General features: G+C 38.4%; 14 protein-coding genes across 29 annotated transcripts in view; 6 read left to right on the top strand and 8 right to left on the bottom strand.

Annotated features, from left to right (window-relative positions):
* LanB1 (laminin subunit beta-1) overlaps positions 1–13,334 on the top strand; it is a 14,212-nt gene extending 878 nt beyond the window's left edge. The window contains exons 2-34 of one of the 6 annotated variants that reach the window (XM_090178522.1): positions 990–1,067; positions 5,006–5,240; positions 5,312–5,495; positions 5,561–5,689; positions 5,749–6,018; positions 6,077–6,197; positions 6,252–6,440; positions 6,643–6,822; positions 6,898–7,007; positions 7,076–7,291; positions 7,352–7,510; positions 7,587–7,667; positions 7,768–7,888; positions 7,950–8,077; positions 8,151–8,340; positions 8,414–8,557; positions 8,623–8,860; positions 8,929–9,092; positions 9,164–9,388; positions 9,457–9,656; positions 9,716–9,812; positions 9,875–10,066; positions 10,154–10,174; positions 10,268–10,448; positions 10,508–10,692; positions 10,771–11,006; positions 11,071–11,259; positions 11,321–11,509; positions 11,582–11,745; positions 11,810–11,951; positions 12,011–12,187; positions 12,316–12,472; positions 12,542–13,334. In XM_090178522.1, coding sequence (XP_090034648.1) covers positions 990–1,067; positions 5,006–5,240; positions 5,312–5,495; positions 5,561–5,689; positions 5,749–6,018; positions 6,077–6,197; positions 6,252–6,440; positions 6,643–6,822; positions 6,898–7,007; positions 7,076–7,291; positions 7,352–7,510; positions 7,587–7,667; positions 7,768–7,888; positions 7,950–8,077; positions 8,151–8,340; positions 8,414–8,557; positions 8,623–8,860; positions 8,929–9,092; positions 9,164–9,388; positions 9,457–9,656; positions 9,716–9,812; positions 9,875–10,066; positions 10,154–10,174; positions 10,268–10,448; positions 10,508–10,692; positions 10,771–11,006; positions 11,071–11,259; positions 11,321–11,509; positions 11,582–11,745; positions 11,810–11,951; positions 12,011–12,187; positions 12,316–12,472; positions 12,542–12,681 — 5,432 coding nt within the window. In that variant the 3' untranslated portion in view covers positions 12,682–13,334. Of the gene's footprint in view, positions 1–989; positions 1,068–1,766; positions 3,306–5,005; positions 5,241–5,311; positions 5,496–5,560; positions 5,690–5,748; positions 6,019–6,076; positions 6,198–6,251; positions 6,441–6,642; positions 6,823–6,897; positions 7,008–7,075; positions 7,292–7,351; positions 7,511–7,586; positions 7,668–7,767; positions 7,889–7,949; positions 8,078–8,150; positions 8,341–8,413; positions 8,558–8,622; positions 8,861–8,928; positions 9,093–9,163; positions 9,389–9,456; positions 9,657–9,715; positions 9,813–9,874; positions 10,067–10,153; positions 10,175–10,267; positions 10,449–10,507; positions 10,693–10,770; positions 11,007–11,070; positions 11,260–11,320; positions 11,510–11,581; positions 11,746–11,809; positions 11,952–12,010; positions 12,188–12,315; positions 12,473–12,541 lie in introns of all 6 variants that reach the window. The other 5 variants (XM_090178524.1, XM_090178519.1, XM_090178518.1 and 2 more) reach the window with 5 other exon arrangements.
* A 12,053-nt stretch (positions 13,335–25,387) lies between these two features.
* On the top strand, positions 25,388–30,673 carry Alas (5-aminolevulinate synthase). 4 transcript variants are annotated; one of them, XM_090176873.1, is made up of 11 exons: positions 25,388–25,484; positions 26,618–26,672; positions 28,440–28,607; positions 28,669–28,990; positions 29,059–29,243; positions 29,300–29,479; positions 29,542–29,706; positions 29,767–29,906; positions 29,973–30,101; positions 30,164–30,388; positions 30,450–30,673. In XM_090176873.1, exons 1-11 carry the CDS (start codon positions 25,458–25,460, stop codon positions 30,552–30,554), a joined length of 1,701 nt encoding a protein of 566 aa, XP_090032999.1. In that variant the 5' UTR covers positions 25,388–25,457; the 3' UTR covers positions 30,555–30,673. The 4 variants fall into 4 exon arrangements, with proteins under 4 accessions (XP_090032999.1, XP_090033002.1, XP_090033001.1 ...); XM_090176875.1 differs by lacking the exons at positions 25,388–25,484; positions 26,618–26,672 and adding exons at positions 27,682–28,056; positions 28,311–28,368; XM_090176876.1 differs by lacking the exons at positions 25,388–25,484; positions 26,618–26,672 and adding an exon at positions 27,125–27,147.
* A 5-nt stretch (positions 30,674–30,678) lies between these two features.
* On the bottom strand, positions 30,679–34,218 carry Sps1 (inactive selenide, water dikinase). Its single transcript, XM_090176878.1, has 8 exons — positions 33,943–34,218; positions 33,690–33,832; positions 33,294–33,397; positions 33,084–33,233; positions 32,914–33,026; positions 32,648–32,838; positions 32,361–32,573; positions 30,679–31,328 (listed from the first exon to the last, which is right to left on the bottom strand). The coding sequence occupies exons 2-8, from the start codon at positions 33,706–33,708 to the stop codon at positions 31,144–31,146; spliced, it is 975 nt and encodes a 324-aa protein (XP_090033004.1). The 5' UTR covers positions 33,709–33,832; positions 33,943–34,218; the 3' UTR covers positions 30,679–31,143.
* Positions 34,219–34,499: 281 nt separating this feature from the next.
* On the top strand, positions 34,500–42,074 carry mahj (LisH and WD40 domain-containing protein mahjong). The gene is made up of 29 exons (XM_090177216.1): positions 34,500–34,573; positions 34,909–35,054; positions 35,247–35,323; positions 35,402–35,475; positions 35,538–35,651; positions 35,718–35,855; positions 35,922–36,134; positions 36,213–36,506; positions 36,568–36,726; positions 36,793–36,972; positions 37,030–37,242; positions 37,316–37,482; positions 37,543–37,765; positions 37,824–37,943; positions 38,010–38,081; positions 38,151–38,232; positions 38,297–38,518; positions 38,590–38,708; positions 38,791–38,952; positions 39,017–39,255; positions 39,311–39,524; positions 39,939–40,010; positions 40,082–40,306; positions 40,370–40,603; positions 40,660–40,753; positions 40,814–40,986; positions 41,372–41,461; positions 41,521–41,611; positions 41,687–42,074. The coding sequence occupies exons 2-29, from the start codon at positions 34,957–34,959 to the stop codon at positions 41,818–41,820; spliced, it is 4,293 nt and encodes a 1,430-aa protein (XP_090033342.1). The 5' UTR covers positions 34,500–34,573; positions 34,909–34,956; the 3' UTR covers positions 41,821–42,074.
* Positions 42,035–88,541, bottom strand: Nuak (Nuak family kinase 1). 2 transcript variants are annotated; one of them, XM_090177215.1, is made up of 8 exons: positions 87,863–88,538; positions 53,189–53,309; positions 52,977–53,128; positions 50,496–50,561; positions 50,303–50,422; positions 50,078–50,210; positions 44,979–49,520; positions 42,035–42,609 (listed from the first exon to the last, which is right to left on the bottom strand). In XM_090177215.1, exons 1-8 carry the CDS (start codon positions 88,040–88,042, stop codon positions 42,482–42,484), a joined length of 5,442 nt encoding a protein of 1,813 aa, XP_090033341.1. In that variant the 5' UTR covers positions 88,043–88,538; the 3' UTR covers positions 42,035–42,481. The 2 variants fall into 2 exon arrangements, with proteins under 2 accessions (XP_090033341.1, XP_090033340.1); XM_090177214.1 differs by lacking the exon at positions 42,035–42,609 and having other exon boundaries at positions 43,004–49,520; positions 87,863–88,541.
* Positions 88,542–90,385: 1,844 nt separating this feature from the next.
* On the bottom strand, positions 90,386–92,024 carry LOC149941378 (mitochondrial tRNA-specific 2-thiouridylase 1). The gene is made up of 7 exons (XM_090178214.1): positions 91,934–92,024; positions 91,619–91,784; positions 91,219–91,555; positions 91,033–91,153; positions 90,877–90,977; positions 90,583–90,804; positions 90,386–90,522 (listed from the first exon to the last, which is right to left on the bottom strand). The coding sequence occupies exons 1-7, from the start codon at positions 92,010–92,012 to the stop codon at positions 90,394–90,396; spliced, it is 1,155 nt and encodes a 384-aa protein (XP_090034340.1). The 5' UTR covers positions 92,013–92,024; the 3' UTR covers positions 90,386–90,393.
* Positions 92,025–98,861: 6,837 nt separating this feature from the next.
* Positions 98,862–100,791, top strand: slim (scruin like at the midline). Its single transcript, XM_090178304.1, has 9 exons — positions 98,862–99,017; positions 99,073–99,227; positions 99,289–99,430; positions 99,502–99,599; positions 99,659–99,801; positions 99,857–99,941; positions 100,001–100,118; positions 100,188–100,327; positions 100,402–100,791. The coding sequence occupies exons 1-9, from the start codon at positions 98,930–98,932 to the stop codon at positions 100,663–100,665; spliced, it is 1,233 nt and encodes a 410-aa protein (XP_090034430.1). The 5' UTR covers positions 98,862–98,929; the 3' UTR covers positions 100,666–100,791.
* On the bottom strand, positions 100,767–103,079 carry LOC149941376 (protein Spindly-A-like). Of its 3 annotated transcripts, XM_090178301.1 has the most exons (8): positions 102,778–103,079; positions 102,529–102,711; positions 102,292–102,471; positions 102,084–102,233; positions 101,817–102,026; positions 101,495–101,757; positions 101,256–101,437; positions 100,767–101,192 (listed from the first exon to the last, which is right to left on the bottom strand). In XM_090178301.1, exons 1-8 carry the CDS (start codon positions 102,982–102,984, stop codon positions 100,858–100,860), a joined length of 1,710 nt encoding a protein of 569 aa, XP_090034427.1. In that variant the 5' UTR covers positions 102,985–103,079; the 3' UTR covers positions 100,767–100,857. The 3 variants fall into 3 exon arrangements, with proteins under 3 accessions (XP_090034427.1, XP_090034428.1, XP_090034429.1); XM_090178302.1 differs by lacking the exon at positions 101,256–101,437 and having other exon boundaries at positions 100,767–101,155; positions 102,778–103,078; XM_090178303.1 differs by lacking the exon at positions 101,256–101,437 and having other exon boundaries at positions 101,049–101,192; positions 102,778–103,078.
* Positions 103,080–104,904: 1,825 nt separating this feature from the next.
* On the bottom strand, positions 104,905–110,407 carry LOC149941375 (lysosomal alpha-glucosidase-like). The gene is made up of 20 exons (XM_090179998.1): positions 110,318–110,407; positions 109,293–109,905; positions 109,086–109,234; positions 108,838–109,003; positions 108,678–108,777; positions 108,367–108,605; positions 108,171–108,302; positions 107,999–108,109; positions 107,813–107,929; positions 107,533–107,744; positions 107,384–107,470; positions 107,278–107,324; positions 107,181–107,218; positions 107,004–107,117; positions 106,793–106,941; positions 106,196–106,280; positions 105,951–106,132; positions 105,800–105,885; positions 105,540–105,730; positions 104,905–105,465 (listed from the first exon to the last, which is right to left on the bottom strand). Exons 1-20 carry the CDS (start codon positions 110,365–110,367, stop codon positions 105,397–105,399), a joined length of 2,937 nt encoding a protein of 978 aa, XP_090036124.1. The 5' UTR covers positions 110,368–110,407; the 3' UTR covers positions 104,905–105,396.
* Positions 110,408–110,879: 472 nt separating this feature from the next.
* LOC149941372 (lysosomal alpha-glucosidase-like) lies at positions 110,880–129,218 on the bottom strand. 2 transcript variants are annotated; one of them, XM_090179999.1, is made up of 23 exons: positions 129,079–129,218; positions 128,907–129,018; positions 128,728–128,842; positions 128,088–128,171; positions 127,943–128,015; positions 115,774–116,083; positions 115,052–115,350; positions 114,847–114,992; positions 114,608–114,773; positions 114,455–114,551; positions 113,958–114,196; positions 113,537–113,896; positions 113,266–113,477; positions 113,111–113,200; positions 113,002–113,048; positions 112,782–112,933; positions 112,567–112,715; positions 112,419–112,503; positions 112,177–112,358; positions 111,595–111,680; positions 111,469–111,518; positions 111,256–111,402; positions 110,880–111,172 (listed from the first exon to the last, which is right to left on the bottom strand). In XM_090179999.1, exons 5-23 carry the CDS (start codon positions 127,949–127,951, stop codon positions 111,110–111,112), a joined length of 2,889 nt encoding a protein of 962 aa, XP_090036125.1. In that variant the 5' UTR covers positions 127,952–128,015; positions 128,088–128,171; positions 128,728–128,842; positions 128,907–129,018; positions 129,079–129,218; the 3' UTR covers positions 110,880–111,109. The 2 variants fall into 2 exon arrangements, with proteins under 2 accessions (XP_090036125.1, XP_090036126.1); XM_090180000.1 differs by lacking the exons at positions 127,943–128,015; positions 128,088–128,171; positions 128,728–128,842; positions 128,907–129,018; positions 129,079–129,218 and having other exon boundaries at positions 115,052–115,702; positions 115,774–115,863.
* On the bottom strand, positions 121,248–125,239 carry LOC149941374 (progestin and adipoQ receptor family member 3-like). The gene has a single exon (XM_090180005.1). The coding sequence runs from the start codon at positions 124,577–124,579 to the stop codon at positions 123,524–123,526; it is 1,056 nt and encodes a 351-aa protein (XP_090036131.1). The 5' UTR covers positions 124,580–125,239; the 3' UTR covers positions 121,248–123,523.
* On the top strand, positions 125,300–127,807 carry RYBP (ring and YY1 binding protein). 2 transcript variants are annotated; one of them, XM_090180008.1, is made up of 4 exons: positions 125,300–125,709; positions 126,184–126,306; positions 126,376–126,525; positions 126,593–127,807. In XM_090180008.1, exons 1-4 carry the CDS (start codon positions 125,684–125,686, stop codon positions 126,846–126,848), a joined length of 555 nt encoding a protein of 184 aa, XP_090036134.1. In that variant the 5' UTR covers positions 125,300–125,683; the 3' UTR covers positions 126,849–127,807. The 2 variants fall into 2 exon arrangements, with proteins under 2 accessions (XP_090036134.1, XP_090036133.1); XM_090180007.1 differs by having other exon boundaries at positions 125,302–125,709; positions 126,181–126,306.
* A 3,127-nt stretch (positions 129,219–132,345) lies between the features above and the next one.
* Positions 132,346–133,860, top strand: LOC149941371 (uncharacterized). Its single transcript, XM_090180006.1, has 5 exons — positions 132,346–132,774; positions 132,844–132,895; positions 132,965–133,124; positions 133,192–133,497; positions 133,567–133,860. The coding sequence occupies exons 1-5, from the start codon at positions 132,467–132,469 to the stop codon at positions 133,674–133,676; spliced, it is 936 nt and encodes a 311-aa protein (XP_090036132.1). The 5' UTR covers positions 132,346–132,466; the 3' UTR covers positions 133,677–133,860.
* yip2 (yippee interacting protein 2) lies at positions 133,795–135,886 on the bottom strand. 3 transcript variants are annotated; one of them, XM_090180004.1, is made up of 10 exons: positions 135,869–135,886; positions 135,689–135,754; positions 135,459–135,625; positions 135,211–135,382; positions 135,069–135,145; positions 134,724–135,005; positions 134,615–134,656; positions 134,450–134,552; positions 134,137–134,389; positions 133,795–134,065 (listed from the first exon to the last, which is right to left on the bottom strand). In XM_090180004.1, exons 2-10 carry the CDS (start codon positions 135,705–135,707, stop codon positions 133,984–133,986), a joined length of 1,197 nt encoding a protein of 398 aa, XP_090036130.1. In that variant the 5' UTR covers positions 135,708–135,754; positions 135,869–135,886; the 3' UTR covers positions 133,795–133,983. The 3 variants fall into 3 exon arrangements, with proteins under 3 accessions (XP_090036130.1, XP_090036128.1, XP_090036127.1); XM_090180002.1 differs by having other exon boundaries at positions 135,861–135,879; XM_090180001.1 differs by lacking the exon at positions 135,869–135,886 and having other exon boundaries at positions 135,689–135,845.
* Between the last annotated feature and the right edge of the window lie 3,100 nt (positions 135,887–138,986).

The following is a 138,986-nucleotide window of genomic DNA, read 5'->3' as shown; positions in this document are numbered from 1 at the left end:
ACCAATAGTTGATTTGACAGGTGGATAAGCATCAGCATACAGCAGCACCAAGGGGTGGGTGGGGTAAAATGCTCGGATAGTTGCTCGCCAGTAAAACGACTAACAAGTCACGTAACTGAAACATTGTTGTTTAGTCTAGAGAGTGTAGTATAAGATAAAATATAAATATGGCGACCCATGTGTCCGCCGCCAAAATTTCGAGCATTTTTAGGTTCGAAATTTTTTCGCTCAAGCACCAGAAAAAAAGGCGATACTAATGTAGAATGAACGATAGCAGGCATCCTAGAAATCGACATTTCCCCTTCCGTTTCCATATGAGGCTAGAAATTGGCGCGCACGTACACTTTTTCTTTGGTGCGTAGGCCCCTCTGCATTTTTTATCATCGCCTAATTCAAACGCCCACGCCACTTTCTCGCGCGCGCCTTGGAAATAAAAATGACATGGGTCGTTCGTAAAACTCGCATCGCGCATATGCAAGGTTCTAATTATGACAACTTTTTTCCGGAACGAAAAATTTGGCCTTTGTTTACTTTATGGGAATGGGTAACATGTACCTTCTCCTAGCCCAACCCAACCTACCCTAACCTTTAAATAGGCCAACTTTACCATTCGTCGCTTGTTCCACTACACCATAAGTGTATAATATTGTTACATAAGTGTGACACTTTTTATTCTTCACATGCAAAGGTTTTACTGAGAGCTTTTCACAAGACAGACTGAATTACGTGCTTTGTCGCCTTGTTGCGTCCCTTGCTAACGCGTCACACGTAGCCTTTGCCAGCGCCTCGCTAGGGGGAGATTTTCTTATTGTGGTGACGTAACTCCGTTACTAACTCGCAGTAAAATATTCAGCAAAATGAAAAACTTATGTAAAATATTATAGACTTATGACTACACTCATTCCTAGCAAGTAAAATTTTGCCTAAATTTGTCCTTGGAATACTGATCTATCCAATCTTGCGTTTTTATTTTTACGCTCTCCGCTCAGAAGTCGCTGCTCAGAAATATAAATATCCGAAAACATCCCGGGGGCACGACTACATCCAGGAGTACGACCGAGACAGAGGTAAGAAAAAACCTTATCAAATATTAATTTACCCCTTCCCGCGACGACGAAGACGGCATACATTATTATCACATCTATATGCTCGGCGGATTCGAAACTCACAAAATTTCGTGCGGTAATTTAGTATTCACGCGAATTTTCAAACACTAATATGTATTTTGTCAAGTTCAACCTTCACGTAGGCTACGGCAATTTATTTAAAGAAAATACACGTGGAAGCAGCCGAACCAAAAACACTCGTGTTCCAAATCATACTAGAATCATCCTTTTAACAAATTCACGTAAAAATACCAAAAGTTTATATAAATCTCTTGGGGATAAAAGTATCCATCTTTTTATACTGCTAAAAAATGTCATACGAAACACGCCCCTTTGTTTTTGATTCGTGACGAGGGCTTACGCGGTTTGGCGGGAAAAGGAAACTGACTAGAACCTGCGTAGGTACAAGTTTAATTTTTATGCCGTATACCAGAGATATGCAGTATAAACTTTCGTAATTAGTTGTGTAAGAGCCAAGTTAAAAAAACTCCCAAGTATTCTTCTAGGAGTCGTGGCTTGGGCGTATTTCGAGTGAAACAAAAGATGGTTGTTGAAAATTCCCTTCTCAACGCTTTTCAATACAATTTTCTTTTTCAAACGTCCTCAAGTTTTAACCGAATCCCGTAAAATGTCAAAATTAATTATTTCCCTTTAACTAAGACAATAGCAAACTGTCAAAAGACGAACCGCAGATTCGCCAAGAATCCTATTTCGGAAAGAAAAAGGGCCACCAGCATTTCGATTGGGGGTCCGCGAAGACTAGCGGGACAACGGTGGTCAAAAACGAACGGACGACCAGCAAGATTAGCACGTCCGAAAGGCAAAGGGACAGTTTCTCTTCCTCCGATTCGGGCAAGGACACCAGAAGTTTCTCCGATTTGGTATCCAGATTGCGCGAATACCAAAGAAGGAGGTTCGGAACGACGACCAATTCGTCGGACACGTTCTTTACCACGAACGTCGGCAACGGCACTCGGACGGTTACTCGCATCGAAGAAAACTTTTCCCACCGTTTACTGCCCGTCGGCGCCCGCGAAACGACGGTCAATAGATCCATCTCGGCTATCGAGACCCCTATTACTACGGCGGAAGATTACGAAGGCACCCTGACAGAGTCCCGTTTCGGATACGGCTCAAATAACATCGATAGAACTTTTATTAGCGGCGGTGACCGAAAAGGCGATAGGGGAACGAAGGGATTTTCCTCTTCTGGTAGGAGGGGGAGCTCGGTTGACGTAGAAGACGAGAGCAATCGAGGTCCGGTTTCAACGGGTACCATCGTAACTTTGGCCAACGAAAACAGATGGCGCGAAAGTCGAACTTGGTCGAGCGGTACCGTAACTAAAGAGGCTACCAAGACGGGTACGGACGACTCTAACTCGAAAAAATTCGACTCAAGTAGCGTCGAAAAAGACTTACGGGAATGGAAAAGGACCAGAAATCATGACAGAGGCGGTACATCTTGGTCAGATACCGCTGGAGGGGTGAGAGGCCAGTGGTCCGGTGGAACCGATTCGTCTTCCGGGGCGGCGGCGGTCGGAGGACATGCCACCTCCTTTAGCTACGAAACCCGCGGAGGTGGTTCCTCGAGCGAAAGCAAGGGGGACGAGGCCAAGGGAGGATGGTCGTCCGGGACGGATCTTTCCACAGTACAAACTGGATCAGCAGCCAGAGGACGGGAAAAAGACCGCGTTTCCGGTGAGAGAAGACAATGGTCTACTAGAACGGATTACGGGGTAGAAAGTACTGGTCAGACCAAAGGAAGGGAATCCGACACGCGATGGTCCTCCACAGGGTCATCCGCAGGCTCAGTGGACCAAGATTATCGATATTACTTGGAAAGCAGACAATGGGGCGGTCGAACGCCAACGAGTAAATCATCAACCGAATCACCCCCCGTTACTAAATGGTCTTTCACGAGTCGCAACGAGTCGATTCCCGAATCAGGCAGAGGACATGCCATTTCCGGAGGTTCGGTCACTAGAACCGAATCGCGGTACAATCGTACTTCGACGGAAATCTATAGCCAAAGGGGCTCCGGGGGTAACGACTACAATACTTTCGTTTCCCGCTCTCACAACGAAACTCGCTGGGGGGGCGGCGGCGTCGCTACTGGAGGACGCGGATGGAAATACGACCAAAGAGAGGAGAAGGGCAGCGTCCCGGTGGAAGAATCGGGTAAAAGACCCGGCGTCGGTGGTATGTGCCGTTTACCCATTTACAAGTAGATGAAATAACAACGGTCTTGACATAAAAGGTGGAGGTGTAAAATTAAGAGTAGTTTTAACAACTGGACCAAGTGTTTCGGATGAGGAAGGACGAATGCGTAACTGGAAAATTCGGTGGAACACGCGCCTCTTTTCCTCCGTCCGCTCATTTGGTTCGAAACTTTATTATCGCTAAATAACCCCGGTAGTTGTAACTCGTAACACTTTTACGGTATCACGATTAATTTGTTTTTCCTGACAGATAAAATTAGGTAGGTATGATTGTATTCATCTTACGCTTTAGTTCCTTACACATGTAGTGTAAAATTGTTTTTGTTTAGCCTAGATAAGATGAGCAAGGACTTTGCCAAAAGTGTGTTGTATAATTTACAGGGGGGGGGGGGGACGAAAAGAAAAAGATATATTCACCCCACTGGATCAGGCCCTCATCCCTTGCGCCTCCGGAATTTCCTTGGCTCGGTTAAAAGTCAGTCATGACTCGTGAGTCATCTCCGCCCTTATTGCGTACGGATGGGGTCCAGCCATAATTGACGCTCCGAAACTGTCTGGTTTTTACTTCCTAACGGCGCCAACACCTACGCGAGACAAAAAATAGATAATGACATACAATAATCCCCATCTTTTTGGTCTCGGAACATTATCTCATCTCGCTGCCGCGTCTCCGTACATGTAACCGACGAATTTTATCCTAACATGCCCCCCCCCCAAACTGTCTTTTAGATGTCAATAAAAAAACAAGACAGCAAATATCACACCCGAAAACTAACAAAAAATTAATTATTGTTGGCCCTAATTACAAAATTTGAGAACTGCATTACTTTTATGTATTATTGCACTCGTTATATACGCGCTATTACTTACCGGAGAATACGTTTCGTAAAGCCACCACCTATTTAAACAACTAATCGATAACCCCGCCCCTGCAATATTTTCAATGCCCTTGTATAGCATTTTTTTCTAGTTTTTAAATGTTTGGCAAAATGAGTTGGCGCACGCGCTCGTCGAAATATATCACCAAATTTCTTCAGACGTTATTGGTATCTGAGCCAAATCGTCCTAAAATAACGGCAATAATGGCTATCGGGATAAAAAAAATAAACGTTTTAGAAACCGAAATCCTATTTATAGAAATATCGATTTTATATACCAAATAATATTTGAAAGGCGAAATCCTATTTATAGAATTATCGAATTTATAGACCAAATATTATAATATTTAAAATAAATTTAAAATACTTGGCGAACACTATTCGCTAGTTTTGGAGTAATTTTTTTAGAAATAGCGAGCAACTTCAAAATACAGTTTGGCTGTTATTGTATGGAAAAAGTTGGTAGTTTGGGGTAAAAGGTGTATTCTTTTCGTCCCAAAGCGAGCGAATAGTTTTGGCCTACTATTTAAAGAAATATAGATTTTATAGACCAAATTCCTATTAATAGAATTATCCGTTTTATAAACAGTAAATTTATAGAAAATTTCTTTTAAATATAAAATATTTATCTGAACCTTGAATATTATATAAACCCATTACCCATCCAAGGGCTTAACTTTTACATAACACGGGAAAATTATAAATTATAACAAATAAAATGAAAACACTTTTTCCAAAATAAAAAACCACCACCCCCAAACACGAATAACAATATTTTTAATGAATCTTACTAATTTGAAAGGAAACCACTCTGCTGGTCTTTGTGACGAGTATACGTGCTATCCTGGTGTGGGAAATCTTTTAATTGGTAGAGAGCACCGATTATCTGCCACATCAACTTGTGGATTAAAGAAATTGGAAAGATTCTGTATCGTTAGTCACTTGCAAGAAAAAAAGAAATGCTTTTACTGCAATAGCTCTACTACAGAAAGGAACAAGGACAACATTTATCATGGCATTGAAAAAGTTGCATACAGGTTGCGCTATAGTTGACATTGTTGTTTTTGCAAAGATTCTTTATTTAACAAAATTTTTACATCAAATCTAGAATTGGGAAAAAGAAGAAAAAGCATTCCTCATGGTGGCAATCTGAAAATGGCGTTGAACAAGTTTCCATTAGATTAGATCTGGAAGCGCTATTTTATTTTACTCATCTGATAATACAATTTAAAACATTTAGACCAGCAGCCATGTTAATTGAGAGATCAAAAGATTTTGGACAAACGTGGCATGTACGGTTGTGATTAATATCTCAAATACTATAGTGTGGCTAATACACTTTTTTTTTTCAACCAAGGTTTATCAGTATCTTGCTTATAATTGTGAAGAATCATTCCCTGGCGTACCAGTTAAACCGCGTACAAGACTAGATGAAGTCGTTTGTGACTCATCTTATTCCGGTGTCGAACCCTCTTCGGGTGGAGAGGTAAATGAAAACTGAGAAAAATTAAAAACTTAAACATTGGTTTAATAATTTTCTCTTAGGTTATTTTTAAAGCTTTGCCACCTCGTTCTTTCTTTGCAAATCCATACAGTGATGAAGTATTAGACACCCTCGCTATTACCAATCTGAGAATAAATTTAACAAAACTTCATACATTCGGAGATAATCTCCTGGACTCGCGTGAAGAAATTAAAGAGAAATATTACTATGCGATTAATGAAATGACTGTCAGAGGAAATTGTTTATGTCACGGTCATGCAACTCGCTGCATAGCTGATCCAGAGTTAAATCAAATCAACCGACCTGACATGGTAATTAAATCAACGCTGAGGTTTTACTCAACTCAAATAACGTTTTAAATTGCGTTAGGTGTATGGAAAATGTGACTGTACCCATAACACTGAAGGAAAAAACTGCAATAAATGTAAACCTTTCTACCAAGATCAACCGTGGAGGCCCGCCATGTTAAAGCAACAAAATGCTTGCAAAAGTATATCATGGTACAACAACTTAGTCTAAATATTATTAATGTCCATTTCTTTAGTGTGCGAATGCCATAATCACGCAACAGAATGTGAATTTAATCAAACCATTTGGGAAATGTCAGGAAGAATCAGTGGTGGTGTTTGCTTGAGCTGTAAGCACCATACAACTGGAAAAAATTGTGACCAGTGCCAGCCCTTCTACTACGAAGACCCTGGCCGAGATACTCGAGATCCTAATTTTTGCCAGCGTAAAATTCTATAACACAAACTAATGCTTATTTTTCTGCTTATAATTTTCCATTTAGTGGAAAATGCACTTTCACTCTGGTTTGGTGAAATTGCAATTTCCACTTTATCGCTTAACAGTTTTTAATGGACAGTGTTTAACAGGGTTGTGTCGATCTTTTATAAAATGTGTGTTGAGTAAATTTTGCTTTGAAATTTGAATAGAGTGCGATTGTGACTCGAGGGGTTCACTAGATGATGGTCTTTGTGACTCAAAAACCGATGAATACAATAAAAAAATTGCGGGCACCTGCCACTGTAAAAGAAATGTAGACGGACGACGCTGCGATAGATGTAAAAATGGTTTTTGGAAATTTGAAGAAAACCACCCAGAGGGTTGCATTCGTATGTTTACATTTGCTAAAATTTATAGCTACCGGTGCACCGAGTAATTTTCATTTTTTTATATAAATGTTAAAGCTTGTACGTGCAATCTTCTTGGTACTGTCACTACTCAGGGATGTAATGCCTATACGGGCGAGTGTTTGTGCAAGAGAAACGTAATTGGAAGAGACTGCAACCAGTGCTTGGTATGGTAATCCTTTAATGCTCCAAAATTTACAGAGGTACCTGAATCATGTCCTTAAATAACCATTAGCCAGAATACTGGGGGCTAAGTGCCGATGATGATGGGTGTAAGCCTTGTGATTGTGACCCTGGTGGTTCCTTGGATAACAACTGTGACGTTATAACAGGAAGATGCCGTTGTAGACCTAATATATATGGGAGAAGATGTGACCAACCGGAAAAAATGTTTTTCTCAGCTGATTTGGACTACATGGTCTATGAGGCAGAACTGGCCAGAGGAAGCCCAGTACGATACCTTTATTTAATGTTTTTCCATTTGGGGTGTTAAACTTTTTACCATTACCAGGATTGTCAAGTACTAGTAAGGGAACCATACCCAAACAGAGACTCTACTTGGACTGGTTTAGGATTCATGAGAGTTTTTGAGAATTCTTATCTAGAATTTGATATAACAGACGTTCCTAGGTCAATGGAATACGACGTTGTAATTCGTTATGAACCTCAAGTAAGCGAAATTTAATATTTTCATAATCTGATGGCTTAAAATCACCCCTTTTGAAACTTTACACGCTGCTGCTCAGATGTGGTATATATATAATGGTAAAATTATTCAAGCTACTTTTGACACTGCATTACTAAATGAACACTATGAAAGATTGAATGTAGGATTTAGCTATGCGCCTTTTTTTGCACCCAAGGGGGGGGGGGGTGGACAAACCTTTAATTCTAATGCCACATGCCACTCTATTCCTAAATCTCTAGCTGCCAGGACAATGGGAAAAAGGTACTATTACTATAGAACGACCAGGCCCTATTGACCCTGATGGTCCTTGCGCTAATACCATTCCCCAAGATGATAGAAAAAGAGTTGTTTTACCATCTGGTAAGTTATTGTGGTAATTACACTCTGACCTGTAGCATGCATTAAATATCATTCATTGCAGGAGAAAGATACACTGTAGTATTCCCCCCCGCTTGTTTGGAAGAAGGAAAAAACTACAAAATAAGAATTGAATTTAAGCAGTATGACTCTCAGATGGACACACCTTCAGCCTCCATTCTTATTGATTCGGTAAAGGACCAATAAATCATCTCCTCTAAAAACGAATACAGATTCATTAATAAAGATGCGCGCTTTACAACAGATTGCCCTAATTCCGCGCACCGATGGCATTCCCTTCTTCCAAGGAACACCCCTCAATGAACATCATCGGCAAGAGTACGAACGTTTCCAATGTGGACAAGCTTATTATACCGTAATTAGGCCAGCACCTCCAGATGCTTGCAAAAAGTACTTGTACAGCATAGGTTTTTACGTCTATGGACAAGCCCATGGTTAGAAATTTCTTTATTTCCCCCTTTCCGAGACCCCCTTTATATGTAAATCATCATCCTTGAATTTTAAAAGAGTGTTACTGCGACCCAACTGGATCTGTTAGTACAGCCTGTGATACTCTCGGTGGACAATGTACCTGCAAACCCAATGTAGTTGGTAGGAGGTGTGATAGATGCGCCCCTGGAACCTATGGATTTGGTCCTACTGGGTGCAAGCGTATGTATTATTAATCATTGTCATTGGACTTGGTTGTTTTTAATGCCCGCACTTCAAATCACCAGCTTGTGACTGTAATAGTGTGGGTTCTCTGGACAACTTTTGCGGCGGTCATTCCCAAACTGGACAGTGTAAATGTAGGCCAAATACATATGGACGTCAGTGTGATGAATGTCAGCCTGGTTATTGGAATTACCCAAATTGTCAAAGATGTGACTGTAATGGTCACGCTGATACTTGCGATTCGAGAACTGGGTATTGTATTGATTGTCGAGATTTCACAGCAGAGCAAAAATGTGACAGGTACGTGGCAACTCTGTGTACACTGCTTAAATAAATGACCTTGATGCACATTTTTCGGGGGGGAATAGATGTGAAACGGGATTTTATGGTGACCCAAGAATTGGAAAGGATATTTCTTGTAGACCATGCCCTTGCCCGGGAACGGTTGAAAGTGGACCAAGTCATGCTTCAACTTGTGAACTCGATCCCCGCAGTCAAAATGTTATTTGTCTATGCGATCCAGGCTACACGGGTATAAACTATTATTACTCTTACAACCTTTGTTGCGTTAAATTAAAAAAAAAACCCACAATGCTCGTCAAGGTGAAAGGTGCGGCCAATGTGCTCCCAACTTTTTTGGAGACCCAACAGTTCCAGGTGGAGAATGTAAGAAATGTAATTGCAATAACAACATGGATGAAACAGATTCTGGTAACTGCGACTCTCGAACTGGGGAATGCCTAAAATGTCTGTACAATACCGAGGGCTTTTACTGTGAGAGATGTAAAGATAATTTTTATGGTGATGCAACTCAACAGCAGTGTTTAGGTAATAATTGTGTCTCATAAATAGCAGGCAGATATCAACCAAAGAATAACTCTTATTTCATTTTAAAGAATGCGTATGTAACCCACTGGGAACTAATCCAAATGGTGGATACTGTGATAAAGTAAGAGGACAATGTCCATGCTTACCCAATGTTGTGGGGCATTCCTGCGATCGTTGTGCTGATAACCATTGGAAAATTGCAAGCGGTGAAGGTTGTGAAGCTTGTAATTGTGATTCCCTGGGTTCTTACAGTCCAACGTGTAATGAGGTAAAAATGTATTAATTTATTCTCTGATTCAAAATGAACCAAAATTTTTTTCATTATAGTACTATGGTCAATGTTCTTGTAGACCTGGTCACGGAGGAATACAATGTAATGAGTGTGAAGCTAATTTCTGGGGAAATCCAGCTATACAATGCAACCGTTAGCACGATTATATTTTAAGTTTAAATTTTCGATACGCCAGTAACTTGAGTATTATTTAGCCTGCAACTGCAATTTGAATGGTTCAACTACTCAACAATGTCATAGGAACAATGGAACATGCATTTGCAAACCGGGAATTTCTGGTGATCGTTGTGACCAATGTGCCAGGGGTTATACTGGAAGGGCACCTTACTGCGATCCTTGCGGAGAATGTTTTGATAATTGGGATTATATTATACAGAGGCTTAAAGGTATTTGGAAAAAAAAAAATTTTGTATAATGTTATGCATTGTTAAACTGTTGAGTGCTTTTTTTAAATGCGGCAATGTTGAGATTAGCTCCATTTACCAAACATTGGAGTAAGTTATAGAAACACACTAACCTTTAAAACCCCTCTGAAATAGTTTGAAAGGTACCGAGACAAATGTGTTAATACAATATTAATTAAACAGAACAAACAATTGATCTACTGGAACGAGCTAGAACTATCAAACAAACTGGTGTTACTGGTGTCTTTACTCAAAATTTTATGGAGATGGAGGAAAAGCTTAAGGAAGTCAGAGATATTTTAAACAGTACAAATGTAACAAGCGCTGATATTGACAACCTTCAAAAATTAATAGATCAAATAAGGTTAGTAATATAAATTGTCTACAATGTTAATACGATTATCGGAAATAACCCCTTTATAGGCAAGAGTTGAACAAAACTGAAGTAAAATTAACAGGAGTTGAAAATGAAGTTGAAAACACCACTCAAAGAATTATTTACGCAAACCTGACACTTGCCAAATTAAAGAATCAAGCTGCAGAGTTAGAAAATGGTGCCAAAACTCTGAAAGATAAAGCCATAGCTTTACAAGAGGCAAATATTGAAGGTTAGTACCATTTCCATATGTTGACAGTAACATCTATTTGACATTCCTGATGTGTTAATTTTGGAAATTCAATCGCAGGTGCACTGAACATTACTAAAGATGCGCAAAAAAGATCGAGAGGCGCAGACAACAGAATTTTTCAAACAAAAGATGATTTGACTCAGTCAGAGAGGAAAAGAAGAAAAACTGAAAGTTTACTAAGTAACGCTACAGGTGCCTATAATAAAACCTTAAGTGCAAATGAAGACGCTCTTAATAAAATTGCGAAAGAAATAAAAGACTTGGAGGATCAAGTTCCGAATATAAATAAACTGGTACAGAAGCAAATTTCCAAAAACGGGAAAATGGAGATGGTAATACGAATTAAATTTTAAATAGGTTTGTGACGGCTACGGTACAGTTGATACTTGTGACTCTCTATGCGGTGGGGCTGGATGTGATATGTGTGGAGGAATAAGTTGCAACGATGGAGCTGTTAATAAAGCTGACAATGCCAAGGACTTGGCAGAAAAAGCTGGAAAAATTTTAACTGGGAAAGAAAAGACTGCCAAAGAATTGCTTAACAACGTAACCAACGCACCAATTGTTAATTATACAAACTTGTCTAATTAAAGTTAATCATCTGTAGCTAACCGAAGTCAGGAGAGAGGCACAAAATGCTTTGGACGAAGCAAAAGCCGCTTATGAACGGGCAAAACTGGCCAAAAACAAATCAGAGGATGCCTCTGGTGATATTGAAGAACTTGTTCAACTTATAGAAAATTTCCTCAAGGAAGAAGGTGCCAGACCAGCCGAAATAAGAGATACTGCTAATAAGGTATAAATCCGCTCAACCTTTCTAAAAACTAATACCACTCACATATCATACAACTGATTTTGTTTGCTTCAGTGTTTGGAACTGGAAATTTCTCTCAAACCAGAAGAAATAGTAAAATTAGCCAAAGATATAAATGATACTATCGCCACACTAACTGATATTGATAAAATTTTGAGAGACACAAAAGCTAATCTTGACTTGACCAACAGTTTGAAAAAGAGAGCTGATAAGGCCAAGTATGCCAAACTGAATGACTCATTCAAACTATTAAGCACATATTACCGAATTACAATATTACAGAGAAAGTGCGGATGACATATTGAACACGGCTAAAAAGGTTAAGGATGCTTTAGAAGAAGCCAGGAAAGCTCAAGAAGGGGCACAGAAAGCAATAGCTGCAGCAAAGCGAGATACTGAAGCTGCTGAAGAGATTTTGGCGGATGTAAGTAACGGTCACTTTAACATTGTTAGTTAATTCATTAATGAAATGTCGCTTCGTAGATTGATGAAGAAACGCAAAATGCTCAAGGACTTTCAAATCGATCTCTGGATGATGTCAGAGACCTCCAAAACCGCCTAGGAGAACTAAAGAAAAAATTTAAACAAAACGAATTTGACGCCGAAAAAGCTGGTATTGAATCAACTGGTGCTGAAAAATTATCCCAAGAAGCCAGCAAAGTACAACTACATTTAAATGTTACTGCATGAAAGAATATATAAACAATTATTATTCATACATAATGTGCGCGTACAATAGTAAGAACAAACTGAATTCTGAGTGAAAATAAATTCATTGAAAATTATAGGGAGCTAAAGATTTAGAAGAGAAGTATAAGAAAGCACTAGGTGACTTGGATAAAAAGACGAGTGTCAGTGGCCAAGCTAAACAGAGAGCTGAAAATCTGAGAGAAAGAGCTCGAAATCTAGCTCAAGAAGCAAACAGCAAATTTTCAGAGCTCAGAGGTAGGCCTATTAAATACTACTTGTTACAACTTCTACGAGGTCATAATCATACCTAAATTTCTTAAATAGAAATGGAAGACGAGTTTGACGAGAATGAAAGGCTTTTGATTGATTACTCTGAAATACTCAAAAAGCTAAATAACGAAATGATGGTTCATTTGGATCTAATAAACCAAAGGTCGGCGTATTACCGCGACTGCCAAAGTTAAAGATCAAAAACCTATTTAAGTACTTGAATAAATTGAGCAGTTTCGCATCAATTTCTACAGTAACTACATTATATACTAAACAATTGGTAGAATAGAGACAATGAGGAAATAAACATTTTCAGGCCTAAAAGGGAAAATGTCAATATCTAGTTGGAGGAAAATTTGGTATTTAAAGAGTACGCGTAACACCTCAACTGGAGTATCCTTTTGAATTTTACCTAAAAGCCTATAATAGGTCAGATCTAAAAGGTATAGAAACCGTCAAGTTCATTAAAAAATTACAATTTTGTTTAGGAAAGATAAAGTATTCTTTCAAACTAAAACTCACTAAAAGAGGGCTTTATTCTTATGTTTTTTTTACCATTGAGTGTGCCAATATTGTCTTCCAATTTAATGGAAAGGTCAACAGAACCGAAAATTTATTGAACCTCCATGATTTTTATACTAGATTTTTGTATTAGATTTAAATATCATCTATTACACTAGTCTGTCTTAGGATTGTTTTTTTTTAAGCCTCAAGTTTCCATGTTGTATCGCTTTGAGGCATTAACCCATCAGTTGCTAGTGAAAAGCTCCCCTACTTGTTTTTTTTTTGAGTCAGTGTATTTATTTACCAAAGTAACCAAATAAAATACATGAATTTATAGTTTAAACCTTAACTTTCTCAATCGGGTTCTTCCCCAGCGTAGTATTTTTGAGTGTTGTCTCTCGACTATTTTAGTAACAGTTATGGTTATTATTCATATCTCTCCATTCATTCTATCTTCTTATTTTTTTTGTATATCCCTTATGTAAAATTGCCTTCTTTTAAAAACTATTAGGATAACTACAGACTGTTTATAGCAAACAAAAAGCATATCACAACTATTCATATGAAAAGCAGGTATTGTCATCAACTTTTCAGTGCCATATAAGGTCCCTCAATAGAATTATGGCCGTGCTACGTCACCCATGCTTTTTCCTATTCATTAAAAAAATTATCGCCCACAATGGCGGCCATGGCTAAAGTTACGGAGTACTACTGCTGATTTTGGTCTCATTAGGTATAAAATCTTACCAAATAGGTCAAGTATAGGATTAGCATCTTTTATACTGTTACCATGCAGAATCAAAACCCTTACTTCCCCCTCCAAAAATTCATTAGATAGCCTTTCGACACAAGTTTGTATTAGAAAATTAAAATCTAATAAAATTTATTCCCGCGTAATAACTTGGAAGGCATGATTAATTGTATTATATTGTAGTTGTTGCTTTGAATAAAAACCAGATTTGAGAAAATATTGCTCCACAATCCACATTCAATTTTGTAGAATAATTTTAGCCTAGATTTTGTATGCGTGGTTGGAGCTTTGAAGACCAGGCAGGACAATAAATTAAAGGTAACTAATGTGCTTTTATCTTGTCATTCCTCAAGTCAGTAAAGACAAGACACTTTCTAGTAAAATAACACCTGGAACTTCTTACATGTCATTTAAATCGATTAACAAAATAAAATATGGATGGTGAAGAATGACAAGAGGGAAACAGCGAACTTAGCAGCGTTGCTAGGTCCCAAAACTGAAATTATAGTATCGAAGCCCAAAAATTATCGAATTTTCTAGAAAATTATAGTACAAAAGTACGGCCAGCTTTGATTACTCGCTATACCATGGTAGCACTTTATCATAGTTGGCCGTTACTAACATATTTCGTTTTCGTTAGGCTACAACACGCTTGATTAGTCAAGTCAGCCGTATTTTCGAGAACAAACCAAACACTCCGAGTATAATATTTCAATTCTTAGCCTACTTAAGAAACTGGAAACGCCGTTCTTATGTAAACAAAAAGGAACTTTCTAATATTTCTTAAATTATCGCACAAATATCGGAAATATAGTAAAACTATAATACAATTATCGCAAAAAGCGTACTATATAGTACGCGATTGAAATTGTAGTACGGAAAAATTCGAAAGGTATAATTATCGAAATGTACTATAATTATAGTACGGTTGGCAACGCTGGAACTTAGCGAAGCACTAGTATACGACTATACGTCCTTCCAGGTACATGTAAGAGGGGCATCCTATGGCTATGTTCCTCGGTGTCTGTACATGTACTTACACTTTTATAGTTTTAATATTCGCGACTACAGTAATGAAAAATTATTTTCCGCTTTTTCTTCAACTAATCCAATTGGTTAAATATATTTGATATATTATTAAGGTATAAATAGTATAGAACAATAATCTAGCGACTCGAAAACAAAACAAGTTGGCAAGCCAAAATATACCTCTCCTTGGAAGAGTTTTTAATTTTCAGTGAAGCGTAACTGTATCCGTGGTTCTGCGGTAGAACGCTCACCTCTCGTGCAAGAGGGCTCGGGTTCGAATCCCGGCCGATTAAAAAATTATACTACACCCAATGACAAAAAGAGGGCGCTTTTGGAAAAACCTTTTCCCTGATTCTAAGAAACTGGGTACGCAGTGAAAATGCGAACGCAGGCCAGACAGACACGGTGGTTGTATAACCCCTCCTAGGGTACAAAGTCCCCTCGGAGAGGTAAAAAATTGTATAAAACGTAGTGACGCGTGAGCTTTCTCTTTTGGGTCACCCGAGTTTTTAGTTCCACATGATATACAGGGTGTCCACTGAAAAATGAACCAGGGCGATATGTGGTGCCTTGGGTATTAGCCTAGCTGTATATTATTATTATTATTATTATTATGTAGGGGGAAACCTACTGCGAAAATGTCGATGACCTTGAACCATGTCTTCAAGGTCATCTAAAATCTAACTCGAGAACCGTAAGGGTTAGAAAGTTGGTTCCAATTAGACACGTGTTCCACGTAACTTTCTAACACTTACGGTTCTCGCGTTAGTTTTTGGATGACCTTGAAGACATGGTTCAAGGTCATTGAAATTTTTAAACTAAGGACCCTCCATCCTGATGAGAATGTATAGCAAATTTCAGTACTCTAACACGAGTATCTTTAGAGTTATCAGCTCCCGAACCTCGCTTTCGACACGTTATCAACTTAACGAACTTATTGTTTTTCATCTAGCATTTCTCGGCTTCCTATTGGTCAAATCCGATCAGGTCAAAGCTACTTGTACTTAAAAAGTCACGTGGAACACTTTTCTAATTTTAACCAATTTTGTTACACTTACGGTTCTCGTGTTAGTTTTTGGATGACCTTGAAGACATGGTGCATGGTCATCGACATTTTCGCAGTAGGTTTCCCCCTACATCTGGTATACGGCTTGAAAATTTCAAAATCGTACCTAAAACAGATTTTGAGATATTCGCCTTGGTTCATTTTGTAGTGGACACCCTGTATATATATATATATATATATATATATATATATATATATATATATATATATATATATATATATATATATATATATATATATATAGAGTGGGACTATTGTTTTCGTTAGAATGTTGTGAAGTGTCGTCGTCGTCCACATTTGCAACACCTTCCATATCTTTTTTTTTTCTAAGAATACTTTATAGGGTTTCCACTATCTGCACAACCAAGTTCTGCGCGTTAAAGGTAGTTAGCGGCGATTTTCCAGCCCCTTCTATCCGACCCCCCTTAAACACTTTTCAAAAAAATACGCAGTCTAACAATTCGCTACCTGAATTCCAAACTCGCATAGTCGATTTGTGTGTTATCGAATAAAAAAAATTCGATTTTTCGAAAGCACTATCAAACCTTTATACCTGGGGTTAATTTTAAAAAAAGTTATCGGCAAAATAAAAAGTTATTCAACTTTTCCAAAACCGCATAAATAATATGAAAAAAAATATTTGAGTTCCAAACCCAGGTAATCAGACTTATGTCTTTTTGCACCATGCAGCGCTGCAGCTTCTTAAATTTTATTTCTGGTCCCTGGTAGTCGCGCCGTAGGTTGCTGCTGACAAATTTATGCTTGACTGTCCGCTAGCCGATTGTAATAAATTTCTGCAATATAGGTTGCTGATCCCTTTAAGATTTTCTCGGAATTTGCGCGGGATCTAGTAAAATTTCAATGCCGAAGTGGCCCTTTAAATACAAAACACAAAAATAATAAAAGATGTTTTAAAAACCGATATTTCATCTCCCGCCAAATTATTTTGTCACACTTTTGGTAATTATGTTTAATAATTTGAAGGGAGATGAAATATCGGTTCTTAAAACATCTTTTATTAATTGTTGTGTTTTGTACTTAAAGGGCCACTTTGGCATTGAAATTTTACTAGATCCCGCGCAAATTCCGAGAAAATCTTAAAGGGATCAGCAACCTGTATTGCAGAAATTTGTCAAAAGTTGGGTATAGTGAGAATACTAAGTAGGCGCGAAGCTACGTAGAAGGAATGATTAGCATAATTTAAGGACTTCTAAATTCAAATATGCAACGTAGGTTGCGAGAGATAATAACGAATCTGGAGCGAAGGGAAAACACTAATTACGTCCGTACGGGAACCCAAAACGTAAATGTTAAAAATTATATTTAAAACTTTTCAGTGACACTCTTACAAGGGATTACAAATTAAGTAATTTTTTAAATATCTGTGGCCTAGTCGGTTCCCGAAACCAGATAGCCGTAGGTCAGATAAAAAGCGTACAGGGAGCAAGAGAAATCAGGTTGTTTATCGGAAATATATCTGATATGAGAAATAGTAATCAGTTTTCCCAGTACCGTAAATAGACTTTGGCGGGGTTGGCCCTCGCTAAGGGTGCGCGAGGTAAGGGGCGCCGTTTGGGGTTCAAAAAGCTTAAACCAAAAGTGACATAATTACCAAATGCGTGACAATTCGTATGTTAAAGGTTTAATGAATGCCACTGTGAACCAGTGGCGTAGCTACGGGGGAGCAGAGCCCGCAATGCAGGCGGGCCCACGGGCCTAGGGGGGCCCATTCAAAATTATGACCATACTTTTCTAAACGGTAAATTCCAAAAAAAGGTCCATGGAGTCTAGTTGTTGGTGGGCCCAAAATCTGAAGCTACGTCACTACTGAGAACATAACATTTTTTAACCTCGTTTCCGGGTCCTGTGCGGCCTTACCGGGGGCACCTGCCTAGTTACAGTAATGGCTCTAGGCGCGGAGCCACCAGAAACGCGGGGCCCGTATCATTTGCTACTTCTGCTATATGGCTAATCCGGCACTGCAAATATTAAGACTCAACTTTGTTCAACGGTCGCGATGGGAAACTGGAAATTTTTATGGAATGGATTTAAAGGAACGTTCACAAGAAATACAGGAACCAATTTGTGTGCCAATAAGAAATACAGTAACCAATTGGTGTGTCAATATGAAATACACAAACCAATTTGGGTGTCAGTAAAAAATACACAAACCAATTTGGGTTTGTGTGTCAAGAAAAAATACACGAACCAATTTGTGTGTCAATAAGAAATACACAAACCGATTGGTGTGTCAATAAGAAATGTTACTAAGATAAATAATTAAAAAAGTACGTATTAAATATTTAATTAAAATACAACGACTAGCCTCTCATCAAGTCTGGAACTGGCGTCTAATTGAAATCTTAGACGCATAATTAATACATAAAACCATTAGTTTTTTACTACGAAAATACGAATTAATCATTATTTAAAGTACACACAATGTCGTAGTAGTCAAGTGACTATTGACACAAAAAGTGTATCAATAGCTAAGAGACTATTGCCACACACTTTGTGTGGTAATAGCCACAGCCTACCCTATGTCCGCGATTCGCGCGGGAAACTGACGAATTTCAAACGACGGTGGGTCTCTTTAAGTTAAACAACATTAAAGTTTTTCTCAAAAATGCCATAATGTTTACTCTTTTTTAAATACTTAATATATATTCCATGTTCAATTATAGTCTTTATAAAACGAATGTATTTTATATTCTATTAAAATATTTTTGTGTTCTGACTTTAAAAATACTTAGCTTAACATAAATATATTAGAAAATAAGGTTTAAATCAATATTACACTTTGGAAATGAAAGAACGACAGTGTTACCATATCTCAAAACCAAATAAACAGATTTATGTGGTTTTGGAACTAAAGATTTTAGTGCCAAAAACAAATAAATCATTTTTTTTACTCAACTTAGGAAATAAAAAGAAAATAAATTCACCATTAAAAACACACCTAGAAAATGTGTAAAATAACCTAATATATTTGAAAAATATTGAGGAGCAAGTTTGAAAACTACAAAAAGTCGTTTTACTAAAATTGAACTTTTTTAGATATCTGGTTTTGGAACTCAGGTAACGAAATTTTGGATACGATTGACTTTAAAATTCCGTTTCATTTTTAATCTATATTACTGCTATAGCTCTACATTGTGTGCCAGTTTCAACCCTGTAAATTAAACTGGGGTCGCTACATCCCCTCTTTTCTGATTTACGCACTCTAATTATTACCGAACTGAGTGATATAAAAAATTGATTTCTTTTTTAAAATACGTATTTATCTTACTTTTAATGGTGTGCCAGGTTATGGCGCCCTAGACAGTGGCGTAGCTAGGGGGGGTGGCCCGCCCCGGGTGCCAACCTTTTTGGCGTGATTAGGGGGTGACACCCGACCGTTAAAAAATAAAAACTTACACCTAGGAGCAACAAACACAACACCCCACACAAGGAGAACGCAACCCGTTAAAAGTTGTGGATTTTCTTGCGTACATTTTTCATTGGCTAGACGCTTTAGCGCCTGCTGCCGTCGGAAGGGGAAAATTCAGAAATTGTCTTCCCCCCCGCCCGTAAAACGTTCACCGTAAAGGCTCGTGACGCTCGTCCAATGAAATTCGTACACACCCTTCGTTAGCGTGTTTAAAGGCTAGCTGCGTTCTCCTTGTGTTTGTTCCTCCTAGCTTACACAAACTAGAGACTAGGAAGTAGCACACAATGATAACCGCCCCGGGTGTCACCCATGCTAGCTACGCCACTGGCCCCTAGAAAAATTAGGGGGCCTTGGGCGCTACTTAAACCGTATTTCCGCTGGCGTTCGTTTTTGCCTTACGCGGAGTGCGTAACTTACTTATCGAAGCCGCGTATGGCCAGAAGAAATAAATAAGTTTGACACTTACGCACAGTGCGCGACTTACATATCGGAGCCGTGTATAGCCAGAAGTAACTAATAAGTGTGACACTTATTTATCGAAGCTGTGTATGGCCAGAAGTAACAAATAAGTGTGACACTTACTTAACGGAGCCGTGTATGGCCAACGCAATTCGCGTGCGATTTGAGGTATAACTTTGAAACTGGATGTAGTAATTAGGATGGGTATTGCGGATATTTTATCAGACTTAATTTTAATGTAACCAAGGCTTAGCATGTTTTGGGCTAATTTTAACGCAATTCGCGTGCGATTTGAGGTATAACTTGGAAATTGGATGTAGTTATTAAGATGGGTATTGCGGATATTTTATCAGACTTAATTTTAATGTAACCAAGGCTTAGCATGTTTTGGGCTAATTTTAACGCAATTCGCGTGCGATTTGAGGTATAACTTTGAAATTGGATGTAGTTATTAGGATGGCTATTGCGGATATTTTACCAGACTTAATTTTAATTTAACCAATGCTTAGCATGTTTTGAGCTAATTTAAACGCTATTCGCGTGCGATTTGAGGTATAACTTTTTACCAGACTTAATTTTAATTTAACCAAGGCTTATTAATTAATTTTGTAACAGCTTCATCCCTACTTCACTTATACTAACAGCTTAAAGTGATCCTCGTTACATTCGGCAGTAGGGTTCCATTTGCATTTGCTATATCCTCCAAAACGTTAGTTAGCTCATTATATAATACTAAGTATTTCGCAGAATTTTGGTTAACTATGCTTGAATCTTACATAACCCGCAAAAAAGCTTAGTGAGCGTATGCGTATTTTCTTCGTAGTTCCTAATGGATTTGAGACACAGAGCGCAAACTTTGAATATAGATAAAGAAGTTAACGGCTCACGCTATGCTTCACAATTTTAACTAGCGCCAAGGCTTAGGGAAAAATTAAAGGTTTTTGAGCAGTCTTGTTCCAATTCGATTTTTCATCTTGAATTTTGTTGATTTCAGCATATGATGTAAAATTATTTTTCCCACTTTCTTTCCCGCGTGAGCTTTCACGATGTGGAACTAAAAATGCGGCCTTGGCCGACTTGTTAAACAAAAAATCAATAAAATGTGGTTATTATTATTTTAGGCTGTGGAAAAGGGGTATAATAATAATAATAATAATAAAGTTTATTGAACACGAAAAGAAAGTTTACACCTATTGCTTTAGTAGGGAATGGAGATAATATTAAATACCATGAAAGACCTACACAAAATTAAGAAAGAAATAACAGCAATGACAAAGGAATAATAATATTAAAGTTTATTGAACAGGAAAAGAAAGTTTACACTTATTGAGCCCTGCTTTAGTAGGGAATGGAGATAATATTAAATACCGTAAAAGTTACACAAAAATAAGAAAGAAATAACAGCAATGGCAAAGGTATGGCGATGGATATGGCATAAGGTACAGTTAGGAAAAGTAATATATATATAATTTTCGTTTTATACAACTATATACATGAATGATAATTTACCACCCGTAAAACTTGTCAAGCCGACTCTCAAGGCAGAACTAGAGGATTTAATCCTTATTTTAGGGAAGGGAGGGAATTCCATGAGTATATATCGGTAACCGTGTGTCAGTTTACTGCGGATGGGCTAAAATTGGGCTACTTCGGAAATACGCATTGGGCGAAAAATTGGGCTAAAATTATTTTATTTTCTCAGGTTCTGTGGGGTTTTTTTTCTTAGGTTTTGCAGAATTTCTTACCAGTATTTTAAATTTTATTTTGAGAGGAAAAATTATTTTCTTTTCTCGGGTTTATAGAGTGTTGTCGTCTGATACGATTTTGAAAACTTGTAACGTCGCAGCTGTAGTGTTAATAGTGGCCGCCATGACAGTTACCGTTTTTTATCAATAGGCAAATTACAATGGTGACGTCGCAGGGTTTCAGACGACAACACTCTATGCGTATTACTCATATCATAAGACTATTTGTATTTTTAAAAATGAACTACCTCTATAGAAAATCGGTTTCATTGCAACAAAGAATATAAACTGTAAGTTAAACAAATAATAAATGCATTTCTTTTGATTATAGCGTTGTCTGTACTAGGCATTCAATCTCTGTACCGTCCGCTCGTGTGAGCCTACTAATTGCGACTGCATGACCCACTTGTTTCTTTTACTCCGGGGCTCGCACATACTTTTTAAAATTGGGTCGTTTTTGACTGTCGCCATCTGGTGACCGACGTGATATATTATATATCACAGCATACTAAATCCCATAATTATACACCAACCTTTTATCCCACGTTATTCTTTCCACCAGCCCCCCTACTAAAAAACTACACACCCTTAACGGCCACCACAATTGATTGCAACCAGTAAAAAAAAATACATTAAAGTTTTAAGTTTTTAACACAGTGTACAAGACCAATGTACAAAAAATGATCCAATGTATTACGGTTTTCCTTCTCGTTCTTTACAAATGAGGGTCCTTATAAGGACGATCCTTACTAGGGACGTCTCTAAAAAGGGACATCCTTATAAGTGACGTTCTTTACAAGGGACGTTCCTTGCAAGAGACAATCCTAACAAGGGACGTTCCTTACAAGAGACAATCCTAACAAGGGACGATCCTTACAAGAGACAATCCTAACAAGGGACGATCCTTACAAGAGACAATCCTAACAAGGGACGATCCTTACAAGAGACAATCCTTACAAGGGAGATCCTAACGAGGGAGGTACCTTACAAGAGACAATCGTAACAAGGGACGTTCTTTCCAAGAGACAATCGTAACAAGGGATGTTCCTTACAAGGGAGATCCTAACGAGGGAGGTTCCTTACATAGGACGTCCCTAACAAGTGACGTTCCTTACAAGGGAGATCCTTAGAAGTGACGTTCTAACAAGGGATGATCCTTTTTAGGGACGTTCTTAAAAGGTAAGTTCCTAACAAGTATCGTTCCTAAGTTACAAGGGACGTTCCTTACATGGGATGTTCCTTACAAGAGACAATCGTAACAAGGGAGGGTCGCTAAACATAATATAGCATTAGATAGAACATAAGAATTAGTGCAATCAAAAATGAAAGTATAACGCGCGAACCAATTGAAAGTTTTTGAAAACGATAAAAAAGTTACAAATGCTGTACAAATAATACAATATAGCTACGCCTAACTTTAGAAATGAAATAAATTATAGAACGGAGTATAAATACGTGAGCAAAAGAAAAGATAAATACTCATACCATCTAGGGCTACGATGGGCGGTGTCTTTCTGCGTTTTATGTAATCATTTAAGCCAATCAGGAGACCTGTAATCGTTTCTCGTTGACTTGATCCACAAAACGTTCCGAGAATGCGCAATTTAACCGGTGAAGAAATTGACTCGCGACTCTTAGAAATATACCTGTACTTTAAAAAAATTACCTGATAATCATAAATATATCAATTTATTATTAATATTCTTACTTTTTTCGTTCTATCAAAAAAAAATATGAATTAAAATTTTAGAAACTAAATTTCGCGCAAAGGCTTGGCACTGAAAGCTAGTCAATTACTTTCAAAACGTTGCCCTTCAATTCAATTTTTGAGCGGCGGCGCGTGATCAACCATTTTTTTTATTCAAAGAAGGAAGAAAGAAGGGCTGATTGAGTCTGAGAAGACCGTGAGTCCTCACACGGCCATCCACAAACTCTGCCTCCCAGACGCTTGGGATTACTACTCCCGGCCGCGTGATCAACCATGAATATGGATAGCGCCTATAGATCTAGCGTCTGCTACAGTCAAATAAAAAAGTCATAAGAATATTTTTTTATAAAATAAACATCAAAATATAAGCTAACGATGTAAAAATTATATTAAAATGAAAGTATCATTATTTATTAAGTCAAATTTATCAATAATAATGATGAAAAACTAATAGGGTCTGCTTTATCCGCTACCTATATCGGTTTCAACGGCGAACCAAAGGGGGCTTAGCGACAAGGTTTGTAGAGAAAGTAGCGATAGTTTTCGGTATCGAATAGTTTTCCGTTTGACGGTTTTGTAATGAAGCGATCACCCACCTCCGAAAATCGACATCGGTTCCTGAACTTCCTGTAATGCCCTACGTTCAGAAAAAGCCATCGATGCGCATCGGAAAATAAATAAATTTACTGTACGAATTTTTATATTTCCGGTTTTGTCGTCACGATGGCCATCTATGTCGCATCGGTGTTTTTGTTGTTTTTCCCAAACACGCGGTCGAAAAGCGCATGGAGAATATGGCTTCAACAATGGAAATTAATAGTGTTAATTTTGTTTCGTTGACTTTAACACGCGAAAAAAGAAGCTACATTTTTGAAGCACCTATAGAAGATTACCAGAAATTGATTAATTAAAAAAAAATTAATTGACTGACAGCCGCGCATAGATGTCACTACTATTCGTAATGCCATAAGTCTATAATATTGTTCCATAAGTTTGTCACTTTGGGGAATATTTTACTGAGAACTAGTAACGTAGTGATGTCATCACAAGAAGAAAATCTCCCCCTAGCGAGGCGCTGTCAAAGGCTACGTGTGACGCGTTAGTAAGCGGACGCAAAACAGCGACGAAGCTCGTAATGCAGTCTGTCTTGTGAATAGCTCTCAGTAAAACCTTTGCGTGTGAAGAATAGAAAGTATCACACTTATGGTAATGCCCATCGATGGAAACGATGAGGGAAAAAAAGCGTGCGGCGTACAGTAATATAAATTTTTAGTACCGTCTGTCGCTACGTTTCAAAAAATAGTGGAAAGTAACTTTTGACTTCACGATGCTCATCGGTGAAATCACACGAGACAAATATTCCGTACAAGTTTTACTGACGTCACGATGCACATCGGAAAAAGCGAAATCCTTTTTTTCGCATCGTTTTTTATAGTTGGTTACCATTGTAACTATGGGGTTATTTTATCGGAGTTCCGGTAGGAAGTGGGTAAACGCTATTGACCACGTACAAAGCAATGATTTCGAATCTAGGGTACGAGGTATATAATTATCTTTGAACGAAAATGCAGTCGCTTATGAGCTTCTCAAGTTGTATACGTGGCTCTGTGTAAACTGAAAAAGCGAATTCAAACGATTCTGTTCCCCTCCACTTTAATTGTGAATTTTTGTACTTCCGATTGCTATTTTGTTGCCTACGTGATTATAACATAGGAAACGCTATTTTACTTGAGACCTAAAACAAACCCAAAAACTTACTCATGATCGAATATAACCTAAAATCATCCATGTTTGAAATGTAATATTTTTCATAACAACACTACGTCAGTTAGTGAAACCATAAACAAATTAAAAATGTATCTATTATTTGTCAATGACGCAAAAAGCGAATTAAGTGAAAAGGCTTTTTTTAAGTCAATTTTGGGAATATTTTCATACTGTAATTAAGATGATTTCAACTGTGTCGCTTAATTTATTATAATACCCACAAACCAAATTATAAGAATATAAATGCAATTTAGATTTGGAGTTCCATATAATTTCAATGACCAAAAAATTGCGTTTCGAAAACTCGCTAAACCACTGTCTATGATCCACTTGGCTGACGTCATAAACTCCTAAAACGCGGCCACAGCGTTCCGTTTAAATGTTACGGCGATCACTTTTTACTCGACGCGGTTACCGGATAGGTACATCAAATTTTCCCTTACATTAGACGTAACTAAATTATATTATTATTTGAAATACAAGTTTAAAATCAACCTGTTAAGCAACTGTCATGATCGCGGCGACAACGGCAAGTTCCGTAAGTTAAATATTTTAAGATATTGCTTAAAAACGGTAATGAAAAAAATCCCAAGAAGAAATCTTTAAAACTTTTGCAATAATTTCGAGAAAAAGTTAAAACTTCCTTTAATTTGTTTTTATTAAACTTTCGTTTGACTTTCTATAGGGGCGGAGTTTTTAGTTTCATGAAACTCGTTTAGAGTAACCTATTTAAAGTACTTTGCGAAAAAATATATAGATTGTATTTCCTTAAATAGATTTCGTTCTATTTTACATTATAAAAAAAGCGTTTTAAGCAATATTGTATTGTTGTATTTCTAACCAAATGGCTTCATTTATATTACTCGCGTAAGTTTCGAAACTGGAATTTCGCAAACGTTTTAACCTTCGATAAAATAATTACCTTGAGTGGAATTTACTTCAGTTTGTAATTTCACTTGACGTTTACAAAACCATTATTTTCCATTGTACAATTAAAGTTTAGGAGGGAGGGGTAAATCTTTAAAAACCGGAAGAAAAATTGCCAAATAGTCATTAGCCAAGGAAAAAGGGGTGTCCGTGCGAACTATTGACCCACTTTTAATAAGCGTTTTTAAATTTCGTTTTACTATGGACAAATGGACAGTCTGCAATTTCCTTAACCATGCGATGTATTTGTTCTATTAACATAGCAATCGCTCAAAGTAGCGGTACAGCTTGGCATTTTATCGCCCTCCCTCTTACGTACGTACGGTTTTTCCATAAAATACGTATGGACATATTATGTGAGTGTAACTGTCATTGGGAGTATAGACTATTCCGCTAAAACGTAAACCTACTTTATATGCCGGCATCTGTAAATTATAATCCAGTTTCCTCAACCGACCGGTTTTATAGAAAAAAGGGAAAGGATTTCTAGGAAATTATAAACTGTAAACTGCGTCCTTACATTAGGTGAACAGTAATTTTACACACGTCCAAGAAATTAAGTTCAAACTCATTAACGAATAAGCACAATACATTTAATTTCCTCAAACAAAACGTCTGATTTTTTTACTTTTCGGCATACAACTTGGGATAAACGGAAGTTTATAATAAAAAGAGTGCTTATTATAAATTTATTGTTTTCTCAAAAGTAGCCTAATTTCCAAATTGGCATCTTTTCCTTTTTAGGTAAGCAGAAAATCTCTCATACAGCAGTTTGGATATTGTTTCAAAACATGGCAAAGTAATTTAACTTTTTTTTTGGAAATTCTCAGTAACTATTATTGGCATCTCGCGTTTCCCCTCCCGATAAAACGTAATTTTAGCACTTTAGTAGATTGCATTGCGTCACATTTATCACTAAAGCATATGAAATATGTGTATTTAGATAATGGATTCCTCTAATATTACGCAATTTTAAGAATAACCTTGGGGGGAAATCACAGTCAAGTTTAAAGTTAACAAGATGTCCCAGACAATAGTATACATACAATCGCCGATAGGTGCCCGACGTTTTCTATGCAATGCACACACAATCTAATGAAACCGATTTGCGTCAAGTCCATAAGACGTATCTGAAAAATAAGTATTGTACACTTTTATAATTATCGCCATTACTAAAGACCTCCACAATTTTTAAGATATTATCCGCAACAGGCCACTATACAGTGTCGAAAATGCCATTTGGAGGCTACAGAAATACTGGACGCTATATTCCCGTTAAGTTGTGTTTATTTTTGAGTCATAGCACTTCTGAATAGTTCTTAAAGGGACTTTCAAGAAAGACCTAGTCGATTTGAAATACGTCATTCGGTCGTAACTTTAGCTTCACAACGAACGGCGACCGAATGACGTATTTTAAATTGACTAGAGGGTCTCTTGAAAGTCCCTTTAATAAAGTAATTCCTGGATATACTCATAAAATTTTAATGTCGTATACATTTGTATCGATTGTACTCCGACATATGAACTGTGGGTTCATTAATCCTCTACTGACGAAATATAACCATGATATAATTGAATTTCAGTTATTTTCCGCTAGTCTCCAGAGTCGACAATTTGATTGGTCGGATATGCTATCACTATAAGAACCTTTTAGATGATTCTGTGGCCCCTTAATTGAACTAATCGAGCAGCCGGGAGTAGTGGCTGACTCCTGTAATCCCAAGCGTCCGGGAGGCAGAGTTTGTGGATGGCCGTGTGAGGATGACCGTCGGCGTGGCCGTTACACATATCTCGCCCTGATTAATCTGATGGACGAGAGGACTGAACTGTCCCACACGTTACAATCGAATAAAAAAAAACTTATCGAGCAGCTACATATATGGGTCAATAAATGAAGAGGAAAGGTTATTGAGATAATTATATAATCAAGAAAGTTATCATGTTAAGGTCCTTTAAGGACGGCATCGGCGTCGACATCGACTACACTCTAGGCGAAATAAATACGTGCACAATCTCTATCCTTTCTCAGCTTTCACACTGGTCTAGTGATAAGTCTCTTACTAAAGCTCCTCTTCTACACCAAAAAACTGTGCCACGTAACCAACTACGAAAGTAATTAATAAGAAAATATTAAACGGATTCTAGAGCATTCAAACGTTCTTTTTTGAAGGATTTTTAGCGAGGTAAATAAAAATTTAAATTAGTCCCGCTGCTCCCGAATTTCTTGATGTGCCTTTGAGTTCCGATAATTGTTTTTGCTTAATGTCGTTCAAGTTTTAGGTTTAATATTTTTGTTAAAAGGTATCGTATTATTGAAAGTCAAGAAATTGAGTCTAAAAAGGAGTTTTTAGTGGGAAAATTTAATTTCTTTTTACATTTTCCTTACACGAAACTCATAAAGAGATATGGTAAAATAATTCTTTCCTATTATCAATAGATTTAGTATTTTGTTCTGAATGAAATTATAAACAACACTGCCCTAATTAAAATTAAAGGTCAATAACATATACTATTAGGGTAAGTTAAATAAAACAAATATAAAGAATACTTTAACTTTCCATTATAGGAAATTCGTATCGACATCTTTCGCATAACACGAACATGCCCTGCCCATTCCTATCAAAGCTTCCATCCACCTTTCTCCGTAACTACGGTAGTAGCATCGTGAAAACCTACATGGACCAGTGTCCCTACATGGTTAGATTGGCATCAACTGCCCCAGTGGATATGCCTGGTAACTGTGACAAAAGCTAACATAACTCACGGACTTTCCTAAACTAAAATATTCAAAATAGGGCCAAATAAAGAAAGCAAATGCCCTTTCTTGGATAGCGTTAAACCAACTGTTAAAAGGGCTAGTCCAGAATTGCAAAGAGACCTAATTGATCTGGGCCAAGAAAAGCCGAGCAACCAATTTTTGTACCAGGATTTTTTTGGGGAGCAAATTTCTAAGAAAAAAAAGGATCACACCTATCGCGTGTTTAAAAAAGTTAATCGTATTGCTGAGAATTTCCCTCATGCTCAAGAGTACACTGATGGAGCCAAACCCATAACTGTTTGGTGCAGCAATGATTATTTGGGGATGAGTAGACACCCCCAAGTTAAGGAAGCTGTGATGTAAGAGTTACTATTTTATCACTAAATGTCATTATTTGGTCAAATTAATATTACTTTTTTTTTTTTAGAAATGCAGTTTTGGACCACGGTGTAGGGGCAGGAGGAACTAGAAACATTGCTGGGAATTCAATGTTGCACGAAGAACTTGAAAAGGAAATGGCAGATTTGCATAACAAAGAGGCTGCATTGTTATTTACGTCATGTTTTGTAGCCAATGATTCGACTCTCTTTACTTTAGCCAAGCTGATGCCTGGTAAATTTAAAAATATATTCTTTAGGATATTGAACCTCAATTTATTCTCTAAATAGGTTGCCATATATTTTCTGATGCTGGCAATCATGCTTCCATGATTCAGGGAATTAGAAATAGCGGTGTTCCTAAACATGTTTTTAGGCACAATGATCCAGAACATTTAGAAGAGTTACTTGATCGTGTAGATAAATCTATTCCAAAAATTGTTGTGTTTGAAACAGTCCATTCAATGACAGGTATATAATGCCCATTATAAGGTTATAGCATCAATGTACTGATTATTTTTTTAACGGTTTAGGGGCTGTATGTCCATTAGAAGAAATGTGTGATATAGCCCATAGATACGGAGCTATTACATTTGTTGACGAAGTTCACGCTGTTGGTTTATACGGGGAAAGAGGAGGTGGAATAGGAGATAGAGATGGAGTTATGCATAAAATGGATATAATTTCTGGAACTCTGGGTAATGACGCAAATATACCGATAAAAGGATGTTTATAACATTCTTCTTATTCCAAACTAGGGAAAGCATTTGGTAATATTGGTGGTTACATTGCGGGGACTTCAAATTTGGTGGATATGGTTAGAAGTTACGCCGCTGGATTCATCTTTACAACTTCTCTACCCCCAACTGTACTACGAGGGGCTAGAGTTGCAATTCAGGTATGTTCATCAAATTCTAAATATGGTGTATATCATCTTATATATTTCAATCGTTACATCCCCCAGATCTTAAAAAGTGAAGAGGGCCAATTGCTACGGTACAAGCACCAAGAAAATGTTCAATATTTAAGAAAAAAGCTAATGTCAGTAGGAATACCAGTTGTTCATTGCCCAAGCCATATCATTCCAGTTCATGTAATCTCCTGTATGAAAGGGCGTATTCTTGTGAATGTCTAACCTTTGCTAATTTTAAATAGGTAGGGGATCCCTGGTACGCTAGCAACCTTTCGAATCGTCTGATAGCTAAACACGGGCAATATGTCCAAGCTATCAATTACCCTACTGTTAAAAAGGGGGAAGAGAAACTACGTATAGCACCAACACCTTTCCACGACAGTGAAATGATGAACAAATTTGTTAATGATCTTTTGGATGTATGGAAAGAATGTGGTTTAGAGCTAAAAAGTGAATCTTGCACAAAGGTAATTTAAGAAGAGTTTCAATCCTGTATTTAAATTCTTAACCCTACTTTTTCTATCCCAGGAATGTGACTATTGCAAACAACCCTTACTGTTTGAGCAATTAGCAGCCCGAATGGCACCTCCTTGTGGATATCAGAAAGGCTGTCCTCAAAGAATGGTTAACTAATGATTTTTAAATATAACAATTGGTTATCTATATATATATATATATTAGGTTTATCAGTACTTAAAAAAAGGGGTTTATGATGTTTTAACATTAAATAAAGGTATATTCGTACAATCAAATTGTTTAATCATTTGAATTGACAAACCATTATTGGGGGAAAAAAGCTAATAATAGCATCTCTTAACGCATTGAACAATCATCAATCGCTCTAGATTTTGCTATTTACAAAATTGACTAGCGCAATGTCATGGTGCAGTTTCAAACACTAATTATTAGCAGCATTCCGATGACTACTTTTTAAATTTAGAGAGAAAATGAAAAATGAAAATGGGGCCTAGAAAGTGTGATGTAAAATGCATTCATCATAATAAGTATGTCAATTTCTCCTAATTAACGAACAATAAGTAAGAATTTTTTTCTAGGGTTTGATTATGAGGGAAAAAGCCTAAGAACGAATTGTTAGAGAACACAATATTATTTATATAGTTTTTTTTTTAAATTTGGAATGCAAATACCCCTAAAAGTCTTATTTTGGATCTTAAAGAATCAGCTTGAAAGTTAAAAGCACCGCAGCCAACTGCAACTGCAACTACCACAGTTCACCATCTTTCTCTTTAGAAGGAACTTCAATGACCCTTGGCTTGTCGATAATTCTTGCAGTTCTGTTTCCTTTCTCAACAATCCCTATAATCCAAGCTTGGTAGCCTTCTTGCTTCTCTATGTCTTTGCAGAAAGCAGCAGCTTGTTCTCTAGGCAAACAAATCAACAGACCACCTGAAAGTATAGAAAACACGAAATTCAAATAAGAGCCAAGATTAGGGCTGTGCAAGTACTCTGCCTTTTTTGAGGTAGAGTACTCGAACTCTCCTTCGAATAGGTAATTGGAGAATACTCATTAGATTACAGAGTACCAAAAAATTGCATATTCGGGTACCCGATTACTCCAATAAGCTGCTCTCTAAAGTCGTCGAGTATTAGTTTTTTCTATCCTTGTTGCTTCAAAGTTCAAAGAGGGGTTTTTACAACTTTTTGGGGGACAATAAACGGTACTTACAAAATTGTGGAAACTGTGGTTCATTTAAATTAAAGGAATATTTTTCAGCATTGAAAGTGACTTTATACTGTAAATTATTCAGAACAAAATACCGCTTGACGAGAGGTCTCTAACCCAAAAGCTCCGGTAAACATGTAAAAATGTAACTGTTTTTAATAAAAATACTATGAAGTATCAGTCATGCTTTAACCAATTATTAAACTAATACTTTATTCTCCATTTAAATTTAATGTAATAATTACTTGAATAAAACCAGCTCCTAATCAAGTACTCAATAACCCGACTCGTTAAAAATATTACTTGGGAGGTTTTTTTAGTTACTCGACTCAAATAAGAGAAAGTTTCCCATTAATCACGTACTTGATTAATCGACTACTCAGGGTTTGTACGAAAATTTCTGATCTAAAATCCCTGACTTTTCCAGGTTATCCCTGACCAATTTTTGCCAATATTCCTGACCTTTTCGGTTATATTTTGGACATTTTTTTATTATTTTAGGTAAAAATTCTTTGTTAATGTGTGCTTTGGTTGACTAACTAAAATCCCTGACTTTCTACGAAATTATTTAAATCCCTGACATTTTCCTTCCATTTTACAGATCCCTGACTTATCCAGGTTTTCCAGGTTCTGTACGAACCCTGCTACTTCAATATTACTCGACTCGAAAACTCAAAAAAATATTTAATACTCTATAACCGACTCGATTGCCTAAAACCACTACTCGCACAGCCCTAGCCAAGATTGATTATTACCAGAAGTTTCAGGAGAAAAGCCAGTAAGAAGATTGAAAATATTTCCACAAGCTTTGGCAACAGCAGCCATTTTAGCAATAACAGGTAGATTGTGAATAACGAAAGAAACTTCATTCTTTTGTATATTTGCCAAGTTTTGGGCGTGGCCTAACAATCCAAAGCCTGTGACATCCGTAGCTCCATGGGCATTGAATTTGTGCATCAATCTGGCCGCTTTTAGCAAAAATAATGATGAATTGATTACCTAAAATTTTAATAAGGGGAGGGGGGAGTCAAATATAAATTACTCGTGCGGTTTAGCCTCGCCATGCTGTCCTGAGCTCGGTGATAAGCTTTTTTCACATCCTCTTCAGTAACAACTAATCTAATTCGGTTCCACCTTTCAGGAATTTCTAGCCAAGCATGGGCGCTGACAGCAACTTGCGTACCCAGGGGTTTTGTAAGAACCAACACATCGCCAACCACTGCATTATCTGGACTATAGAGAACACATATTACTATACTTTGTATGTAATGTTGCTTTTTGGATATGATATATAAAAGCCAGGCTTACACAATGAACTCATTGGGCTGACAAACACTTGTGGCAACTCCACCAATGGTAATCCAAGGGTTTAGAACAGTCTGTCCACCAGTAATCTGGGTTCCAGCAGAGTAGGCACAATCCTGCAATCAAATATCGACATGAGTGGCTATTCACTGAAAGAGTTTTATGGGACTGACCTTGAAGCCTTTCATCATGAGCGGTATAACTACATCTCTTTCCTTCTCTGTTAATTTACTGCTAACACCAAGCAGCATCAACATGTTATCGCATTCTGTTATTCCCATTGCGTATAAGTCACTCAAAACATTAGCACACGCAATTTTTCCCTGCTCATTTAGAAATTAAAATTAAAATAATATTTAATTATTTTAAAAATTGAAATTAACCATTATGTATGGATCTTCAACCAGGGGATAAAAAAAGTCCGTTGTCTGAATGAGGGAGAGTCCCCCATGGCGTAATGGGGTGACACTGCAATCCATGCCAATGCCTGGTATGGTAAATAAATTTTATTTTAATCAGCATGGTTAAATAAAAGGGCAACTAATTGTAGTGTATAACAGTGGTTACACAATTATCTATATTTATATTCTTAGAAGTTAACAACAGCAATTATGCACACTTTAGTGTCCAAGGCAAAAACATTGGGTGACCTGACCATGGTTATTTAGTTATAGATAAAATATATTCCCCAAAAATGGCGCCATCTATGACGTCACGCGGTTTTAAAAACGGCATTACTCTATTGTAACTAATATTAGACATATAACTTGGTTAATTACCCATTTTAGGCAGTAGCATGAACTGCTCCTCTTGGCCATTGTCAGTGTCCTGGGTCAGTCCCTCCAAGAGTTTCAAGAGAACCTCCTGGGGGACTTTACACCCTCATCCTCTTAAGTCTGCAAACTTTGTAAGTCGGAAAGAGCTGCAAAAGAATTTCAAGCTAAAAAAACTTGTAACACACTATGAAGAGAAGCATTAACAAATAATATCTAACAATATATTAAAAACCAATATTATAAAAAAAAGTCTTGCCTATCAAGATCATGGGCGACTGGGTCAAAAGGACGGCGTACATTCAGATTCGAAGAATTGTTTGTTTCCAATTCAAGTTCAACGGCTTGTTGAGCGGCTTGCGGTTCCATCGTAGTGTTTGCCGTCAAAAGTTAATAACAAAGTTTTGTATTAAGAAAAGGTTTTCTTCCAAGGAATCTGGGAATCAGGAAACTTCTCCCCAAGAGCTCTCCTTTGTCAAAAATGGCGTCCAAACAAGGCCGAAATAAACGCTTCTTCCCGGCAATTTTACAACACAACCGACAAGAACATGATTGGTCGAAGATAATTTCAGCCAATAGTTTCGATTAATTCAATGTGAGTAAGATGACGTCAGCAAAGCTTCAGCCTTGAAACAGTGTTGCCAAAGCCTAAGAGATTATTTCTTACTTCAAGTGGTTTAGCAAAATTTTCCTAAAACAAAAATTAAATATCTTAAGGTAAATTAATTGAAATTGTTCGTTTTATTCAAAGCCAAATATATTCCTGATTTCCCTGTGTTAGATTTTTTATTTAAAGAAAAATAGCCCGGAAAATGTTAACAATTTATCTTTATGGCAATACTGCGGTCTTTTTGGTTAAAAGTATTTCCGATTCCATCATCCTAAAAGCGGTAACTAAAATAAACGTGCTTCCTTTCTTTAATTATTTGTAAAAAACCTTAATTTTTCCATACAAAACAAGTAACAGGACATTATTATGATTGTACACCTTTTTATTCGTTTTTAAAAAAACATTTATAATTTTGTTTTATCTTAAAAGTTTTATAAAAGTAAGTTAATATTTACTTTTTAATTAAGCCTTTGTAAAAAAAGGCCAACTTAGAACTTAGTTGAACAAACAATAAAGACAAAAACATCTCAATATGCTAATGAAAAATATATTAGAAAGAATTGGTTTACATTCTAATCTAGGTCTAATATGTAAAATTTATTTACCATTTTCTAGGAAATTGATTGAAATTGGCATTGGTTATAATTATCAACAATTTTTATAATGGCTGCAATCGATTCTACATCTCAATTGACGGAATTGCTTGAAAAATGGGAAAAAGAAAATAGCAACCCTTCAGAAATTATCAAAGTTTTAACCAGGTCGGTCATAATTCTTAATATATAGAATTCTGTATAGTTCAATTTCCAATTGATTGAATTTTACGTAATATAAAACACTATTAGATCTAACCTAAAATTGGTTTTTTCCTCTATAAGAAAATAACATGGGTGACATTTAAGTGCAAAGTTTATTTTCATGTTTAATATTTATTTTTCTTGTGAATATTACAGTATTGCAGAGTTAATTGAGAAGGAGACTGAAGCGTATCTTAAAATGGATCCAGATCCATTTGACGATAGACACCCAAGTAATTATTATAATATTAAAAAAATTCAGAGATAAACCATCATAACTTAATATTTGTTTAAAAAACAACTGTTTTTAGGCCGGGCTCATCCTGATTGCTCATTTGGACATGTTTTAAAGTTATTATTCAAGAATGATGAATTTATGAATAAAGTATTTCACCAAGTCATGCTAAACTATTAGAAATAACATAAACTCACCTAGTTTTCTTCTAGCTGGTCAATAATTATGTTATGCACAGGGAAAACAGAGATCTAAATACCGTTGCTTGTAGATTACTTTATGATATCTGTCCTGGTTTAGAAACATCAGTGGTATTTCAGGATACGGTATGAACATCAGTTTTTATGTATGATTAAATACCCAATTATGAACTCATTTATACAAAATTTCAGGAAGGATTAGTTCAGAGACTATTTTCATGGGCTGAAAATGCCAAAAATCCACTTCAGTCGTATGCAATTGGTCTCTTAGCCGCAGCAATGGAAGTTCAGGATATCGCTACGAATTACAGAGAACAAAATTCTCATCTCGTAAGAAAAATCAACTTATAGAGTAACTGGTAATTATTACTATAATTATACATTGACTCTATTCAGGTACCATTAATGTTGAAAAGACTCAGAAAATTAAGTCAAGAAGATGGTACATTTGTTAGTAAATCTACTGAGAAAGATGACAAAGTGATTGAAAGACCTTTTGCTCACCTAAACAAAAGAAACAAATCCGACAAGGACTCTGATGACCTTCTACTCACAAATGGCCAAACTCAAAAAACACCAGAGAAAAGGAAAATGCCTACTCGGGTATGTGTAAGTGATTAAAGTCATCCTTGGGATTGCTACAATATAACGTGAAAATAATTTTGATTATTTTTCCTAAAATTTTAGCGTCAGTCATTATCACCTGGTAGAGCTGATATTCCCACAATTCCACCAATAAATGCCAGTGAATGTTCGAATAGCAGTTGGGCTGAATTAGAACCATTCATGTTTGGCTCCTACCAAATGTACCCCTTAACCACTGTGATGCAGAAAAGATTCATATTGCAGTATTTAACCCCAATGGGAGAATACCAAGACGTACTGGGTTTTATTTACGAACATAATGCCCTCTCGCTTATATTTCACTTCATTAACTTGAATGAAAATCACGATGTTAGACTGGCTTTTGAGGCTTTAAAAGTAGTTATTTGAAATAGAGTACTTAAATATAGCAAGCAAATATTAATAAATATTCTTTCAGTATTTGGCAGCCTTACTTTGTCATAAGAAATTTGCTATAGAATTTGTCAACATGGGAGGAGTTCAAAGGTTGCTCCAAGTTTACAGACCTTCAATCGCAGCGACTGGTGTTTCAATGTGCCTCTATTATTTAGCGTACAATGAAGATGCTATGGAAAGGGTATTCAAAATTTATCAAATAATTATTGCTTCTTGCAGAATAAAAAGAAAACAATCTTTTTTATAGGTGTGTTTGTTACCACAACATGTTTTATCAGATCTAGTCAAATATTCTTTGTGGTTAATGGAATGTTCCCACGATTCTAGTAGATGTCACGCAACGATGTTTTTTGGTTTCACATTTGGTTTTAAAGTTATTCTAGATTTGTTTGACGCACAAGATGGTCTAAGGAAATTATTCAATATGGTAATATTTTAGCCTCGATTTTTTTAAGCATCATAACTAGTAAAATTTTACCTTTAGATGAGTACTTTGGATATTTTTGTGATTGATTCAATGGCTCAGATCACTTTAAGCGATGACCAAGTATTCTCTAGTCGACAAACAGCGAGACACGTTTCAGTAGCCTTAAAAAGATACTACGAGGCTCATTTATCCACTAAAGCAGAACAGTTAAGGAGATTCCATTCTCGAAATCAAGGAGGATCACCTCATCCAACAACTCCACCATATAAAGTATAAATTCACAAGTTATTGAAAAAATTCAATAATTTGAGGTTGCAGTAGGATACCTTTTTTATAATTCTAGGCAACTCGGTTTAGTAGCGAATCAATATTGGAGAATGTAGAGATCCTGTTGGAATTTATGCCTCTAAGAGTGAAATGGGAACCGGTTGATGAACTAATTAAATTGGGATGTATACCCCTTTTGCTACAACTTGTGGCAATGTCTTATGATTGGAATTATTCTGGAAGGTTAGATCAAGCATCTCTTAAAGTTTTTAACTGAATATAACAATAAATCTTATATTTCAGGGCTGATACAGTGCGTTCCGCCCTTGATGTTCTTACTGTTTGTTCTGTAACCCCTAAAACCCAACTGGCCCTATGCGACAGCATCCAAGTGATGGAAAACCAAAAAACTGTTGGAATGAGTATTGTCTTGTCAGCGGCTGAGGGAGAGATTGTGGCTGACCCCGATGTGCAAAGATCTGCCTTGAATGTCATAATTAATTGCGCTTGTGGACCCATGTCAAGAGTAAATATTGCGTACATAAATTTAAATACAAAGTTATAAATTTACCCTCCATTTGCAGTTGGGAGGCGCAGTTGGTCGAGTGAATGGTAGCGCAACAAAAAAAAGGTCTTCAATGAAAAGTGGGGAGGATTTGCTATCAAAAATGTGGAATGTGATTAGGGCGAATAATGGGATCATGGTTAGTTTTAAATTTCTCGGGTATACACCTTATATAATATTAAATTGACATTAACTTTACTGCTAGATCTTATTAAATTTGTTATCAGTGAAAACACCCATAACAGATGCAGACTCAATTAGAGCACTAGCATGCAAAGTAATTAAACTTCTGAAGTGAAACAATGACTATCAAGTGCTTAAGTAGTTCCTCTTTACATTTTTTAAGGCTCTGTGCGGATTAGCAAGATGTGATACTGTGAAACAAATCATAAGCAAATTGCCTTTATTTTCTTCTGGCCAATTACAAGGTTCCTTACTGTTAAAGCATACTTTCTAAATATTGTGTTTAATTTGTTAATTATTTTTGGTTAGTTCTCATGAGGGAACCTGTTTTACAAGACAAAAGAAACGAACACATTAAATTTTGTAAACATGGTATTGAATTGATGGAACGAGTAACTGGAACTCCGCTCACCACCGGAATAGAAACTTCAATATCCAAAATCAATAAAGCCGAAGTTGTTGCTCAAACCAGAATTATTTTCCACGAAAAAGAGCTTCTTCAGTTAATTCACCAGCATTTGGTGAATAAAGGTTGTTCTTGAGGAAATTTTTCGATTAAAAAGGTATAAGGAAGCTAAAAGTTCTTACTTAATGTAACGTAGGGTTGAACGAAGCAGCTGGCATATTGCAGAAAGAAGCGGCGTTACCAACGGTATCCCGAACTTTATTTCCTGTGGGTCAAGTTTCTAGAGTGATTTCCGGAACAACTACAGCGAAAATTGTGAATATTTTTATCAAACATTTTTGTGTTATTTAATGTTAGCACTGTGTTTAAACTGTTGGTTTATTTTTCAATACCATAGTCTCGTCCAATACAAACGATGCATTGTGTACCAAGTGCAACTGCTGCTGATAGATTACAATCCGTATCTTTAACAACGAATGCTTCAGTGTCAAACTTACCCCAAACGTCATCTCCAACATTAGGTCACATCAGACTAAATCTTTCCAATCACAAATCACAGGTAATTCTGGACTTTCACAAAGATGCTTTGCCAGATCAACTAACCCTATAATCCAAAATTTCAGAATCATCAGTCGAAAAATAATAAATCCATGGCCTTACAAAAGACTCAAAGCTGCTCTGGAAATTACCAACAGTCTCCAGTGTTAAAGAAACAACCACTTAGTAATCTTGCCTTAAAAAATCCTACAACCTCCTCCAACTCAAGTATCACCCTTGATTCAATTGTCACGGAGTATTTAAGAAAACAACACGCATTATGCAAAAATCCAGTTGTGACATGTCCACCTTTCGATCTATTTGTGTATGTTTTATATCAGTAATCTGCCAGATATTTTCACTCACATCGTTTCTTGTAGGCCTCATCAATGCCCCGAACCACAGTTCAGGAATGTAGCACCTGTCAGTATAGCTGCTAGAATTCAAAGGAGAGAAATTTCACCCAGATATGGTGGTTACGATGGAGCCCGATTAAACAGGAAATTCATATATAGCAGGTTTAGACCTGTAAGAACATACAGAGATTCGGAAGGATCCAGCAGTTTCACATGTTGTGCCTTTTCTGTTACAAAAGTAAAACCAATTGCTTTATAGTTAGACCAGAAGTTAATAATACATATAATAAGAGGAGGGAATTATCCAATTAATCAGATACTTTCGCGGGGTAGAGGTAGTTTCCAATGGTTGTGCTTTTTCAGCCTTTTCAGCAAAATTTCAGAAAAATAGACTGCATTGTGGCTCAATTTTCCTATGGATATATACTTATTTATGAACCATATATTTTTCAAATGAAATAGTTCTAGGAAATTGTATTAAACTAATACCCTGAACTATTTTTTCTGAAATTTATTTTAAAAAATTAGCAAGAGCGTGGAAAGGTAAACGTTTCAAGCAAATATCATTAGCAGTATAAAAAGATGAATACAACATCGACTTCTGGTTAGACTAACATGACATAAAAGTGTTCAAACCTTTTTTTTTTGTTAGGCATGCAATCAGTTTCTGTTTTTGGGAACTTTGGCAGGAGAATTGAAAGTGTACAATATTCAAAGTGGTAACGTATGTATTAAATTTTCTTCTTTTACCATTTGGTTTCTTGAGTTTTGACAGTTTTTATTATTTTAAAATAGGAAGAAACTACCTACAATTGCCACGAATCAGAAATCTCTCATATTGAGCCATCTCGAGATGGAAATTTACTTTTAACATCATCAGCCTGGCGAAGGCCCCTTTCTGCCCTTTGGACATTTACCGATGTTTTTGAAATGAAACATTCATTTGAAGAAGACTATTATGTCGAATTTAGCAAGCACTCTCAAGACAGAATTATTGGCACAAAATATGATACTGCTAATGTAATTATTACATTATAAACCCCCAACTTTATGCAAACTCTAATTTTAAATAAATTTACTTAGATTTACGATACAACTACTGGCCAAAGAATTATGGTACTGAGAGACCCTGAACTGTCAAATAACTACACTAAAAACAGAGCAACATTTGATCCTTCAGATGAGTTAGTGCTATCTGATGGAGTTTTATGGGATGTTAGAAGTAGTTCGGCTATACACAAGTTCGATAAATTTAACCCTCATATAAATGGAATTTTTCATCCTAATGGCCTGGAAATTATATCCAATTCAGAAATTGTAATAATGTTTACGAATCTACTTTAACTTCATTTAATGAAATTTTTTATTTTTAGTGGGACTTGAGAACATTTCATTTACTTCATACTGTACCGGCTCTAGATCAGTGCCAAATTACATTTACAAAACTGGGTGATGTTATGTTTGGAGGTATAAAAATCTACTTGTTCTAACAAAATGATGCTCTTAACTAAAAAAAAACTTATTTAGCGGTCTTGGAAGAAGATGAGGAAGCTGACGAAGATCAACATAAAAGCCAATATGGGTCTTCTTTCCGAACTTTTGATGCCACTGACTATTCCAGTATAGCCACCATCGATATCAAAAAAAATATTTACGATCTAGCTACTGATAGAACCGACTGCTTTCTGGCAATTGTTGAAGTATGAGTCATAGATTTTAGCTAATTCAATAGTTTTAGTTGGGGGTGTCATTGCTGTTATAGAATTCTAATTCATTTTTAGGCAATGTTCCTTTTTGATTTAAGATATTACCTTGAGATGTGGTATTTCTATTGTTCAAATTAACCATTTACCTTATTACGAAAGTAGTGTATTTTCAAAATTTCCTGATTGGGATATTGCTGAGATTTTATATTTTTCCCAATTGAACTATTTTCTCCTTGGAAATAGTTTAAAATATGAATAGAAAATATGCTAAATAACTCAGGAAAGCCGAGTACATTCAGGATTTGTTTTTATGGGCTGTTATATATTTTTAGTCAAAAAAATCAATTCTACGATGTGAAAATAATTACTTGTTTTACAGCAAAACCAAATGAGTCGTGATTGTGTGAGCAGCTCAGAATCAGTATGTAGATTGTACGAAGTTGGAAGGAAGAAGGAAGGAGATGATGAGGTCATATCTAAATTAATTATTTACTTTCTTAAATGTCTTCATAAATCAATTGCTTCTAGGACAATGAGGGTGAAGAGGATGATGAAGAATCTGAAGGTGATGATGACATGGAAAGCGAAAGTGAGGATGATGTTGTTGATCTTACAACAGGTAAGAAATAAATAATAATGCGAAACATGTTCACACACTAGCAAGTATCCAACTTTTTAACCTTTTTTAATGTAGAAGATGCGGAAGCAAATGAAAGTGATAATGCAGGAGATGATGATGATAATGATTTGGATGAAATGAATTTGACCTCTGAGTCCAACACTGATGACGATGACGACGAGGTCTTATTTGCATTAAACAGTATCTGAAGCAAGCAAACGTTGTCACCGGTACACGTCAAAGTTTACATTATCACTTGTTCTAGAAGTGATGAATTTTTTTAAAAAGTTATACAATTACTTGTAGATACTATTTACCAGGAATTTTTTTGTACAGAAATGAGACTGTTTTATACGAAAGCTATCCAAAATAAAAGTGAGAAAAAATGTATATTTAAAGTTTTATTTCTCAATTTGAAATTCGGAATTTTAATTCTGACAAATGTGTTAAATGCGTATTTTGGCTTTTAAACTCTTATTAACAAGTTTTAAATAAATCAGAAATAAAACAATATAGTTTTTAAATAGGCTAATCCATACTTTTAAATAGTTACGCCTAATATGTTTCTTTTTAAATAAGGCACTCTGTAATATTATGCTCCTATTATATTTCAAAAAGGGGGTCTAAAGATGCGACTTCTACAATTGTGGAAAACAATAGTTTGTAAAAAAAGTAATCCTTTAAATTGTAGAACATTAAAAAATGTTAAATTTTCTTTTGCCAAACAATTTGCATTAATACCATAACTTTTCATTTTAATGATAGCCAATAGTCTCGCCTGAGAAGTTTTAACCTATAACTTGTATCTTACATAATTATGTACAGATAATACCTTATAACATAACCATTTTTTTTTAAAGATTTCTAACATTACTTTCGGGGTGGTCTTTGTTGGTTATCAGGAGGTGGTGAGAGACCAATGGTACAGGTAAAAACCGGCGCTTCATCCCATCTTACCACAGTTTCTTGACCAGGAGTTAACTTCAAAGTGACGGTAGCTAAAGAGAACAATTTTATTTTCTACTAAATTAAAAGACTTGCCTCAAACTTAGTTAAGAGAGGATGGGGCAGCTATCTTTGGTTTCAGTTTATGAGCACTTTATTTAGGAGTTTTAGATTTTGTTTAAAGCTATTTAGTTTTTATCATTAAACATTTTGGTTAACCTTATTACGAGGAAAAATAGTTAAAGGGATATAATTTAGAGATTATTTTTTAGGGTTATGATAAAAATGTAAGGTACACGATCATATTCTTGAATTCATCAAAAGTATTTAAAACTTTAAGCTATAGGACAAAATCACAATCTTCAATATAAAAAGTTTTCAGCCAGTTAGTAATTACAAAAATCTAGCAAATTCTTTCGTATTAAATATTAGGAAATTCAACATACTTATAGTGACTTAAATAAAAATGACTGAAACGTTCGTTATTTTCTGCTCAGTGGGCAAAAGCTCCTAAAAATGATAAAAGCATGCTTAAAATTCCTACATGTACATGATAGTATTATTTCTACTAAAGCCAGATAAAACTTTGGTAGGATTTAAGTAACAGGGAGAATGGGGTTTGATAGTACCCGTCATATGTATAATTATTTACCCCCTTAATAAAATATTTCCATAACAGCTGGGTGGTTTGATTATAAAAATGCCAAATTCTCCCCTAGGTCTAAAAATGGCAGTTTAAAGTAGCTGTTTTGGAAATGCTAAACGACTTCTTTCATTTTCCAAGACTTAAAAACCGATCGTTACAAAGGCACTTCAGTGTTAGTTTTTTTTTAACAGATTAAAAGAATGGCTAAAAACGGGAGTTGTAAATTTGTCTATAATTCATTTTAAACACTAGTAAGGCATTTTAACTTCGAATACAAAATGGATTATAGACATTTATTATGGAAAACAATGATCATGGGGTAGAGCTACGACTGATAAAGAGGAACAATTAAAGGAGTAGCGAGAACACTGATAATTTCACACACACAAGATGCTTTGGCACCATGCATTTTCTTGCTCGAGAGCATTTTGTAGAACACTCACAAAATATCACAGATAAAACTTAAAACATTCATTTTTTTCCCCACGAAAGGATTAATAAGAAATCAGTCAATCTGCAAAATCGCCGCTTCTTTTGGCTTGAAAGTATTATTGATGAGCGTTACATCGAAATCGATATTAGCGTCTTTAAGCGAAGATTTATCAGATCCGCTCAGAATGGGGGTCGGGGTTTCGCGCAGGCTGGCCACGGAAGTGCCACTATTCTGCCTGGATCGACCCTCTAGTTCCTCTAAAACGATGAACTGCGGTTCGACTAATGACCGGCGTCTCTGTTTGGCTATTTGGTCTTGGGTAGCGGGGTGCGTGTCTTCCGCGTTGGTCATGACGCCGTCGGGGGCGACGTTGCGAGAGGAAAAGATGGGACTTCTGGGAGTCACAGTCGGGCTGTAAAAGGACAAGGAGGAACGGGAGCTGCGCCGGCCTTCGTTCAAATCAGGTACGGTATCGATGACCGACGGTTCCCTGTAAGATCGAGCGCCACTTCCCGTTGAATCCTTCCTTTGCTGGTTCCACAAGGAACCCGGTTTATCGTAGAATCCCGAACTGTCCGCTACGCTCGAACGTCCGATACTGGACGAACTTCCGTTGGTTGACTTCTGCGAGTTTCTTCGTGAAGGCAACGGCGGTTTAGACGCCCATAGTCCATCGTCCGAAACGTAATCGTCGTATAAGCTGTACGTCGATGAAGAATTGTTTTTTCTCATTCGGCAGTTTTCGAGCATCTCTTCCAAATTGGCCGAAGACCTCTTCTCCGGGACTTTACTCTTGGTTGAGCGTCGCCTGATCATAGGGCTGGAGTAGGGATCATCCGCGAATGAGGAATCGTTTTTCAGGTCGCTAAAACGCGACCAAAGTCCACCGCCGCGAACATCGAGTATCGAATAGTCAGGGGTCGTGTCTTGATAGACAAAACTGCGTCGTTTGGGTCGATCGTCGTTGAAGCGCGAATAAAAGCTCTTGCGATGGATCCTTTCGCTGACTGATTCCTCTTCGTAACCCTTGTTAAGACGCTGCGCTCGCTCTTTACTCGAATCTAAACTGTCCGGAGTCAAAGTACCGTCAGACGCGTCTTCGCGCGGTTTGTCTCCGTTAGTCAGCCGATGGTGATGGCTGTGTCCGTTCAGTTTCATAGTCGGTAATTCTTCCGATTTCTTGATCACTTTTTCCACGACGTATTCTTCGGAGTTCTCGGAACGATCCAATTCGTCGTTGTCATTCATTGCGGCATTTCTTTCCGGTGTGTTAGTTTCCATCATGCAGCATGCATTGCGTTCTGTTTCAGCGGGAGTACTGGAGGCAGAGTTACAAGCCTTACCTCTTTTAGGGGCAGAGCTTCCGACGCCGCCGTCGACTTCGTTCGCGCCCCGAGAACCACCTTCCCGCTCTTGTTGCTGAGTAGCGCAGTCACTCGCTTCGGTTTCCTTAGTTACTTCCGGTGGAAAACCGCCTTTCTCGTTCGATACTCTTTCCGCTTCTCTGTCGCCATCTTCGGCGATTAAAGACGAGCCCGAATACGGATTGTGGTGTAGCCTTTGCGACATGACGTTCCTGTAGCCTCGATTTTTCAACGCTTCCAGCAGAGACGAACCGTCGTCAAAATCAGAGTTCCAAAGAGGCGACGTTGGCCTTTCTTGGTTCCAAAGGCCGGGACCGGAACCTTCTCCAATTCCCCCGGGAAGTATTTGCGCCTCCCTCACCAAAGAAACGGAAGGAGTTATCCTGGGCGATTCGGACGGACTATTGTTGAAAGACACCCTCATTCGAAGAACCGGGGTTCTGTTTCCGATCCCTGCTCGCGGCGTCATTGGCGTTTCCATTTCTATAGAGCCATCTGGGCTCGAAGTTATTTCAACGTGACTCGCATTTCCTCCAGAAGGTCGAGTAAACGTCGCCGAACTCTGAGAATTGGCGCGCAATGTTTTCGGTGGTTTTTCGGCGATTGGTGGCTCGTTCAGCGTTCCGGCGCTGCCGAAATCGTACTGGTCGCGATGCGACGCCTCTTGAGGGTTACGTGGGTTTCCACTTACTTGAACTTCCGATACAGTACGAAACATTGGGCTTCTAGTTGATCCTCTCTCTCTAGCCGGCGCATCTTGGTAGATGGGTCTTTCCTCAAAATCGGCCAATTTATCGCTCGAAGAACGACTGTACCTCATAAATCCACTTTTGTTTCTGGGCAGACCTTCGTAAAGAGAAGAGAACTCGGGTAGGTCTCTCAACAAGGAACGAGTGGTCCAAGAATAGACGTTCTCCGGATCGACGGAATCCTCCGGATTAGTTTGGAGCCAGTGCTCCACGCGTCTGCGGCGGTTGTCGGATAATCCTTCGGGGACGCATCTGGAACGATCTAGGAGTTCGGGTCCGCTTCTGGTAGACTGAGGAGTCGCTGGCGAATCCGCCGATTCTTTCGATTGACGATACCTCTGGAAGCCTTTAGGGCGAGTGGTTGAATATAAAGATGATCGGTCGTTCATTATTTCCGGCGAATCGACGGGGCTGGAATACTTAGCACCATGGTCCGACGCGTATCCATCCCAACTGCTTCCCACGCCGCTCTCTCGAACTCTTTCGTCGAAGCTATCTCGACCGAGTCGTTCTCTTGAGCCCCAAGAATTCATTCTTTGATTAGTTTTGGGTTCGCTGCGAGTGGAATCCTGCCTTCGAGGTAATTCAGTAACGAATCTTAAAACGCTCTCTCTGGGAGATGTGGTTCTATCTCTACTGGTTGACCTGGTCATAGTATTGTATCCGGTAGCTCCCGACTTGGAATCTGACCTGCCTCTGAAATCTCTAGGTCGAGAACTTTCGTCGCGATCTCGACTTAAAGATCGAGAGAAATTGCTTTGCCTGTGTCGTTCTTTGAAGGCTTTCAAGTGATCGTTAAAATTTAAATGCATCGCTTTCATGAAGTTAGTCAGACCTTGAGAACCGTACGCCACGGGATTCGAGCCGTCATAATGGAAATCAAAATCATCCTCGTTGTCGGAAGATTCTCTGTCGGTTGAATGTCCCATTGGAAGCTTCTCTCCTCGGGACCAATCTCTGGAAGGTCTAGTCGAGCTCCGATCTGATTTGGGCCTTCGCAAAGATTCTCGTCGACGATCTCGTCTCAAGCTGTCCTTCGCGAAGCGACTGAACGCGGAGTTCATCTTCAAGAGGTTCCCGAACATGGAATCTCCCGTCCAGCTGTCGAAGATGTCGTCGAAAATATCGTTGGAGCCGGAAGAACTTTGACTATCGGAATGGCGTAACGGCGATGTCTCTTTAAAGTCGCTTTTCTCTATCTTCTTTTCTGGTAAAATGGGCTGTTGCTGAGTTGTAACCTTTGTCTTCTTCTCGACTTTGGTCCAAGTCCCATCGGGAGCCGGTTCCGTATAGACTTCGCCAGTTTCGGTGATAGTAGAACCGTCTTTAGTAAAAGTGAACTTTTTGTAGCTTCTGGTAATGGGGGCGGGGCCCGTTTCGGCGTCGCTATCCAGACTGGTTTGAGAATTGTACGAATGGTTTTCTTCCGCCGCTCCTTCAGGTGACAAACGCTTCAGGCTTTCTTCGACTTCCGTCCTCCAATTGTTCATATCGGATTCTATACTCGACGACAAGACCGATCTTTTCAACGTGGATTCCGTCCCGGTCGCTGGAGAAATGGGCGAGCCCCAGATGGTCTCTTCCGATTCGGCCAAGTTCTTTCCTTGGCTCGCCTTATTGAGAACAATTTCGGCTTTGCTCTGAACGTTCGCTTCCGGCGTTTCTTTAACGTACGGCTTGGGTATTTTGAAATAGGAAGGCGCTTTGACTTGAGAAGTCGGAGTGGAGACCACGGAGGAGGGAGGCGTCACGCCCTGGGAACCGGCGTCCGAGTCGACGGAGCTTTGTTGCGACAGTTTCCGTTCCGCCAGTCGGGCTCGAGCTAGCGTCTTCTTCAAAATACCCTTGGCGGCGACTTTCTTCTCCTCCTCGCTCTCTTCTGTCATTTTCGAGGTCGCAGTCTCTTCCGTTTTCTTTTCTTCGTTTTGGTGAACCATCGGTTCTTCCGGAACCTTCGTTTCCGTAGCGGTTTTCTCCATTTCGGGGCGGGCTTCCTCTACATCCGTCGTTTCTTTCTCGATCGGTGTAGCTACGTCTTCGGGTTTCGGCTCCTCCGATTTCCGCGGATCCTCTTTGGCGGCTTCCTTTTCATTTTTCGAAGGCGTCTCGTTGCCTTTCTTCGCCGTCACAGCGGCGGTAGACGCTGAGCCGCTGGGTTTCGTTTTCACTTCGAACGCTTTCTTGGCGTCCGAAACGGATCTGATAGGAATGACGAGTTTCTTAGGAGCGTCGGAGGTGACTTTAGGCGACGAACTTGGTTGCGTCGGTTCCAGAAATCTGGGCATCACCAATTTCCCAGGCTTCCTCCCCGATCCGGGAACGGCGGGTTTCGTATCTAACGGCTTCTTCTCGGGAGAGGCTTCGGATCGTTTCCGAAGAAGAATCCTGCCAGGGGTGGTTACGGATTTCTTCAGCTCTTTCTTTTCCGTAGTTTCGGCGCTACCTTCCGCGAAGTTAGTCTCGTTGGTTTTACTGGATGCCCCGGATGGACTTTCGGACGTTCTAGTTGTAGTCTTTGTAGGACATTCGGTGGATTTGGCGCTTCTAGCTGGGCTCTCCGACGTTTTCCTTTTGGCGGGGCTTTCGGCTTTGACGCTCTTGGCGGGACTCGGAGATTTACGCGCCTTGGCCGGGCTCTCGCCTCGTTTGTGATTTTTCGCCGGACTCTCGGCTCGTTGGTTCAATTTCAAGGGGCTTTCCGCCCTTTTATCAGTCTTAGACGGGCTTTCGGACCTCTTCTCGGAAGCTTCACCCGCGCTAGTACTCTCCGGAGACTTACTGGTCGCGGCCAGCGCTGACGACGAAAATATCTTCCTTTTCACTTTCTTCTCCTTGGTCAGGGTCCCGTCGGCCGATTCCGTCTTTTTCGCGACTTTCTTCTTAACAGGTTTCTTAGTTTCCGCTTCGGTGGAAGCTAGCGCGTCCGTTTTAGGCTCGTCCAATTTCTCTTCAATTTTTGGTTCGGTTTTCAGAGGCTCCGGTGTCGCGTGGATTACTTCCGGTTCAGGAGTCTTCTCATCCCTGTCGTCTTCGTTCATGACTTGGTCGGCCGCTGTCAGGGTATCGGTCTTGCTGATTCGCAAAGGCGGGGGCTCTTCGTCGGCCGGTGTAGTGGCCGAGGAAGAGACCGTGGTGTCGGCGGCGCTGATAGCGGCCGGAATGCTGAGGAAGTTCTTCTTGGAGGAAGCCAAAGAATCGCTCTTCTTGGGCTTTTTGCTCTTGTGGGCGATACTGGAAACTCTAACCATGCTGCCGTCGAAGGATTTCTCGGCCGGCCTCTTGACGCACTGGCCTTCCAGCGCGGCGGCCACGTCAGCGGGCAGGAATTCGTCGTCGGAGTTATCGTGATGTTCTTGATGGAAGATGTCGTCCGGATTCTCCGTCGACACGTTCATTTCGCTGGCCATGCCACCGCTGATGTAGGCGAAACTATTGGAGGACAATTCCCCATTCTCTTCGTGGCTGTCGGCTCCGGCAACCGTCGCTTCTTCGCAGCTGTCCTCGACGCCGGAAGACGCGTTAGCGGTTTCGGGTACCGTCGGCGTGGCGAAGGAAGGTTTGAATTTGTTCCCGGCGGCTGGAGGAGGCGATACGGGGGCCAAAGCCAGCAAAAGGTCCAGCCGGACCGGGGTCAGGTTGGCAGTGTCTTCGGCTACTTGCAATAAAGAATGCTCGTAGCCAGTGTTGACCCACCAGTCCGAGCATATATCAATGATAGTCGCTCGTTTGGCGGGATTCACCGTCAGTAATCGACGAATCAAGCTCGACGCTTCTGTTAATTATTGGCAAAGACAAATCAAATGATATTTCTTAATTACTTAGACTTTACTGAAATATAATTTAAATAGATTCGGTTTTTGGAGAGGTTAGCGCACTACCGGGTATTTTTGCGCAATTTCGTCTCATTGCGCTGTTTTGTTCAATCTACCCGAAACTACGTAAAGTAATTACTTAAAACAAATTATTTTATGTTGCCAATATAAATTATTTTGTCTACTTAATTATTTATAATAACATCTTAATATTTAAATCAAAATTATACAACGTAGTAAAATTTTTCGCTTCAAAAAATGACTCGCCTACTTATAATTTTAGCTCTATTATCTAGAAACATTTTCCGGCCTACATTCCCATAACCAGAAGCAAACTACCTTCGTGACCCACGCTGACCTCTCCATAACCAGACCGTGTTCTACGAGCGTGTATTAAAAGTGAAGCCTATTCTATTCAAAGTAGTTTATTGATTAAATGTTTAAGACAAATAAATGAAACTTGACCATTTTTGCTTAAAGTGAAATTCTGTAGTGGAATAATTTGAAGCGTACGAACCGGCTTTTTTCTTTGGTTCGTAGTAGTCGCCCTCGGAGATCTGTTTGACTAGGCGTTTAAAATTGCTGCCATCGAAGGGCATCGCCCCGTATACTAAAGTGTACAGTAGGACACCCATGCTCCAACAGTCCACCTAAAAACGGTGACGCCAAAGAAGCAAACGGGAAAGGAGGGTCAGATTCCGAGACGATAATGGGCCGGACTGTATAGGAAAGCGAAACCAACCTCGGGTCCGTAATAGGGCGTCCCTTTGACAATTTCGGGCGAAGCGTAGAGCGGACTCCCGCAATACGTCGCCAATAAATGGCGGTCGTCAAAAACGTTTGAAAGACCAAAATCGGCGATCTAAAAGCGTCGATAAAAATGTTTTATCTCTCGTGGAACGCGTGACGTCCGTTCTAAAATCAAGCGTACTCACCTTCGCGTTTCCCCTTTCATCCAAGAGTACATTTTCCAGTTTTAAATCTCTATGACAAATTTTATTCTGTACAAAAATAAAAAGGTTGCGTTTTTAGTGTCAGAAAGTAAACGATTTAATCGTACTCTGATAAGTTTGAAAATGTCAGCAAATGTAAAATGTAGGTAAAACCATATATGTTAAGCCAGCGTGTAGGGGGAACTCGTAGGAGTGTAGACGTACCTTGATGTGTACAGCTCGCACCTCCTACAAGTCACCCCAGCGGGATTAATCTGTCTCTTACCCTAAAGATTTGAACGACACGGTTCGACACCACGGCTAGCTTCTCAAATTAAGGGGGAAGACTACAGTGGCCATGGTCTACTTTCGCGCTATTTCAAGCTGAACTCTTTTAATTTTGTATTAAAACTTATAAAATTAATATTTAAGTGTAGAACAGCCTCTTGTTTAGTGCATAAAAAAATTTTGACAATTGTAAATTTAAAAGTAATTAAGTTATTACGTTTTAATTCGGACCCCCGGAGCTAAACAAGTTGGCAAGCGCCCAAACTACCCTTTAGTTACGACCTTATATCTCGTTAACTATTAATATTATAATTATCATAATTATTTCAAGCACTAGAGGAAGGTTCAGCCTAATAAGAAAAATATAATTCAATCATGTAATTGTTAAAACAGAAACGTTCAGCTTGAACGAAAAAGAGGCTTTTACTGTATTCTTCCCCCTTAAAGGGAGTAATTACGACGGATCAACTAATTTCACATTTCCGCCACTAGATGTATCAGAAAACAGGGGTAACTGACGCTAGCTACGTTAAAAACGAGTAGTAGCGCGTGTTTGCGAGCGATTTTAGAATATATATCCATTTAATGTCGAAACGCGTTATTCACGAAACGAGAGTCGGTTTATGAGGAAAACCCGCTTCGTCCTCCCGTCCGTTTTTAGTGGGACTATTGCAAGGACCAAAAAGTAGTAGTAGTAGTAGTAGAAATTGTAGTAGTTGTCATAAATGCGACACCCTTTAAAAGTTTTCATCAAAATGCCTTCCAAGTTTTACAAATTCGTTAAAAGCCTAATGACGGCAGCGCCCGGATTCGCCCACGGCCTCTCTGTTGGGAACATGGACACTATATCTCTAACTATACAGTGTCCATGTTGAGAGGCAGAGTGCTTTCGAACTCCCTCTGGTCTCTGCCGGTTCTATTTTCATCTCCGTGTTTCTTAATTCGCTCGTTCGAAAACGCTATAGAGGGCAGCGTTGTCAGACTCACGATAGCTATCGTACTTTGTCGATAATATTTTACCGATTTTTGGGCCGTACAATGTTTTTGGAAATTAATTTTCAAAATATTCCGCGACTATCTTAGCCTGACACTCGGTCACTCGCGGCTTATTATTCATGACAATTTGACACTTCTAGTCAGAAATAATTTCATAATAGCTTCTAAATACAATCATAAGTAACAATATCATTAAGTATGGCAATAAATGAAGCTGTGTTACGTACAACCATAAGTAATAAAATCCATATGTACGACCCTCAAATATGTGTAACGTACAACCATAAGTCATAATAGCCATAAGCACGACACTAAATGAAGCTGTGTACCGTACAATCATAAGTCATTATATCCATAAGTACCACACTGAATGACACTGACAAGGAGACGACCCGAGGTGATAATCACCGATTTTGTTCAAACTCGGGTATAATGTACACCTCCATGTACCTTAAAAAACCTGCAAGGCAAGAGTTGCGACGGGCTTTCATTTTGCCATGACAACCGAAAACGTTTTTGACAACATGATTTGGAATTTTTCCATTGAAAATAACATGGGAATCTGAAGGATTTTAAGGGTCCCCCCCCCCCCTGTGAAACCTTTTAAAAAATTAACAATTTTGAAAATTTCAAAAACGTTAAAAATACATTTAAATTGATTTTAAAAATTAAATTTAATCGAGTTTAAATGCAATTTGGTCAATTGGGGGACCCTTAAAATCCTTCAGATTCCCATGTTATTTTCAATGGAAATAATTCCAAATCATGTTGTCAAAAACGTTTTCGGTTGCCATAGCAAAACGAAAGCCCGTCGCAACTTTTCCCTTGCAGGTTTTTCAAGTTACATGGAGGTGTACATTATACCCGAGTTTGAACAAAATCGGTGATTATCACCTCGGGTCGTCTCCTTGTGAGTATTGTGTTCAACTTACAATCATAAGTAACAATATCCATAAATGATAAATAACATAAAATCAATTAGTATGGTACTAAATGACACTAAGCGTTTTTACACTATACTTGGTTCCCCTAGGAGATTATAAAATTTGGATTATTTATTGTTTTGACATGCCTGGGGTAGTAGCTTAACACATACGTTGTGGAAATTTTATTACGGCTGGGCCGCCTTGTTTAATTTGGTTCAGTCGGTTACATCCCCGTCAAGGGCGGAAACGCGTCGATCCGCGGTTGGGTGCTCACCTTGTGACAGTAATAAATAGCGGCGGCAATTTGTCGGAAAATTCTCCTGGCTTCGTTGTCGGATAGGATTTTCTTTTCGCTTAAATAGTCGTAGAGTTCCCCGCCACTGGCGTACTGCATCACCAGCACTATCTTCTCTTTGTTTTCGAACACTGCCAAACAAACAAGCGGCTCAATTACTGGCGCCAAGTTCGTTAACTCCTTCGACTCACCTTCGTAAATGTGAATGATGTGAGGATGTTGGACGGAAGACATGATTTGAATCTCCCGACGAATTCGAACCAAGTCTTGGTCGCTCTCGATTTTCGATTTCTTGATCGTTTTGATCGCCACCTGGTGAGAATAAACAAATCGCTAAATATTAGAGATAACAAACAGATTTTCCTACGAATAAAATACGAGAAATTATAGCGGTGGTTTCTAAACGATTTCAGGTATTAGCCTAGCTGATTATTATTTATTTATTTTATTTATTTAACCCCATTGATACGTAACCAAAGAACCGAAAGCGTTTTATTAGGTTTCACGCAAAGTTTACCAGTTTTGAGGTAGTTGTCAATCTCCGCCACCGTCAAAGCTTCGCTATTTAATTGTTTGATAAAAATATTGATACTAAAGGACTGAGAACGAAATAAAGGTCTAAGAATGGAGAAGACCCCATAAAAATGTAGGAAAATGTATACGCTTAGTGTTCACAGATTATTCACGAGTTTTATCACAAATGTGCTCATTTAGAGCATGAATATCAAACTATATCATTTTACGTAATCACTTAAATACCTAGGTTTTCTTCTGCCTGTCACCCTTTAAATTTACTTTCCTTCCAAACAAATACCCTGGTAATAGGCCCACAGCGGAACACTTTGGCCTATCACCAGGGTATTTGTTTGGCAGAAAAGTAAATTTAAAGGGTGACTGGCGCTAGAAAACCTAGGCCTTCAAGCCAATCAGGAGACAGGCGTTGTTATTGACTCGATGCAGAAAACGTTTTCAGAATTTTAAAAAATCAGTTGGTAATCATAAATAAAGGTAGCGTAGCAAGGAGGGGTGGGGCAGACCTTTTTGGAGGGGGGGCGTCATTTATCATATGAGCTATCCATGGGCCAAATAATGATTATTTGGCCCATGAGCTATCCCTGGAAATAGGTAGAGGAGATATAGACTGAAATCTGGTGGCCACTGATTTGCTGTTAATATTTTTAACTATTTTCACAATTTTATAAATTAAATTTCGCGCTAAGCCTTGGCAATAAAATCTAGCCAAGTTTCAAAACGTTGCCCATCGAAACAATGAATACATTCGTGGTATTATATAGATATTTTTCAAAATAATATCACGGAACTCCTGAAAATGAGCAAGATGAAACCCCAAATCAGGAAGGAGAAAGAGCCCATCAGCGATATCCTCGGGGATGGCCCTTCGCGAGCCTCTCCAGGGGTACGAGGCTTTTGCACCCTTCCCCATAGACTGCCCTCTATATTTCCGTCGTCATAATTCTCCCCTTTCGCGAGATATTATTTAATAAACAAAGCCAAGGGCAACCGAGAACAAAGGCGTCTTATCATTAAAACCAGTTCAAGACATCCGTCTCTTTATAAGGCCCGCGTCGTACGTTCGAGGAACGAACCAAAAATTGGGGGAACTGATAGCGACTCATCTTTAGACGTCGGCTAAATTGTTTTTATCTTCGTGTCTCTTTCGCTTCCTAGTCTACGAAGGGTTGCCGCCTTTCTTTTTCCGTTCTCTCCGAAGAAAGCGGAGAGATGGGGAGAGTCATCTCATCGCGCTAATTAAACTCGCTAACTTGGCAAATGGGAATCTTTTCGGATTCTAAATAGGCCTAAGTCAAACTCCCCCCCCCCCAAACTGCTATACTAAGACACTTTCGGTCGTGTTTGTGCCACGATCCCCATCTTCCGGAGTAAAGCGGCTTATTTTTTCGGAGAACAACTACGGGCTGTAGTTGTATCTCCAAAAAAATAAGCGTACGGAGGTATCAAATAGGTGAGCTATAAAAGAGTATTTTTGATGGTGTTTTACGAGCGGGAGGGAAGACAATTTACGAATGATCCCCTTCCGACGGCAGCAGGCGGTAACGCGTCTAACCAATGAAAACTGTACGCGAGAAAATGCACGACTTCTGACGGGTTGCGTTCCCCTTGTGTGGGGTGCTGTGTTTGTTGCTCCTAGCTGGCCAAATGCGATGGACTTCCACGCGCTTCTTAGGCTGTTGGATAAGATCAAAGCGCAGACTTTGATTTGATGAAATGATACCGTTGAAGGCGTTGACACGCCGGAAACAGAAAGATACCTAACAATGCCGGAAACGGAATTTCGCCCTACGACGTTTGAAGTGAAAATTTCCCCGTTGGTCTACGCCAGCTGAAATATTTCGAAAGAAAGTTAGGCGTACTAAATTTATACGAGGTGTTTAGATTTTCAGAGACCAGTAGCGATAGCCCTTTGACCCGATATGTCAACCGTTACGCGTGTTGAGTCTATAGGGCGAAATATATCTACAAATATTTCACACGCACCGATAATATTTCATATAATTTGGTCGTATAAAAAGTAATTGAAATAAAATTTAAATACGTTAACTAACCTTCATATGTATATAAACTTTAAATTTCGTATTGAAACTTGGTTTATTTTATGATCGTTCGATTAAAAGGGTATTAACGAAGATCACGATAATATTTCTACAGTCTAATTTTTCTATATCGTTTCGCTTTCGTTTAAAATATCTTATTTGTTGGAGTATTTCCATTCTAGATTGAGCGTAAATAGCCGAAGCTACATAACCGCTGTTTCGAAGACGAAGCAACGTTTAAAAGGCTGGACGGAATCCAAAAGAAACCACGGCGCGTGCACGGTTTTACTCGACAGTGCGCCGAGATTGGTTTTCAGGGACCAAACAATGTTTTAAAAGAAGGGCTTAAGACTCTGGAAGGTTCAATTTTCTCACTCTCCGTCGCGTCAGCAGCGAATGCAGTCTTTTTTAAAGCGCCAATGGTACGCGAAAGCCTAGCATTCTCGAGCGCATATTCTTCACGCCGAATAATTTAATGGACAAGTTAACTCGTTAAAAATCCAGTTAATTGTTTCGTCGGCCAAGTCCGCGCACTCGCGAACAATGGGAATAGCTTCCGAGAGAGAGCTTGTAAGGTCGAGAAAGCGTTTTGAAATTGTTTAGAACGGCAGTATCCCGCGATTGTTCTCGCTGTTAATACCGCGGAATTGAACACCCACGGCTTGGCGAAATGATTACGAGAATACAGGGGCCGACAACCTTCGCGCTTTTTTCGCATTGCCAACTATTTTAAAAGACGGGGTGAAGGTCGAGAGGTCACTCACGATGAAGGCTTAGACCATCAGTTCGTGAAATGGCGAGTTAAATTGTACCTTTTATAAAGTTTCTCAATTTTCAGGGGCGATTTGAGGGAGAAGCTACTTGGCTACTTTCGGGGTTTTTAGTTACCGGAAAGAGGCGAATGGCGAGACATCATTAACTAAAAATACGGATAATTAGGCTTCGAATCTCTACAAACGACGCTTTACTTAATAAGCGGCGCTGATTAAAATGCCCACAAAAAAGCAGCCGTCCCAAATGGCGGAACTTCCTCTCGCTCGTTAAGACTTTAAATTTCATGTTTTGAACTATAATTGACTCTTTTATTTTATCCGCGAACTTTTGTTCTTAACGCTGTTTTCTCTGGGAACTTATAGACCAAAGTGAGTTAATCGAAATTAGTTAAAACACAAACATAAACACTTTATTTTAAGGAAAAAGACGATACAAATATTTTGAATGTTACACTCTCGCTTGATTCTCCCGTTCTACCGCGTAAAAACGTTTCCTCTCTTTCTCCAACAAAAAAGAAACCTCTCAGACTCGGTAGACCGAGGCTTCCTGCCTTTCACAACGCGAACGATTTTAACACCCCGATATTCTTAACTGTGGACCCGAGCTAGGAGTGGTCCGAGCGAAAAACAAACGTAAAATTGGGGGCTTTAATTTATACGATTGGAACATATTTTTTCTTTAAGGGGGAAGACTACAGTGGCCATTGTTTACTTTCGCGCTATTTCAAGCTGAACTCATTTAATTTTGTATTTTAACTTATAAAATTAATATTTAAGTGTAGAACAGCCTCTTGTTTAGTGCTTAAAATAATTTTGACAATTTTAAATTGAAAAGTAATTAAATTATTACGTTTTAATTCGAACTCCCGGAGCTAAACAAGTTGGCAAGCGCCCAAACTACCCTTTAGTTAGGACCTTATATTTCGTCAACTATTAATATTAGAATTATCAAAATTATTTTAAGCACTAGAGGAAGGTTCAGCCTAATAAGAAAAATATAATTCAATCATGTAATTGTTAAAACAAAAACGTTCAGCTTGAACGAAAAAGAGGCTTTTACTGTATTTTTCCCCCTTAACGGGAATATTTTTCACTTACAGATTTTAAAGTTACAATAAAAATTAAATAAATGGGTGATTTTTCGGCCGGTAGATACCGATAATATATTTTAAACGAAGCCAGTTTCGAGGAACGCTCGTTTAAGTTCATCAGGTTGAAACTAACGGGAGATTCCCAAAAAACCACCATCTAGAAGAGAAAAAAAAATAAACCGCTACGGTGGTAGATTTTAAATTTAGCTCGCGCTTCGGTTCAAAATCCTGGAGAACTTTCGCTTCGAGAACCCGAAAAAAATGTCTTCCCTAAACAGAATACCGAAGAGGGTTTCGTCTACTACACCGTTACTTTTCAGCGCTGGTAATAGAGGGACTTTCGCGGAGAGGATTGGTTAACCAGGGGACAGTTCGAGACGGCAACGACCCTCGAAGGGACTCCGCGAGTGCGAGTTGAAGTGATACGCCGGGAAAAATCGTCTATAGTATAAAAACGACGGCCAAAAAAGTCCGCGTATCCATAAATAAATCAAGAGGGGAGCCGTTTATTCCACGCCCGACTTCCGTTTCGAAATATGTCTATTTTATACGAAGGGGAAACTATCGTCTGGCCCGAAGTCGAAATGGTTGGCGAACCGGAAGAGGTAGTTGGCGAGCGCCATCTTACATCTTTCTCGTTAAACTTAATGAGCAAAAAATATCAAAGTCGAATTCTCACCAAACTCGACTCGCGCGTCGCGTCAAACCAAGCGTGATACCGCTAAACTCTATTAAAGCGCTCTAATGAATTGTTTTAATTCTCGTTCCGGCAGATTTCTTCTTTTTGCGGAATAGAAAGCGATACGCTCAGTCGTTCATTTTTTATAAGATTGTAAATATTCGAAATGACAAGCCGTTCCACTAATGTTTACGACGGAATAATTAAAAATGACAATTAATAGGAGAAAACGAGGAGAGAATGACGGGAAACATCAGTACTCAGAATTTCAAAAGGTTCTTAAAAATTAAGTTTTTCGACGCGATTAACGCTGCTGCGAGGACGCAAAAACTAAGACCGCCTCCTTTTTTCCTCCCCCCTCCCTTAGCGTGACGGGTTTAGGGCCTCAGGCTCAACGTGTCCGTCGATAGCCTCGACATATTCATTCCCCCTGAGTATAAATAAATACATTCTTAATTAATAATAATAATAATAATAATAATTAATTAATAACAATAATAATTAATAACAATAATAATTAATAACAATAATAATTAATAACAATAATAATTAATTAAGTAAATAATAGATAATAATTAATAAATAATAGATAATAATATTAATTAATAATAATATTAATTAATAATAATATTAATTAATAATAATATTAATTAATAATAATATTAATTAATTAATTAATACTAATAATAATATTAATTAATAATATTAATTAATTAATTAACACTAATAATAATAATAATTAATTAATAATAATATTAATTAATATTAACCTGAAATATAAGTAGCATTATAAATCTTGACTTTGAAAATATTAACGTTTAACGTCTAGATTGAAAATAACAAACCAGCCGATTTCAAAACAGCGGCGTACAAATTATTAACGTTTAAATGTCCGTTACCATTAACTTGAAATTTTAATAACATTAAAAATATAGATTTTAAAAATATTAACATTTAACTTCTAGAATGACATTAAGCGGTGGGAAAAAAATAAAAAATGTCTAGTAACCAAAATTGAAATTACATTTAATATGAACATTTAACTTCTAAATAGGAATTTCCATAAAATAACGTCGCCTTATTGTTTACTGTGTTTCCCCACTTCAACAATGCTTCCCCAGCTCTCCCACTAAAGAGAGCTAACGAATTCGTCCATAGGCTTCGCGCAATCTCAAGAACAAGTTGGCCCTACGTAGCGAATTTATGAAAAAGTCTAAACGGCACAGACCGGTATTCGAACTGCCTACAACGGGCGTTGGTTATTTGGCGATATTTCTTTAGTTCAGCATCGCCAGTCTCCCAAATAACCTCCGTTAAACCCAGCCGGCAGCCTTATTATAAGGTTCTCGTCCCGGAGCCAAACCGTCTTGTTCGCGTGGAAAAAAAACAACCACCCACGCGTATCCCTAAAATTAGTAGTTTCGGGTTGAAAAGCGAGGAGGATCAAGGTTTTCGCGGCCATAAAAACAGTCTGGAAAAAGCGAAGCTCTTCTCAATTCCAAAAGACATCCCGAGACTGCCTAACAAGCGGAAAATACACAGTCATAAAGGAACGCGCTATAACATTCAAACCCCCGAACATTATCGCGAAGCCACTCCGATATATCATTCAAGTTAAAAAAAAAACCAAACCGACTACGTTCTTAATGCGGTGCGGGAAAATGTCATACATAAAACAACCCCCGGGTGACAAATTAACAATTAAAAAAACGCTAATTATAAATTTCGTCACGTGTAATTAAATAAATATATAGCGGTGCGATAATTCAGACAGTCGCGTTTGGCGCCGAAAGGTTTAACGCGACAAGATTTTTACGGAGTCGTCAGATTCATCTATACCGTGTATTTTGATAATCACAGTTTTCCGACAAGAAGAAACTCCCCGAGCGTCATCTGGCGGCGGACTAAGAATCAATTCCGCAAAACGAAAGTCCGATAAGGGAATATTACGAATGAAAATCTTTCAGTTATTATTTCTTCTCCTTGAAAACGGCGGAAAGTAATGGAGAAAACTTTTGCCAGATAGGGTGAGTTTTTTCTGGACTCGTGGACGAGAGTAAGGGGGGGGGGTTCTTTCGCTCTTCAAATCACCTGGGGAAAATATTGAGCGCGAAGAGGCACGGGAGGGTGGATCGAGAGCGGATGAAATACCCAGGCGGCACGCTTAAAGGAAATAGAAGCGAGGAAAAACAAATTAAAGAACCTTCAATTTCTATTAGATTTCTTCAAACAAAAAGTGTCTTATTTTGTTAGTGGTTTACGAGGGGCTGATCACTCCACGTAATCGGTGTACAGAGCCGTACCTTTGACTGTACTAATGGGATTACACGTAATCTTTGAAGTCCCTGCCTTTGGCAGTGGTAATCAATGAGCAAGTTGTAGAGCATACTCGAAAACCTTTAATGGAATTGGTATGGTGGAAATCGTACATTTCGTCACTGAAATAATTGGTCATGAAAAACAAACAAAATTGAAACTTTTCGTCTACCACGTAGCGTTCAAAAACTAACACTTCTAAAACCGTGAAACATTTCACGATTTTTCTGAAATTTACAAATAACAACGATCTCCCCCGATAGAGTACATTCTGAAAATTTCTCATTTCTAGAAAGAATAGTTTTTGAGAAAAATACCTGGGCCGATCAATTGAAGACACCCTTTATAGGTAAACGCAGTAAAGCTCCCTTACGCTGAAGGGTGCAAATATATTTCACAGTTTTAGAATAAACAGTTTCAATGAAAATTGAAATGAAACACGCCATTTCTCAATTTCAGATTCAGCGAGGCCAAGAACACCAAGAACGTATTTAGGTCCCTTAGAGTTCGAGCCTAAGGAAATGCTGGTAGGCCTTTCAAATCATCGTGTCGCGCCTACTGGCAGGATAACGTTTATATTGTTCAAATCCGCTAGCAAAACATTTTGAATAATACTTTTTTTTAAAAGTATTATGTTTACTACAACACGCGTATTAATTTCATTTCAATACACGAAACATTTTTCGATTGTTTAACTAATTTCCTAATTTTGATTTAATTAATTGAAAATTTTAGTTTAACGATTTAAAAAAAAAGTCAAAAAAGTAATTATATTATTTTTATAGCAAATCCATTTTCAAAACGTGTATTAAAAATGCGAAGGCGGCGGATCTCGTATTTCGTAGTGATTGATAGACACGGGCTACTAAGCCATATTGCCAAGGACCATTAGCTAAGGGAGGGTTTTAAAATCCAATGAAGCATTCCCACGAGATTCTTTCCACACGGCGTAGAAACTACAGTTTAGAAAACTACAGGCCCTAGACACGCATCGTGGCGAGTTCTCGTTACGAAATTTGGTTTTATTTAAAACCGCAACTCTTACGCAGCGTTATTGATGTGTCGAAGTGAAATAAACCAAACGAAAGAAATCGTCAGAACGCATCCTTATTTGGCAAAGACGACTTTCCCGGCTCTCAAGCGCGAAAATTGGAGACAAATTTCCTCTCCTAGTTTACCCGATGATGGAAAAATATCCGACAATAACGAAACTAGACGCGCAAATATAAGAAAGGAAAGAATCGGCCGACTTCCCAATTGGGTCACTCGCTAAGCACCCGCCCCCATTAAGAGCGTAACAAATAAACACGCCAAATTTCACTACAAAGCAGTGTTGCTAGATTGTGGGAAATTTCCCATATTGTGGGAATTTTTGGTTCTGCGGGAAAAAGGTAATTTTTTTCAAAAACGTTTGATTTTGTGGGAATTTTCATGTCTACGGGTATTTATCCTATGTTTTTTTAATTTGACTATCAATAAAAAGCTCGAAATTATCTAGAGCAGTGTATTTTTTTTAAATAATATAAAGGAGTTGCCTCCTAATACTACAATAAATCAATACATAGGCCTAACAACCAAAATGTTAAAACACTGTAATTTCAATAAAATTTAATTTTAAAAAGTTAATTTTTCAATAATATTGAAAATTGTGGCATGTTTTCCGTTGAGTTTTCGTTGCGGGCGGGGCTAAATAGGGGTGTGGGAAATTGTGGGAAATTTACTACCCAGCAATGGGAATTTCAACTTTCAAACATTGGCAACACTGCTACAAAGCGATGGACAACGTGATCAATCGAGAAGAAAGACGCGTTTTCACAGCGCTTACCGGGAAACCGATTTTCAGACGAAAGCAAGCCCTCGAAAGTTCGATTTTATTTCCAGCCGATGAAGCCAATTGCTACTTTTTACTGAGAAGGGAATACATAATATTTTAAAAGAAAATCAAAACTACTTCGAAAACTATTTTATTTAAAAACAATAAAACTATAGTCCAACCCAGGAAACAATTGCCATAAAAAGACGGAAGAACACGTTTTAATTTTTCGAGGTTTTAAGTAAAGTTGTATTTAGTATTTTACACGTTGGTGTCTTAAAACCTAGTCCAGAGAATGTTTTACTCCCTGATACAAAAGAGATTTGTATTTCAAAGGCTCGATAAATATTCATTCATTCGTTTATCTATAGAAAACGTACGAAGTGAGCTAAGCAACAGCTCGTATCGTGGTCAATTATTAACGACAGATCCATAGAATCCTATTTATCAACAAGTGAGTTTGCCCAAATTGTTGATTATAGGCACGAGGAAATTCGGCATAAACGAGAGTCAAAGGTGGGAAGGGCGGTTACGCCACGATCAGGATATGGCGATATAGGCGCGTTTCCGTTATCGTTCACCATCGCCGAGCATTCGCGATTTCCTTTCTCGAAACACTTGGCCGAAAACTATCATCCGGATGTTAAAATCCCTCAAATCAGAGGCAAATAACTCGATAGTATTATTACATATTAATCGAATAAAAACATTATGATGACCGACAACTGATAAAGACTACAATCATTTCGAGACCAACAAGCGCAAGATTAAATCCACTATTTAAACCTGGTCGAAACATTGTTGGCGAGTAAGTTTAAATAAATAATAATCAGCTAGGCTAATACCCAAGGTACCACCTTAGGCCTAAGTCATCATGCGACTTTTAAACCAATAATTCAGGTGGCCGGGTTACAACGCGTAGGAGGGTGGTTGCAAGCCCTTCGTGCCACGCGAGCCAACAGCTCCCTACACTAACTTTTACCGTTAACCTCAACAAGTTTTTATGGAAGGGGAAACCCCCTTAAACCAATGGGGGGAGACCTTGCAAACTCAACGCGGAAGGAGTTGTTCCGAGTTTTCACACAGTGCCACCAGCTGGAATCGAACCCGGCTCCTCTTGCTGCGAGGCGAAAGTGCTACCCACTCCGACAGCCCACAGTTTTCGACTATGATTCTCCAAAAAGGTTAAGTTTTCGTTCACACGCCCCACGAAGGGATTCAGAGATTTCACGCTTGAACCGGCGAAGACAATTCTTTTATTACAAAATATGTAAATTTATATTATAAAGGTATGTAATATTAATAATGTAATTTAGTTTAACGTAATCAATTACGAAATTTAAGTATTTGGAGATAAGCTTCGTTCGGCGCGTTTACAATGCGTAAGATTAATAACTTTAATTTTCCGGTAAATATTAGTCCCGCAATAAGGCGCTCCCGTTCGCGCAAGCGGCAAGAAAACGACAGTCTTCCGAATACAGGCACTCTTTCTTTTCTCCGAAATCCGTCGATTTAATTCTTCGTTAATTCCACTCATTTCGCTGGATAATTGGCTCTCGTCTTTCGGAGTGATCGAAGGAGTAAGCGAGTCGGCCGTATCGGTCAAAACAATGAGAGAGTCTGAGGAGAAGAGACTTATACCGGTTAGAAGACGAATAATACGAGAACCGGTTAGCGCGAGCCGGGTACCCACACGTTCGGGTACACTGACTTCTGCCGCTCGATATTGTAATTACGTTGGCGAGTTTCAATCTCTGCATCGACAAACAGCGTGATTTCTGCGGAACGTAGGCGCGAAAGAGGTCCGCTCGCTTTTGGACGGCGAATTACGCGGGAAACGGTTCGAGAAATTTCGATCATAACCATTACCAAATGTATATGAAGTTATTCGCTCGAAACTCGAGTACCTTTTAAGGATCCTCAAAATGCTTTCTAAAACGATTACATCGTAGAAAATATTAGGTGGTTTCTTTTCGCTTGTTCCGGGATTTCGGAGTAGGGTAAGAAGAGTAAGGCTATGACGTCATTTTACACCGATTCTGTGGTGGTGAATAGTTTGAGTCGGAGTAAAAACGTTCTTCCAAAATGGCTGCCTGTGGCCTTTATAGAGGATAAATTCTGGCTAGCAGCCGACAAAATCCGATTTACTCCTTTACACCTCCTTTTCAGAAGGAGTAAAAAGAGTAGCTCTAATACTCCGGAACAAGCGAATAGTTTATGGGGCGGAGTAATTCTCATCCCCGGAACAGGCGAATAAAACGTTTTAGGGTAAAAAGAGTACACTTTTAGTCCGAGAACAGGCGAAAAGAAACCACCTACTGTTTAAATAAATATCCCTACACGGTGTACTTCTCCCTCGATACATCACTAGTCAGAGTACTAATAAGGAGAGTACCCGAGTTGTTTATGGCCGATTTTGTTCAAACTCGGGCGTAATGTAGACCTATATGAGATATGAAATTTCCCAAAAGGAGACGTTGCACTACCCATTCGATTTGCCACGCTGGATTTGTCACCTTTCCGGGCTTGTGGACGCTGGTATAGTTAATTCTGATGAGACCACCGGTGTAGTAGGCTGTTTGATCGCTTGGAGCACCGGTATATAAATTTCTGACCACATGCGTGTACTTAAATATCAGTGACAACTAGGATAAACAAACACAAGGAGAACGCAGCTAGCCTTTAATCACGCTAACGAAGGGTTGTGTACGAATTTCATTGGACGAGCGTCACGAGCCTTTACGGTGTCGTTTTACGGGCGGGGGGGGGGAGACAATTTCCGAATTTTCCTCTTCCGACGGCAACAGGCGCTAAAGCGTCTAGCCAATGAAAAATGTGCGCAAGAAAATCCACGACTTTTGACGGGTTGCGTTCTCCTTGTGTGGGGTGTTGTGTTTGTTGCTCCTAGCTGACATCTTGTTTTTGTTCGGACAAGTGATTTTTTACGAAAACTACTTAATGTAGAAATTATAAATATTTATGATTAAGTAAATACACCGAATGACATTAATTGGTGAAATTTCATCGTTTTCTGAAAATATTTTCACACTTTTAGAATTTTTTTTTAAAACTAAGTGCTAAACCAATTTTGTCAATTGAGAATTTCTAGAGCATCATCTGAAATCAACGAAAAAATATTTCACTGAAAAACGCGACTTGACAAGTTGCGCAAGCCAAAATAAACTTGTTTGATCCGGGAAAGAGATAGCAAAGATACGCACTCATTGAGGTATCATGGGAATCGACGGAAACCTCCAATTAAGGAATACCTGTATTAGTTTTAATAAAACACGCGGAATAGTTTGCACGTTCAAAAACAGTATTCGGGTTTTATTAAATACCATAATTTATTTCAAATACGCTAAATAATTGTTTACAAAGTGGGTTCAATTATACCCCCCTCGGCTGTAACCATCATATCATCCAACGCACGCTCTATCATTTCTGGTGTCACTTCTTGCCAAGCAATTTCAATTCTCCGGCGAAGTTCGGCTCTCGTTTCAATACGAGTTGCGCAAACCCTTTCTTGGATAAATCCCCACAGAACCAAGTCTAGCGGTGTCAGATCGGGAGACCTTGCAGGCCAAAGAACTGGACCATATCTTCCAAACCACCTTTGATAAAACTCGTTGTTCAGTCACCTCTCTGTGAGAATGTGGTGTGGCGCCATCTTGCTGAAACCAAATTCGTCATCTTTCAGCCGTAGGAAGGTCGTCGTTTGCATCTGCAAGATCGTTCTGTAAAAAACGCAAATAGTTCTGGCCGTTGAGATTTTGGGGCAAACATTGGAAGTCCAACTCCAACATAGAAGTGCTGGAACTGAACTTGGTGATGATGTTCGAGTCCCAGTGAGGGTTTTCGTCCTGCCACGGGTGTTTATTTGGATGGTTGAAAGCAGGGGGGGGGGGGGGGCGAACTTTTTCCAAGTATTTTAAAGGTTAAAAAAAGGTTCCTAACAAAAAAAATGATCGAAATTTTAGTTGCGTAATAAAGTGCGAGACTCTCTTTTCCGGATCAAACCAGTTGATTTTGTATCGCCCAACTTGTCAATTTTTCGAATCGCGTTTTTCATTGATAATTTTTTTCCATCGAACTAAATTTATTCGTAGGTGATGAAGCTCTACAAATTCTCAATTGACAAAATAGATCTAGCACACCTAGTGTTAAAAAATATAATTTGTCTAAAAGTGTGAACATATTTTCAGAAAACGATGAAATTTCACCCATCAATGTCTCCCAGAAAGTATTTTTTTTACCATAAAAATATCAAATTTCTACCTTAAGTAGTTTTCGTCCGACCAAAAAAAACCACCCTGTATTATAAGCTTCTGGTGTCAATGGTAATTTGGTAAATCGAATGGGAAGAAATGTTTCCCGTCGCGATTCCGTTAGTGCGAAAGCGGATCGGGGCCATATGGAAATCAGCTGGTACAAAACGGGTGGTGTCGCGTACTCTCCTCGAAAGCGACTAAATGGAGTCGAAAAGAACAAAATGAAAACGCGTGTCGAGGCGCCTACTCGCCGAAGGTTTCCGGCTGATTAATTTCAGGGTTGGCAAAATCCTTGTTTTTTTCAAGAAGAACAAAAACAATGTTTTTTATTGTTTTAAACAAGTTTCATTGTTTTTAACTGTTTTTAAATCAAACCATAAAAAACACAAAATAAACAATAAAAAACTTTGTTTAAAACACGTTTTAAACAATTCATTATACTTATGAATCAGACTCACGAGTAAACTCATTTAAAGAAATATTACGTATCAATAAACGTATTATCATAAGTGGCATATTTACCCTAAGTGTGTCAATAAGATGAATTTTTCAATGATACCTTGTTTAACGAAAGTGACGTAAATGACGTCATTTTTCCAGTGACGAAATTTACGTAATGTGTTTGCGAAGCGGCGTCTGCGGCGAGAGCATTAAAAATACCATATAGGGTACTTGAACGGAATTCGCTAGTCCTACGTTTCTTTGGTCTGTTTAGAATAAGCTCTAATTGAAGATTTTCTGTGTGAAAGGCTCCTATTGGCACACTTAGGGTAATTATGCCACTTATGGTATTATAAATAAACTCACAGGGCGAAGAACCAAAGAGTACACGCTTATTTAAACGAGCCAAGAATTTCGCTAAGCGTTGTTGACCAACCATTGACGGCCTTAGGGTTTTCGATGCTCCATGCAAATACTACCTAATTAACCTGTAGTAGGGTTTTTAATATAGCTATCATCCTGGAATTTTCGGTCGCATAGTACTAAGAAAAGGGAAAATAGCTAGTTATCCACACATTGTTTTTAGGTTTGGTTTATTGAAATGTGCACGTCTGCAGTCATAAATCATCACAAATAAACAATGTTATAAAAAATAAGCACTTAGATACCTCTATAATCTTAAAACTTCCATCACATCATAAAATTTCAAAAAAATCTACCGAAATCCCTTAATTTTTATCTAGGAGTGCCGCCTAGTTGGTTTTAACCCGATTTGTCCAGACCGGCCGTGTTTCTTGTACTGGCACAGCCCGACTAAACAGCAACCCTACTTTTATCTCGTGCATAGGTAGGGTGCCAAATAAATGTATATTGGCAGCTATATACATTCTATTTAGACAAAAAGATAAAATTCAATGCGTTCGTAGGATTTTTGCACTGGTAGGAAATTTATGAAATCATATCGAGCCCATTCAGTCGCTCTTTTCAAAGAATCTTAAGATCCAACTAGCCGTTATCAATACAATTTACCTTTCTTAGAGCCTTGGAATGGTTTTTTCTGCCTTTTCCCTCATATTGAATAACCAAAATCTTACAAAAAAACAATGAAAATTTACCTTATAAAAAACATGTTTAAAACAGATAGTTTAAAACGTTTAAAACAAATTGGTGTTTGTTTAAAATATTTGTTTTAAACGTGTATTAAACACTTGTTTTAAACATTTTGTTTTAAACTTGCCAACCCTGATTAATTTACGAGGATCGGGTTTACGCCCTTCTTTATACGACATGAAAATGACAAGCGCCATCGAACGCGATATTCGAGAAAGTTCCAACGTCGGCGATTCTTAAAAACTACGTTATTGAGCGAACACGGGGAAATACGATTCCAGAAATATCATTTTCATAACGGAAATCGAAATTGGAATAAATTATATTTTTCACGCCATATTGGTGTCATCCATTACGGGCGATTCGGAGTAAAATTAAAACTGACGGTAAAATTAATATCTTTGGAAGAAATTGCACGCACCGTCAATTTGATAGAAGTGGGACGCGCCGAGACAGGCTGAGCAAATTTTAATATACTTTTTTATTTCATTTTTCCGAAAGCCGCGGAATGGGCTTAAGAGATTTGGATTTGGCATTTTAAACGGCTCAAATTACTTAATTCTGGAACCAAGAATACAAGGATCTATCTTAACCAGGCTTCGTGATATAACACGCGGAAGAGCGCCTAATGCCTTGAGACTAGAGATTGGTCTTAAATCTCTCGGATAATTTCTCTATTATGGACAATGGAAAGAACATATCCAAAATTAAATCAATATTTGGAGTTTCCCTGAACTCGGAACAACTCCTTCCGCGTTGAGTTTGCAAGTTCTCTCCCCACTGGTTTAAGGGGTTTCCCTCGAGTTCTTCGGTTTCCCATTCCGTAAAAACATGTCGAGGTTAACGGTAATAGTTCGTGTAGGGAGCTGTTGGTTCGCGTGGCACGAAGGGCTTGCCACCACCCTCCTACGCGTTGTAACCCGGTCACCTGAATTTATGGCTTTAAAAGTCGCTAAGGTGGTGCCTTATTATTATTATTTGGGACAACAATTTTTTCCAGTGGCGATTAAACCAAGAGGCCGAGTAGGCCTAGGGACCCCGAATTTTCCGAAGACGAGGCTAGGGCAATCAGGGGCGCTAATAAAGCTCAAGCCCGGTGGTAGCTAACACTTCCACAGAGTTTCCCTGTATTTCAGATTCGTAAGCACCACGCTAAAGAAGGAATTTCCAATTGCTAACGCATCTAGACGTTTTTCCGAGTGAAATACCGAGAAATATAAAATAAAGAAGGGTCAAAGGGTTTAACGAGGATAAACAAACCGTTTCTAATCTTACAAATTAAGCGAAACAAACATCCTTTCTCTAAAAAGGGGCATTTAAACGTGGAAAGAGAAAGTGACTTTCTCGGAATTGCCCAACTACGACGTCAGCCATCGTATCCGAAGAACGTACAGAAATGAGTCGGTGAGTAAAGCTACGAATACAACAAAATAAGTAGAACTCGAGTCTCGCCGTTTTGGATGCGCTAAAAATAATATCTCGGCTCGGGATGAGTCACGGAAGTAAAGAGAGTGCCTGTCGGAGGAGCCGACGTCGCGGGGGGACGCCACCAATATGACAATCGCGGCCACTGCGCGTTCTCTCTCTGGCCATCTCTCGCCTTAGACTAGGCGCCCACTGGCTCTGTGTTTCGTATCCGCCCTGCCTTCCACAAGGCATTGTCTCCGTTACGAGCAAAGGCTTGTGGAAGCTAGGACGGAGACGTTACGAGGAGCAGTGAGCGCTTGGCCTTAGCTGACGGTGATTAGGGCGAAATACGCCGTTCCTCCCTACGCCGAACCACACCGTCAGCTGAGAAGGAAAGTAGAGGTTAAAGATGAGAGTTTCTCTTTTACGCAACTGGTGCGAAGATAACACGAAGATTTCCGGAGGAGGAAGAGAGATGAGAAAAAAGAATGAGTAAATAGTGACGAAGTCGAACAAACAGAATTTGGGAGAAATATGACTTGTCAATAGAGAGTGAACTGGCCGCCTGACGACGCTACATAGCTCGGCTTCTTAGCCGCGGAAAGTCCTCTCGTATTTGAGGTTCACACGATGTCGAAATAGTAGTAATATTAAGGAAAATATTACGTCTTATCTTCTTCCCAGTAACCGAATAAGGATCTGAAACGCTCTACGCTTTGTCGACGTAAGCCTTAGAATTCTCCGTCAATTAAAGGGAATATAACCCGTAAAGCAATCTTTATGGAATTAAAAATATTATTAAAATTAAATATTTTAATGAAAATAGTACCATGAAGTATCCGTCGTTGTGAAAATTTTATTACTTTTAAATTATATATTAACCATGGTAAAAACTTTTAACCTATATGATTAAGAACCCTTCAATTGTTCAAATAGGCCTATCTATAAAATAAGCTACGCTTGCTGAACTTGTTTTAATGTAGCTCATTCGTCACGAAATACGTAGAAGTTCAATGTATGCTTAAAAAGATGGTGCCGCGTCGAATTTAATCTTATGTCCAGGGTTTTTCGTAGCAAAACGTCATCGATACGTCACCCGTGACGCGAGAGCAACATCAAAACTAGAAGGCCAATGTTACTTTATAGAAAGGCCTATTACCCCAAACATTTTTAAAGCCAAAGGCAAGAGCGGCCAGAGCTGCAAACGTCATTGTTCCACACCAAATACCCGAGGCAGGAAACTATAGAGGTATACACTTGGAATGTCTAAGGTTCCATTGGGACGGTAATACGAAATCGCGTCGAAAAAAAGGCGGTTCTTAACTACGTCAAGTGTAAAACGTAACACGTATTTCTAATTCATTGGCTGGAGGGTTTGACGCGAAAAGAATGCGTCGTCATGGTAACAAATAGGCTTATAAAACAATGGATTTAAAAACCTCAATTTGTTATCGTACTTAATATTTTGAAGTAATTATAATGTTCTTCGCGAAAGATGTGTAGTGATACCTAATTTCAGGTATTTGTATGGTTATAAAAGAGATAATCAGGTAAGCTAATAATATAATAACCATGACTAGGCTTAATGACGAGTTTTCGTCGAATTAGGGTAGCGAGGCGCGAGTTTTTCTAGTTAGTTTTCCCGCTTTAAGACACGCCCATTTATACCAGCTTCATCACGGCCGTAAAAATCTACCTTAGACATTCCAAGTGTATACCTATATAGTTTCCTGCCGAGGTTATATTCCCTTTAAAAACGAGGAACGATTAAGTGAAAAACTCTGACTAGTGGCAAATTACATTTAATTACAGATAAGAGGCGCTAAATAATAGAGAACTTTAATAAACGTTATTGGTAACATTGTACGGTTCGCTCGATCAAGGGCAAAGTCAATACTTAGGGGTAGCGTTGTTAAAGTTTTCTTATCATCGAGTCTATAGATTCTTTTACGCGCGTATTTCATGGGAGTCGCCATTACCGTGCTACACGCGAGAGAACGGGTTTTGGGGGAAAGAACTTTCCACGGTAGAGCTACGTGCAGTACGTCTATGGCAGCTGCCTGTGGAGCAAATCGTGGGAGGGTTCTTGATGGGGGGAAAGGCGCGCGTAAAAGAGTGTATACCTCTATCCGATTAAAAGAAATAATCAACCCTTGTAGGCGCGCCACCTCGAGATAAGCTCTACCAACGATGTAGGACTTATAATAAAAGTCTCCGGATAATCTGACCCAGATCGTAAGCGTACTTTACGAACCTATTAACGGTGGGCTTCAATTATAACCAGATGTATACGATACATCTTTGGCGAAAGTACTCATCTGCCGATACTCGGAAGCGAACTGGCCACTTGCCAAAATATCACGACTAAATTTTGGTCATATAGTGGCTTCTAAAAATATTAAGAGTGAAAATATGCTTGTATAAATAAGTAAATATCCCGGTGTAGTTAAATTTGTACATTTTAGACGAAGTTATACGCGCGGTAAATTTATATGAGTGAACAAGGTTGGACATAAGGATATTATTTTAGTAGTCAGCCTGACTAGTGAGCCTCCTATCTTAATTTGTTTTAGTAGTCACTAAAAACAAGAAGGACGGCCAACATTTTGTTTTACCCGTCAAAATTAAAATACGAGTTTATTATCACTTTTATTCTTGACTTTGGCCGATCACAATTTTTTCACGGCTTCTAAGTCTTTGACTAGTTTAAAATATTTTCAAATGACGCATTAATTTGAGATCGAGATTCTGAATCAGAACTTGTATGAGGTGCGGTGGACACACTCTGGACTCTTGATTTTCTACAAGCTCTAAAAGCATGTTGTAATTTTTTTAAAAATAAAATGGGATTGATGATCGATGAATTTATGATACGCCATATTCGCCATTATTTATGAATATTTAGACAATTTTTCACTAGTTAATTGACTAGTGAGACCCCAGATTTTCAATAATTTTAGTACAGGGTTCGTACAAAATCAGAATTAAATTCCCTGGCATTTCCAGGTTTTCCCTGACCATTTTTGTAGAATAAACGAATGGTTTGATGTAAAAATCTTGAAAAATATTTTCTTTCAAAAATTTATTTGCCTTATTCTTTGGGGGTAATTTTAAAATTTCCTTATTTTGGGGACCATTTTATTCCCTGACCTTTTCGAAACATTTTCAAATTCCCCGACTTTTCCAGGTTTTCCAGGTAGTGTACTAACCCTGTAGTAGTCAGATAATTTATTTTAGTATAGGCAAATGGCGTGACTAGTGCCCAGTGGCGTAGCTGAGAACTAAGAGCCCCCCCCCCGCAAAAATCTCTATGAGGCCACCTTTTTAATTTTTTTAATTAAAAGATCGAGGCCCCCCCCCCCGCACCGCGGGCCCGGCGGACCATCAGCTACGCCACTGCTAGTGCCATGTACGTGAGGCGTGTGCCGTTTGGCTTCGGATTGCCGTCCTTTGACTTTGATACCTCCCGTTTGATTTTTACGGCCAAGATATAAATAAATAATAATAATAATAATAATCAGCTAGGCTAATACCCAAGGCACAACCCTAGGCCTAAGTCATCGAGCGACTTTTAAAGCCTTTAATTCAGGTGTCTGGGTTACAATGCGTAGGAGGGTGGTGGCAAGCCCTGCAAGCCACGCGAGCCAACAGCTCCCTACACTCACTATTACCGTTAACCTCAACAAGTTTTTATGGAAGGGGAAACCCCCTTAAACCAATGGGGGGAGACCTTGCAAACTCAACGCGGAAGGAGTTGTTCCGAGTTTTCACCCAGTGCCACAAGTTGGTATCGAACCCGGCTCCTCTTGCTGCGAGGCGAAAGTGCTAACCACTCCGCCACCCCACTTTCATAAGTACCTAATTGCTGTCGATTTCAATTTGTGAACTTTAATTAGTTTCAGGGCAAAAATGTTTCGACAAATGAAGTCTCTTTGTGAGTAGAAAGCCCTCATCCGTTTTTTTTATTTTTAGTTTTTATGTAGTTTATTACTCGAAGATCTATTTGATCCGAGATTCGCGTCTTTTTGTTTGCTCGAAGACCTATTGGTACGAGTTATTAGTAAGTTTTTTAATTTCTTCAAATTTGTTTAGGTTTAGCTATATTATCCCTTTTAATTATGTACTAATCTACGCACAGTCCATAGGTGGTTTCTTCTAACTTAACTCATCCGGTTCAGTCGAGTGAAATCTGATAAACGGTGAAACGAAAAAAGGCGTAGAGTTTCCGTCGCAAAGTCGTAGGTAGCCCGTAATTATATTCTTAATAGGCCCTATAAACCGCCAACAGCGAAACGTGCTCTTTCGCTCAGCGATCTTTCGAAGTAAACAAACAAGCGTTTCTATTCCCGACCACTTTTCTTCTCCTTATTTCTAAACATCACGCTTTTCACGAAGAAGGCCTCAAATATTCTACACTTTTCCAAAAATAAATGTTCAACCATCCGTAAACAAATATGAAAATATAAATATATTTTAAGGCTTTACAATTTATATCGCGGCGACTCCGTATAAAACGTTAACCAAATAAAACCGTAAACATTAAAAATGCGGCTTTTTCAAATGCAAATAAAATGGCGCCTCCTCCTTTCCCTAAGAAAAAAAACGAAATTTCATTCGATGAAATTTTGCGAGAAAATAAACTGTCTGGAAATAGGAGAGAGAATGCTGAAAAGGCGGAAAACTAAAAAAAAAGTTTGTAGGAACTTTTTTCGCGGATCCGTCAATTTTTTGCTTACCAAGAGGACAACGACTCGAATCGGAAAGGGCGGGCGCAATAGGACACAGCCTTTACCCTCGTTCCGGGCTTACCCCTAGCAGTCAACTAAGATTTAAACGGGTTTGTCTCTGGGTAAAGAAGCGGGATTAGATCCTTATTCCGGGCCGCAATCTATTCTTAAAACTCTCGGAGCAAATTTCGGGGCGACGAAAAAATGCTCTTTCTATTCGGAATCACAGCGTCCCCCCCCCCCCAGATTCCTCTTATTACGTAATACACGTCCGTACAACGTACGAACAGACGGAGAAAGACAACGAGCAGGGTCATCGCGAAAAAAGAGAGCGACGTTAATACAGGGTTCGTACCAAATTTACGGAATTAAATTCCCTGACATTTCCAGGTTTTCCCTGACAAAATAGACCCATAACAAAAGAGGGGCCGCAGACGAGGCTTAAGTGAGACCTGTGGACGGAACATCCTGTTTGTGACGTTTTGCACCACGTGACCGCCATTGAAATATACAGGCGGAAGTAAGGAAACGGATGTTCCGTCCAAATGCAGAGTTGCCAGGTAAAAATGTTAATTTTCGGCCCCCCCACTTTCAACATGGGTCTATTGGCAAATTTTTCTTGTAAAAATATTTTATTTCCAAAATTTATTTGCCTGATTTTTTTGGAATCATTTTAATATTCCCTTACTTTTTGGGACCATTTTAAAATTCTTGGACTTTTCCCTGACATTTTGGAAACATTTTAAAATTCTTGGACTTTTCCCTGACATTTTGGGATCATTTTAAAATTCTTGGACTTTTCCCTGACATTTTGGAATCATTTTAAAATTCTTGGACTTTTCCCTGACATTTTGGGATCATTTTAAAATTCTTGGACTTTTCCCTGACATTTTGGGATCATTTTAAAATTCTTGGACTTTTCCCTGACATTTTGGGATCATTTTAAAATTCTTGGACTTTTCCCTGACATTTTGGAATCATTTTAAAATTCTTGGACTTTTCCCTGACATTTTGGGATCATTTTAAAATTCTTGGACTTTTCCCTGACATTTTGGGATCATTTTAAAATTCTTGGACTTTTCCCTGACATTTTGGAATCATTTTAAAATTCTTGGACTTTTCCCTGACATTTTGGGATCATTTTAAAATTCTTGGACTTTTCCCTGACATTTTGGAATCATTTTAAAATTCTTGGACTTTTCCCTGACATTTTGGAATAATTTTAAAATTCTTGGACTTTTCCCTGACATTTTGGAATCATTTTAAAATTCTTGGACTTTTCCCTGACATTTTGGAATCATTTTAAAATTCTTGGACTTTTCCCTGACATTTTGGAATCATTTTAAAATTCTTGGACTTTTCCCTGACATTTTGGAATCATTTTAAAAATCTTGGACTTTTCCCTGACATTTTGGAATCATTTTAAAATTCTTGGACTTTTCCCTGACATTTTGGAATCATTTTAAAATTCTTGGACTTTTCCCTGACATTTTGGGATCATTTTAAAATTCTTGGACTTTTCCCTGACATTTTGGAATCATTTTAAAATTCTTGGACTTTTCCCTGACATTTTGGAATCATTTTAAAATTCTTGGACTTTTCCCTGACATTTTGGAATCATTTTAAAATTCTTGGACTTTTCCCTGACATTTTGGAATCATTTTAAAAATCTTGGATTTTTCCCTGACATTTTGGAATCATTTTAAAAATCTTGGACTTTTCCCTGACATTTTGGAATCATTTTAAAATTCTTGGACTTTTCCCTGACATTTTGGAATCATTTTAAAATTCTTGGACTTTTCCCTGACATTTTGGAATCATTTTAAAATTCTTGGACTTTTCCCTGACTTTTTGGAAACATTTTCAAATTACCTGACCTTTTGGAAACATTTTCAAATTACCTGACCTTTTGGAAACATTTTCAAATTCCCTGACCTTTTGGAAACATTTTCAAATTCCCTGACCTTTTGGAAACATTTGCAAATTCCCTGACCTTTTGGAAACATTTGCAAATTCCCTGACCTTTTGGAAACATTTGCAAATTCCCTGACCTTTTGGAAACATTTGCAAATTCCCTGACCTTTTGGAAACATTTGCAAATTCCCTGACCTTTTGGAAACATTTGCAAATTCCCTGACCTTTTGGAAACATTTACAAATTCCCTGACCTTTTGGAAACATTTGCAAATTCCCTGACCTTTTGGAAACATTTGCAAATTCCCTGACCTTTTGGAAACATTTGCAAATTCCCTGACCTTTTGGAAACATTTGCAAATTCCCTGACCTTTTGGAAACATTTGCAAATTCCCTGACCTTTTGGACACATTTGCAAATTCCCTGACCTTTTGGACACATTTGCAAATTCCCTGACCTTTTGGACACATTTGCAAATTCCCTGACCTTTTGGACACATTTGCAAATTCCCTGACCTTTTGGACACATTTGCAAATTCCCTGACCTTTTGGACACATTTGCAAATTCCCTGACCTTTTGGACACATTTGCAAATTCCCTGACCTTTTGGACACATTTGCAAATTCCCTGACCTTTTGGACACATTTGCAAATTCCCTGACCTTTTGGACACATTTGCAAATTCCCTGACCTTTTGGACACATTTGCAAATTCCCTGACCTTTTGGACACATTTGCAAATTCCTTGACCTTTTGGACACATTTGCAAATTCCTTGACCTTTTGGACACATTTGCAAATTCCCTGACCTTTTGGACACATTTGCAAATTCCCTGACCTTTTGGACACATTTGCAAATTCCCTGACCTTTTGGACACATTTGCAAATTCCCAGACTTTTCCAGGTCGTGTACGAACCCTGAAATAACGAAACGGAAGCTCTCGTCACTAAAGGAGGTTAAAGGGAATATAACCTCAGGTATTTGGTGTGGAACACCAACGGTTGCAGCTCTGGCCGCTCTTGCCTTTGGCTTTAAAAATGTTTGGCGCCACTGTACGGGAAATTTGAAAAATTGAAGGGGTCTTCCATAAAGATTTTTTTGCAGGTTATATTCCCTTTAATTAAGGTTGATGGTGATTTCAAAATAGATAGATGAAGATGCGAGAAATGCAGTCTATATGATGACAAATAATTTAACTACATTTGGACGAGTGACCGATGATTAATAATAGACTCGAAACATTTATTCGTTTAGTTCAGTTCTCGCGTAAAAGTTTGAAATTTTAGCGAAACATCAATTGATAAATTTTGTAAAACATTTATACGTAGATAGGCGATTTTTTCGCCACAAAAAAATTACTTCGTATAATTTTTTTTTTAATTAAAAAATCGTATTTTGGATACGATCAAAGTGTAGTTTCTTCTCGCAACAACGAAATGACTTGATACAAAATGATTATTGTAATAATAATTATCTTTTTCGTTGATTTCTCCAACAAAGTTTAAATTTTAGCAATACGTCATTTGATATACCTTTCTTGGCTCTATAGTTCTTGGTACAATTCCGTTATCTACTTTTATTGAAAAAAATACTGAAATAAAAATGTAGGCGTTGAAAAGCTCCTCAAAAATAAACATTTTATTGAAATTTAGCAATAACCATCTCAGTTGTCGTTTGGAAAAAATTGAAGTGTAGTATATTTTCTAACGTATTTCGCCAGGTCCACGATTAAAACATTCAAATTTCCGGTAATAAATGAAAAATGAAGTAAAAATAAATAAATGACGTAACTTATCCTAAAGGAACCGTCGGAAATATCGCGGAATCAAGCGGCAGAAACACACCCACTCGACAATAATCATCAAGCAACCACGGAAACGCGATCAAAATGGACAGTCATGGCGGGGCTAAGCAGAAATAAACCTACGCGCTAAACAAAAACGTTTCGCCGCTCACCCGACAGTCGTATACAGGGTGTTTCAAAGGGTTAAGCAAAAATTTGGAGTTGTAGGGGGCGAGTTGAGAAGTATGCATGTTTTTCCCCATTTTCCTACGATGAGTTAAAAGAGTGCCAGACAGCTTCAAAGTGTGGCCTACTAGCCCCTGGAAGTAGGCTGTAACAAGCGCAAAACCAAGCAGCGGGGACTTTAAATACTGTTTAAGTTACCTTTTTACGCTGGTTACCTCGATTGGTTTACAAAGTCCTTTTTCCCCTATCACACGAACCCCAACCTTAATGTTCGCATTTCCCCGCTGCTTGGTTTTGCGCTTGTTGCAGCTTACTTCCAGGGGCCAGTAGGCCACACTTTGAAGCTCTCTGGCGCTCTTTTAATTCATAGTAGTAAAATGGGGGGAAACAGGCATACTTCTCAACTTACCCCTTACAACTCCTTAAAGGCCTAGGTTTTCTTCGGCCTGTCCCCCTTTAAATTAGGCCAACATGTTCAGCGGTTGGCCTACCACCAGGGTATTTGTGCTCCACTAAGTTAATTTAAAGGGGGACAGGCAGAAAAAAACCTAGGCCTTTAAAGGTTTTGCGTAACTTTTAAAACACCCTGTAGAGAAACTGCCGCGTATTCGCCTTGACTTCGACTACGCTGTCGAGTGAAAAGCGAAATTGGTTAATTACTACGGTGCGAAAAAGGTCGTCGCCGATTTCACGGTCTAAACGAAATCGATAAAGAGAATGGATTCTCCAATTAGGCCCTCCCGCAAAGCGCGATCCTCCCCTACTTCCACGTCGCTGCTTACCCCTCATTCAAATGTTTTACTTAAGAGTTGTAAATCGCAAAATTTTCCGAAAAAAATAAAATGTTTTCATTCCATGATTAGTCTAACTATTCTAATATATTGTTTGAAAATTTAAATAAAGCGGCATTTTCGCCTCATTTTTTCGAATCCAAAAGTAAAACAACCTCTAGACTAGTTTTAACTGATTAACAATGTAACACTATTAATGTTTTGTAGTATTTTTACTGTTTTTAGACATTAAAAACCCTTAAAAAGTAATTCAACGTTACAATTTTTTATTTTCCGCATTTTATTTTTCCGTAAAATTAACAACTCTAGTTTTAATTCGCGACTATATTGGTATTCCAAAAAAAAACCTCATTTTCGAACATTAGACAATTAATAGAGCGTTTATTTAGAAATAAAAAAAATGATCCACTGTTCCTTCGCGAGGGAGGACTGCTTAAAATGGAGGAAAGAGTGTACGCTTCGTTTATACAACTTTTCGAAAGAAGGGGCGTTAACAACATTTCCGAACGCGATAATTAATGTGATAAAAATACATTTATGGAGCCGTTTATTTTTCATATAAGCCAGATTGCGTTTAAGATTCCCGTTCGAATTTTATAAGATTTTCGCCTCCCAGCGCACGCGTACAGCGATGCTTTTAACACGGTTATGAATAAAATGTTATTGTTTTACGGAATAAAAGGAGGATCGCGTTTTAAGAACGGACGCCGCGAGAAATAGCTAGGTTTTTGGTCCGAGACGGTTGGCCCGTGGCCAATTTCATCTCGTATTCGCGGAAACCAGATAAAGCCTTTATATTATATTTTCTTTCTAAGGCCCGTTATAATATCAACAACAGGGTGGCGACGAGCAGGCCCGACAAGAGAGGGGGAAGCCGGTACAAATTACCAGGGCCCGTGCAGCCTAGGGGCCCGGGTTTCAACAAACGAGGCATACTTTTTCTGGGTTTCTCTCCGAAAAAGAAAAGATATCTCCAGCAGTAACGGCTCTCTTGGGGCCCGGAACTTATATTTTCCCGGGGCCCGGGCCCACTCTCGGCGGCCCTGGCGACGAGTTACTCTCATTAGATGGCAATCCGGACAATGTGATGACATACACACACCAGAAACGAATTTTGATAAAATACGCGTTTCACTAAACGCAAATTATATTTAAAATTACCACTCCATTTTATTTTACGTATTCGGCTTATTCCAAAAATTGAACGATATTTTAATTGTAATATTTACTCTTTCTCTCCTATTTCGATTTTTAATTGTTATACTCAGGTTTATTTATTTTTAAAATCACGCTAAATATTAAAAAATAAAACGTAAAATTTAACATTATAATTACCGAGATGACGCTTGATGCAAATTAAATGTACTACCAGCTAACAAACTACCACGATACAATAGCCGCGTTCACAGTAGACACTTTTTAAACGGTTTCGAAAGATAAAATTGAACATTTTCAGTGTCAACTGTTACAGTTGACACTGAAAATGTTCAAAGCACAAAAGCATTAACAACCAAATTTTCGATTTACAGATTTTGGTTTTATCTCTCCTTATTTTATACGTTAAATTCATGTTTGAACTAATTTTCGAATTTAAAATTTTTGTTCTTAGAGAAATGACTTGTTACAAAACGCATTATTTTAGGTTTTGGCATTATTTTCAAACCAAAAACGCATTAATGTGTTTATTTTCTTCAAAAGTCAAATCAAAACGCATTTTTTTCGCGTTTTAAGACATGGTTTTAATGATATTTCAGAAATATCGTTTGGCCTGTAAATTGTTTAGTACCAAAATATAATTTGAGTTGAAAAATCCAAGTCTACTATATAAACTTGAAAGAAGTAAGTTGGGGTATCTTAAGGCAAAGAAAGTTTGAATTTCGCGGGTTTTCTCCATATTTTGGTTTTGGTCGTTAATGCTTTTGTGCTTTGCACGGCAGTGTATTAATAGCCATACGATAAATACTTTCGACGGCAAAATTTACAATTTGATCATTCGAAACCGTTTTCCAACGGTTCCAAAGTTTCTAGTGTGAACGCGGCTAGTATTGTCCGTCGTGTTTCTTTAAGTAACGTAGACCACGATAAGTATGACAAGCTCCGACTTGCACTCGAACTGATAAACGTGTTATCGTCCTTGGTAGTAGTTGCATATTTAGGCACTAGGGGGATCTGTGCTGATAACTAAACCTAGATTTCGCAATAACTCTGAAAATCGGTTCGGTGATATCTTTTCCTAATTGACATACTTGTTATTATGTTACTTATGGAGAAATAAATTCAGTAGCTAGCGTACTTAAAAAAAAGTACAAGTTCCATCTGGCGGGAAGGGTAATAACGTAAATAACCATTAATTTTGAGAACACTTTAGCTGGCAGTACAAAAGTGTATTTTCCGTCGAATCATGATTAGGCCTACCGCGTTTTAATTCGGCACGCGGTAGTTAAAAGTCCTCGTCGTTTTGTAAAGCTCGCGTGGCTGACCCAAATACGGAATACCCCGCGCACCTGCCGATTCAGCAAAGGCTCCGCGAAATGTCAAGGCTGGCGAAGGCCCGCGATATTGATATCCCAGGCTCTTCTCGACAAAAACCACAAGCTCCGAGGAAGCCTTCGCGAAACAACCAGAGAAATCGTTGCTCGACCCACCTTGACCATTCAAAATCCACTCACACTTCGCCTGGCGTATAGACCGATTAACGTTTTATACTAGACGGCGCTAGTTTGAACTTTTTGGCGGGAAAGGAATAAATTCTAACAGTTTCTTCCAAAAACCACAAAGAATATTATTTTAAGCGATGTTTTACGTAAACATCACAAACAAAAATTCATAAAAAGATAACGCGAAAAAATTAATATTTTGGTTAATTTTTATATATAATTTAAAATTTATACGTTTCAGTTTGTGGACGCCATCTGGTAAGACTACGGGTATTTAAAAATCGACCTTTAATCGGATTACGCCTATGAAAGGTTCTTTTCCTAGGACTAGACTGCGAAGTTATTGTCAACAGTAATTACGCAGGGTGACTTTAAAAGGGGGTTTCGCCCGACTTTTTTCGGTGATTGATTGAACGGGTGTGTGGATGTTCCAAAATTGGGGTCTCGCGTTCGACGGGGGAACGGGTTCGCTGGCGAAAACCAGCCAACACGTGGGAGCGCCAGTGTTTAAACTAAATCCGGACAGCTTCGGCGGAGGACTTTAGCTCGTTTGGCGCGGATTTAGCGTTTAAACAACGTTTCGGCAGGAGGGGTAGAACTATCCATCTGGCTTAATCCCCGATCGTTACCCCGTCAGTCCCCGGCACGAGGAGCAGACGCTAAATATAGAAATCCATAAGTCTCAGATGAAATGTACGGGCTGAAACAAAGTACGAGGCGCCGCATCTTCTTCGAAACGCCTTCCTTTCCCGACGAAAACTCCGCAAATGGACGCGAAACTAGACCCGCAAACGAAGCTACACACTCAAGATCCCCAGACAACTCTGACGCTCTGTATTTTATACCGAAAGACACCCTCGATTCAATATTTGCATTTATTGACCGAGCGAGGATTACTTGCAGACTCGGAAATATTACTGACGCGATAACTAAAGCTAGATATCTCCAAAAACAGGAATCCATACCTCTACTTGGAATGCTCCTGGCGTATCGCGTATGGTAAGATCACTCTGACGGCTTTGACCCCGCCTACGATATAAAAAAATCCCCTCTGCGCGCGCTCCCTTCTCACGTTGTTGTTTGTTAAGTTAACGTAGTGACGTCAAAAAAACCGTCAGCCACATCGAGACGAAAATCTGACGCGATAAACATTCCAAGTAGAGGTATGGATTCCTGCCAAAAAGGTTCAAATTTTACCCTCAAATTTAGTAATCTTTTTTTTTGCTGTTTAGTTTGTAGTGTGATTCTATAACGTACTTTTAGAAGAACCTGGATAAAATATTTACGTAGAAATAAAATAATTCGTTTTGTACAAAACAGATTCTATATTTTTTTATTTATTAATAAGCTTCTTTATCGTTTGGCTAGGATCAAAGTGTAGTATCTTTAAGCATCAGCTGTTAAACGTATCTCCCGACTAGACCACTAAAATTGGATAGATGTATACTTCACGGATAAAAAAGAATAAATCTAAACCAAAATATCAAACAATTTGACCGAGAGTAAAGCAAAAAAACGAATAACAAGTTCAACCCAATTTTTCGAGACACTTCGAAAATGGGGAAAAAGCGAAACGTTTCTAAAGAGCAACGATAAATCAAAGGCCAGGAAACGAGCTTAGCCCGTGCCGCGATAATGAAAATGTAGGAGGACTTCGCCAGAAACGGGGCGGACAAGGCAAAAAGGGTTTCCCACGTTTATTTTTATTATTTCCTTTACCGCTACCCTTCCCAGCGCGGCTCGTTATACTAAGCGGGATAAGCTAAAACCCACACACGCGCCCGACAATAAACATAAAAACGCGGGACCCAAAAAAAGGTATACGAACAAAAATCACGATATAAAGGTATCGCGAGAAAACAAAGGTAAAACTAAGACGAAATAGAACGCTAAAAGGTGACCCACGCAAACGCGTTATCAGCGAGTGTAGGCCCCCTATGTAGATGCCGAACTAGGCAAAAGGGGGGGGGGGAGCCGGAATATAAAATAAGCTACTAAAATATGAAACGATAAAAATGATTTCTTAAACTTCCACTCGAGAGAAAGATAATGAGATGAAGTCACCGTTAGCGGGTTCCCCGGGCATCTCGACTGAGATAATTGCGATAGCGCTTCAATTAAATTGCATTTTGTCTAAATAAGGAGATAGGAGGAGGAATCTTAAGCCTTTGCCACTGTCGCGCAGCCTTCGTTTCTAACGAGATTTTCAACCAATTGCTAGGAAACACTAGTCTTAGCAAGAGTACCCAATATACTAAAGAGAAGCGCTATATACTGCTAAAGGTATACACTTGAAACGCGTAGCTTCACCGAGGGGTCGGACATTTACCAAAATCCCGTACACTTTGTCTAAAATCGCAAAATTTATCTATGGTAAATTAACATTGAAATCCCAAAATCACTTCAAAAAAATGATAAAATCGCCGAAATCCCGTACAAAAATAATGGCAAGTGTCCGACCACTCGAGCTTCACAGGCTTCCGCTGATTTTGCAAAAATTGCGCGCGGTGTAATACGTCACATTATGATTTGCTAAAACTATTCGAGAAGGGAAAATATGATTGATATACGACTTCGCTGGTGGGTCTGTCCCGTCTTCGTTTCCATAGTAACACGCGATTAGGTCGGCCATGACATTAAGACGTGCTGTGACGTCATGATTGCGTTTATCAACAAAGGGTACGTTCAGTAACGCGAATCTGGGAAAAATTGGTTTTTACTTGATGTTTGCCTGATGACCGCTCATCGTCATAGTGACGTAAGAAGTTACTGAACGGTGTTATTTTAGTCAGCGCTGTTTTTAAAGATGGCGGCTATAAATGTTAACACCGACGCGTTTGACGTCAAGTCATCAAAAAAACCTTCTCGCCGAGATGTTTTTTTTGATGAGCATCGGATGCCTATCGTGACGTCAAATCGGAAACGTGAAAAATCATACAGTAACAAAATGTTGGCATCGATTACTCAGCGATGTTTTTGATGAGCGTTACTGAACGTACCCAAAATAAGCGGCTCTTCCAGCCGCTTACTTCGTTGACTCTCCGTTTGCAAACGTGACGTCAATCCCGGAAGTGAAAAAAGTCGTACAGTAGCGAATGCGCATTCAACGGTCCAACCGTTTGCTGTTACTGAACGCGGCCATTATTTGCATCGGAATAGCGTCACGTACGCTTAAGACACTACGAGTAAGCACCCACTTTCGAGTCGCAACAAGAGGAGCCGGGTTCGATCCCAGTTTGTGACACTGGGTGAAAACTCGAAACTACTCCTTCCGCGTAGAGTTTGCAAGTTCTCTCCCGACTGTTTCAATGGGTTTCCCTCGAGTTCTTCGGTTTCCCCTTTCCATAAAAACTTGCGGCGGTTAACGGTAATAGTAAGTGCAGGGAGCTGATGGCTCACGTGGCCTGAAGGGCTCGCCACCACCCTCCTACGCGTTGTAACCCGGCCACCCGAATTAAAGGCATTCAAAGTCGCTAGATGACTTGGGCCTAACGTGGTGCCAAGGGCATTAGCTTAGTTGATTATTATTACCCAATATTCTGACGGAATGAAATATTATTATAAATTTCTGGTCGGACGAAAGAAGCTAAATTAAAGGGAATTAATCGTACCTAAAGTCGTGTGGCCCAAGAACATTTTTTTGGAATGTTGCAAACTTTCAACGGGGTTCCCGAGAGGTAAATTCAACATGGCAGGGGCTAGAAACGGGGGTTTAAATATAAATTACGCCGCGATGCATGAACAAACACGCCATAAAGGCCGCGAAAAAGTATAGTACTCCTACGTAAATTCTACGGCTGGAACGAAAAATACGCGCTTTTTTGGCTTTTCTTCGTGGTCACGAAAATTGACAAATGTAGTATATCGCCAGGTTGAAATGTCACCTTGGCCCAAAGAAAACCCGGGGAAATTGAAAGATTCCAAAGTTAATAGAAGGTCACGATCGACATACCGGTACAGTACCCACTCACAAATAATAAGACCACCCAACAATTTAACAAAAGAAAAATAATAAAATATTTCGTCACGCCAGAACGTGGCTCTCATTCTTCGCGATTGAAGAAACGAGCCAAAGAAATACCAAAATTCAGAATGCAATCGTGGCGAGCTTAATCAATTTTGCAGCGGCCAAATTACTACGTTCAAAGCGGGACACACGGGCCAACGACAGATTTCATCTAAGACTTGAATGTCGCGTCCCTACGTCAGAATGAGGATGGACCCGGATTTAGATCAAGCTTCCGGTGCTCGTTCACCGGGGATGTCTATCCGTCAAACACAAGCGGAGCCAGGGGGGTGGAACGTGTCCCCCCGAAACGTACGGTTAATTAATTAATTTTGATCCCACCGCCGAATTTGTTTTGAGATGTTTTAAGTACCTTAATTTTTTTACCTTCAAAAACCTTTTATTTTCAAAATTTTCCAAAAATAGGGGGGGGGGGGGGGGTGATAAACTTTGGCCCCTACGCGCCACCACCGGGTGCTTTCGCAAAACGCCGCCGCCGACCCAAATCAAACCGGCGCTATGCTGAACAATAGGCCTTTCTATAAAGTAACATTGGCCTTCTTGTTTCGATGTTGCTACCTCGATGACGTGTGACCTCTACCCCAAAAGTCATCAAAAACACTACGTTAAGAAATGTTTAGATTTATAGATAAAATACAAGAATTTGAGAACGTGCAATCTAGGAGCAACAAACACAGTACCCCACACAAGGAGAACGCAACCCGTCAAAAGTCCTGGATTTCCTTGTGTACATTTTTCATTGGCTAGACGCTTTAGCGCCTGCTGCCGTCGGAAGGGGAAAATTCGGAAATTGTAAAAACGTTCAGCGTAAAGGCTCGTGACGCTCGTCCAATGAAATAGGCGAAACTATTAAGTCCAGGGGGGCTGAATAGGTGGTAGTCACGTGACTTTTTGAAGAACTGCAGCGCCATCTATCCTAAGAAATACGAACTATTATTCATTTTATTTTTCTAATGGCGGTTTAAATTTTAATCGTTTCAGCTAAATTAGCTAATTATTATTATTATTTAAAACATCTTGTAAAAGAAAGGTGTAAGTCTGCAGCATCTGGAAGGAATAAATTTTTCTTTACCGTCGCACGGCCAACTATGAGCACAAGTTACCGAATCGAAGTTGGCTGTGAAATGGTAGTCACGTGATTTTGTTTTCCCATTTTAACAAGTTAGTTAAGACCATATTTTCTTTATAGTTTCGCCAATTCGTACACAGCCCTTCGTTAGCGTGTTTAAAGGCTAGCTGCGTTCTCCTTGTGTTTGTTGCTCCTAGGTGCAATAGAGTGTTGTCGTCTGAAACCCTGCGACGTCACCATTGTAATTTGCTTATTGCTAAAAAACGGTAACTGTCATGGCGGCCACTATTAACACTACAGCTGTGACGTTACAAGTTTTCAAAATCGTATCAGACGACAACACTCTATAACGGGTCGCTTGTATTCGTATAAATTTCGTAATCTGTCAAGGTTATGGAAAAGAATAACAGCTGGCGCTACATTTATGTCTATCACGAGTTTAACACCAATGAATTTTTGGTTGGTTAAGGAGTTGAAACTCCTAGTAAAAGTTATTTAAACGTGCACGAAATGACGCGAAAAGTCAGCCGAGTGAGTTGAAAAACATTCAACAGTTCGCCGAAGCGAAATAAGGGGAACTAGAAGAACCTTGACAACTTGTTAAGCCGTTCATTTATTCTCCGATCGTCTAAAAGGGCGGTAATTACTATTAAGGCCCGCGGTCGTTAAAACATTATCAATTTCAACAGGCTCATTTTAATAAAAGCGGGTCAAGTAGGTTACGAAATGCGCCTGCTCTCTCTCTCTCTCTCTCTCTCTCTCTCTCTCTCTCTCTCTCTCTTATAAAAGAAAGAAGTCTAAAATAAAAGTAGTAGATCAGCATAGCGCTTGGGGCAAACGCAGGCCAAGAGGGGGTAAAGTCTGCGACGATGTCAGTGACGTAAACCTAGATAGGACGCGCGATTTAATAGTCCTCGCGTTACAGGTACCGGTATATCGTATAAATCTAGCGCAAAAATAAGAACCCAGATGCGAAAATGGGAGGGAAGGGGCTGCAGTCGAGACTCTAGGGCCGCGAATAGGCCTAAGAATGAAGTTGAACTGTTACGAGTGATACCATCGCGCGCAGTCGAAAGTCAATTTAGGACAGAGTTTTGGGCAACGGTCCAGTAATTTACCCGACTAACTCGAAAGACAGTCGAAAAAGTATTTGAGCTGGGCAGAAAAAAAGGCCTTTTACCCCCTTTTATAAGCCTAAAAGTCGCGTTTAAGCCCTAAGGTACAAAAATCGGGGTACTCACTTCTTGTCCGGTCTCCTTGTTGACCGCAAGTTGAACTTTTCCATAGGTGCCTTGACCGAGCTTTTTCACCACTTCGAAACGATGTTTGAGTCGGTGTTTCCGGTCAACCGGTAAACCCAGACTCGGATGTTTGCCTTTTCCCGTTAAATCCGTCATGTTTTCGGCACCACGCACCACCATCCTATCCGAAGTGCAATGGAAAAATAAGCTTTTCTATCACGCGCAAACCGATGCCAATTTAAAAATTTATAGGCGATCATTCGCGGTCTCGAATTTGACCTTTCCGAAATGACCGGATTCAACAATAATGCGGAGTTAACGACATAGTCGATGAAAGTTAAGTTTCAACTTTGAATTAAATAACGAACGCTTTAAACGAGGGAAAGATGATAAAAGTTTGGTTTGAGCGCGCGGAGCGGTCAATCTACGGCCGGCCTTTCCAACGCTGTGGCGGCTACTAGTCGGCGAAATCGACGGCGCGTAGTTATCCAACGCCAAATGAATCCGCCTCTCACTCTCGCTTCTCCCTCCCCCTTCTCGGGGAAACTTTCTATGTTTAGAAAAGGTCGTTCGCAAGCCCGAGTATATGAGCCGATACTTGGTGGCACCTCTAGTTCGCCTCTACTTTCGGAAACGCCGTCTACGATATTATGTGATGTCATGGAGTTGCGTAGTGTTACGGGAGATACCGATTTCAACTCTACGAAAAACCGCTAGTCACTCTTTCTAATTAAATTTTCTAAAAACTAACTTACTATCATAAATATTTAGTAAAAACGCGAAATTAAGCTACATACATGAGTTCCTAAACTGTTTGATTCTCCAACTCGCAAGCTTTCAAAAACATTTTAGGAAAAGATCAAATTGATCACACACGCGCCATCTAGGGATCTCTAAGAGCGAAACCGTTCCAAACTCTTTCTCTGCTATAGAGGGCGGCACAAGCTTATTTGTTTGGGAGAATCAAGAATGACTGTCCGAGCAGCGTTGCCAGATGTACCATAATCATTTTCGAACCCACTAACATTTTGCACCCATGTTCAGCCCAAAAAGGTTATCGCTCGCCTTCGTTAGTTCGTTTAGATTAAATCTTGACGACGATAACGGCAACTTTTGGTGGTTCGGTCTTTAAAATTAACTTTTAATTTTTAAAAACTGAAATAATTTAGCCAAAAATTCAATAACTTCGAGTTCTTATAGATTCTTTTACGGAGAATATTCGTGGGGGAATCCATAGCTTGGCTACCTGGGGAGGGACCCATTAAGGATAAGAAATTAGAATAGTGGAGGCATAGGTAGTACGGCTATGGCAGCCGCCACATGGGAGATTTGTAAAGTGGGGACGATAGGCTCTTCTTTTTTACATCTGGCAACACGGGACTGTCGAGACCATAGAAATCTCATAGGTAACTAAAATGCTGCCGCCTACGGCCGAGTTTGACGAAAGTTCGCCTTGAACCTTCAGATAATGAGAGGCCGTAGACTGGTTCCGCCAAGGAGGATAATAATCCTCCTTGGATCCGCTACTATAGCGGGAGATAGGTGACGTCATTCTCTCTGGTGACATTAAATTCTTGGCAGAACCACTCTTTGAGCTCCGATTGGCTGAGATCTGGCTATCGTCTGCCACGGCGTTTGGCCCATTTGCCAGTTACACGGCAGCATTCTAGTTACCTATGAGATTACTATGGTCGAGACGATCATTTTAAGCAGTGTTGCCAATGTGCGGGAAATTTTCCTTTTAGTGGGAATTTTCGTCGTTAAATTATCGGGGAGGGGAAAAGGGAATTTTTCTCGAAATACTCATATTTTGCGGGAATTTTGAAGGGATTAGAGACGAGATAGAAAAAGTGAAGGCAGAATGCGATAGTCTCGTCATGCGCAGTAGATTCCGGTTTTTGTATCCCCTCAAGGTCAAATCTTTAAGTCCCTGCTCCGCCATTGCGGCTCTCAAAACACAATTATATAGCTTAAGCCTCGTTTTTATCGTCTTTTATTTAATAAATTTTGTCACATATATGTAATTTTTTTTAATACTTTTATAATTTCATTAAAAATGTTAAATATTTCGTCGCTCCCGAAATATTGTGCCTGTTTTCTGAGGAGTTTTCACGAATGTAAGGGGCCTGTGGTTATTGAGGGAATTTTTGACCCAAAAAGGGAAATTTTTACGTTCTGAGAGGTAAATCTTACTTTCAAAACTTGGCAACACTGATTTTAAGTTTTGCCCATAATCCCCCCTCACACTAACCATAAGCTCCTTCCCTCTAAAAAAATATAAGTGCAGTATCTCATTAGTTCTCTAAAACTTATATCCTTCTTCTTAAAAATAAAACTTGACTATGATGCCGGCGGATTTTCTCAACATAATAATTCTAATTAAATATAAATAAACACATTCTTGCTCATACTAAAAATACCTTTGATAATGGCTTATTTTTTAAGCGCAATAAAACTTACTCATAAAATAAATTTAAAGTATATTTAGATATTTTCAATAATACTACATTAAAAAACTATCTAACCTGTTATTACAAACATTTTCTTTCAGAGTTCATTTCATTTAATATTTTGGCATTTCCTAAGCATTCCTCAAACTTCATCGCTTTTAATATTCTGGCACTTCCTAAGCATTCCTCACCCAAATAAAAAACTGCGTACTAAATAAAAATAATAAAATTATTAGACCTTTAACTTTTAAAATATTAATAAAGACTCACCTGTCCTGGAGTTAAGGCTCTGATGGAGTTGTGTAATTTAACAAACCACCGATTTTCATCACAGAAGATAATGCATCTAACTAACTTATGAGTGTGTTGGAAACGAAAGTAACAGTCTAATATTCCCTCGCATTTCAATAAATTTGGTGTAGAGTGGATGAAATAGAGAGGTTCAATTTCAATGCAGTTGTGATATAAAGAATAATGGTCGTGACCAGGAGCCTAAAATTGTACAGATAAATCATCACATACCACCTATGTCAAAACAAATAAAACTTTAAACCATTAACTTACTACAAGAATCTCTCGAGTTTTGCAATTCTTCTTTGCCACGTAAAAAGCAGTTGCTTTACCACCAATGTGGCATCTTTGACCAATAGTCCAAAAGTGAATACCTTCAATTGAAAATTTTAAATTAAAAACTGTACTTTGTAAATTTAAATTATGTACCTTCATGGTTGCCCATAATTTCTCCAGTTTCAATATGTACAAAATTTCCCGGAAGAGGATTTACATAGTCATTTATGAAGTTTTTAAAATTCCTTTTACCAATAAAACATATACCAGTACTCTAAAACAACAATTGGCATTAATAGATAATGAAACATAATTCAATTCAATAATTGGTAAACCTACCTCTCTTTTCTTAGCTATTTTTCCAAGTCCAATTTCATATGCCAATTGTTTAACAGCTTGCTTATTCATGTTTCCCAAAGGGAAAATTGTTTTTTGAAGAGCTTCTTGAGAAATTTGGGATAAGAAAAAGGTTTGGTCTTTAACCTTATCAGCTGCTTGTAAGAGTTTAACACCATATTCATCAGCTTCACTGATTCTTGCATAATGGCCAGTGGCAATGTAATTAACATCAAACTTTTGGAAACAATGGTCTTGAAATGCCTTGAATTTAATTTTGTTGTTACAGAGAATATCAGGATTAGGGGTTACACCATTTTGATAGTCTTTGACAAGTTCACTATTACATTTACTTCATCAGTTCATATACCACTTGAAGTTAGCTCAATTTTACATTACCTACCTAAAAACATCATTCCAATACTCTTTTACAAAATTAACCTCAGTTAAATTAATACCAAGTTTAGTGCAAGAATATTCTGCATCCTCCAGCTCAGAATCCGCATTACAAAATCCAAATTCATCCCTTACATCCCAGTTTTTCATGAACACTCCAAAAACCTGATATCCTGTAGTGGGAAATATGAATTGAAAATTCAAATTTGGCAAACTAAGGCAAGGCTTAGGACAATGCGCGAAATTTACATTACAATACAATAAAATATAGCTAGGACAATACGCGAGATTTACATTACAATATAATAAAATATATCTTCACCATATGTTTTTAATAAATAAGCAGAGACTGCACTATCAACACCTCCAGATATACCGCATACCACAGTTTTTAGTGACATGTGAAATCCAAATTTTTAATTTTATACCGGATTTTGTCAAATGACAAACCATGGACAGTGGAAAATCCACTGTCCATGGACAAACCTCTCCGTAAAAATTAGATTTTCTTCATCGTTGCCAAAGCAGCAAAACGCACAATTTTCAAATAACGCGTCGTGCGAATTTCAGGAGTGCATGTGCTAGAAACATTTTTCTTCCGTTTCTGGCGCATGGACGGTGTGATCTTGGATAATTAATCCAAGGTGTGATGGCTTACAGCTAAATACACCAACCACTGCACCAATCTTTCACCAGAGATAATTTCTAAATTATCTCTGATTTCATATCGAATTATATTCTGCCTCCCCCCCGGATAATTTCAATGGCGTACTAGTTTGATATTGAACAATGTTAGCGGCAGTTCTATCCATAGTAGTTTGCCCATGTTCTATCCAACCTTGTAACGAACCAAAGCCGATGACTTCGGTGAGTAACCGATGACTATCGTGACGTCAAAACCGGATACGCGACAAAGCGTACAGTAGGAAACCGATGTCACCGATGAGCTCTGCTGAACGTACTCCTTATTTCCAAGACTGGACTAGAACCACGATCGGATTGGGAGAAGGGCGGGTTGTACCCATAGATATAAGAAATGTATATAAAGGTCTAGATAAATTTCGGGGCGTCTAAGCCTAACATAAAATACGGAATTGACACCTAGCAGACACCGAGGAAGGTACGTGACCAAGAGCGCGAGCTCTCTTAGCATCTACATAATAAAACTCTAAGCCCCTTTCGTCGCATTTTTTTCTGACTTTCATTCGCGACTCTAACGTGGCATCGCCGCAGGTACACGGAGGTACACACCGAAGGTATGCCTAGCGCTTCGCCTTAATACTAGGTCATTGAGTATATTTCAGAAATCGGGTCTAACGTGACATCGCCGAAGGTAATTTCTCTGTGTATAACCCGTGGTCGTTGCGCTTCGCCTTTATACTAGGTCAAGTATATTTTGGTCATTAAGTTTGTTTTTGGAATTTCGGATCGGATTTCGCACTGTAAATCGGGACTCAAGGACGAGCGTATTTTTATTTGTTCGTCATGAGAGTAAATCAGCCATTGGACACAGGGGTTTAAAGGAGTACAGAGGAGTTTGTGACGCCTGCGAGTTTTTGAGTTATTTTTTCGGGAAAAAGGGTACCATGGAAATTCTCGCATGGGAAAAGGGGACGGGAATACCAGGGTAACCATCACATGGGACAAAGAGGGAAGGCGTACCGCGGTTAGTATCACATGGTAAAGGGAGGAGGGAGTACAAAGGTAATTATCACATGGGAAAAGGGGGGGAGGGGGTACCACGGTTATTATCACATGGGAAAAGGGGGAAGGGTTATCACGGTAGTTATCACATGGGAAAAGGGGGAAGGGTTATCACGGTAGTTATCATATGGGAAAAGGGGGGAGGGAGTACCAAGGTAATTATCACATGGGAAAAGGGGGAGGGGGTACCACGGTAGTTATCACATGGGAAAAGGGGGGCGGGGGTACCACGGTAATTATCACATGGGGAAAAGCGGCGGAAGGGCCTAACTGGGGTGGTTCTACTATGGGAAAAGAGTACCATGGAATTTATCCCCTAGGAAAAAGGGGAGGAGGCCTTACTGGGGGGGGAGGTTCGACTATGGGGTAAAGGGTACCACGGAAATTATCGCGTGAAAAAAAAAGGTCGGGGGCCTTACTGCGGTGGTTCGACTATGGGGTAACGGGTGCCACGGTAATTCCAGCATGGGAAAAAGGGGGAGGCGGCCGTACTGCGGTGCTTCGAAACACACCACTAGCTGAGGGCCCGCCCGTAAGGCGGGCTTTCAGCTAGTTTTAGTACTAAGTGCTTGACATTTCCGCAGGCCGTAGTCTTTAGACACCATTTGTTGGTGACTTTTAGTATAATTTTTAAGCACGAGACAATGGCTCTCGCGACGATAGCACGAGCTTTCTTACCGATAGATAGCGCCTTATAAGGATAGCCTGCAGAAATTACGCGTTTCTGCTAGCTGTCACCTCCGTATTCACTCCCTTTGAAATATTTTATCTAGACCTTTATATACGTTTCCTATATCTATGGTTGTACCAGCTAGAAAGGCCGCCATTAGAGTGGAATCGTGCATATCCGCGCCATCTAGTAAACAAAATTAAATTAAATATGATCACATGGTATAACGCCGTATGGCTTGTTTTATATTCTTCGATCGGATTTCGACATTGCAGAGTTGTAAAAAAATACTTATATAACGTTATTTAAACAACTATGTAAATCATTACGTTCACAAGAATCTACATTACCGTAATTTACAGGTAAGCCACTTCTCAAAACTCAAATGTACTGGCCTTGAAATAAAATAAGCTTAGAAAACTTCGATCTAATTGCTTTCCCTTTCATTTCCAGGTTTTTGTCAGGTGAACATTGGAATATAACATAATTAGTTTTCTAATTAACTATTGCTATGATGGCCCATCTCCAACTCAACGTCAAACATATGGTCTTGAAGTTCGCTGAAACTGAAAAACACTTATATTCCGATATTAGTATAAAATAATTACTATAATATTACATACTTATGAAAATGAAATTGTTTTTACTGTGCAAAAAGAAACGCAATTTTCTACCATTTTTAATTTTCCGCGGTTTTGCTTATAAATGCAAACACCAATTAAGTGCTGTCATTGCACATGACGCGATGAGAAGTGGCTCACCGCCTTCATAATATCCGCCGTAACCATGGCGACAATGTTTAATTCGCTTGTCTGATGGCCCCGATAACCCGATTCCACTCTAATGGCAGCTATCTGGCTGGCCCGTTTCCCTTGGGATTGGCGGAAAGCGCAGTGGTCTAATTTCTTTATCTATGGTCGCTGCCATAGTCTCATATCGACCAACTTTGATGACGCGCTGTTGCCCGAACATTGCATCCTCAAAGTTGGCTGGGGTTTTATCTATCTAGTCTGAAATGGGCCGTTAAGAATATAGCATGGGGATCATATGTAACGTTAAAAGGAACCACCAATGGACTATAATGCAAAGGATGATAAAATTAGCGAATTAGTAGATTAGTCCATTATTTTCACTCGAAGATCTATTTGGTCCGAGTTATGTAAGTTTTTAAATTTTCTTCAAATTTTTTAGGGTTACCTTTTTTATCCCTTTTTATAATGGACTAATCTACTAATTCGCCAATTTTATCATCCTATGGGGATCATATAACAAATATACAGTTGCCCGAACTTTATGGAAATCTCTCGCGGAGATTGCATCTCTGGACTTTGCTCAAAGGCAGTGCAAACGCTCCTGTTTAAAAGGATCGATCAACTGAAACGTGTGTATGGTAAGGCCACCATACGTAATACCATAAGTCTATAATATTTTCCATAAGTTTGTCACTTTGGGGAATATTTTACTGAGAGCTAGTAACGGAGTGACGTCATCACAAGAAGAAAATCTCCCCCTAGCGAGGCACTGTCAAAGGCTACGTGTGACGCGTTAGCAAGCGGACGTAAAACGGCGAAGAAGTCGGTAATGCAGTCTGTCTTGTGAATAGTTCTTAGTAAAACTGTTGCATGTGAAGAATAGGAAGTGTCACACTTATGTAACAATATTAAACACTTATGGTAATACTTCAACAAATAAGAACCAATGGGATACTATTGTGAGATCATAGCGGCAGAAAGTCTTTGGTGTAGTGAAGTTAACTCAAAAGTAAGCCTCTCTTTGTTTAAGCTGAAGCCCAAACCACAGGCAGAAGAATGGTACAATGGTTCTTGGGCAAGCGGTTTACTCTTTGATTCAAGGACAGGGTTTTTATTGACTAAGGAGAGACGACATCGCCTTTTTGGTAGCTCCCCTAAATGTAATATACGTGATGAACTGCCCTGTTATGGAGACAGATGAAGAAATATTTATGTTGCGAATTCGCAACCTAAAGACAACGGTAGCAGATATATTAGGATTATATAATAAAACAAATCCTGTCTCTCTGGAAGAAAATTACAGACAAATATCGTCAAAATTGTGGTAGCGTTACTATTTGCCTCAGTCCACCTATTTTACCTTGGTCCACCCGTCCATTTTGGGCACTGTTTTTTAAACATTTTGGTATTACTGCAAAATAAGTTAATATCTCTTCCTATTGAAATAATCCCGTTTTAATTGTTTCTAACACTTCTTTTTTAATGTATTATTTTCCAATTGTTATGGATTATTTTCCTAGAGTTATGGATTCTTTTCCAAGCGTTATGTATTATCATTTTTGGAATTGTTTCGACCTGTGCTCCGAAAATTATGGTTTTGGTTATTCCAACCCGTTTCAAAGGGGTGTGCTTATGAACGGGTCTAAATAAAACCTTGGACCAAATGTAACATAATTACTCATAAAAATACCACTAGCTCTTTTGCGTCATCCGAACCCTACGTAATATTTGACGTCATCGAATCTCAAATGCCGATTATGCCGTCCCAGGGCCCCGCGATCGATAGGGGTCCCCTAGTTCCTACCAGATCATCAAACTTTGCTTATCTACTTTCTTTGTCTATTCTAACAAAATAGTACTCTGTCAAGGTCATAGGGGCCCCATTATCCTAATGTGCCCAGGGCCTCCAATAGGTTAAAGACGGCCCTGCTTGCTATGGGTTTAAATAACGCTGGTAGAATATCCCGGGATACTTTGACGACTTGTTTCATTTTCGGAAAGCGATTGATCACTGAACCGTATTTATCCTTTTCCCTAACCTTTTCTTTTTCTAAACTACTCATTATTTCTCCATGATCGAACCGAGCCGGATCGAACCAAGGACCAATTAATTAGTCCATGATCGAACCCACTAGACTTTTTCGATTGGAAATTGCCCAGAAGTAATATTTCCGAGAGCCAGGACCTGCAAGTTACTTTTTATAAGTGTTTCCTTTTAACCAGGTAGCTTTTTATTACATATTAAGGTTTAGCAAAAAGATGACGTTTTACTTTAAGTTACAGGGGAAAATTTTCCATTATTTTAACCAGCTCTATATAATTTGCAGGTCCTGGCTCTCGGAAACATTACTTCTTGGCAATTTCTTTGAAGATGTTTTATTGAAGTGGTAGCAAAAATGGCGATAACCATCATTGGTTGCGAAATATCGTATTTTATACGGCATAATAAAAACCTTTAAAGGACAATTTTAAATGGTAAAAACCAACCTCTAGGCTCCAAACGTAATTTCAGTCCCTCCAAAAACTAACAACGTTTTACAAAATTGAAATTTACTGCTAATTTTCCGTAATCGAGCATTTTTAGGGCTTGATACACATTGAGTTGGGAATAAATAGAGGTACAACTAAATCTGGCTGGCGCTGGACCAATTTCATTCAATAAGGATAATTTATCAACTTTATCGTTCTACCGTGGCGGCATCTGTCGTTAGTAGTGGCAACTATATTGCAATTGAATATTTTCGCGAATCTGATGCGAAATTGAAATGTATGATTACTCGTAACAAACAAACTTTTGAAGTTGTTTAAAAATAATTTTATTCTGTCAACACGATCCTTTTTAAATCAAGTTACGGTGAGTTAGCTAATAATTATTTATTTTTAGCCATATAACTTTACAAAATATAGATGGCGCTACCACCTATTTATAAAGATGAATTTCGTACATTCTGATCAGAACAGGTCCCGCGTAACCATGGCAACCGAAATCGTAATTGTAATTCTAGCAGTATTATTCCCAATTCAATGGGTACATTCCATAATATGATTTACAAGACCTGGCAACCGCTTATGTGTTCTTGCACGGACAACTTTGATGACGCACTATTGCGGTCAACCCATTCTCCGAAATTCCGCGAGCAAGGATTTTCCCGCTATAACGATCGTGGCGCTGAACTCATACAGTTTTTCATATTGGATTCAATGCAAAACGGCTTTTCAAATTGGGAATAAGTTTTCGTAATAATTTTTTTAAATTAATTAGTTATTATGTTTGATATAATTTTTTTATGATATTTATATTTAAAACTAGCGAAACTAAAATTCAAGTGTAACCGCAAGATGTGATATTTTTAATATATTTTAAACAATAACAAACCCCGTAAATGTATGTCAGTGGACTATAGTTTAAAATTAAAATAGGTGTATGAACGCTTAATTTAATTTGTGTACTTTCCAAGAAACTGGTTTGTATGTTAGTTCTTTATCTTTTTCAAACCTTTCTGAATACATGTTAGTACGAGAGCTGTTATCTAGAACAGGCAGAATAATTAAGTATTTGCTATTGTGGGTATTTGATGTACATTGTGGTACACAACAGGAAGGCATTATTTCTCACTAATACGCAAAAAATCAAACGTTATTAAGTCTTAAAAATTTTAAGCTATCCTTACCGGAACGTGGTTTTAAAAACGGTTCTTTCGTTTTCGTAAACCACGGACTCCGTGCGTAAACTATCTTTTTCACGCTACTATAAAAACGAGCCTTCCAACTACGACGTTCGAAAATTGCACCACCGAATACGAAATCCCTTTCTCTAAAAACTGCTTCTCACTTATTAACACTTAATTTGAAAATATCACATATATATCGGCAACTTTTGCAATTAAATGGTAATAATATATGTTACTTTAAAAACATTAACAAGTTTTGTCGAAGGTAATTAAGTAAAAAATTACAGTAATACAATTTTAATACGAATAATTTTGAATTCCCCGCCTTTAGACTGTATATAAAAAACTTAAATTTCTGTATCAATTAAGCGCTCCTAGCGGAATATCTTTCGCTCGTAGGTTCACATAGAAACTTCAACAAATGCGTTGGGCGATATAGCGCGTCATCAAAGTTGGCCGTGGTTCTTGCGAAAACAGTAGTGAAAGTCAAACCTCAAACTCGCGTACGAAGACGCCCGAGAATGGAAGGAAGACCAATAAAACGAGATATATTTAGATTCCATCCCAATAGAATATCAAAGATAACCCCGACTGGAAATTTGCGAAATGGTAAATGGTTTATAATAAAATGCAAAGAGAACTAGGTTAATACAATGCAATTTAGGTACCAAGGTTCCAAAACCACGATCTGGTCACCGCGTTGTAGTAGATGAAAATTCTAATATTTACTCTTTTGGGGGATATAATCCACAAGTAGAAGTCGACCAGGATGATTTTCAAATTGAAGATTGGCTAATATCTTGCCCTCTATTTAGAGAGGTACTAACTATAAACATTGATCATAATCTAAACCACATGATTTAAGAAAATTTTGTTACAGTTATGGAAATTTAATTTGGCATCAAAAACCTGGGTAAAACTCAAAACAAGTGGTTATATGCCAGAAGAATTAGCTTCACATGCGGCTGTGTTGCTCAAAGACCAATTATTGGTTTTTGGAGGGACTGGAGTTCCTTTTGGAGGTTGTTTTTTTCACATTTTACATAATCCTTATTCTCCATTCCAATAATGGTTCTTGTAATTTTTGCTACAGCTTCAAGCTCTAACAGGGTACACATGTGTGATTTAAAGACTTTAAAATGGAACCAAATTGAAACAACGGGTGATCTACCTACTGAGCAATATGGACAGGTGACATTCTTAATAATCAGTGTTAAATGCTCATTATAATAAAAAAATATATTATTTAGGCTATGGCATTGTTTGAAGGATCAATCTACGTTGTCGGAGGAACTACAGGGTTTGAATATTCCATGGATGTTCACAAACTAGATCTAAGTACCAAAGTTTGGGAAGAGTTATTGCCTACAACAAATGAAAAACCAACTGAAAGGTTAATTACAATTAGATAAATTATATGGGATAATTTAATGATGAATAATATATAGATACCGACATGAAATTGCTATTTATAATGGTAAAATATATGTATTTGGAGGTGGAACGACAACATTAAGTTTTGGTTTTAAAAAAGTAATAAAACAAAGGTTTTTATAGATTTTTTTCCCATCTAATTTTTATATATTTAACAGCTCCCAGTATTTGATATTCTTGAAAAAAAATGGGAAAAGAGAAAAACCTATCCAGACACTCTAGTACCAGGAGTACCATTACCACGTAGATGTCATGGATGCGTAAGAAATGGCCCATGTAAAAAAAGTCTTTGTAAATGACACTATGACAATTTCATATTTATCTACAGTGGATTTTCCTTTTTAGATGTTGTAATTTGTGGGGGTCATGATGGTACTGCTGTATTTAACGACATTTGGAAACTCAATTTGGACACAATGCAGTGGACCAAATTACGGCGCAATTTGCCTAGACCAGTCTATTTTCATTCAACAGCGTTATCTCCTGTAAATTAAATTTTTTCAACCCTTGATTAGATTACTCTCTTAATAATCAAAACCTTTTTTTTTTGACGTTTTAGAATGGGCAAATGTTTGTTTTTGGAGGGGTGACAAGTATAGGAGAGGAGAATAAACGAACTAGCAAGCTCTATTCGGTGTGGTTAAATATTCCAACTTTAAAGGAACTGGCATGGTTGGCTTTTCAGCATTATACTCCAAATTTATCTCAATTCCCTAAACAAAAGCTATTAGAACACGGTGTTCCTATGTCTCTTTTAAATCGGTTCAATCTTGACTCTACCAGAGCCGTCCAATTGCAAGATGCACAAGCTGCAATGCCATAAATACCAAATTCCATGGTGTTAAAAAAAATCAAAAGTACAATTTGTTGATAAATTATAATTAATTTCCTCTCATTGTTGTAAATCTAACCAGCCAATTCTGTACTTAAAAATATTTATTTCAAAATTTTTAAATAAAGTTCTAAAATTTACAAGATTGGTTAAGATATTCTAATTCTAAACTAAATAAAAAACTCACTGTTGTTTACATTCGGTCACAGATTCCATATCCTTGTTCTGCAAAATTTTATTATTTTGTGATATTTTTGGGGGTTTCACTCTCTGTTCTTGGGTTTTTCTCTCTTGTTGGTTGTTTACAGATTCGCACCAAGTTACGCTGCTTACGGATGTTGTAGGCACAGCAAAAAGTGTATTGAAAGTGTCCTTTAATATTCTCGGACTCTGTTGTTTAATTGTTGTCATGGGCTGGATTTCAGTTGAACCGTGGATGGACTCCGAATCACAGTCTCTGGAGATAGGGATTTTTTCAACCCTGAAATTTTTTTTTTCTTTATGTTCTTCAGATGGCTCTTTAAAAATATATATAAAACCACTAATTACTCTTATTTAATTTTCTTTTTTTTTAAACTAACCACTATTTCTTCTTATTACAGAACTTAGCTGAAGTCTTAAATTCAGAACTTCAGACTTAAGAGATTTAACTTCTCCTTGAGAATTATGCAATTTAATTTCAATACTTAGCAGCTGCTCCTTATGGACAGCCAAATTAAAAGTCAAGGACTTAATTTCCCTATCTTTGTTAATTAATTCTTCTCTGAAATTAAATTGTTATTAATCTCAGTTTAAAGGAAAGGCAAACTTATTCACATACCTATCTTTCCTAAGTAAAAGGTTCAAATGATGAAGTTGTAAATTCGAATCATCGTAACTTTCCTGAGGAACTTTTAAACGATAACTCAAAGTAGTAATTTTCATTCCATTATTAGTTTGGGTTAGTTCTTCAGTCACTGTATTTAATTTACTCTGAAGTTCAGATATTTCTCTCCGGGTGCATAAAAGATTAGACTCCAGTTCCCTAGTCCTGGTCTGATCGCAATTTTGCTCTTTCAAGCTTAGAAGCGTCATAATTTGGGCCTAAATAGTAAGACATTATAAATCGATATATCATTGTTGGGAATACTTATTGTTCTTACATTTTGTTTGGCAATTTTTTCTGTGGCTTGAGTCAATTTTGTTGACAATTTCTTGCATCTTTGAGTTTCTAAGGACAATTTCTTTTCAAGTAGCACCCTGTGATCTTCAACCTCAGCAAAAATGCAATTTCCTCGTTTATTAATGTCAGTCTGCTGGTCTTTATTACATTCAATTTCAAGTTGCAAGTTTTCAATTTCAGTTTTATACTCCTAGGAAAGGAATTGGTAAGGATACAAGGAACACTTGTAAACGTACTTCGAAATTACTTCTAATAAAGTAGATAGAGAGGAAATTTTCTCGTCTTTCAAGTCCAATTCTCTCCGTAATGTTTCCATGTCCAACTTTAACGACTCAAGTTCATATTCTCTTTCTTTTAATATATCTTGAGATTGTAGGTAGACTTTCATCATTTGCCCCTAGAAAAACAGCTTTGTGTAAAATTTATATACTTACATACATGGTAATGCATACTACATTTTTGGTTATTAGTGTCTGATAATCACTCTCTTCGGAGTAAGTGGATTCTAAAGGGGTATTATACACCTTCTCTCTTTCTTTTAAAACATTAATTTTTTTCAGTAATTCTTCTGTGTACTGCTTTTCTTCAATAAGTTTAACTTTCAAGTCTTCTTCTTTGTTCTCAGATTCATGAACCTACAAACTTATTATTAGGAAAATCTTACAAATTTTTCACACTGTGAAGACTCAAACCTGTTCTTTCAATCCCTTTATTTTTTTTTCAAGCTCTTTCTCGTTAACATTAAGTTCTTTAATCAGTTGCTTTTTCTTATGAAGTTCCTCTTGAAGAGCATCCGCATCCGTAGTTTGATTCATGTCTACCAACTCTTTGAGAGCTAGCTTTTGAGAAAGTGCATATTTGTCTTGCTTTAGCATCTGAAAACGTTGTAAACTGTAGCAACAAAATACTGATAATAAAACTGCTTATATAGAGAATCATACGTCTAACTCCTTAGCAAGATTATGCTTTTCTTCCAAAAGATTTTTGCCAAATACCCCAGCTTTGAAACAATCATCCAACGCCTTCACTAGTTCTCTCTTAAGTCTTTTTATTTCATACCCTACTTTCTTTTTTACAACTGGATCCACATCCAAGGCATCGACGTTAAAATCGCTGCTCGATGCATTATTATCTGTCTTATCTTCCATTTATTTAATAAAAACCCCTAAAAATTACTAACAACTAAAACCTGTCTGTTCTCAATCTTCCTGCAAAAAGTAATGCAGCACGGTTAACAGAAAATTTTAAATAAACGGAAAAGTGACGTAAATACATTCCCATTGAGTTGGGAATATTAATCTAGAGATCCAATCAAATCTGCTCACCGCGAAACAAGTTTTTGAAAATTACGAATGTGCCGTCTCCTCTAAAATGACGAGAAAACGTTATCATATGAACCGTGGCGCCATCCATTATTTTTGGGGGAAAAAATCATTTTGCCGGAAAACGCGTCTTATTTGAATGAACCATTGAGAGATAGACGGCGCCACGGGTAGAATGATAAAGTTTCACGTCATTTGGGAGCAGACGGCGGCAGGCTTGGAAATAAGCGGTGGTCACTGGGTCAAAGACCAGTTTATTAATTGCTCGGACCAGTTTTTTTATTCAAAAGCTAGTAGTTCACTGGTCCAGTGTCCAGTTTATTAATTCAAAATTATCTACCGTATTATTAACCAACTGGTCTACGTGACCACTTAAATAATTCAAGAGTTGGGAGTCACTGGCCAAATAGACCAGTTTAGAAATAAACCTTATTTCCAAGCCTGGCACGGCGGTATTCTTATTTTTTAAAAACTTGTTTCGCGAAATACTGAAATCCGACCTTTGATTGGACCTCTAGATTAATATTCCCAACTCAATGGTTTTCCCAGATAAACCGAATTGTATTCAGGGTTGGACATAAGTATGCCACGCCATCCAGGACAAAATTCGCAGAAAATATAGGTCTACCTTTTAGAAATATAGCGCTACCTTTTAGAAATATAGGCCTACCTTTAGAAATAAACGGCTACCTTTTAGAAATATAGGTCTACCTTCTTTAAAAATATAGAACTACCTTCAGAAATATAGGCCTACCTAGTTTAGTTCTTTAGTTCGAAGTAGCCCAACAAAAGGTCGAAGACCCATCACGTCGAGACCAAAGCCTGGAATTAAGCCTGCAGTTCAAGGTAGGTAGTAAGTGCTTTCCTGAAGCACTTGGGGTTGGGAGTGCTCTTCAAGAAATCAGGGAGAGCGTTCCAATCCTTCACTGATGACGGGAGGAAAGAGTATCGCCGGAGTGCAAGGCGGAAGTCAGGTAGAATAAAGGAGTCTTGCTTGATGCCCATAGGGGTTCACCGCCAGCTGGAGACTGCTGAGGTGAGCGGGGCCAAGGCTCCGTTGGACCGGTGGATGACACTGTTGACGAGGGTGAGGCGATGAAGTTTACGCCGGTCCGCAAGGGTATCCCAGCGGAAGTTCTTCAGTACCCTGGTCATGCTTATGCTCCATGAGAAGCCCACGCTGGCGGTGAAGTGGAGGGCATGCCTCTGGATCATTTCAACCGCGTGGATACCGCTAGTTGAAGTTGGGGACCAGACTGAAGAACAATATTCGAGAATAGGTAGAACATAGGTCCTGATCCCCAGCGATCGCGTGGCGAACGAGCAGTGGGCAAGATGCCGTCGGACAAATCCGAGGGCCCGAGCCGCCTTGGTAGTAGTCAGGACAATATGGGATTGCCACTCTAGGGTGCTCGTGATAGTGACTCCCAGATACTTCTGGGACTCTACAGCCCGCAGCTCCTAGCCCGCGAGCACTAACACAGTACATTTAGCAGTATTTAGAGGGAGTTTCCATTGGTCACTGCACGCGCTGATTCGATCGAGATCTCCCTGCAGGATATCAGAGGCCTACCTTGTTTAAAAATATAGGCCTACCTTGTTTAAAAATATAGGCCTACATTCTTTAAAATTATGGGGTTGTCTTTTCTTTCGCTCAAAGCGACACAGCAAAATCTCAGAATGTAATAAACTATAGTAGGATTCTACTATAGTGGCACTATTTAAGGATAAATTGTTGCAAAAACGCAATTTTTTACCATTTTTAATTTGCCGCGGTTATGCTTATAGACGCGAAAAATCCAAACACAAAAATGCCATCAGTGGCTCAAAACCTTCAAAATTTACGCGGTAACCATGGCGACAATGTTTAATGCGCTTGTCAGATCGCGCGGATAGCCCGATTTTACTCTAATGGCCGTCTTCTATATTGCCCATTTCCTTTGGGATTGGCGGAAAGCGCAGTGGTTCTAGCTTACGAATAGTTTAATTTAGAGTTAAAACTGTAAATTTGTAATCCTGAAACAACCGAAAAATATTTATTAACCAAGGCGCTTATTCTTTTTACCCCGGCTATAATTTGACACGCGAACGGTACCCTCAATGGGCGCTATATTTGAAAGAAAAAAGTTCAAAAAACAATCACAATTCATACCTCGACTTAAATCGCCCTTTCATAATTAATTTAAAACCATTTTATTTGAAATACACAACATTCCCATTTTCTTGATATCTCGTTATTCAAACCCAGGCAATAGTTACATTCTGTAGTAAATCAACTGCAGTGAATTTTGTTGTAGTTTTGATAACCTGAACAAAGAAATCAAAATTACATCACCAAGAGATAGCGAACGGCCTAAAAATGTCTATGCTTTGATAATTACTTTATTGCTATAATCGAATTTCACTTGATTTCCGTTGACAGTAACTGACGTTGGCTTATCATTGACGCCAAATATTTCAAAATAATCCAAAGGCATAGTTGTTTCGTAGCCCCGTTCATTTACGGTTGCAGTTAGTATTTTATCTTTCGCCACAAAATCAATTAGATTGAACTGCTTGTGTTCGTAGGTATCTAAACGCAAAACATAATATACATGTAGAAGGAAACAATGAAAAGATGGATTCTGGTAAAATAATTTACCCAAGGTTTCGCCGTCATCCCAATAAAGTTCACCCTTGGCTTGCCCATCTTTCAACGCGACAATCAATTGGAAATTATTCTTCCGACTATTAAAGATATATAATTTTTAATCGAACATAGACCTTTATTGAAATAGGTTTTCGAAACAAACCTTTCGGTTGTGGTTAAAGCTGGTTCTTGGGCCGGCAGAATATGACCCCCTCTAATTAGTAAATTGATTTCGTCTATTTGGGCACTCAACGTGACATTTCTGCCAAATTCGGGCAGTTGAACTCCGTCGTAGTAATTGTACCAAACATCGGAGGGGATGTACGTGGTAACATTTGTGACTTTCTATATACGTAATAAAATAAAATGTATCTAACAATAAATAGATAAAATAATTAAGATGCTTACGTCGTCCAAGATGGGAATAACTAAGAAAGACGGACCCCAGAGGAAAGTTGTGTCAATCGCGTGCGTGTTCTTATCTTCCGCAAACCTTAACGAAAAAGTAGTCAACATATTTTTAAAGAAACGTACAAAATAAAAACAAGAAGGCAAATGAATTTTAGTGGTACGAATAGCGGTCCCGGATATCCCGAAAGATTTTCAAGCGCAGAACTTATATGATATTTCTCGCTGACTGCACCGTTGTCTCTCTCCAACTACGGGCAGACGTACAAATTATCTGATCTCTTTTAATTTAATGATTTATTAATTAAAATTAACCAGAAATAACTTGAACTATTGGCAGATCGAAAGTAATACGTTAACTAGAGCACTCGGAACGACCTAGTGTAAAATGACCTCGCTACCTAATTTTCAATCTTAAACAAATTCTAAATTTTTTTCTAAGATAACAGAGCTGTCTTAATCTGCGGGTTCAAAAACGACTGATAACCCAAGTGCAACACATACACAAACGAACAAGTAGATCACCGGGCTGTAATGAATAGTTTCGCTTACGCTGCACTATGCGTAACCTACCCACCTAAATACCAGACTACTTACTCGAAAAATAACGGTCTAAAGAGGGTTTCGGCGTAAGCGTGGCTGCGATAGAAGAGTGTGTAGAGGAAAGGCAAAAGTCGGTATCGAATAAGTAGCGAATTCCTGGTGGCACTTACAACCTTCTCACCCAAGGAAGCCGGATCTTGATCCTAACAATCAAATATCGGATAAGTTGAAAAGGTATTCGCAATTTGAAAAACAAACACCTTACAATTGTATCGATGGTGTTATGGTTTCTGGAAAAGGGGTAAAAAGCCCCGAGAGATTGCCACCGAGCACACAGTTCAACAGTAGTATTTCTTCCAAAACCGCATATGTCGCTGCCCTGGAAGCCACCAATCAACGCGATTATCATATGATTGGTTAAAAATTAAATACAAAAATTTACCATCATTGAAAATCCGTACATAGCAAAATTTAGGGTAGCTAAAAGTGAATAGTAAATTTACAATACAATTTTGATCAGTTATTAGACGAAGTCTTACCAGGAATTGTGTACTTTAGGTGTTCCCAGGTCGAATCGATATCTCCACTGAAAAATAGAACCATTTAACTAAAAGAAAATTGTCAGCTAATAGAATATGCGTATACCTCCAATGACCCGTGTAGTAGCCCTGGCCTAAGAACGTTGACCGGGAAATAATAAATGGTCTCTTATTCAGGACGGTTTTGAGGGCGCTAAATTAGATTATTTTATCAACAAGCTACTAAATTAAAAGATAAAAAATAAAGATAATTACTAATTAGTGGCGATCCCGTTAGTCATTCCGTGAATGTTATGGAGATTGTAATGATTGGTGGAGTGATGAAGGGCAGACATGCATACTGTTTTAGCTGCCAAAACCCTTTCTTCGCCTATTCCTAAAGGCACATAGTAAGGATGATCTAACTCACTATCTTTCGGGCATCCGTCAATGGAGCCTTCGTAGAAGTTAGACGGTTCGTTCATATCCTGTTTAAAAACCAAAAGCTGCGTGTACCCAAACAGATCAGCGTCTGTTGTATATAACAGGAACTTACTATCCATGAACCGTCGAATTTTATGTCTTTGTAGAATTTTTCGTATTGCAAGGCCTGATATTCGTTAGCTCTGGGATGGGTGAAATCTGGAAATACTGTGTTCACAGTATTCCAAACCTTTTTTCAAACAAAAAACGAGCGATAAGCTTTTAGTGAGACACACCGATTGCGGGCGTTTTCTTATACCTTTGCATAAAGGACATCGCCGGTGGTGTTCTTAACGAAGACATCCATGTCCACACCGTCATCGAAGGGAGGGTACGTTCCTTGCTTCTCGGCTCCGCTTACACCAACATCCTATACATGGCGGTATGTCAAATGCAAAGGGATTTTCAAAATGATCATAAGCAAAACGTACCATGATCATGACGTAGCGCATTCCTTCAGCATGTAGCTGTTCAACGAATTGCGGCAAACCAGCAAATGCCGTTTTGTCGTAGGTGAAATCGTTGTAGCGATCCATGTAATCAATATCATTCCATTGAACATCCTACAATTAAGAATGAGGTGAGATATACAGAGTTGATATTGTACAAAATGTTTGACTATATTACGAAGGGAATTTTAGCATCCTTTGTTCTTTGATAGGCGGCTTTAGTTTTGTCCAAGCTTCCGTATCCGTACCTGCAGAGGTGAAAGCCCATACTCCAATAAGGTGGCATAATGGGGTGACCCACGAGCCCTTGATATTGCTGAACGACGTTAGCTGGGCTGTCTCCCAATAAGACGTAAAAATCAAAGATTCCACCAATCGGTCTGAATGTTATGCCCGGTGTTGGTTGGGTGATGATTTCTACAAAAACAGGTGACGCTCTTCGACAGAATTCCGAGATAACGCAATGATCTAGATGCCTCGCGTACTAACCCATGATGTTGCTGTTACGAAGTACCACCGCGTGAGCATTTTTAGAGCCATCCTCCATTTGCAAATATAAGGGATGGGCGCCGTACAAGTTCACGTCTTTCTTTGGTTAGGGAAAAAAAATCATCCATGATTTAAAAAAAAGGGTTTTACTCCTTCTTACCGAAGGGCCTCTGTCTCGATTAAGGAAAGAGTATCGTTTCCAATCGATTCCGCGAAGAAGTTCATCTTGATGTTCACCTAAGCCGTAGAATCCGCGGAAGGGTACTTTAATATTTAACTGCAATAGCTGGTCAGCGTATAACATGTTGGACAAGAGAGTGTCGATGCTAGACCACGATTATAGGGAGGGAAGTTTAATTTAAATTTAAATAAAAACTCATAGTGGTATACTTAGGCAATGAAATTTACATTTTGACTCCCGTACTTTTACGAGTTATAACCAGTTGTCCCTTCTCACTCAGCGCAACATCGTAATTCCTATCTGAGACCTTCCCTCGAGGAACAACGTTTATGATCGGATAAGGCGTTTCGTATCTCGTATTTACCGCATCGGTAATCTGCGTCGAAACAATTAAAGTAAATTTCAGGAGGGAACAAGAAAATCAAATAACAAACTTTAATTCTCAATCGGGTGGCGTCGATGGGTTGGATGTCCACCTGAATCCGCTGAACTTCCTTGGGCAAACCGGAAGGAAATTTTCGTCTGAAGGTAGCGCTGATTCCATCGTCCGATTCCTTGGTGCGGATTAGTTCGTAGCCTTGATAATTGGCCGGGAAGTAGCAGTAGGGAATCCCTAAGGTAGGCGTTCCTGCCACGAACTTTTCACCGTTAGCAGCCTTCCAGCAACAACCTCTTTTGACGCATTGACCTTCGCTGGCGTTGGGTTCCGGATAACAATCAAACTTATCAGTATCGTTTACCGTAAAGCACTGAGGATTGGGCTGGACTTCGTCGATCGTTTGAACCACGACTTTTCCATCAACTTTAATGTTGAGGAGGTCGAAATTGGAGTCATCGATGATGATGACGTTGGAAGGGTTGTCGCGTCTTGTTTTCCAGGTGGTGTACGCGAAGAAGGAAGCTGTGGTGAAGATAATAAGCAACGCTATCCCCAGAAGAGCGCCGTAGATAGGCAAAAGGCTACTCCGACGGTCACGGTCCGGTTCCACTAGTGTTTCGTGGTCCTTCCGAGAGCGTGACCCGTAAATTGGCATTTCTACCGACGAGCTGTATGAAAATTAGGATAAATGTTATACACCTTCGTTACCACGGACGTATAGCTGCGTCTGAAAAGGATACGCGGCCTGTAATGTATTATACTTATTTAGCTACATCCAAAACAATGGCGGGCCGACCCCTTATCGATCACGAGACAATAAAAATCAGAGACAGACGATTGTCTAGATATTAACAAATTTCGCTTGGCAATCTATTGTCTTGTATCCTATCATCGGCAATATCGAACGAATCAGATAATGAATTAAATCGTAGATGACGTATTAAGCAAGTATTTAACACTCCCCCAGTCCCTACATAAAGCGTTTTGCGTAGTGTAACAAGTACAATTGTCAAAATTACGATAGAAAGAAAATATTTTCAAAAAGCTCCGATAGCTATTTCAATGACGAAAATCACGAACCTGGAGCTGGTATAAGAAATAGGAACGCATGCTGGAGTGGTCGATGTCATTCTTTTAGCCACAAAATATTGTTATTTAGAAAAGTTTATGTTTTATAATCTAGAAGGAGAAAACGGAGCGTATTATTACTTGGAACAGGTGTCGCGTATGATACTGGTACGCTTTACATATTCCACAAGCAACTTGTTCAAGGACCACGATTTTTCAGATGTCCCAATCCGTTGCGAACTGCGTTATTTAATACTTCATTTATATTGCCGCTTCCCTGATCATCTTTTAGAATTAAAAGTCAATTGAAAATACGCCAAAAAAAGCTAAGCCTATTTTGATAAAAGATGTTTACTTGGCTGCAGCTGTCTAATGTAAAAGGAAACGACATCGTTTCAATTGATTTCGTCCCAAGCAACCACCGTAATCGAGAATATATCAAATTACACTATTTACTCACTTATATACGTAAAAAAATTCTAAATATGAGAATGAAGATAATTTTCCAAATATCTAGTTGAAATTAAGGTCTGAACCACAAAAAGGTAAAGAATGGTGATGAAAGAAAATATAATAATTTCAACAACTCTTTATTTACATTACAATCAAAACGACGAATTTCGTCGTGTTTATACATTTAATTCGAATTAAACAACAATAATTTACTTCCAATAGGCACAGACGTCGAAAACTAAGAGGGGAGAGGGAATTAAATACTATCGCAAAGGGCTAAAAGACGTCTCGACAAATAAAAAATAGAGAGGTTTTAAATTTCAACTCCTGTTATGAGGATGAAACAGTTTATTATTTCCAAAGTACTTGGAGCTGATCCAATAAAGATGCCTGGAAGCCAGAGATCTTCAGGAGCTGAAATATTTCGGTACAAAAAATTCCACGAATTAAAGGGTGCTAAGACAAGGAAAAGAAATGGCTTCGAAATCGAAACGCACCTGGCTCTTAGCGTCGTAACTGGCCTTCGCGGTTTGGCCGTTAACAGTGACCGTTTGGGCGACTTTAGCGACTCCGTAAATGTCCAAGCGATCCAAGGTCATTGTACAGTTATACCCGAACACTTTCGGCGTTCCGGATACGGCGTTCTGTTAATTATACAAAAGTGTACTTAATCGAGCTTCTTATGGAAAAAGGCTGATTTAAGTAATTACATTTTTGGCTTGAAATTCCACAAAATTGTATTGTTTGTTTTCGTAGGTGTCTGTAACGAGAGCGAGACGAAAGGTATTTTAAACGATGATGCAAATAAAATATTGTTTGAAATAATCGAGTGTTACCGGCGGTTTCGCCGTCATCCCAAAACAAGTCACCAGTGGCTTGGCCATTCTTCAACGCTACAATCAGTTCGAAGTGGTTTTTGCGGCTGAAAAACCCCAATCAGCGTTACTAAATAGAAAATCTTCTTGGAATTCTTAAAGGAAGTACAAAGTGTTTTTGAAAATTGGGGTTAGTATTTGGGGACAGTGATTTAATTTCAAATCCCGATTTCAAAAACAGCCCAAACCGTACTCTGGTATAGCATGATCGTAGTTTCCATCAAGAATCTTTTTTGAATGAATGATCTGCCACTGGTCTCGGAGGAACGCCCGCGAGAATGGCGCCCCTTCCGAATGTTGCACGAGATGGTAGGAATAAAGGCTTCTACAGACTTTTCACTCTACAAGTCATTAAACAGCGCTTATAGCGGCCTAACTTGAAATTCGTCGTTCAAAATTAATTTAATAACACCCAAGCGATTTTAATGCCATACAATGCGTAAGAGGGTGGTGGCAAGCCCTTCATGACACGCGAGCCAACAGCTTCCTACACCATCGAATTACCTACTTTATACTCCCTTTAAACTTCAATAGGCAATTTACCTATCTGTCGTGGTCAAAGCGGCTTTCTGAGCAGGAATGATGTAGCCTCCCCTGACTAGTACGTTAATTTCGTCCAAAGCGGCCGTAAACGTAACTTGACTACCGACCCCTTTAATTAACGCACCCGTCTTGTAATCATACCACACATCGTTGGGAATGTAGGCAGTGGCTTGGGTTGATTTCTGGCAATAACGAACTGTTAAGAATTATTTCTGGAGGAGAAAAGAGAATAGCTATCAAACCTCCTCCAGAACGGGCACGATCATCAGCGAAGGACCCCATAAGAACACGTTGTCCACGGAGTAGGTGTTTTTGTCACTGGGATATCTGAATAGGGAACGGTCAATTAATTTTGATTCTGGTCGCCGCGCAAGTACGAGTCGCTCTTACTCGAAGAAGAGAGGCCGGAATAGAGTGTCACCGTAAGCGTGGCTCTTGTGGAAAAGTGTGTACAGAAAAGGTAAAAGGCGGTATCTGATTTCGAGGGCGTTTTTGGTGGCGGTTAAAACGGTGCCTCCCATAGACGCCGGATCTTGATCCTGGTAACGAGTAATTAAAGGACGATTAAGTACTTCGTTCGAGGAACGAAACGAGACAGATCTTACTATGGTATCATTGGTGTTATGGTTACGAGAGAATGGGTAGAAGGCCCCGAGGGACTGCCAACGACTGCATAATTCCATAGTGGTATTGTCCGTAAAGCCGCAAATGTCGGTTCCCATCATTGAAAAGCCAAACATGGCAAAGTTGAGAGTAGCTAATAATAAAAACCGCGTAAAGATTGATTACCACGCCAATCGAACTAAATTGAACGAGGCTACTCACAAGGAATACTCCATTTCAAATGCTCCCAGGTAGAGTGAGTGTCTCCGCTACAAAATAAATGACGTTAGACGGATCGTTAAAGCCCGTAAATGCTAATTGAAACGCGTACCTCCAATGTCCGGTATAGTAGCCTTGACCCATGTACGTTGATCGAGAGATGATGAAAGGCCTCTTATTCGGCATGATTTGATTCAAGGCACTGAAAAACAAATGGACTCTTTACTCTGAAAAACTCTCACGAGGTCATTCCTTCGTTACGCTTACTAGTTTGTAGCGATTCCGTTAGTGAAACCATGGATATTGTGAACGTTGTAGTGGAAAGTGGAGTAATGACGAGACGACATGCAAATTGTTTTGACGTACAAGTATTCGGTATCGCCCATTCCTTGGGGTTTGTAGGGAGGAGATTCCAGTTCATTGTCCTTGGGACAGGACCAAAGAGATCCATCTACTAAATTGGAGGGTTCGTTCATGTCCTGCAACGAATTTTCGTGAATACCACGTTGATACGGGAAAGCGTAAAGGACTTTCTTACGATCCAAGCACCGTCGAATTTCATTTCGTTATATAATCTGGCGTAGAGTTCGGCGAAGTACTCGTTGGCTCTGGGGTGTAAATAATCCGGAAACGCGGTATCTACGTCGTTCCAAACATGTCCGAGCAGGACATCGCCAGTCGTGTTTTTGATGAAGACGTCCATGTCGACGCCATCGTCGAAAGGCGGGTACGTGCCCCTCTTCTCGGCCCCACTGACTCCCACGTCCATGATCATGACGTAATGCATGTTCGCCTGGTGCAACTCCTCGATGAAAGCGGGCAGGCCGGCAAATCTATCCTTATCATAGGTGAAATCGTTGTAGTGGTCCATGTAGTCAATGTCGTTCCATTGTACATCCTGAGTAGTATAGTATTAAACAGTCATCCTTCGTTTAAAAAAAGTCTGTAGGGATATTTACAAAGGGGATTTTGGCGTCTCTGTTTTTTTGCCAGATTTCCTTTGTTCTGTTCAAACTATTGTAGCCCCAGCGACACAAGTGAAAGCCCAAACTCCAGTACGGAGGCATGATCGGGCGACCAATTAAGTCTTGGTACTGCCTCACCACCTCGGACGGCGATGAAGCCAGCAAGACGTAAAAGTCAAAGACACCTCCAATGGGACGGAAGGTGATTCCGGGACTTGGTTGGGTCACAATTTCTAGGAAGTCGGGAAAACGGGATGGAAATAGCCATAAGTACGAGATAATGTTTTGTACGATTTTTAAATCAAAGGCATAGTCCATTATTATCCTATGTTTATGAATTTCTACTCGAGGACAAAACGATAAATAGTGACAGATTACGAAATAAGGGGCGTTTTCGCATTATCTATAGAGATATGAACACAATGAATCTCAGCGTTGAACGAATTCCAAGTAAATTATAGTCTCGTGACACGTCTGGTCTTTCAACATACCGAGTAAGTTGCTGTTTTGAAGGAAAAGTCCGTGGCTTTGATTGTCGTCTTCCATTTGCAAATAAAACGGATGAGTTCCGTAAAGGTTAAGGTTCTCCTAAAAATCAACAAAGGCTTTACTTTTTCAATTTCTTTACCCTCTTCAAAACTAACCCCTGGACTTCTATCCCTGGCAAAGAGAACGTATCGTTTCCAATCATATCCCCTTCGTAAACGGTCCTGACTCTCACCGAGCCCGTAGAATCCTGGCGTAGGGACTTTGATGTTGAGTTGTAGCAGTTGGTTGGCGTAAATCATAGTAGCTAGATTGGCTTCGACACTATATATTATAATTCAAAGCAGCTTATTGAAATAATATGTTAAAAAAGAGCAAACCGATGAGAGGTTCTTACATCTTGAGGCCGTTGTTTTTCCTGGTAATGGTCAATTTCCCTTGGTCAAGGGTCACGTCATAATTTCGATCGACGCTCCTTCCTTTAGCTACTGATCTAATAACGGGAACTGGAACTTCGTACCGAATAGCGTTTGCGTCCGTAATCTGGTGAATGTGATAATTACAAAGGGAACGAACGGAACCTTTTAAAATAAAATAAATACCCTAAATCTGAGACGGTTCGCGTCCAAGAACGTGACATCCAAACGAATTTCTTGGATATCTTTGGGGAAACCGGAAGGTAATTTTCGTCTAAGAGTGGCTGTTATTCCATTCTTATTCTCAGAGGATTTGGCAATTTCGTAGCCAGAATAATCGGGTGGATAAAAGCAGGAAGGAAGAGCCAAAGGCGCCGGGCCGTTGATAAAAGTGGAACCATCGGCGCTTTTCCAACAACAGCCTCTTCTAAGGCACGATTCCTCGTTGGCATTTGGTTCGGGATGACAGTCGAAACGATCTTTGTCTAAGGAGAATAACATTTAGACAAACGTTACTAAGCTATAACAGACCTTTCAATAAAACACTCCTACTTAACCAAATATTTTCAGTTGGTCGGTTATCAGCTTAGACTGTCCAGCCCAGTGGCTTAACTATGCCAAGAATTGTCCGTAACATTTCCCGTTTTGCATTTAACCCCAATTTGTTTGGCTACTCTACTCCAGCCACAGTGGTTCAAAATACAATCCATAATCAATTCAACTAAGTAAGAAATTTACTTTATAAACGCCACGACGTCGAACGGCGACATAAAAATCGCCATTAGGCTAATTTTTTTTGCGTCGATGTTCCCCAAGTGTAAGCCCGAGTGGCAATAACTATATAAAGAGTAGTTAGCACGTCCTGACGAATTTTTGAATAAGTTTTATTCAGGCGTTTATATACGTGCCTTCAATTCTAGGACAGGACGGATTGGCGATCATCTTTTCCACTTGATTAATTCCGACGCTCTTGACTTCGATGTTTCCGTCGACCCGGACTTTGATGGTGTCGGCGTTGGGACTGGGGAAGAGAACCAAGTTGACGTTCTCCTTGGACTTCCATGTCGAGAAGGCGAAGAAGACGGTGGAAATCAATACAAAGATAAAGGCAAAGACGAAAATGACCAGAACTATTCGGCCGAGGCGGCTCCTGGGAGCTGAAGAACCTCCGAAATCCATGCTATCACTGTGATGAGAAGGCTTCCAGAATGCGGGCATCTACGAGGAACGGCGACAAATTAAAGGTTGACGGGCTCCAAAAAAGAGGGCGTATTTTATACCCTTATCGGAATTTTTGTAGCCTGTACGCAGATTTGTAAGAAAATAAGCTAATCGATGTTTTTTTTCCATTCAACTTAAATTGATATCGAAATATTTGCGCGATAACAACGCGCGCATCAGTTTACTCCCCTCGAAAAAATAGTAGCTTACTTAAGTCAAATCGAATCAGTGATGGCGAAATTACCACAAACATTTCCTATGTTCCCGTAAATTTATAACACAACTGAACCTGCGAAAACTTACCACCTACGACACTGCCAGATTTTTCAAGTACACGTTTTATCACAATCACGTGGTACGCGCGTGCAATGTTACGTTAAAATGCAATGTTTATTCGGCGAACTGTGGAAAGCAGTGTGATAACACCAGGAAAGCACTCGCGGGTACCAAGAATACGCGAAAGTTCGTCTGATTCAGATTTTTTGTGAAACTCTTTCACACGAACGATCGTTTAAGTTTTGTTTTTAAAAAGCGGACAAACTTTCGCTACAAAGAAGGCGTTATTGTCCCATATTCTAAGGTACTGAATTCCAAACATATAATGGACAAACTACATCCAAGATGGACTTGTCATCGTGATCCGTTCATCTCTGCCGAATTCGAAGCTACGCTACCTAGCGGCGTCAAAATGAGTTAAAACCTAGGGTGCAACGTCATTGCAAGGCAGTCACGTCCCCCATTGCCGTGTTTTAAATTTTTTTTTAATGTCAACAGATGGCGACGCTAAAAGTTCGGAATCGCTCAACGTAATAAAAAATACCTGATTACGAGTCCTTCTTGGGGTAATTTATCGTTGAGCGTAGCAAACTGTCTTCGACATCTCGCGGCAAATATATACAATTTTAATCCACGCCTACTTCCATCCTTTACAGAAATACCAAAATGTAGTGGAACATTAGAAGTAAAAGGAAGTACCGACCAACAGTGGTGAAAACTCGGCTAAAATAAGCGAGCGATTTTAAGGTTTAATGTTTTCCCTGATTTTTGTTTTCTTCTTCGTGTCTTTTAATGTTCTAGCGTACGAAACATTAACCAAGAATTTAGCTCCGTTTGGAAACATTTCATAGTACAAGCCTTTACCCCCAAAAACAATTTTGGGTTTGAACAGCGTGTATTTAAACAATAATGCCCTAAAAAGCTATTATTATTAAAGGGGCTATTGTTGAGATATACCCCGCTTATTCCTCTACTTCGTCCCAAAACTAAAAAAAACAGTCTTGCACGCGATTGTGGGAACGATCTTGACCGATTTCCATTCAACAAAAGTAATGGGAGATTCGGATAACAATGATGTAATATTTATTCAGTAGTCATTCTATTAAATTGCGTAAAATTAAAAATATGGTAATTTTTACGCGAGCGAAGGAGGCTGGTTATTGACACGCTGAGTAGGTGCTGTCGAAAAACGGAAAACACCACGCTTAAGTGAGCAAATACCCGTATTCATTCGCTTAAAATGTTTTCCAACGCGACAGAACCCATACCAGCAGCGGCGAGATTGAAACGGAACGTAAGGCGCCCTTGGAAAGCCGCCGTGTTTACGCGGAATAAAAAACAAGTTTGATCTACTTTGGAGGATTCGAGTTTTTGTTATTACTTGAATACAAACTTTTACAATAGAGAGTCTGCTAAAAATATCGCTCTAAAAATAAATTCGCGGACGAAAACGATGATTTACTGAACGGAGGGGGTTAGTTTAAAATTCTTAAGACGATAACAGAAAAAATATCAAGGTTAAATAATAAAAAGTAACTATCGAAAAGATAAGAATCTTCGTCTTTTTGGAGGTTATTACTTTTTCTGGCTGGTTTACGTGGGTTTATGAAACCAAAATACGTCAATAGGAATTTTAATAGTACCTTCACTCTCTACTATCAGATCATTTTACGTTAAAAACGTGCATTGTATGAAAGAATTTGTTACCTTCAAGAATGTTTACGTTTCGCGATCAACCTACGTACGTCATATAAGCCGGAGAAACCCCCGAACGATTTAATTTAACGACAGATACACCGACGAAATTGATATTAAATTAATTAATTGGAGGCGCTTGATATTTTCGTTCCCTAGTATTTTCCAAACTTTTAAATGGTATTTTACCTAAAGTGTTTCCGTTCATTTGAAAATGTTTCTTACTTTTGAAGCGATTATCTCTAAAACCCGTTTTTACCATTTTGATAATAATAAAACGGGAAAATTTCCCTCGAGTACATGTTTATTTTTCTTCATTATCTAGTATCAGAAGTATATATAATACGAGAGAAGTATCCATCTAGGTTGTAGAAATGAAACGTGTCCTTTCTCAGACTCGAGGCAGTTTACAAAGGACATACTACTCCCATCACCAAACCGCGGAAACACTCCAAAATTTACCGCCCGTATTACACCGCGTACTGATATTTATTTATGTCTTCAGGGTTCGTACAAAGTTTTCGGATTTCAAATCCCTGATCTTTTTTGTAATACTCCTGCCAATTTTTATCATTTCATGTTTTCATAGGTAAAAGTACAAAGTGAAACAATATTATTTTAAATATCACAAACTGAATTATATTTGATAAGAGCATACTGAGAGCGTCTCTCTTCTCAGTATCTGCCAGCAGTGGCGTAACTAGGAACTCGCCCCCCCCCCCCGCGAAAAACGACTCGGGGGGCCTTTTAAATAGCACAGATTTTAATCATAAACGTTTGGGGGCCGCTGCGGGGGCGCTATTTACGCCACTGTCAGGGAGAATGAATATGTCGAGACTATCGGGACGAGCTAGAAATAACAATTTTTTTAAACTTTTTCCAACCAAATGTATTAAAATATTTCATTATCAAAAATTCCACTAAAACTATCAATTTAACCTAAATTTCCCTTTATCCCATATAGCCGATCTACAATGAGGGGTTTATCCCACTGCTTTAATAACGAATTTACTCCACACTATAATTTTTGTATTATGAAGCCTGCGAAGGTAACTGTTTCAAGCAAATAACATTAGCGGCATACGTTTTTCCGAGAGCAATATATAATATACTTCTGGTGCTACGCGATTTTATCCGATTAAATCGCATTTATACGATAAAATCGCTTTATCTGATAAAATCAACCAATATTTATATTGATTGAGTGTGTTATTGGACGCGGATAATCAATAGAAGGTGGGCGAGCTCGTGGAATTTCAAACCTTTCCAGGTTTTTGGGTCAAAAATCACGCCATCATTTTATATACGCAGACGTTCTAAATATTTACAATCATCAGCAGCCATCGTCGCATCGAGGTCTAGAGTTGTTGAGTATGAAAATTGAAAAGGTTTACCGTTTAGGCTTAGCAAATACGAAAGAAAAATATAAACGAAGAAGCGTCCCAAACGTTGTAGCCCTTCTCAATCTAAATCTGCCCCAGGAAACTTACATTCTTTGCCCCAAGAGGATAGAAAGAGAAAACACGATTAAATTTTCCCAGATGACCGATTCGAAACTTTCAGATACCAAGACGTAAAACGTGAAAAATTAAAAAAAAGGTCAAAAGGTTACTCGTTCCAGCGGAGGTTGGCGTTGAGTTTGCAAGTTCTCTCCCCACTGGTTTAAGGGGTTTTCCCTTTCCATAAAAACTTGTAGAGGTTAACGGTAATAGTTCGTGTAGGGAGCTGTTGGCTCGCGCGACGTGAAGGGCTTGCCGCCGCCACCCTCCTACGCATTGTAACCCGGCCACCTGAATTAAAGGCTTTAAAAGTCACTCGATGACTTAGGCCTAAGGTGGTGCCTTGGGTATTAGCCTAGCTGATAATTATTAATTATTATACAATTCTTGGGAGATAAGTATTAATCTCCCTATACTGCTAATGTTATTCGCTTGAAACAAGGGGAGAGTTTCGTTTGGCCAACTTCTCATTGGGCCGACCACAAAATGCACGTTACGGCGACTGTCCATTTGGCCGACTGCTCATTTGGCCGACTGCTCATTTGGCCGATTGCTCATTTGGCGGTTGGACGATACTAGGTGCGTTTGGCTAGGTACTGTCCTCTAGGTCGCGTTTTTGGAGGCCCAGCATGGTTATAAAGAACGGGGCTGAAAAGTCGACCAAAGGAGCTGTCGCCCAAATGGGTATTCGGACATATGAGCAGTCGGCCTAATTAAAAGTTGGCCAAATGAAGAGGCGGCAAAGTGAGGAGTCGGCGAAATGCACCCCCCCCCCCCCAAACAAGTACGTGGCCAAATACATTATATTGCGAGTTTCTAAAACCATAAAATCGAGATAATATGGTTTCTAAGTTCGTACATATTCGGATATTCCTATGATTAGTAAATTTTACATTTTAGATCCTCGGGTGGAGTAACACACGCGGTAAATTTGAGCCGTGATGCCGTGTGCACATCCGTGGTTTGGAGGGAAATTCGCGTCCATTGGAGCCTGCGAAGGTGTGCGTTCCCTTCTAATGGCATAGACGCGAACCTTTATCATACGTGATATCATAAACTTCTGGTTTCATTAGTTTAATAGAAAATACACCACTTTGAAAACTTACACACAGTGTTGTACACGACAAAGCTACGTCTAGCGCTGGCTTCGCCTGTCTATTAAGATTCCGAAGCGGACGGACAAGTGTGGCTGACGTCAAAATGACGTTCTGAAAAGTATCACTTTCGTTATCATTCGGGGGGGGGTCATACGTATACTTTACCCCCCCCCCCGTTCTTTCGGCTGTGAAAAGAAGTGATTGAAATTTACTTTCGTTTTCCTTGATATTTAGTGTCCGGCATTTTCCTCCTTCCCAAAATAGTCGATCATCGTGGCTGATCTTTTTTCCCTGTTAGCCCTCCAGCCATTGTTCACTTCCTGGACGCCAAACCTAAAACTTAACGCTAGCCCATTTTACCGTGGCTAAACTGTCATTTTATAATACTATAAACGCTTTCCCGGGCTTAATTACAATACGCCATCATATCTTATACGTAAGGCCAGTGTCATCCTTTTTTTCCACACTGCTCAATTATTTAATCTCGATAATTTGTCTTTTGGATGCTGTACCAATTAAAAAAAATGTAGGTTACCTAGTAAACAATGAAATTCAACACCAAACACCTTTAGCGTTAAAAACACAACTATACAATTTCTTATTAAAAATCTTTTATTATAAACGTTTTGTATAACTATTTACAGAGAAATTCCAAAAACAAAAAACAATACGCGTTTATTCAAGCTAAACCGTATGTTTTTTAAACGAACAGTTATTATATTAATAATATTTTGAAAAAGACAGGAAATAAGGAGGAAAACTGAATGCACATTTTTTTCGTCAAAATATTGCGCAACTCGAGACTCAAAAACTAGTTTGAAACTGTCCGTCTCTCCCAGAATATTTGTATCCATATCGACTGCCTTGAGACTTTCGGTAGTTCCGTCACAGCGAGACGGTGGAAACTAAATTACCCTTTCCACGTGATTGACGAAATCATATTAAGAATTCGACACGCTATGACGAAACAAAAACTAATTTTATTAATTTAACAATCTTACGTATTTACTTTATAGTCTCGGTAAAAATAAAACTTGTACGGTTCATTTTCTCCCCCTAGCTCGCGACCAAGTAATACAAAAAAAATAACTGTTCCGAATATCCGGTATCCAAAAAAAGACATCCGTTTATTAAATGCAAAAAAAACTAAAACAAGTTCGAAAACTCAATTTGAAACATCATCATTATTATTTAAAATAGGGTGCTTCTAAGTACCGCGAGTAGGGAACATTGACCTAAAATGGCCGAAGATACAACCTGTTACGCTAAGCGACCCTAGCAAATCAAGAAAGAGAAAAATAATAAAAAAGTTTCCGCTTCTGTTCCGAGATAGACGAGTTCGGAAATACAACAAGTGAAAACTTCTCCGTTTCGAGATTATATTTTTAGAGCTAGAACGACAGTTTTTGTTTTGGACGCGGGAAACTTTAAATGTACGGAACGGTTTATTTGGAACAATAAAATTCCGCTATTTTCTATAATTCAATGATAATTTTTATTGATAGAGGAAAAGGCAAATTTATAAAACATTTTTGTCATTTTTAACAGTCAAACGCGCGTTTATTTACATGAATTATCGTATTCGACTTAATACTTTTGAAAATTTAGATAGTCGCGAATTTAAATACTTATTTACATAGGTAATATTTAAAAAAAAGCGTTAAAATAATGAGCTAGAATATTGAGTATATTATTCAGTTTGAAATCGAAGTGTTGGTTTTTAAAAATTTAAATTTTAACAAGATGTAATATATTATATTTGTTGATTGGGAACGAGGGAGAAACCCTTTGAGGGGGCATAACGAACGCCACCCGAAGGCCTCTTCTCACGCTTCCTATTTTTTCCGTTCAATGATATCGAGTGGCAATTGCGAAATAAATTCTCCGGATGTCTAATTGTTTCCGAGATATGGAAATGTCCCGCGGCGGAGGAAGAGAGGCGTGAGCTCAATTCGACTGAGTAAATTGGGGACAGTAGATTCTATTTCCGACACACCTTCGCTTCGCAAAAAAAATGAAAGAAAAAACGTACTCGTACGGGCGATTCGCATTTTTTCATTTTAAATTAATCCTAAGCGTTAAAAAGCTGACGGTGCCCCTACGCGACTAAACACCCTTAAAAACAAGTGGTTCAAATGGCCATCGGATCTCATTCTTTTTGCGTTAAAAAAAAATCACTCTTAAAAAAGGGCTTATCAATGACAAGGCCTTCAAGATAAAGCTGTTTTTTTCCGAGTGGTTGATAATATTGCTTTCAAAGGTTACGTTAGAATTTGGAAGATTTTTCGATATTATGGAAAATTACGATGGAAGCGAATAATAATTTTTGTAACAAATGTCTTCCGAGGCGTCAAAGCTTATTTGAAGGGAGAGAGAATAGCCCAATTCCGATTGGCTGGATTCCAATCGAGTAATGTTAACTATTTTTAGAAGTATAATACTAGTACCAGCCAGCAGCACAGCACGTCCTGAACGACGTGTCTTATCACTGGAACGCCGAGTATCACACTTAACAACTATAACCCACGATATAACGCAACATAACCAAAAACCTCTAAGGGGGGGGGGGGGGGCAACGGACAAATAACTTATAATTCATTTAAAAAACCAACGATCCGTCCGGAAGCTATTCTTACGATAATAATGATACACTCTTCTTTCTGCACGCCTTAATTACAATAGAACATGATTACGCGAAACAATGATTTCGTAACAATATGGATATTTACACTCGAAAAGACTTGAACGACAAGGGTGGTCTTTTAACGACAACAACAAACGGCAGTCGGAGGGTTGAAAAAATTGTCCTTCTAGTCCTTAAGTAGATTCGAAATGAAATTTTTTATTAAGTCCTAAAACGAGACGCGAAGTTAAGGTAACCTTTGGGCCACCGAAACTAAGGAATCTTGGACGCACGGATGTAATTGTCGGTAAACGGCGTACTGAATGCCGGTTTCGTGCCACCAATACAGGGCGACGACGATGAAGACGTGCCACCACTGATGGCTCGATCCCACGTAGTCCACGCGTCCCGGGCAGCACCTTTCCGGAAAGCGGGTGGCGTAGAAGAAGAAAGCCACGGCGATCAGACAGTACATACCGGCGACTCGGGGCAGTAGGGCTTGGATCAGAGGGTGGCCGAAGCCGCCCTCTAAGTAGGTCCAGTGGGCGGTGGGCACGAAACCGAAGAGGGCCCAGACCAGGAAGAGGATGATGCGGTTGCGGTCGCCCTTGAAAGACCTATCCTCCGACTTGATGTGGGTGACCAGGACGACGATGGACAGGCAACCGATTAGGATTTCGTAGAAGGACTTCCAGAGCGGGAAGCAGGCGAAGGCGTAGTGGATTCCGGAGATGAAAATGGCGGCGAAGCTGAGGATAATGCCGGCCACGTCCCACTTCAGACAGTCGTAGTAGGTGTTCTCGCAGCGGGCGCCGAACACGTGAAAGCCGACCGACAGCAGCATGGTGACCTGGTAGGCCACTACCAAACTGAGCATGACGACCTTTTCACCCAACGAGGGCTGGAAAGCGGGAATTGTGACGAAGATGTCGTAGATCATTAACCCCAGGAAGAAGAGGAACCCGACCAAGTGGGTCCAAATGTTCATGGTCTCGTTGGACCACCAGAAAACGCTTTGCAAGCATTCCCAGGTGTTTAAGAACACGCGGTATCCGGAACGAATGAAACGATTGTTTTTTAGGTAAGAGGGAGCTTGGTCGTAAGACAACAGGTTCCGTTTCTTACCGTCGTCTTCGTCCGGCCGAGGAGACTGGGCTTTGAATCCGCCGCCGCAGCATTTGCCGTTCTCTGACAAGATCGAAGAGGAATGAGAGTCGACGGCTTCACGCAAAACCCTTTTCACTTCCGTGGGCATTTGGGCGATCGTCGTGGAAGAGCTAGAGCCGCCGTACACGCACGTCATGTTGTTAGTTCTTCAAATTGCGACTGGACGCGATACTTTCCGATTCCGACAACTCCTTCTTTCACTTGGAGGAAAAAATGCAGAAACCCTTCTCGTTCCGAGCGGGAAATCTTTCAGGTTAAAGAAAACCGGAGTATAAAAGAGAGAACAGAAACAAAATGGTCCAGCCAAAACTGAAACGCGCACGAACAACAAAAGCCGCTTTTCTAACGACGCACCGTCGCCCCAGCTACCGACAATCCGAATGAATGCTCCCTTTGGAACGAAAATACCTCTTATAGGGGGATTTAATAGCCACGGCGATCGAAATTCGGCTTCGGCCTTTACTATAACTACGTCAAAGAATCGCTACTCTCCAGCGAGGCTACGGGTCTCCCCCGCCTCTACCCCCTTTCGATGGATTTGGAACGGGTTTTTGTGAAGGTTTCGCCATCTGCAGGAATTACCCTAGTACAGCCAAATAAAATCACATCTTGCGATAAGAAATTAATTGCACTAAAAAGACCTTGTGACTTTCAATTTCTATCCTCAAAAATCCTCCAAATTATATCTAGGTATATAATTTTACTTTATTGTTCCCATTTGGCGAATTTGTTCGGGTTTGGCCTATGGCAAAAATAATAATAAATATATATTAAAGAATAATTATACCCGAGTAATGTTTTACATCTAAAACAAAATTATGGTTTATTATTATTTAAGAGGAGATTGTGACCCCGATTATCTCTTCTGATTTTAATTACAAAGATGAACTTAGGTGGTACCATGGTGGTACGATTTTGAGCGAAAAATTTGGGAGGTTATTTTAGGCGCATTTCTCGTAAAAGTATATAGGCATACTTCGAAAGGTTTAATTTCTTTGATCGAGTTAAGGAGAGCGTCGACATAAATTATGAATAGCAGTCTCGCACACAGCTGTTTTTTGTTTACAAAAACTAGATGGCACGAGAAACAGAAAAGGCCCAGTGACGTCAAAAATTAGCGTTCGCCATTTTGAGTTCACGAGAGGTGAGAGAACAGGAAGACGAGGAATTCAGAGGCAATTTTCTATCAACTCGAGTATAGAGGGGTAACGCGTTTCAATCAGTGGTTTGCTCATGAGCTATGGATTCCAAGAAGAGTCCAAACAGGTAGGCTTCGTTTTTGAATCAATTAAGAACGATCCTTTCTCCATCCCTTTTGTTGGCCTTATAAATCAGAGCCCAGAAATGAAATTTATTCAGATCAGGGACTATCTCTTCCATCGTTTCCTTTCTTAAAATATTTAGGCTTATTGTAGTCTAGTTCGCTGACCGAGGTTAGTGTGCACTGCATCGATCTCTATGAGGGACGGGAGAGAGCGACGGAGGGCTGAGAATGCGAACATGAGGCCCTAAAAATTATTTGCAAGCCTCTTTTATATTCATTAGGAAATAATTTTACACGTCTTATTGATAAAATTCCCAAAAACCAAGACAAAAAATATCTATTTAATAAATAGACAAAGTGATACCTACACTTAGTTAGGAGTCGGCGTGTCAATGAATATATTGGCCCATATTTTCGGCTTACACATTTTAAAGCAAAATGAAGAATTTCCCATAAAGAACCCTTTGTTACAGAAGAAATAAAAGGCACAATAAAGCTATAGAAGAAAACTATTGGGATTGTAGCGTTTGTACCTACCGCAACTCTGCGGAAGCCTTCAAGTGCTTAATGTGTGATGTTAGGAAAGGAACTTCCACTAGGTATGTACTAAATTAATTTTTTAAACATCGAAATGTCTTGATTTAACTAAGTAGATATTTCTGCTCAAGGAAACCGCGCATAAATCCCCAGCTGGTGGCGCAACAAGTTGCCCAGCAATATACCCAACCACAACCTAAACCTAAAGTGTCATCTAAATTAGAAAAAGGAGACAAAAAGGGTACAACTTCTGCAGATGGCAAACCTGCTAAGAAGATAAGGTTGGTGTATTTTATGTTTTTGCTTAATTGTTAATAATGTAAACTAACAATTTTTATCTTTATAAAGGCCGAGACTAAAGAATATAGACAGAAGTAGTGCACAACAAAAAGCTGTGACAGTGAACAATGTAACAGTGATTATCACAGAATTTCAACCAAAAAGACGGACACTTTCGGAAACATCGACAAATGGCCAAAATAGCAGTAGTAGTAGTAGTAGTGGTAGTGGGACTGATAGTGGTAGTCAATCGGACACAGCCAGCCATGGAGACTCGCGACACTCTGAATCGCGAAACGGAGATGTTTCAGCCGAAAGGAGATGAGAATAAATATTATATAGCTTTTTATCAACCAATTAAACCTTCATCTCTCTTGTAAATAAGAGACCAAATACGGGTTAGGAGGATGAGACATTCTACTCAAGTTATATACAATTTACAAAAAAAAAAGAAATTGTTGTACTGTGGGGACAACATTGTGCGTGACAGAAGGAAATTGTTTTAAGAAAGGAAAGTGATTAAGTGAATGATTATAACATTAATTGGAGCTTCCCAAATGATAACGATATCCTGACCTCCTCTTTAAAAGACGCAACAGCGATTTAAATAACACCTCAAAACAAGTGATTTGTAAAAATTAAAAAAAATAGTGCAAAAGTTTAAAAACGACAAATTTGACCTGCCATTTTCTGTAATGCATTTAGTGGACAAAGTAGTAATTTTTTTTGTGGCGCAATAAGTCTAATATTTATATATTTAAAGACATTTTTTTTTTCGCACACTATAATGATAGGAGTCCTTGTGCGTGATAATTGTTTTTATAAGAAATGTTCCTGTTTATTTTTTTCCCCTTTTTAAATCACCTTTTTTTCGCTAAAACTTGGCTTGTCATACACTCACATATCTGTCACGTATTGTAAAATTTTTCACTTTCATCTTAATTTCTATCATTTTAGAAGCCTAAATGTAACTAGTGTTTAATTTTTTTTGACCAAATCATGTGCAAAATAGATGCCTAAAAATAAGCTTGTGATATCACACTGTTAATTATATTTCTGAAACTATTTTAACTGAACTAGAAACTAAGATAAAAAATTAACTCTACCTTTCAAGACATAATTTTAACCCCTAGCGCCTTAAGATTGTCAAAATGTAGCGTTAACTTTTTAACTATGGCAAATCTTAGTTTTCTTTTGATATAGGTAATGTCATTTCCGCTTTTAGCAAGATTAGCCATCTTTGAATCATTATCTTCAAATAAATTTTCATCAGTAATTTTTTAATTATTTTTCTTAATTCACATTTCTTATAAAAACAAATTTAAATATCTTATTATTTCAGTATTTATAGATTGTACACAAATGGAAAGGCATATGAACATTTAGGCAAACAGACATAATTAAATTTAGCTCACTTACATACCACATCTTTGTTTTTAGTTGAAATTTATATTTATGATTGAAAACCCTCAGGTTTGAATGGTTTTATTTCCTAATAAAATTAAAGATCAATTAGTGTATTTCTAATACAGTTGGTATTATTTCCCTAATCATTCGACTCTACCTTTAATATTTGAGGTGGAAATTCTTTGGCATGTTTTTGGGCGCATCTCATACAAAATCGTTTTGAATAGAAAATACTACAGTCCTACATTGAAATTTGATATGTTATATTGCAATACATAATATAATGCCTTTTAATTAAGTCTTTAAGGAACCAGAGTATTCGATATCTTAACTAGCTGCATGTATTTAAATGAAAGATTTGAAAGTATCTAACTTAAAAATGTTTTAGCAACGTCTGGGATACGTCAAAATAAAAAGAATTCTACTTGACAGTGAAAGAACTCAAATCATTTTTAATTTGATTGTTTCTAAAGGTAAAATTTCTTGAGGATTCTTAATACCGTTCTGTGTTTTTTTGTGATAGGAATGGCGTTCACAAGTTCATCAAACTACTTTATCAAATAGACTATATACAACTGCAGGAACCAGGTTTTCTAACTCATTGATTAAGAAAAAAGCATTCATGTGGATAATTTAAAATTACAGGTCGACAGCTTCGCATTTCATGCATTGTCAATTTAAAATCCATCATTTTACCCAAAAGAAAGGTTTAAATATACTATTAACTAGGATCCATTAAAATGTGTACTAGAAACTAATACTAGATACAATGGCATAACATTTTCAAATCTGCATACCTGTGATTGGCAAACAATAAGATTACAGAGGGAGCAATGAGAACCTAGTATGATAAAAAGACCTTCACCATGAGGTTGGAAAGGGTCCTTCAACAAATAAGCTTCCTCCTTAAATCTTTTAAATAAAACTTAACTTTATCAACAGACTCTCTAGTCAAAAGTAATTTTAAGATACTTACTTCACAGATCTAAGGTAAGGTGGCGTTATTCCAAAATAATCAAAATTTTCGTTCAAACCACATAGGTAACACGTGAAAATACTCTTATTCTCCATTGCACAATAATTCGAGACTGGCGGATGAAAAAAAAAATGACTAACCAAGGCTTAAGAATTTTAACGCCGGGTCATACCGTCGTCCTACTCCTACCTACGTGCTAACCAATCGTCCATGAAAGTTATCTTTACCATTTAATCGAAGTTTGTGATGCGACACTTACAAAAAGTTTAATAGATTAAAATAGATTTTAAAGCTACATTTTAAAATTTGTTAAAATAAAATACCGGAGAAAACAAACATAGAACCAGAACAATCGGTACTGCGTAAACGCGTTTTATTATGGTGTGAAGGAAAAACCCCCCATCCAAGGGGAATCCCAAACACGAACAGCCCTTGTGGAAATCGAGATAACTAATTTTTTATTTGGGCGCGAAATTTGAACAAAATGACGCAACGAGGGGGTTATTTTTGCTTTGAGAAAACAATATTATTGATTTTATAGTAACCTCAACTTTTTATTAAAAAGTCTTGTAAAAAGCTAAAAAACTTGAGAAAATTTAAAAATACTAAAGAATAACAACAGTTTTAAAATTATCAATCAAGATTTAAAACTTTACTTCTTCAGAGTTCATAATGGAAAAAGATTAATTGAGCATTTATAATGTTTGAAAGATTTGGCAAATTTAATTGACAAATAAACGTAATGATGACTAATCAATCTTCTTTTTGAGGTGTTGAGCAAGTGGTAGGTTTCCAATTTGAAGTTGATATGTGCGTAATACTATCTTGAGTGAATGCTTCTGCCCGATTCTCCTCGTTGACAGAACATAAACGTTGATTACCAGCAACTTCCATGGCGGAATTATTCTCTAACATTGCACTATCAATAAAAACAGTTTTCCTTCTAGGCTTCGTACCTATATTTATGTTATCAGGCATAAAATAGGGCGAACAATTTGGGTTAAAGGATTCTAAAGCTTCTAAAACATCCTTCTTGCTATTGCTAATACCAAATACGCTAACATCCATTCCTGATATACAAGGATTGCTTCCAGTTTGATAGCCAGTATCTTGAGAGGATGAAATCTTTCGTTCTTCCAAGTTTGATTTATATCCAAAATTATCAAACTGCGATAATTTATCTTCCTCAAAATTAATTTCAATGTGAGGCACAAATGATTGATTAACAATTTTATCCATATTCTCTTGATTATCTTTCTCAATAAATGAATTGAAACATTCAGTGGCCATGGAAACAGTCATTTGACTAGAATTGGCTGAATGCATATTAACTGATTCATTTTCCAGATTTTCTTCTTTTAAAATTAAGGGTTCTTTCGCAGCATATTCTTCAATGCAAGTTGGACTCGACTTTAAAATTGACTTTAAATAAACTAAAAATAAACGAAATTAAAATATAAAACTCAAAATCTCAGACAAAATTAACCATCAAATTCAAATTTATTACCAATAGGTTCTCCAAATTTGGCACTGTCACTTTTTCTGTCACTGATTGAACACATGGATGACCCTGTCAGACGTAAAGAATTGATTATATATTAGTAATAAAAAATTTAGATGTAAATTTATTTAAAACTTACTAATAGGCGATATTAGGCTTTCATTCAATGGCGGAATTGAATTACAAGGTGATACGCTAAAGGCACGGATTGAAATGGGACTAGATGAAAACACCTGACCCTTTTTAAAAGAAAATATGAAAAAACTGAAATGTCTAAAACTTCCATTTAGCTTACTGAAGACAGAATTGGCTGTTCATTTCTATGCAAAGTCTGGTATTGTGAAGATGCCTTTCTGGGGGTTTTGTTACTTACTTCACTGGAACCACTAACCCTATATGGTTTAATATTGTATAATGTTATGTAATATATAATATTGCTTGTCAATTTAAATTTATTTACCTATTAGGACTAAATAACTTTCTCCTGAGCGAAGATGTGCTTAATAAGTCTTGCTCCTCCAGAGTAGCACATTCTACAGAGAGTTCTATATTTTGAACTCGTTGGTCTTCTTTGAATGTCATATATTTACCTAACATTGTTAAAAAAAATAAATAATTGGCGCCAAAAAGGAGTATTTTTGAAAAATTACTTAATATTTCTTCCAAGTTAACATCTAATGGAATTGCTAAAGTAGTTTGTGTCCATACTTCTTTTTTGGAAACAGGAATAGATAAGTGGGAATCAGTAGAACTGTTGGCGTCATTAAAATCTTAAAAAGAAAAATCATTTTAAAGTATCAAACTGGGTGTAGGGTGTTATTCATGTCATAGAAATACATTTAGTGCTTGGAATATGTGGGGAAAATGTAACGTGTTTAATAGACCCTCCCCAGGGTGATGGTGCAACACTATTTTGTAGAAAGTAGGATTCAATTGCTTTTTGGACTTCTTCTTCCTTATTTTCATCCAGCCTATGATACAAGATTCTTTTAAAACCAAGTTACATACTAACTATATTTAGCTTACTTATCAATTGTGTGACAAAGGGACGACTCATCAATTTCAGCAGGATTTAGTGCCGCAATTTGTTCAATATTCCAAGAGAAAAGTTTATTTTTCTATATAAAGAAAGGTCAAACATGGGTATTTGACTGAGCTTTTAAAGGATCACATTGTACCTCATCATCGCTTACTTGCGATGCAAACACTGAAGGAGAAAATGATGGCATTGAAAATGAGATAGGTTCAACAATGAAGGGATTATAAAGCACGCTAGTATTTTTCCTCTCTGGTGTAGCGGTTGGGAGTAAATTTTCATTTTTACTTAAATTGCTATTTAAGTTTTGTGAATTTTGTAAATTTCTTTTTGTCAAAAAAGAGTTTGAAGTATCGCTCTGTTCTCCCACTTGAAAGCTTTCACTCATTGAATTTAAATATTGACAAATGCGGAGTCTATCCATTTATGCACCTAAAACATGGGATGCTGGTAAGTTATAGTATACGATGAAAGTGCTCTAAGGGGCACTTTTTTCACTGAATGAATAAATCTGATGAAAATTTTGGCTTAGTGAAGATTAAAAGGGATTTATTTATTGAAATAAAACTACTCAAAAGCGGGCTTTTGGTAGAGCAAAAGGGATTAAATGATTATTAAGACACTCAGTAACTGCCACTCAAAATACTCTTTTATCTATTAATTTCATGGTTTAATTGAAGGAAAAGCAACGTACCTTCAGATCAAAAAATCTCGTATTAAAATATATATTTGGAATAAATTTCAACAATGCGATAAGCTAAAAATTAGCATAAACATTTATATTTTACATTTACCGCCCGGCCGATTAAAATTTTCGTCGTTGAACTGAAAACAATCAAAATTATCAAATCAGATCCGAGCAATGAGAAATGAGAAGGCCTTCAGCCAGCGAACGTCGCGGAAAAATCCGTCCAATCAGACTTATTTGCGGCAATTTCAAAGAATATTAGCGGACGACATTTCGCTTCGGTGGTTTCTCTACTATTCCTGTTTTCGAATATTTGAAGCAAAGTAAATTTTAATATGGCTAAAATTTTAACTGAATCTAAATTTTACGCGTCAAGTAAGACATCTTATTTAGAAGTTAATATAATTGAAGTTACTGAAGAGGAAGAAAATACATTAAATGTTAAAATTGAAAAGTATATTAATAGTATCAATCCAGACCCTAATTACTTCAAACCCAAACCGCATTATGAAACTAGGGCAGTAGTTAAGATTAAAAACCAAGCTATTAAGCCAACAAGATCCTTAATTCAGTTAATTACCAATGGCATAATGAACAGTCCAGATTGCATACTCAAAACTCGTCATGTTTACCAAATTTTGAGGTTAATAGATAGTGAAATACAATTGTATAAATTAATTAAAATTATAGATTAACAAAACTTACTATTTAGGCGAAAATATCCATATTTTCAGAATCTTACAACATCTGTAATAACTTGGGAAGTAAGAATACCTCAATACACTTGTGAAAACGTATTGCATAACAAGATTTAACTAAGCTTTGTTTAACAGAGTTCGGTTAGACACGCGTTGTCTATGAAGAATTTCATGAAACTAAAGATCGTAACTCCAACTAAGACGCAAGTGCGTTTTTACTGGGGAATCAACATTTACTTTAAGCCCAATATAGATCTATTATCTATTAAAGAATGCGAAGATAATGAAATTCAAGGTATTCCTCTTGACAAACTTTGCCTACTATTTGAACATAGTTTAAGAGTGGATGTCATTTTTTTCAGATAAAGTTCCCAAACCCAAGTTTACAAACATAACACCATCTTCAAAGAACCATCTGGTCTCCACACATACTCGAAAAACCAGCCCAAAAGAACAAGGATCTCAATTTGTGTATGCCAACACACCTAAGAAAACACTAAAGGATAAAGCTGAAGCTAAAAGAACCTTTGGCATGGATTTGACCAATTCTCAAATTAAGGCTAAGAAAATTGAAATTTCTCCAGAACGTGAAAATAATTCAGATCCTCTCTTATCATCCACTGCTGTTAAAAGAAAATGCTGTAGGAAATTGTCTCTCTCTGATGATGGTAAAATTAAAATTGATACCCAATATGTCTAAAATTCTAAAATATTTTTCTATACTACACGCATTAAAGAGGATGATCAAGTTGCGGATGACCATTCTTACGAACAAAACCTTGTCTACACTTGCCTACCATTCAATGATAGTGGAATTGAACCACTGGAGGGCATGGAATTTTTTTAAATTAATTTTTTTTAAACCTATTTTTAAGTTCCAGCCTCCCAGTATTAATAGAAACATGCATTTTATGATCCCAATAGTAGCTTTCAAGTGTCATTTTTACAGAGTAAAGCAAAATTTACTCGACTTTCATACTTTTTTTTATTATGTATAAACATTTCATTAATAAAGTTTGTAATGTTTCTTAGTTTAATTGCATAAAATGGATCATGATCTTAGTATTTGATCCCCATAAATATATTTAAATTCCTTAAATAGGATTGCTTCAAGTATAAAAAATAAGTCTCTCTTACAAAAAAGTTACTTTTTACTAAACTCTCTCAAGCATAACTGCTATACCCTGTCCACCTCCAATGCAGGCTGAACCAATGGCATATTTCCCTTTCCTTCGTCTGTTTAAATAAAAAATTGTGATTAGAAGACAGAGGTCATTTCACGTGTAACTTTCAATATAGAAACTTACTGGAGTTCATAGGCCAAGTTGCAAACAATACGGGCTCCACTCATTCCAATAGGATGTCCTATAGCTATAGCACCTCCATTGACGTTTGTTTTGGTGGGATCAAGTTGTAGCTCTTTCTGGACAGATAAAAATTGAGAAGCAAATGCTTCATTGACTTCAATAACATCGACGTCTTGAAGTTTCACCCCAGTTCTTTCGCACAATTGCCTTATAGCTGGAGCTGGTCCAATACCCATAATACTTGGTTCACAACCTGAAAAGCGAAAGATTTTATGAATTCAAGAAATGGTAATTATAATTGATTGAAACTTACCAATATAGCTGTATCCGACTATACGCGCAATTGGTTTCAGACTATTTTTGCTAACAGCTTCTTCACTTGCCAATAGGATTGCAGCTGCTCCATCAGAAATACCCTTAGAAGATTCGTAAAAATTAGAATCTCGTAAGGAAAATTAATCAAATGGTAATATCTTACAGATGCATTTCCAGCTGTTACAGTGCCACCCTTCTTAAACACCTAAAATTAAAAAAAAATCTTGTAAAATTATATAATTAATCATTTAACATATTCTCACAAAGCTTACAGAGGGTAACTTGCTTAAAGTTTCAATTGTTGAGGCAGGTTTTGGATGTTCATCAGTGTCTACAACAACGTCCTTTCCTTTGACTTTGATTGTGATTGGAGTGATTTCGTCTTTGAATTTTCCACTTTCTTGAGCCTTTTTCCATCCCATTTGAGATTTAAGAGCAAATTGATCACATTCCTCTCGACTGATGGAGTATTTATCTGCTAAATTTTCAGCTGTGATTCCCATCGGCATTTTGCAATAACTATCACTCAAAGATACCCATAAAGCATCTTCCAACTAATAAAATGATATGTATAATTTAATCATTTTCTCCTCCTATTACATATTTGGCTATCTTACTGGAGGTGGAGTCCCCAATTTAGTACCAAATCTAGCATCTCTTAAAATGTATGGTGTCTGACTCATATTTTCCGCCCCTGAAAATAATACTTTTTGACTTAAACACACATTATCTCACAAATTACAATGCGAAATACAATACCTCCAGTTAAAACTATTTCTGATTCTCGTAAACATATTTCTTGAGATCCTGAAACAACTGCTTGGAATCCACTACCGCATAATCGATTCACGGTAAGGCAAGGAGTTTTTATATTGACCCCAGATTTTAGACCAACATGCCTGGCTAAGAATATTCCATCTGGTTGAGAACACTGCGGTTATATAATTTTTTTTAATAAATACGCAAAATATCATTGGCAAATATTGATCCATTGCGTTATAATTAACCTGTATAACACTTCCATAAATAACAGAATCTATTTGTTCGGCGGTTAAATTAGATTGCTCAAGGGCAGCCTTCGAAGCTACTACAGCCAAATCTGTAGCGCTTATTTTGCTAAGTTTTCCACCAAATCCACCAACAGCGGTTCGTTTAGCACCAACAACGAAAACACCTACAATAATAAAAAATAAAATGATAAAAATTAATTTTATGGTGATATGTCCTTTAACATTACCTCTAAGTAAAGCAGCCATTCTAACTCTACTTTAATACAAAAATACTTTATCTTCCTTAAGTATTCCTGTAAAACGTCAAAGAATAATTTTCATCAAGTACAATGGGTGATGAATAAAAAGTTTCCAAATCGTTTCGTTTTATCTTATCATTTAGCCAGCCTTTAGACACACCTACTCACATGCACTAACATTACTTCCAAGGACTCATCTGTGCCTATCTTTTTCGCCCTCATTTTCTCCCCCTTTCCGCTCTTCGAGCCGTCGGAATTTCGGTAGGGCTTGAATTTTGCGCGAGCATCAATGGCATTTTACCGATAGAGGCGCCACCATTTTCATGATTTGCCAAAACTACCATATCTCGCTACAGATTGAATCCATAGAAATCTCATAGGCGAGATTTCTATGATTGAATCTGATCGACTAATAAATTATATTTTCTTATTTATTTGCGTTGGGTTCATTGAAAATCTGGTGTTTACCTTGAACAATTTTAACAGTGTTCAGTTGGCCGATTCTCTGGATGATATATGGTTAACCTGTTCCTCTCTCTGGTCAATGAAGCTTGGAATATCAGCATTCCCTTGGTCCCCAATACTGTCACTAAGAAGTCGGGATTGCGCATGGAACTGTGGTGGTCTAGGGAAACGGAGGCTCTTATCTGGGCCAAACGTGTCACTTTTCGAACGTTTCGGGCATACCCCGTCCCTGCAGTCTCGTCATGACTTTGCTAAACACCGTAACAAACTAATATCTCACATCCGCTCCACAAAATTTAAATATGAAGCCTCCCTTGTGAGTGAAATCCATAATAATCCGAAAGCTCACTACTCCCATGTGGCTCGCACTCTAAATCTCAAGAAACGTCTTGTGGTAGTTGTCAATTAAGCTGGGGAAACTCTTTGGGGTCCCGCCGTGATTATTGGGACACTTTCCTTTCACAACTCGATGTTACTAACTCACAAGCTCTTGATGACTTGTTCCCCTCGGACTTTGTCTAAACATATACTAATGTTCGAAACTATCTTCGGCGACTGAAAATTCACAAGTCTCCGGACCCTGATAATCTTTATCCACGACTATTACGGGAGGGCTCGTTTATAGCTACCCCCTTCTCGCTATCTTTAAGTGCTCCTTAGAGTCTGGTCGTCTGCCTACAATTTGGAAACAAGCAAATGTTACGATTGTTAGGAAATCGCCCAAATCCAGTGCGTACGACACCTTCCGCGGGATTAGCCTAAATTGCCTCCCTTCTAAAGAACTGGAAACTAACGTTCGGGACACCCTGGTTTCCTTGCTAAGCACACATTATCCTCCAATGAACAACAAGGTTTTCTTTTAAAGCGTCGTGTTTCACAAACTTACTCGCTACTCTGAAGGAGTTCGCTTAGTGGCTGACAATGGAGACTCTGTCGATCTCATTTATCTCGACTTACGGAAGGCCTTTGACACTGTCCTCCATTCCCTGCTCATCCGAAAACTGGAATGATCGTAAACTGGATTGCGGACTTCTTGAGCGGTTGGCTCCAACGAGTAGTTCTGGGGGGCAGCGGCGTAGCTAGCATGGGTGGAACCCGGTGCGGATATTATGGTGTGCTACTTACTAGTCAAAACGTGTAAAAATGTTAGTGTTTTTTTTTTCACGGTCTGGTGTCACCTCCAAAACGGCCCCATGATGTACACTCTTTCCAGAGGGATATTGATGCCCTTGAAAGCTAGGAACATAGGCATAATAAAGAAATAGACACCTTACGCGGAGTTTGATTTGACTGAAGGATGGATTACCCAGCTAGTAGTTAATATTTGTGCTTTTACGCATTGCAATAACTTTTCAACAAGTAAAACAATACCGGAAAAGGTTTCATTCCATAAGTAGGATTAAATTATAATATTATTTAGATAAATATTCATTCTTATTTAAAATCTTTATATAACTATAGGTTTCCCATATCTAAACCTACAATACTTTCTCAGTAAATCGCGACAACTGGACACCTTCAAATCATGATTTAATTGGTAATGATCACTTTTTAGAACGGGATATACAAATTGTAAATGGCAAAAGGTGGGTCACGCCAAGAGCCATTCCAACTCCGGTTTTGTTTCCATAGAATTAAAACAAGTAAAAATAGTCTAAATTATATTTTTATTTAATGTAAAGAAATTACATCCCCTTGAAAGTAAAATAGAAAAAACCGGTGATGCTAACGTCTCACCTTTAAATTTTGACCAAGGATCATTTCGTGTAGGCTTAATTATGTTATTATAATTTGAGCGAGATCTCCTTGGTTTTTAGCCAATTTTGTTAAGTTGTTATGAAGAGATATTTCTCTCTCTATAAAAGAAATGTAGTCTAAGAACTAGAACTTGCTGTATTACGAAACATTGTCCCAGATCTCCACGAACATATGTTTGATGCTGAAGTTAGAATCGAACATCATCGCATCAGTTTGATTAAGAAAGCAGTGACGTAACTAGGACCTCCGCCCCCCCCCCCCCCCCCGCGAAAAATAACTCGCCCATCTCGGGGCCCTTTTAAAAAGCACCGATTTTAATCATAAACGTTTGGGGGCCCCTAGTTCTCGCCCCCCCGCCCGCGCCGCGAGGTCTGCGGGGGCGCTATTTACGCCACTGAGAATGTTATTAATTTATTTTGCTAGCTCAGACTCCACAAATTAGCTAAAGACAAAAATCTAGAAATGAAGGGTCAAGCCATCAGACTTAAATTGTCAAAGCTCATTTTATTTCAAGGATAATAGCTACATACCTTTAGTAGAATCATCAATTTCATCAAAATTTCATTTACTTTTGTTTAAAATTTAGAATCTCAGAATATTCCCATAGCAAGGGAGTTTGGCGGGTTTATTTTGGACATTGAATTGAGATAGGTGGGAATTCGAGTACGATAGGTCTGCAGTGATACTGAGAGGGGCCGTTAACATAAACAGTTGTAGCAAAAAAGTCCAACTGCCGACACTCTATACATATCACGTACCCACTATTGTGGTATATGAAAAAAATACCAATTGAATATTGAGACACAAACGAGATCTATATCCAAATATCCGGCCACCTGATTTGATCAAGGCATAAAAGGTCGCTCGATGACTTGGACCTAAGGTGGTGATTTGAGTATTAGCTTGGCTTATAGACCCATAACAAAAGAGGGACCGCAGACGAGGCTTAAGTGAGACCTTTGGACGGAACATCCTGTTTGTGACGTTTTGAACCACGTGACCGCCATTGAAATATACAGGCGGAAGTAAGGAAACGGATGTTCCGTCCAAATGCTGAGTTGCC

Source organism: Leiobunum rupestre, chromosome 6 (genome assembly GCF_980474605.1).
Source record: "Leiobunum rupestre chromosome 6, qqLeiRupe1.1.hap1, whole genome shotgun sequence".
Classification (NCBI taxonomy): Eukaryota; Metazoa; Arthropoda; class Arachnida; order Opiliones; family Sclerosomatidae; genus Leiobunum; species Leiobunum rupestre.
The sequence above is the reverse complement of the archived record's forward strand: the minus strand, read 5'-3'. Positions and strand labels throughout refer to the sequence as shown.

Coding starts and splice junctions, on each gene's coding strand:
- Alas (XM_090176873.1), top strand. CDS start 25,458: ATGATCGCGGCGACAACGGCAAGTTCC. Junction 28,991..29,058: donor CAAGTTAAGGAAGCTGTGAT/GTAAGAGTTACT, acceptor TTTTTTTTTTAG/AAATGCAGTTTTGGACCACG. Junction 29,480..29,541: donor AACAGTCCATTCAATGACAG/GTATATAATGCC, acceptor TTAACGGTTTAG/GGGCTGTATGTCCATTAGAA.
- Sps1 (XM_090176878.1), bottom strand. Junction 33,027..33,083: donor TCATGATGAAAGGCTTCAAG/GTCAGTCCCATA, acceptor ATTTGATTGCAG/GATTGTGCCTACTCTGCTGG. Junction 32,839..32,913: donor CAGCCCAATGAGTTCATTGT/GTAAGCCTGGCT, acceptor TGTTCTCTATAG/TCCAGATAATGCAGTGGTTG.
- mahj (XM_090177216.1), top strand. CDS start 34,957: ATGGCTGCAATCGATTCTACATCTCAATTGACGGAATTGCTTGAAAAA. Junction 40,754..40,813: donor GGGTGATGTTATGTTTGGAG/GTATAAAAATCT, acceptor AAACTTATTTAG/CGGTCTTGGAAGAAGATGAG. Junction 41,462..41,520: donor AGAAGGAAGGAGATGATGAG/GTCATATCTAAA, acceptor AATTGCTTCTAG/GACAATGAGGGTGAAGAGGA.
- Nuak (XM_090177214.1), bottom strand. CDS start 88,042: ATGGTGGTGCGTGGTGCCGAAAACATGACGGATTTAACGGGAAAAGGC. Junction 50,562..52,976: donor CTATTTATTACTGTCACAAG/GTGAGCACCCAA, acceptor ATTTTTGTACAG/AATAAAATTTGTCATAGAGA. Junction 50,423..50,495: donor ATGAAAGGGGAAACGCGAAG/GTGAGTACGCTT, acceptor CGACGCTTTTAG/ATCGCCGATTTTGGTCTTTC.
- LOC149941378 (XM_090178214.1), bottom strand. CDS start 92,012: ATGTCACTAAAAACTGTGGTATGCGGTATATCTGGAGGTGTTGATAGT. Junction 91,154..91,218: donor AAATAGCTAAGAAAAGAGAG/GTAGGTTTACCA, acceptor TTGTTGTTTTAG/AGTACTGGTATATGTTTTAT. Junction 90,978..91,032: donor AATTATGGGCAACCATGAAG/GTACATAATTTA, acceptor TTTCAATTGAAG/GTATTCACTTTTGGACTATT.
- slim (XM_090178304.1), top strand. CDS start 98,930: ATGGAAGGAAGACCAATAAAACGAGATATATTTAGATTCCATCCCAAT. Junction 99,431..99,501: donor GACTGGAGTTCCTTTTGGAG/GTTGTTTTTTTC, acceptor TTTTTGCTACAG/CTTCAAGCTCTAACAGGGTA. Junction 99,600..99,658: donor CTACTGAGCAATATGGACAG/GTGACATTCTTA, acceptor TATATTATTTAG/GCTATGGCATTGTTTGAAGG.
- LOC149941376 (XM_090178301.1), bottom strand. CDS start 102,984: ATGGAAGATAAGACAGATAATAATGCATCGAGCAGCGATTTTAACGTC. Junction 101,758..101,816: donor AAAAAATTGCCAAACAAAAT/GTAAGAACAATA, acceptor CTTACTATTTAG/GCCCAAATTATGACGCTTCT. Junction 101,438..101,494: donor CTTTTACTTAGGAAAGATAG/GTATGTGAATAA, acceptor ATTTAATTTCAG/AGAAGAATTAATTAACAAAG.
- LOC149941375 (XM_090179998.1), bottom strand. CDS start 110,367: ATGACATCGACCACTCCAGCATGCGTTCCTATTTCTTATACCAGCTCC. Junction 108,778..108,837: donor ATCGAGACAGAGGCCCTTCG/GTAAGAAGGAGT, acceptor CCCTAACCAAAG/AAAGACGTGAACTTGTACGG. Junction 105,886..105,950: donor GCTTTAACCACAACCGAAAG/GTTTGTTTCGAA, acceptor TATCTTTAATAG/TCGGAAGAATAATTTCCAAT.
- LOC149941374 (XM_090180005.1), bottom strand. CDS start 124,579: ATGACGTGCGTGTACGGCGGCTCTAGCTCTTCCACGACGATCGCCCAA.
- RYBP (XM_090180007.1), top strand. CDS start 125,684: ATGGATTCCAAGAAGAGTCCAAACAG. Junction 126,307..126,375: donor AGGAAAGGAACTTCCACTAG/GTATGTACTAAA, acceptor TTTCTGCTCAAG/GAAACCGCGCATAAATCCCC. Junction 126,526..126,592: donor AAACCTGCTAAGAAGATAAG/GTTGGTGTATTT, acceptor ATCTTTATAAAG/GCCGAGACTAAAGAATATAG.
- LOC149941372 (XM_090179999.1), bottom strand. Junction 113,478..113,536: donor AATTCGACGGTGCTTGGATC/GTAAGAAAGTCC, acceptor AATTCGTTGCAG/GACATGAACGAACCCTCCAA. Junction 112,934..113,001: donor TTTGAAATGGAGTATTCCTT/GTGAGTAGCCTC, acceptor TTTTATTATTAG/CTACTCTCAACTTTGCCATG.
- LOC149941371 (XM_090180006.1), top strand. CDS start 132,467: ATGGCTAAAATTTTAACTGAATCTAAATTTTACGCGTCAAGTAAGACA. Junction 132,775..132,843: donor CATGTTTACCAAATTTTGAG/GTTAATAGATAG, acceptor CTTACTATTTAG/GCGAAAATATCCATATTTTC. Junction 133,498..133,566: donor ATTGTCTCTCTCTGATGATG/GTAAAATTAAAA, acceptor CACGCATTAAAG/AGGATGATCAAGTTGCGGAT.
- yip2 (XM_090180004.1), bottom strand. Junction 135,146..135,210: donor AGAAATAGTTTTAACTGGAG/GTATTGTATTTC, acceptor TATTATTTTCAG/GGGCGGAAAATATGAGTCAG. Junction 134,066..134,136: donor AACTTGGCCTATGAACTCCA/GTAAGTTTCTAT, acceptor TTATTTAAACAG/ACGAAGGAAAGGGAAATATG.